Source organism: Phragmites australis, chromosome 15 (assembly GCF_958298935.1).
Source record: "Phragmites australis chromosome 15, lpPhrAust1.1, whole genome shotgun sequence".
Taxonomy (NCBI): domain Eukaryota; kingdom Viridiplantae; phylum Streptophyta; class Magnoliopsida; order Poales; family Poaceae; genus Phragmites; species Phragmites australis.
Window position 1 is genome coordinate 2,878,731 of NC_084935.1, and position 139,512 is coordinate 3,018,242.

The 139,512-nt window shown below is 43.6% G+C and overlaps 14 protein-coding genes, 2 long non-coding RNA genes and 1 pseudogene across 28 annotated transcripts; 7 read left to right on the forward strand and 10 right to left on the reverse strand.

Annotated features, from left to right (window-relative positions):
* Positions 1-11,964: 11,964 nt before the first annotated feature.
* LOC133893284 (serine/arginine-rich SC35-like splicing factor SCL33) lies at positions 11,965-15,176 on the reverse strand (annotated as a pseudogene).
* Positions 15,177-18,998: 3,822 nt separating this feature from the next.
* Positions 18,999-23,225, forward strand: LOC133892386 (glucan endo-1,3-beta-glucosidase 4-like). Of its 3 annotated transcripts, none has more exons than XM_062333124.1 (6): positions 18,999-19,288; positions 21,078-21,203; positions 21,480-21,581; positions 21,962-22,315; positions 22,673-22,700; positions 22,847-23,225. In XM_062333124.1, exons 2-6 carry the CDS (start codon positions 21,125-21,127, stop codon positions 23,046-23,048), a joined length of 765 nt encoding a protein of 254 aa, XP_062189108.1. In that variant the 5' UTR covers positions 18,999-19,288; positions 21,078-21,124; the 3' UTR covers positions 23,049-23,225. The 3 variants fall into 3 exon arrangements, with proteins under 3 accessions (XP_062189108.1, XP_062189109.1, XP_062189110.1); XM_062333125.1 differs by having other exon boundaries at positions 21,095-21,203; XM_062333126.1 differs by lacking the exon at positions 21,078-21,203 and having other exon boundaries at positions 19,004-19,288.
* LOC133892385 (uncharacterized) lies at positions 23,101-24,787 on the reverse strand. 5 transcript variants are annotated; one of them, XM_062333121.1, is made up of 6 exons: positions 24,362-24,787; positions 24,187-24,273; positions 23,991-24,098; positions 23,671-23,874; positions 23,429-23,592; positions 23,101-23,329 (listed from the first exon to the last, which is right to left on the reverse strand). In XM_062333121.1, the coding sequence occupies exons 1-5, from the start codon at positions 24,644-24,646 to the stop codon at positions 23,431-23,433; spliced, it is 846 nt and encodes a 281-aa protein (XP_062189105.1). In that variant the 5' UTR covers positions 24,647-24,787; the 3' UTR covers positions 23,101-23,329; positions 23,429-23,430. The 5 variants fall into 5 exon arrangements, with proteins under 5 accessions (XP_062189105.1, XP_062189104.1, XP_062189103.1 ...); XM_062333120.1 differs by having other exon boundaries at positions 23,101-23,335; XM_062333119.1 differs by having other exon boundaries at positions 23,425-23,592.
* Positions 24,788-30,587: 5,800 nt separating this feature from the next.
* Positions 30,588-31,963, forward strand: LOC133893414 (uncharacterized). 2 transcript variants are annotated; one of them, XR_009904492.1, is made up of 4 exons: positions 30,588-30,708; positions 30,838-31,166; positions 31,237-31,297; positions 31,743-31,963. It is a non-coding gene; the product is annotated as an uncharacterized LOC133893414 (long non-coding RNA). The 2 variants fall into 2 exon arrangements; XR_009904491.1 differs by having other exon boundaries at positions 30,588-31,166.
* Positions 31,964-32,122: 159 nt separating this feature from the next.
* Positions 32,123-33,557, forward strand: LOC133893423 (uncharacterized). Of its 2 annotated transcripts, XR_009904504.1 has the most exons (4): positions 32,123-32,183; positions 32,380-32,725; positions 32,933-33,037; positions 33,143-33,557. It is a non-coding gene; the product is annotated as an uncharacterized LOC133893423 (long non-coding RNA). The 2 variants fall into 2 exon arrangements; XR_009904503.1 differs by having other exon boundaries at positions 32,159-32,725.
* A 4,367-nt stretch (positions 33,558-37,924) lies between these two features.
* On the forward strand, positions 37,925-42,461 carry LOC133892558 (serine/threonine-protein kinase VIK-like). The gene is made up of 11 exons (XM_062333406.1): positions 37,925-38,372; positions 39,054-39,128; positions 39,784-39,900; positions 40,411-40,505; positions 40,729-40,849; positions 40,935-41,014; positions 41,422-41,481; positions 41,556-41,677; positions 41,763-41,848; positions 41,927-42,039; positions 42,142-42,461. The coding sequence occupies exons 1-11, from the start codon at positions 38,049-38,051 to the stop codon at positions 42,263-42,265; spliced, it is 1,317 nt and encodes a 438-aa protein (XP_062189390.1). The 5' UTR covers positions 37,925-38,048; the 3' UTR covers positions 42,266-42,461.
* A 2,007-nt stretch (positions 42,462-44,468) lies between these two features.
* Positions 44,469-47,400, reverse strand: LOC133892559 (transmembrane emp24 domain-containing protein p24delta9-like). The gene is made up of 3 exons (XM_062333408.1): positions 46,853-47,400; positions 44,913-44,989; positions 44,469-44,810 (listed from the first exon to the last, which is right to left on the reverse strand). Exons 1-3 carry the CDS (start codon positions 47,306-47,308, stop codon positions 44,666-44,668), a joined length of 678 nt encoding a protein of 225 aa, XP_062189392.1. The 5' UTR covers positions 47,309-47,400; the 3' UTR covers positions 44,469-44,665.
* A 352-nt stretch (positions 47,401-47,752) lies between these two features.
* Positions 47,753-57,879, reverse strand: LOC133892557 (uncharacterized). Of its 2 annotated transcripts, XM_062333404.1 has the most exons (20): positions 57,668-57,879; positions 57,480-57,549; positions 55,999-56,041; positions 55,550-55,627; positions 55,368-55,452; positions 55,194-55,276; positions 54,990-55,047; positions 54,159-54,269; positions 53,708-53,765; positions 53,407-53,503; positions 52,861-52,896; positions 52,052-52,188; positions 51,147-51,217; positions 51,017-51,070; positions 50,736-50,878; positions 50,471-50,620; positions 49,685-49,918; positions 49,495-49,554; positions 48,643-48,867; positions 47,753-48,283 (listed from the first exon to the last, which is right to left on the reverse strand). In XM_062333404.1, the coding sequence occupies exons 1-20, from the start codon at positions 57,786-57,788 to the stop codon at positions 48,137-48,139; spliced, it is 2,061 nt and encodes a 686-aa protein (XP_062189388.1). In that variant the 5' UTR covers positions 57,789-57,879; the 3' UTR covers positions 47,753-48,136. The 2 variants fall into 2 exon arrangements, with proteins under 2 accessions (XP_062189388.1, XP_062189389.1); XM_062333405.1 differs by lacking the exon at positions 52,861-52,896.
* A 5,200-nt stretch (positions 57,880-63,079) lies between these two features.
* LOC133892341 (RNA-binding protein CP29B, chloroplastic-like) lies at positions 63,080-64,941 on the reverse strand. The gene is made up of 4 exons (XM_062333046.1): positions 64,524-64,941; positions 64,093-64,194; positions 63,424-63,741; positions 63,080-63,328 (listed from the first exon to the last, which is right to left on the reverse strand). The coding sequence occupies exons 1-4, from the start codon at positions 64,851-64,853 to the stop codon at positions 63,266-63,268; spliced, it is 813 nt and encodes a 270-aa protein (XP_062189030.1). The 5' UTR covers positions 64,854-64,941; the 3' UTR covers positions 63,080-63,265.
* A 391-nt stretch (positions 64,942-65,332) lies between these two features.
* Positions 65,333-68,228, reverse strand: LOC133892342 (exosome complex component RRP41-like). Of its 2 annotated transcripts, none has more exons than XM_062333047.1 (7): positions 67,954-68,228; positions 67,454-67,532; positions 66,852-66,954; positions 66,645-66,765; positions 66,040-66,128; positions 65,801-65,950; positions 65,333-65,721 (listed from the first exon to the last, which is right to left on the reverse strand). In XM_062333047.1, exons 1-7 carry the CDS (start codon positions 68,099-68,101, stop codon positions 65,632-65,634), a joined length of 780 nt encoding a protein of 259 aa, XP_062189031.1. In that variant the 5' UTR covers positions 68,102-68,228; the 3' UTR covers positions 65,333-65,631. The 2 variants fall into 2 exon arrangements, with proteins under 2 accessions (XP_062189031.1, XP_062189032.1); XM_062333048.1 differs by having other exon boundaries at positions 67,898-68,005.
* A 3,115-nt stretch (positions 68,229-71,343) lies between these two features.
* Positions 71,344-72,365, reverse strand: LOC133893622 (probable calcium-binding protein CML46). Its single transcript, XM_062334696.1, has one exon. It carries the CDS (start codon positions 72,187-72,189, stop codon positions 71,566-71,568), a length of 624 nt encoding a protein of 207 aa, XP_062190680.1. The 5' UTR covers positions 72,190-72,365; the 3' UTR covers positions 71,344-71,565.
* Positions 72,366-83,605: 11,240 nt separating this feature from the next.
* On the forward strand, positions 83,606-84,976 carry LOC133891885 (uncharacterized). The gene is made up of 3 exons (XM_062332587.1): positions 83,606-83,842; positions 83,941-84,002; positions 84,566-84,976. Exons 1-3 carry the CDS (start codon positions 83,755-83,757, stop codon positions 84,683-84,685), a joined length of 270 nt encoding a protein of 89 aa, XP_062188571.1. The 5' UTR covers positions 83,606-83,754; the 3' UTR covers positions 84,686-84,976.
* A 3,278-nt stretch (positions 84,977-88,254) lies between these two features.
* LOC133893665 (E3 ubiquitin-protein ligase CIP8-like) lies at positions 88,255-89,115 on the reverse strand. The gene has a single exon (XM_062334753.1). It carries the CDS (start codon positions 89,007-89,009, stop codon positions 88,446-88,448), a length of 564 nt encoding a protein of 187 aa, XP_062190737.1. The 5' UTR covers positions 89,010-89,115; the 3' UTR covers positions 88,255-88,445.
* Positions 89,116-96,809: 7,694 nt separating this feature from the next.
* On the forward strand, positions 96,810-100,881 carry LOC133892695 (defective in cullin neddylation protein AAR3-like). 3 transcript variants are annotated; one of them, XM_062333601.1, is made up of 9 exons: positions 96,810-97,026; positions 97,738-97,819; positions 98,472-98,520; positions 98,609-98,684; positions 98,773-98,855; positions 99,662-99,758; positions 99,888-99,933; positions 100,199-100,266; positions 100,349-100,881. In XM_062333601.1, exons 1-9 carry the CDS (start codon positions 96,969-96,971, stop codon positions 100,663-100,665), a joined length of 876 nt encoding a protein of 291 aa, XP_062189585.1. In that variant the 5' UTR covers positions 96,810-96,968; the 3' UTR covers positions 100,666-100,881. The 3 variants fall into 3 exon arrangements, with proteins under 3 accessions (XP_062189585.1, XP_062189586.1, XP_062189587.1); XM_062333602.1 differs by having other exon boundaries at positions 99,665-99,758; XM_062333603.1 differs by lacking the exons at positions 96,810-97,026; positions 97,738-97,819 and adding an exon at positions 97,828-98,347.
* A 661-nt stretch (positions 100,882-101,542) lies between these two features.
* Positions 101,543-106,737, reverse strand: LOC133893207 (probable glucomannan 4-beta-mannosyltransferase 7). Its single transcript, XM_062334180.1, has 10 exons — positions 106,533-106,737; positions 106,063-106,403; positions 105,804-105,902; positions 103,661-103,913; positions 103,056-103,166; positions 102,807-102,943; positions 102,611-102,724; positions 102,315-102,514; positions 102,023-102,214; positions 101,543-101,933 (listed from the first exon to the last, which is right to left on the reverse strand). The coding sequence occupies exons 1-10, from the start codon at positions 106,639-106,641 to the stop codon at positions 101,768-101,770; spliced, it is 1,722 nt and encodes a 573-aa protein (XP_062190164.1). The 5' UTR covers positions 106,642-106,737; the 3' UTR covers positions 101,543-101,767.
* A 5,122-nt stretch (positions 106,738-111,859) lies between these two features.
* Positions 111,860-116,721, forward strand: LOC133893145 (malate dehydrogenase, chloroplastic-like). The gene is made up of 2 exons (XM_062334111.1): positions 111,860-112,018; positions 115,295-116,721. The coding sequence occupies exon 2, from the start codon at positions 115,305-115,307 to the stop codon at positions 116,463-116,465; it is 1,161 nt and encodes a 386-aa protein (XP_062190095.1). The 5' UTR covers positions 111,860-112,018; positions 115,295-115,304; the 3' UTR covers positions 116,466-116,721.
* A 9,670-nt stretch (positions 116,722-126,391) lies between these two features.
* Positions 126,392-127,557, reverse strand: LOC133893149 (ribonuclease 1-like). Its single transcript, XM_062334113.1, has 2 exons — positions 127,380-127,557; positions 126,392-127,219 (listed from the first exon to the last, which is right to left on the reverse strand). The coding sequence occupies exons 1-2, from the start codon at positions 127,476-127,478 to the stop codon at positions 126,569-126,571; spliced, it is 750 nt and encodes a 249-aa protein (XP_062190097.1). The 5' UTR covers positions 127,479-127,557; the 3' UTR covers positions 126,392-126,568.
* Positions 127,558-139,512: the final 11,955 nt, after the last annotated feature.

Genomic DNA, 139,512 nt, shown 5'->3' on the forward strand with positions numbered 1-139,512 from the left:
AACTTTTTAAAATTCTAAAACGTTCTAGAAAAAATAAAGGGAGTAGGAAGTACTACGAGGAACTGAAAGTTGCCAACCAATAACAATAGAGGCCACGCATGCATGCAGGCATCTGCAGTGCCATCGTGTCCCCCGGCCACGGAACAACATTGCTAGCTATTTGCGACGCCACGCAACCGCCTACACCCCAGAAACTGGGACACACTGCATGCATGCGATGCAACCATGCATGGCCTGCTGAGCCAAACGATACGTCAAGAAACGCGACCAACAAATAAATCGAACCACTCAAAATAAAAGATTCCGTTAACAGTATAGCATCTGATGACATTTTAATAGTACAATGGACGGAAATCAAATCAATGGAACTCGATCTCGCGATCGAAGGGAAAACTGATTGACGGAGTGCTAGCTGCTAATAATCGAGAGCAAGTGTGATATGAGAGTCGCTCTTGTCTCTGAAAGAGAGCATGCACGGCGCGTCGTCACTGGCTATAGAACGATAGGGCGCTGCTATTCGTCACGCTCACGCGCCTAAAAATACCGTTTTGTTCGGTCGATGATTTCCAAACGTCGGATCTACATCATGCAGCGTCTGCTTTTCTTCTTTCTCGGTCACAATTATTCCCGTCATGCTCCTTGATGCGCTCGCTCCAGCCCTGCCCCATCTCTAGCTATTTTCGACGGTGCCCGTCTGTGGATCCACATCCACATCCTGTCATCACGCTAACCACTTAATTTTTTTAGTTTCTATCACTATTCTAGCCTCTTTTAGCCATCGAGCACTGGTGAACTCTAAATACATTAAAGTTTAACCCCTCCTCTAAACTCGCTGGTACCGCCATATTTCATACGGTCACTGAAAACTTTCTGGGAAGTGTGAGAACGATAATGCCTGCAGGGCTTATCATTGTTTGACGGTCGTGCGATGATTAGCTGCGGTCATCTGTTTTATGCGCATTGTTTAGCGGGGATCGTGGATCATGCGCGATGTGGCTGCACCGCGAGCCTGAGACAATAACGGTACAACTGTACAGCTGGATCTTTCGGTTCTAGACAAAAAAAATATTCAGACAGGAAGCTCCCAAGGAAGCTTCCGTCACAGTGCTTGCATTTTAGTATTTTTCTTTTTTTAAAAAAAAAAAACAGGTTTTAGCTGATAGGCTGAGAAAAGTCCGACATATATGTATGCATATACGATTGGAGAATTAAAAGAAAACATATATACTTTGTTACATATATACTTTGTTACGGTGATTGCGGAGCGCAAGCAGGCACACTACATGATCAGCCATTGTGGAACTGGATCATATTTAGTAGAGTTTCAGCTCTAAAATACATGTTGAATTTGAAGTTTATAAAAAAAATAAAATGATTCAAATATTCGTTTTTAATCTAAAATAAAAATAAGATATCTTAATCAAATATCTTCTATCTATCAAAGCTTCAGCTCTAAAAATTTTCAAAACTAAAAATAACTAGCTTAAAAAAAGTTGAAGCTAAAGGTATGCCAACCAGACCCTTAGAACGGATGTACATCATCAGCCGGTGCACGCGCTGCTTGACATCTTCGCGCGCAAACAATGATCAGCTCGATGATGGAGATGTGTACCAACATCGGCAGAGAACGGCCGGCCAGGGCGTCGATGGCGACGCACCGTGCACCGTGCGTGCTACACGTGCCGTACGTACCAATGGCATTATACGGATCTGTACTGACCAATAATCTCACTGGAGCATGCAGCTGGCGAGTCGAACGATCACAATAATCGATCGGAGCTAGCTGGCTAGCTGGTCATGCATAAAGTGCTGGAGCAGCAAATGCAGTCGAGCTGTGCATGCATCCGTGCACCCCAAATGGCGTACGTACGTGGCACATATATATGGAGCTTCTGCACAGCACAACTGTTCAATTCATAGGTGTACGAATTATTGTCGTCCGTGTGGTCCCGGCTGTCAGCCATACTAGCTACTCAGTTGGCTATGCAGGAGCCAGCACTCTTCTTGCAGAGTCGCATGCAGTTCGCTGCGCCGACGAGAACAGGTGTCTTGTACAGGTGTACGTGCAGGACGGCCATGGATCTTCGGTTCAGTGCAGGCACTCGAGCTCATGCTGCTCGTTGGCACCGGCACTGCTTGAACATATATCGTTTTCCAAAATATTCCACGTGTGGATGCAAGCTTATAAACCTGACGAGCCAGCGGTGTTCAAAAGAGTATCATGACTAGATTGCTAGCTAGATGGCGCCGCAGATGCGTGCGCAGCGCAGCAGAGATGACAGAATATGAGATGCAGATCCAAGCTGTTGGTGGCTAGCTCAAAGGAGCAAGGACAGATGGGGATCAAGACGACGTGTACCCTCCTCATCGACCAAGAAGGTGGATTTGGAGAGCAAAGTCAGAGATGCTACAGTAAATCGCACTTTGTATTTTCCATCTGTCGGATCGTGAGTGAACAGCCAGAATTTAGTGCTACAGTACTGTTAAATTAATAAACCCAAATTTATTGTTCACACACTCACGATTTACTGTAGCACCTCTGACTTTCTTTCGATGCGAATCCAGAGGGGGGGGGGGGCAGGGACGGGGTATGCGCCTCGATCTCCTGCCAAAAACTCTAATCAACAGCTCAAATGAATCTACAGTATTCATATGGGTGAAACTGACAATCCACAACTAGTGATCTAACCCATGCATGACATTTTTATTTAATTCTCATTTTCATTATGAACGAGAGGAGTGGCTCGCACAAGTGCACGGCTAAAGTTTGACATAATTATGATTTATAAAAGTAAAGCACTATTGCCAGATTCTACCTTCATGTTTTGATTCTTCTTGCTGGCAATTTCTTATGCCATGAGACTAAGCAAAATCGTATGAAGATTATTGCCTCTATCTAACATCTTCATGTGAAGTAAACCGAGCACTGGCATCGCCTCCGGTTGTCGAATGATGTATTGGCTGGAACGATGATGACGTCTTCCCCCTTTACCCCCCTCAGGTCTCCTTAATTTCTTCGCCTTCACTGATCTATTTTGTCGCTTCACACATGGTCTAGCAGTTGGAATTGATCTTGGCTTATGCATCCTGACGTTCTCTAAGTGAACAGAACCGAGCAATAAGGAGGAGTCAACCCCACGCCAACTTTCTGATCGAGAACACAACCAACCTATGGTGATAGTCTCACCTTGTGCAACGTCATATAAATAGATGGAAGAGGTCCGTCAAAAGTATGATATCTAATCCTTACGGCCAGGTCTAATCACACACACCTCCTAATCTAGCCGATCCAAAGGAGCACTGATAGTAAGGTGAAAACCGTCGACGCCATCATTGTCGCCACCAGTGGCTCCTGCACGGCCGACAACTCCTTCACCGGCATCTTGTCGTCCACGACTACACCATCGCACCTATCACATGTCTCTGCTCCGAGCCGTCACAGAGCACACAAAGGCATCCCCGAACTCCGGGTAGTCTCACACTTCCACTATAATGTGTTTGGTGTTCATGATTAGGGCTAATTCTCATGATTAGGATCTAACAATGGTATCAGAGCCAGTTTAGCCCCCACATGAACCCATAAGTCATGTTTGATCTTGGATTATGCCTAGGGTTAGCTGGTTAAGTTGATATTTGATATCCATTGATCATGTTTAGGTCTCTGTTAATGTACATGATTAGATTGGGGTATTTTGGGTATCACTTAGATCTTAACTGGCTCAGTTCAGTGCAATAAGGTGGTTCTTATGTCCATACATTGACGAATTAGGCTTCTATCTTGTGTTTAAGTACATGTTTATGTTGGATGAGGCTTGGATCACTACAATTAGTTCATGTTTATGCGCACATGCTCATCTTTTAAGATAATTAGGCTTGGATTAATATACATGATGATGTTTTGGGATTTTTTTTCCTCGATTTAATGCTTTTCATGATTACATGTTCTTGAATTAGTTCAATTTAGGCTCGAATTAGTTGATTTCATGCATACATATACATGTTCATGTGCTTTTGTGCTCAGGATGGGGGAAATTAGAGCTCGGGAGAAACATTTAGAAGGAGGGGAATTGGGGAATCCAAGAAACTCTAATGCAAACCCTAAAGAAATCCCCAACTCCCTTATCCGAAACCCTAAATTCCCAATGCAAATCTCTAATCCCCAATTCCAAGGCCCTTTTTCCCAATTTCGGAACCCTAAATCCCATTACCCAAACTAAAACCCTAAAATACAACGAAGGGGGAGGCGGATCGTACGTGTTTATGAGCTCCTTGTCACCATCAAGGTTGCCAGAGGCCTCGAACCTTTTCTTTCTCCAGCGGATCCGCTTCCTCCAACTCGGGTTCGTGAGATTCCTGAGCCACCGGCGTCTTCAGTGCCGGACACCCCTACTCGCTACGCACGTCTTTAGCCTTGGCACCACCGCAGCATAACCGCCGGAGACACACGCAGCCTCGACCGCACGCGCGTCTAGCGAGTAGGCCTGTAGTAGCGTCGCTCTTGCTTCCTTCTTCACATCTCTCTCTCTCTCTCTCTCTCTCTCTCTCTCTCTCTCTCTCTCTCTCTCTCTCTCTCTCTCTCTCTCCCCCTACCGATGACGTTGCGCCGCTGTTTCACTCTCTCTCAACTACCACGGTGGAGACGGAGGGTATGCGGGAGTGGATAGGGTTAGGGTTTCTAGGGGTTCGACCGGTTTTGATCTGGCGATTTCGACGTGAAGCCGTCGGATTGAATCCGACGATTGATAGTGTGCACGAGTGGTGGCTCGGGTTGGCGTTGCCCTAATGGGCTAGAACTTTTTTGGGCCAGCGCACCACTGCAAGATGGGCTGATTTTGCGTTGCTCGGCCGCGCTACTGGGGCGCCTTCAACCCTACTAGGCTATGGGTGCGCACTGCCACACACATTTTGAAGCTAGGCCATGCACGGTTATTATGCCAGTTGGGCATTTTCTATTTACTAGTTTTTTCCATTAAATCCCGAATGCTTTTCTTTTTTATGCATTGGAGGATGCTCTTGGAGGCTTGAGTTACCTGGTGGTATTCATTGCCAATGAAGATGCTTGGTCCGACCGCTTAAGGACCGAATCTTGCGCTGTCATGCTTAGCTACTCCGTGCAACTATACGTCCTGTATGTGCAGAACTTGACTTTTCCTTCACCGGACTGAGTTGGGCATCATACCAGAAGGCTGAGAGAAGCGAGAAGCCAAGAGTCCATCTGTCCCGCTGTTTGGAGGTTTCAGGAACTAGTTTAGGCTTAAAAAGGGAAGCTGGTTTTCGGAACATGCAGCTCTGGTACTTAGTGTGTCTCGTTGAAAAGCTCGGTAGGAAAGTTGTTTGAAGTGTCTCGATATGATTTGCTCCCTCGCTGTCTACGGTTGGAGGGTGAGCATATCGTGTGGGTAAAACTGTACAACCTTTGAAGAGTGTAAATCTATTCGAATAGCCGTATCCACAGTCGTGGACTTGTGAAGGTATGGTCACGCTTGAATAGACTCCGGATGCGTGTGTCTTGATGAGTGAGTGTGTGGACTAGATGTCCGTGTGATGTGGTTCCTGGCTTGATTCGTCAGAAGCTGTGTGATACTAGAGGTACACCGTATGTGATAATAAGGACTGCAGAGTGAGGTGTAGCCCCTTCCAGGACCAAAAAATCCTAGATAAAACTTAATACTGGTTTTTGAACTACGTGAACTATTTTGAAGTCATTAATTGATGATACCACTAACCACCTGCATAAAACTGCTTTACACTAAAACCAAAACCGTAAAGTCTTACCCTTGAAATACCCCTGTATGCATCTATGAACACTTTGAAGTAGTATAGGGCTTGCTGAGTACCTTTCATACTCACTCTTGCTGTCATTCATATGAAGAAGCTGATGCCGACTGAAGAGTAGTCTCTAAAGTCGCGTTCACATCCTCGCTGCGTGTGCTTTTATTCCACTGTGTATTTTGATGGCCACTAGGACAAGCTTGTAATATACAATACGATTTGTAACCTTTTATATACTAAGACTTTCTATAATGTACGAAGTTTGACTGTGCTACTACGACTGTTATACTGTGCATATTAGCTATGTAATCCAGGGATTGATACAACAGGAGATCCCGGAACGGGGGGTCTTACAATTATGGTGCAAGAGCAGGGACGGAGAAGAAGGGCTCTGAGCGCAAAGACTTGTAAGCTATGGGAGGTGGCAAAAGGATTCATGGGGAACCTTTGGCTTTTCAATTTATAGGGCTGGCATAATATCCCAACCGTCGTGAATACTAGTCGGTTTGAAATTCAAAGTTCGCACATGAGGAATTGAAATTCCCTCATATTTAATGTTTCTCTCTCACACGAGTCTCTCCCCCATTATTTCTCACTCTGTCCGGACGTTTAACCTCCCCCGGGATGAGGTTTCCTTAATCGATCACAAAAGCGGGCCACGTCGATGACCACTCCCTAGGCGAACTTATGTTCACACAGGGCCAAAGTGATTCGACTAGGCCCGATCTCGGTCAACTAGTGTCCCGTGACCTCGGAACCATGCGATGAACCACTCAGTTCATCCATCCGCGATGGAGCTTGGGGGCTACTGTCGATGTAAAGAATGAGGGTTTCCTTGTCAGAAGGGTCCACACCGATAGATGCCAGCTGGTAGTTGATATTTTCAAAACCATGCCCCCACTGCGCAACCAGGCAGGGCTCGCGCGACCAATCTCTTGATCGCAGATGGAAACCCCACGACCACCCCCTTCTGGTCACAGGGCAGGTACACATCTAACCAGTCTAATCATATTTAATGTCATCCACTCATGTGTTTTTCTTCCACAGGCACCCACGAGACAGTTTGGCAGGCGAGCGTGACGGGCTTGCAGCCAGGCATGATGATGTTTGGCGGATGGGATAGGGCGTGCAGGATGACCAGTGCAGGTCAGGTGTGCCTACTCCCTATAATGATGACCTAGGACTAGCTGTTTTCGTTAGGTATAAGGTTGTCACCGTATTTAGCATGGTCTGCTTATATGTACACTCACCTCCTGTTATATGAAGAGGAGGGATCAGGCTTGTAAGAGAGGATACTCTGGATAAGATCACCCAACTGTTAAGAAAATACACAAGACGTAGAGCAATTATTCCACGAAAGGCCTGGACCAAGATAAACTCTAGTGTTCTTGAGTTCCTTTAGCCCACATATACTAACAGCCACTAAAAACGTTGGTCACGCACCTATCGCCTGGCATCCCCCAGATATATTATCAGAAATTAACCCTCGATAGGGTTTATCTATCTATAATGACAATGGTGGATAATAGAGATTAGACATTAGGGTATTTTATGTTTATTTTATTTTTAATGGCAATGCATGGGTAATTTCTAGACATTTTTAGGGATATTTTGTTTTTTTTCTCTGATTAATGTGTTTAATTTCTAAATGTTGAGAGTGAAGTAGAAGTTTTTTTTTTGGCCGATTAATAATATAATAGATGAAATCTAATTAATGCACAACTATACAAAACTAAACTTTTTGAACCTTAGCGAAAAAGAGATGGATCAGTACTACAATCCAATCTAATCCATGATTAGTTAACGACACACCAATTATTTGCAGGATAGATGATAGATCCAGAATTCCAAATGAAGCATGCCTCAGCTACCACCTCTCCACATCGGACAGCTCGGAAGCTAAGACATTTGCAGCCAACGTCTGCATCTCCAATCCACTGTTTCCAAGATCTTGATGCTGATCCATGCATCACCGAGAGCTATGTTTATATGCTGCTAGGCTAAAAGTTCGCCTCTAACCTTTGGCCTGCAGGCACAAGAAGAAACACAAAGAAATCCCATATATATGAGCAGGCAGGTAACAAGAGATGTGGATTGGATTGGGGAGAGTCAAATAATGGTGCTTCGTGTGTGGACTGTTTTATCCGATAAAAGTAATGACCACACTGATAGACTTAGTTAGAGTGATCTTAGACCACGGTCAATCGTTTCTTTTGGGGACGAAAATCCTATCGTAAAGAGATTTTTTTTTTTCTTTCAACGTTCCAATGGTTCTCATCACGAAGAGATTTCTAAAGTCATTCTTTTTAGGATGGAATTCTCTATCTTTTTACTACGTGATTTTTGGAAAGTTATTAAAGATGGGAGAAAATAAAAAAATAGAAACGAAAAGAGAATCAGAAAGAGAACGAAATAAAAAATATATAATTAGAGATAATCTTATATGGTAGCAGTATGATTGGCTTAAAAAAAGTGTAAGTACGAGAGGTTCCAGGTTGGCCAACAACAAATCCAGCTGCTACTTACCCTATTTTAGTCCTAAACCAACCACACGCTATACGTCTTTGCAGCTGCACGCGAGCCTGCGATCTTACGTGTCCTGACGTGTGCAGTTTTTTACGATTCCAATATTTTCGTTTTCTGACAACCTGTATAGTTATATTCTTCATTTGATCATCCCTGATTCGGTAACAGTTGTTTCTGTAGTAAGATACTCCATCCAAATCGTGCAACGCTACATAGCCTTGTCTCCTCCTGTACTTATATACTACTATACGTCGCTAGTTTGCTGCCACCGTAGATGCATCCCCAGCTTCTACATGTTCTAGAAGTACGGAATATATGGCACATCTTATGCTCATTTAAAACTGATGATTCCATAAGATTCTTCAGATAACAGTCTGAATAATATGGTTTTTCTTCTTCTTCAGAGACTCCCTTGCTGCAGTATAGATGTAGCTGCTGTGTTGTGTTATGGAGACATCGTACTATACAGGGTTGTTTGGTTCTTAACTTCAAGAAGTCAAGTTAAATTTGGTTATATTAAAATTAGAATAAATATATAATAGTGTTTTAATTTGTTTAAGATGAAGCTAAAATTTTGACCGGCTAAAATTAGGATGACCGTTTTGAGCATCAAAGCTGCGTTTGGTCGGTGATCTCAATATGCTAAACCAAATTTTGATTATAGCTAAAAAATTTAGTTTCCGTTTAGATCAGAACTAAAATTTAACATCAACTCGAAAATTTTAGCCGGTCAAGAACCAAACAGCCCCTACATTTTTTCGTGTTCTTTTCGGTGTCCTCTTTGGCACGCTTTTTGATCCAACTTGTTACGTACGCAAAATTCTTGAGACCCACCAGCAGATACGCACTTTTTGAACCAGATCAGACACACGATTTACATCGACCTGTCTCAAACGCGCAGGGCCCCCAGCAATCCAATCAATCGGTGGTCAGTGGATAGCAGTCGCGACGTTGCGCACCTCCGCACCAGTCGTGCCGACGGAAAATCACTGGATCTATGGATGCTTTCAAGCCGATCGCGCATTTGTTGGTGAACCTGCTCAGGTCCTCTGGGATGTCGGCCTCACCGACGAACAGAGCACCGCCTCGTCAGTCGTCACACGGCGCACCGTGTAATGTGACCTGAAACTACCGTATGGATATAGCTCCCGCTCTAACAACTCGCATAACCATTTAGGACATATTTGATATAGTTTTAGCTCTATTTTTAAAAAAACTAATCATCTCTGGCTCTAAAAATTAATAAGCTAAGTTATGAGCAGATTAAATATATTTGTTTGAGATATCTTAATCTTATTTTAAACTAAAATAAATATTTAAATAATTTTATTTTATTCTATAAATTTTAAATTAGATATGAATTTTGGAGCTAAAGCTCTATCAATAAGGCCATCTCTAAGAGCATCGGCATCTCTATCCACATCACTGTTACCAGTTACTGTGCTAAGGATTTGCCGATCACCTGGGCTCCAACAGAGCCGGTATCCGGCACTACAGTGTTGCAGCCATCGGCATTTTAGGGCTGGCGGTCGGCAAATTTACCGAAGGTTTTGAGGATCCGCATCACTGTTCTCTGACTATGTCTGTGGGTCTTAAAGGAGAAAAAGAGTAATGTAAGATATAAAATAGGGTAGCTGTTGGAGATAAAAAAAAATAGGAGATGTATTAGAGGATGCTGTAATAGTATTATATGAAATAAAATTTTAAAGTATTTATTAAAGATGGCTTAATGCTTGATGTTAGAGTATCATCTTGCCTCGAGGACGGATAGTAATGCCCCAACCAAAACCGAATTGATCACCGAACCGTCAGTCTTATCCACGGGAACGAGGTCAACACGCGTCTTCAGAGTTGCAGACATTGTCCTCTGCTGATCAGCACCAACATGAAAAACTATGTGAAAAAAGAGTACTGACCAGAGGGAAGACATACATTGATCAAAGGCGTTGTACGTAGTCTCAGTCAAAAGTACGTACGTACGTACGTTCGTGTGAAGGAGACCTACGACTTTGGTGACTCGAGCTTCCGGTGACTGAGCTGTCGCGGTTCTTAGTTTAAGTGGGGTAGACGTTTCCCAAGGTCAAAAACGAAGTTCTAAAATAAGCTGCATGCTCGCATGGTTCCATGGCAGGGCGACTTCCAGGGTTCCAGTGGACTTTGGTCTGCCAAACTTCTCTCTCACAAAAGTCCAACTTGCAAGGTAAACATGCGGTTCCTGCTTGCACAACAGGCAGCGATTTCACCAACTATATCGCTGCCTCCGTCTACGCCAACACGTCGATCGATCCGTGTGCCAATGCTATGGCCAAGCCATGACTCAGAAAGCTAGGATAATACATGGCGCCTTGTCCTGATATAGTGGTCACGGTCCTCGTGACTAGACTCATGGCTACAGGTAAGTGACGGATTTAAAGAAAAGTAATTAGATATCCTACTTATTATATTAGAGACCTAGATGTCTCATTTATTAAGCTATGAATATATATAATAGAAAACTAGAAAATAAAAATTACATGGTGTCATATGCATCCTCCACCTATAATTTGGATCTACCATATACACCTTCTCTTTACTTGATTTAGAAATTACCCGTGTGAGTACTATGTGTGGCCAGTGCTATGGAGCGTCGACTACGGCTAACTGCCGCCTCGGTGCTTTCTGCGCGATCATGTTAAACGCATGTAGCTTTCTTTAGACTATCTCTGGTAGCTTTCTTTTTACGAAGGATTCTTATTCTGTTTAACGATTTAACGTCTTTTCTTCATGAAAGAGATTTTTTCTATCATTCCTTCTTCCTAAGGTTCTCCTTTCTCTTTCCGATTTTTTTTTTAAAGAGAAGTTGTTAAAGATAAGAAAAAAATAAAAGTTATGAAAATAAGAAGATAAATTAGGAAAGAAAAAAAATAAAGAGAGTATGGTCATCGAGATGGAACGAGGACAGAGCCGCGCGGGGCGTTTCCCGGTCAACAACTGCACGATGATGATCTGTGATTGTGCCTGTCCGGCTGTCCCTGTGCCTGCGCGATGAGTTTTTTTGCTCGCAGCAACGCAACCTGGTGGACTACACGTCGCTGGAGCTCAACTCAGTGGGCGGGACTCGGTATTACTCACCGCCCAGGCAGGCTTGTTACCTCCAAGGACGCGTGGCACGCGCCGGCTCCATGAAAAACTGATTTTGCGTGCTGAGCCAAGCTAGAACTCTAAAATCCGAGTGCGTATTTTAAAACATATAGATCTACAAGGTACATATGTTTGAAACTAAAGGGTGCACAAGAGATAAAATTAAATTACTAATAATTAAGATTTTATTATTTTTTCCATAACGTCGGTGCACCCGGATCAGCTACTGTAGCTTAAGGAGGCAATGGGCCTGCTCAGAGGCATTGCAACGGGGATGAAGATGGAACGAGGCAAATGCGATTGCTAAGCAGACCAGCAGCAGACGGTTAACGCCAATCTTCTGAGGTCTGCTTCACACTTTTCCCGAACAAAGTTGTCTTCGGCAACTTTGGTTGGAAAATATTGCGGGGATATCATGAATTGATCCCTTGGTTTTCAATTAATTATAAGATGGGATGTTTCCGTGTTCAGCCATGCAAATTGTAATGTCAGTAACTCGACGCCACGAGTGCAGATCGCAAGGTCCATTGCACAACTCATTAGAGCTATCATAATCCATGCAACTTTATTCATGTAACATAGAGCATTAGAGATGTTTTCTCGAAGCCGTCAGGCAACAGAAGTAAACTTCAGCAACAGCAAAACCATTTTGAAAGTGGTGACCAGAATCCATCTACACAAGGAAATATTGCATAGTCATCACTGAGCACGATGATCTAGATAGACCACAGGTCAAATATATGGTTCCGAAAGACACATCAAATATATGGTTCTGAGTATCCATACACAATGAAACCTACTTCATCCGCTAACTGAAAGAGACCTTTCTCTTCGTGTGGATCTGCCGTGTTCCTCCTCATAGGGGCTCCTACTTGATCTGCTATCAACAGGTGAGCGGGAGTAGGACCTCTCTCTGAGTCTCTGCTTTGCATTCGGAGGTGAGGGAGACCTATCAAGGAAGCAGACTTAAATTATATCACTGAAAGTGGACATTGCATTAAGGGGTGAGAGACCTATCAAGGAACCAGATTTAAATTGTAAGATTATTAAGAAACAAGGTGCTCACATACCTTGAGTAGCTTCGGCTGCGGGAAGGAGATCGCCCCCTAGAATAATGAGGGGACCTAGAGCGAGAGTACCTCCGATCGTAAGATCGACCTCTGCAATATGCATCAAATAATGAATGGAGAAGCGAAGCCTTTGCAATTCAGTAGCAAGGTAGACGCACTGGGAAGAAACAACAGACCTGACTCTATCCCTAGCTCTCATCTCTTGAGGCTTCTTTCTGTTCTCCTCTGCAAATACAACAGTTATTTCCCGGCCAAGAACTGTCTGCCCATCCATATAGTACTTTGCATCAGCAGCATCTTCAGGATCATAATACTGGACAAACCCAAATCCTCAGGGCTCCCTTCAACAGACAACAAAAATTCTCTATGAGTTCTAAAAAGTTGAAGTCATCTTTCGAAGATAAAATGGTTATGTTCCTGAGAAATAAAATAGAAGTATCTCACAGATATCAAACCGATGGACCTACGGATCTCCACATGTTTGCTGATAGAGATACACAGAATTAAGTTACACAGGTAAAAAGTGCACTAGGCTGCTGCTGACCTTGCACTCATCAGAGTTTAAATACAGACTTGAAATTCTTCATGACTTGAAAATCTCTCAAGCTTGCAACTCTAATTCTTCCCTTCTCTTCGACTGTACTGAGTACTGTTTTAAGTTGCATATCACTTAATTGTGACTATTTCTTCCTTCTCTTCAACAGTTAAAACTCGTGTCTTCAAAAAATTATTTTCACGTTAATCTCACGATGTTGGCAAAAATATCAATATTCAAAAGTGCATTTTGCATCAACACCACAATGACGTATATAAACCTTGTTATAGGGCTGCAACAACTTGTGCAATCCTGGGCAGCTCAAATGAGAACTACAAATTTGCGAGTAGCCTCTCAGTTACAAAAGCTCATAAACAATAGTCTAGATAGGGTGTCTTACCCAGTGTAATAATCTCTAGGAAGATATATATCTCTAAGCCGACCAAACTGTCCAAATGGCCTACGAAGGTCCTCTGGCCTGCAGTCACAACGGACCCTGAGTTAGAAGGGATAAAGAACGAGGAAGAAGGAAGTCCCATCAGGCTATTACAGTACGATGGTTTGAGTATGTACAGAGAAACATAACCAAAGATAAGAGTTAGAAAAGGCATGTTGAGATGAAAACCAGTCAATAGAGAGAAACCACAAAGGTGTCAGGTAACATACATTCTTATTCATGGAAGCATCTAAAACTAAGGACTTCTTGACTGGTGCCGACATCTCACATGACCAGGCCAGAGTCATGTAATAGGGCAGCAAAATTTAAGGCATATGTCTACTGGAGCCTACACAATAGCCCGTTCAAGGAAGAAAATAGAATTGCACAACTGTAGGAATGTCGATGGTATAGAATCACAACTGGGATTATTGTAGTAGCCCGAAGCTATATTCAAAAGATTTGTCATATGTAAATAAATAGGTCTAAAAGACTAGATCCTTGAAGTGCTCAAGGAAGGAAATAAATGAGAAAATTGTAGATTTGCACTTCAATTATTTTGTGAATAAGCAGAGCACCAGATTGAGTTCATATACAAATTTTATTATACACCACATCTACAAGTTGTGTAGCAGCAACTACTGGCTGAAGTGAAAGCAGGACAAATCTTTACCTACAGTCTCGACGGAGATTCCTGACCAAAAGACTGGTTGGGAGATCTCTACAACGACCACCATAATAATCACGGGGGCTAGGGCTGCGTACCCTTCTCCTGTAGCTCCTTGGTGGGGAAGGACTGTAACTGTAGCCTCTCATCATATTGATCTAGATAAAACGATTGCATGAGCAAAAACACCATAATTAAATCAGCACAGTCGTGCTGATGATTCAGCTTATTAGACATCATAAACTTCCTAACGAAACAGTAGATGCACAATGGACGCTTCTGAAGAAGAAATTGCAAAAACAAGCAAACATATGACCTTCCTACATCGTATCACTCCCGCCCTAAAAGTAACCTTTTAGGACTTCGCATGGGACCAAATAGTAAACCTTATAGATCCCCCATAACCTTTTTTTGGTTAAGGAATATTGAAATAACAAACGAATTGCGTTCTGCCGATCCTCAATCAATCAAGTGTAGAATGCCTGATACAATTAACTGTAAAATAACGGGTACATCACAGCAAACAACCACCATGAAGCCAAATTTAGTTATATAGAAACACCTGATGCAATTAGCTTCATAAAGGATACGGATCTTCAGAGCTATCACACAGAACCAACCAGGGATTCACGAGCAGACTGTAATCTATGGAAACGCGTAAATGATCCAACAGTTTAACAACCGCACTAAACCATCGCAAATCATCTGCTTACCGCACCCATTTCGATCAAAATATAAACGAAACGAATCGACATGACAGATTAGCACATAACTTGGCTCAAAATTAGGATTCGGATAATGTAACCAACGACCCAATCCGAAAACCAGCTCATCGTCACAATCCGCAACTAATCTGCGAACCCGCAAAAGGGAAAATGCGAGGCAAATAGCGGGAAAGGAAACACGCTTACCGCAAACGAGGCGGATCAATCCGAGGGTTCGAGGGGGGAGGAACGCTTGGGTTCGGCGCCTCGAGTCTGGAAACTTCCGGACGCGACGCGAGGAGGCGCCCGAGGTTTTATCGCGCCGACGACGCCGTACAGCCGTTGGATCGGGGCACGCGTTACACTTGATTCGGTTGGACGCGGTTATATGGGCTGTTAAGTTTGTTGGGCCCTTGTGGCTGGGCCGGATGTTTCTGGGCCTCTCAAAATTTTCCCTGTGAAACGCAGTTAAATGAGATGAGAGATGTGTCTATCCATGCATCAGTTTCACATCACTTGAGTGCTTTGTCCTTCTGTTTTGGTAATTTTGATCTCGACCTCCTCTTAATAGAGGCGAATAAAGTATGACACGATCTATAAAAGATTTGCGAGAAAATGATAAGAGAGAAAGCTTTTTGCAAAATGATGAGCTTGTATATATATAGACAAGTCCAAAAAGGATTGCAAGATTGGAGATACGAAAGTAACCAAGCCTGGATTTGTGCCGCCGATGATTAAGCGACGAATTGGAAGATATAAGGAGTGTCTTTGACCCATCCATACCTAACCTTCTCTTATTTCATGTCCATGCTGATAAGATTTTTTACATATTGTTTTATACTTTCGCTGGATAGTTTTCTACATAAATGTAACATCTGCATGGTCTTAATTAACTCAGGTTACGAAATCTAATATCTATTTTATAATAAAAAGATGGTGACATGTCATTTACAATATCTAAAAATAGCCTTAAAATTCTTATTAAAACATTTTATCATGATAATGTGGACACTGATTATGATTAAATCATTTGCTATTGGATGCATAGATCATAGGGACTTAAACAATCGACTTGATCTTTTTTATCACGTCACTATCGGATTCTACTGATGCACACCCGTCACGAACACAATAGACCATCACCTAGAAAATCTAAGTCAAGCAACAATTTTTCCTTCCCATTTTCCAAGATAAAATAATATTTAAACCTCCAGAATATCCATACTCATTGATCGGGCATACTTAAACTTCGAAGAGATAATATATCTATTCCAAAAAGATTAAAGATAGGCAAGAAAGAATTGGACATCGTGACCCACAATTTCGTGTGGCGCCGCCCAGACGCGTTCGTCCAGGGACGGGAAGTGGAGCGGCGAGGAAGCATATCTACGCACCTATAATTGGTTCTATGATTCTATCGCCAACTGAATTGATTCAGATAGTTCGTCTGTTGCCTTTAGCATAAAATTAAGGAAGGAAGATGTGGTTCACGCGGTTGTTAGTATTTAAATGAGCATTGAGAGGAGGACGTTCTCTAAGATTTTATTAAGATGATGCTGAGCTTTAACCCGTGTCAGCTCAATGAAATCATGTTCGACTGATTATTAGTATTGTAAAAAGCTTGGCACGCGGTTGTTAGTATTTGCTTGCATGCTTCCACTTCCTTGCCGTCCGGCTATATAGATCCATGATGGTGACGTGGTGGTGGTCGGTGCTATATATGCTAGTGGGTATACATGTTCTTCGCGGGATTGTGCTTTGGTATATGAAATACCGTATGTACATTTTGTCATGTCTCTCTGTTTTATTCAGAAGAATGCAAAACGAAATATGCAAGAAGGTTAACGTCATTAAGTCATTCGTTAGATAAGCCTGGCAGATTATATAATGATCCAAGTGATGGTGATAGAATGGCCTGTGTCGGCTATTGTGTATTACACGATTGACCACATGGAACCGCACTTGGTTGTGACTCCATTTTGTGTCTGATGTGGTAGTACCAACCACCTATGCCATTATCTTCCCTCCACATGTACACCCTGTAAGAATGTACAACAAAAGATAAGGCACAAGAGGCATGGGGAATATTGTAGACCAAAAAGTTTATTTTTTTAAATAACCTAGTGAGCTAGAGCTTGAACCGAGCATATATTAAAAAGAAGATAAAGTTGATCTAGTTTTTAGGAAAAATCAGACCCGAAACCCTGAACAGATGTACGGTTTCAGAGAGAAAAACAGACATAGGAACCCAACGATGACAATACAACCTCAACACAACAGACGATGCTCACACCAAACGACACAAACAGACAACAGATAGGACCAACCCAACTCAGTTCGCGCACCAGCTGGCCAGACAATATACTTCCTCACAAACTCTGTCGGTGGAGCCTTGCTCCCACGCCGCATCTCTCTCGGTCGGCAAAGCCCTGCTCCCACGTGTGAGAAACGGTGACATCTTAATAGGGGGGGGGGGTGAATTAGGACACTTAGAAACTAAACCAAATTAGCTCTAAAAATTCATAAGATAAACCTATCTCAATTTCTATCTAAATACACTCTAGGTTTATCTAGTGTGTCTATTCTACCGCTTAAGATGATTCCAATCTACTCTAGCAAGGTGAATTGCAAGTATGTAAATGCGAAAACGTAAATAAAGTAGAGAGACAAACTCGGCACAAGGGATTTTTATCTCATGGTATCAATGACATGAACGTCATCTCTAGTCCATGTTGGAGCTTCATAAAGGATATGCTCCCGGTGCCAAGTCTCTTCCGATCACGACTCTTGAGCTACCAAGTCACCAAGATAAGGTCTCAAGCACGATGAGCCACAAAGCCAGCAAGGCAAGGTCTCAACACTAGCCTCTCTTTCGGTCACTTACCGTCGTGATCATTTCAGAGCTTGAGCTACCAAGGCAAGGATCTACGTGTCCCCGTACACATGTCTTGCCACTGCTTCACAGCAAGCCAGAGGGTCAACAAGTTACCAGCGAGTCACAAAGATTCTAAGCCACTGGCGTACCTCTCGGTACACGGTTGGATCACTCTTTGATTCACTCTCTAGGTTGTAGCACCCAGCAACACTTCTCTCTAGATCTAATAGCACTAATCACTCTCTAATGGTATGCTAAATTACCTTAGATAAACACTTTAAGTATTTTGGTGGCTTGGATGTCTTCTTAAGTGTGTATGAGCTTAGAACACCGGATTCGACTGGCCGAAGATGAGCAAGCTCGCGATTTGCCGCGATGGCAGAGCAGCCTGAGGGGGAGGAGAGGAAAGGGGGGAGCGGGCTTCGGGGGAGAGAAAGGAGCACGGTCGCGGTGCCCCAGCTTCGGAGCCGCCGCTAACCACCGCCAACGGCATCTTCACCGATGGCAGCGGCCGGATCTAGCTCTTCGCTGGGGGGCTAGGTGGTGAGAGGAGTTCGCCCTCCCTCCCCCTGAGTCGCCATACGGGCGACGCGCGATCAATCGCTTTTTCATCTCCAGACCAAAAAGTTTATCATCTTTTCTGAAACTCATTATCCTTTGTAAATTCAAAGTGGATAATATACATGCAAAAATGGACGAAAAGGTAAATGCAAAGACGAATGTGCATCATCTTTTTGGTGACTATTAATGATACCTTACAATTTTTTAAATTTAATTAAACTTCACCTAAAGATGCTTGTTCGTCATGGGAAAAAAATGGTGGAAAAGTGACGTGAAATAAAAAGGGCAGGCTGATTGATCATTGGTAATATCATCATCAAAAGGCTTAGCATGCACGTCATCCACTTCCTGTGGTCAGTGACCAAACACCCATAACAAAACTGATCACCCATCAGTGATCAGTTTGCTGTTCTCGTCCTCAGCCTCACCCTTTCTGCCTGTTCTGTCCTGTCGCTGACCCCCACTCCAGAAACCTGCTGATTTCCCGTTCTTGTGGTGCAATAAAAAAATAATCCTATAAAATATAGTCATATATATATTTGCAGTTTAGATCGAATTTATAGCATGATATATAGTAACTTTTTTTTCCTCATACATGATTTTTTTTATTTCGCTATAAGTTTTATAATAATTTTTGTTATCCCTATATCATATTATAAATTAGATTCAGATTGCAGATACATGAGATCAGATTTTATATAATTATTTTCTATGTAATACTGCCCTGTGCTCCTCGCTCTCTTTCGTTCCCCACGCCGTGTCTTGGCAGCATTAACTCGGATTATTCCTTCTCGGCTGTCACTGTAGCAAATGTAACTCCCTAATTATTCCTCTCCATATGTACTTAGTGTCGACAAAAGGCAAGGCGAAGGTCACAGATACAGCTTTCCTTCCTGGGCTCTGCTTCTGCTCGCGTCCTGCAAACAGAGGGCTTAGGTTGGAGTGTTCGAGCTTCCATCCGCAATAAGGAATCGGTGCTGTTCTGTTCTTGGCAGTTGGGATCAGCCAGCAGCTTGGTCAAGGTATGGTCCTTCTGAATTCCGTCCTCTTGTGGGAATTCTGGTGTTTCTTCTCCTTATGGATTTTCGTTACTCCTGCTGAATCCTGTCTATTTCGCCTTTTGATCATGTATGTTTTCTTTGGATTAGATTTCTGTGTTCTTGATATGTTGAGCGTATTGTTGGTGCCATTATTCTTCTTTTTTCAGATTTCTTTTCCAGTCAGTCTCTTTTCAGATCCTTAGTTTTCTTCTGCTGAATTCAGGTAGCTGCCACTTTCCCCTGAAATTCACGAACTCGACTGAATTTAATCTTCCCGCCCCTTTGTTTCTCATTTAGATTTCAGTCCACAACTGCAGAAATTTAAAGTTCTTTGATCACTTTTGTTGTTCACTATATTAGGTTTGAAAAACTACATATTGTATATTTGAACTGTGACATTCAATCATATTTCTGCTCTTGCAAGAGCTGATGGTAGGTTGATGCCTGTTCATCGGTTGATCCTTATTCATTAGAGATATGTTCTGTTTATCAGAAAATTTTGCATCTCGTTTTCAAATTCTATCAAGATTATCGGCACAAGGATTAAACAGCACAAATAGTAGGTAAGTTCATCCGGATAGTATCATGTCAGTTGAGCGTTAGCTCAGATGGTTGAGCCTGAATGGAGTTAGGAGCTAACCGGTCAGAATTCGAACCCTGATTCTTAGGTCATCTCATAAGGCTGAGACGTATTCTATTCTTCATGCTCTATATAAAAAATAGGATTAGAAATTTGGAGTCCGACTGTGACGCACGTATTTCACTATCTTCGCTTTCCGAGAGACGTCTCTTGTTGGACTTCTGCTGCATTATGGTGGGAATATGCAACTCGCTGCAAAATGTTTGAAGGGATAAACTAATACAGTAACACAAATTGAATCTTTATAATTCTCACATTGTCTATGCTACCCGTCTGAAGTTTGGTGCACTGCAATCCAAAGAAGAAGCAAAAAAAGAAAAAAACACACACACACACACAGCATTCAGAAATCTTCACCCTACACCCCAAAATAGCACTAGAGTACTTTTCTAGCCGGCCAAATTGGAAATTTAGATAACATATTGTGGCGTATTTGAAAAAATAGACAACAGATGAGCGTATTTGTAAATTTAGCACATGTATTCGGAACCTCAAAATCCAAAATCTTATTTTCGGTTACTGAAATATCGAAAAAACGTCGGCCCCATAGTTTTCGGAAACTGAGGTGCCGAATACGGTGCACAGTGCCGTATTCGGCATCTCAGTTTTTGAAAGCCACCCACGGCAGTCTCCACCTGAGGATTCTCTCTGGTGCAGCTGTCATCCCGCCCTTACATATTCACGCGCGTTTCCAAAAAGAAAGCAAGCCGGAGAGGAAATATCAAACATGACACGACGTGGGTGACTTTCGGAAACTGAGGTGCCGAATACGGCACTATGCACCATATTCGGCACCTCAGTTGCCGAATACAGAGAGTTTTCGGCAACTGAGGTGCCGAATACGGTGCACAGTGCAGTATTCGGTACCTCAGTTTCCGAAAACTGTGGGGCCGATGTTTTTTCGGTATTTTAGTAACCGAAAACAAGATTTTGGATTTTGAGGTTCCGAATATATGTGCTAAATTTACAAATATGGTTATCTGTTATCTATTTTTGCAAATACGCTGCAGTATGTTGTCTAAATTTCCAATTTTGCCTTTCTAGCCAAGTAATATAATACAAAAAGACATTTTAAAAGTGATTAGGCTTGAACTCGAATTATCGAATTGTTTGCAAGTACTATCATTGCAGGAGCTACTTGTTTGCAGAGTTACTTGCCCTGACGGTGCTCACGTATAATGGGATGTTTAGAGAAGATGTTTATGAAAAAAATCGGTTTTTTTCCTCAGCCACATTGGCATTTAGACGAAGGGCAAGGTGTGTACTGAAGCGCTGTTGCTTATATTATACTAACAAAATAATTAACCATATTTAAATACATGTAGTCTTTATTTGTATTGAAAATTACAATTTTTATTTAGGTGTTTAACATTCCCATTTCTTAAACATCTGGCTATAAGCAGTAGCATAGTTACGCCCTTTTGTGAACTGATGTCCTTAGCCATAATTACAATTTTCACTCACCTGATGTCCTTCTTTTGTGAACTGATCACTCACCTGATGTCTGCACTCGTCACATCGTTGTCGTGGCAGGTTGGAGGAAACTGTCGCTTGGACTCCGGAACAGCAAAATGCTGGACAAAAGATTGCAGGGATGCCTGCTCCTGCTCGTCTTTCTTGTCACAAACGCATCAGGTACGTGTAATGTAGCTTTCGCTTCAGCAGTCGCATCCCGTTTTTTCTCACTTTCTTTCTCTCATTATTGAGATTCCTAAGGTCACTGAAAAATCACCATAAAAGTGGAGCAACTGCTGTTGTTGTGGATAGTTTCAAGCTGCAAAATATCTACATATAGGAACCTTGGGATTGCTTCCCATCACTTTCGTGTCCTGTCTCTCTGAAATCACTACCGCACTGTGTGTGTAGAGCTACCTTTTTTAATACTTTGAACCTAAAGAATGTGCCAGCAATAGTTTTACATGTCTGTGAACTAGAAGAACACAATTACTTGGCTCCGATGTTTTGTGCAAGCTCACTGTCCCCCCAGTTTCATGACACGAATTCACAATGTGCAGGGAGCCCTCCTGAAACCATCGTCGATTCAGAGCAAGCTCAGGCGCCGACCTTGTCGGACTCAGAGGAGCTCGGCCTCGAAGGCAAGAGGCGGTCGCTGGCGACGGGGAGCAGCGGCGTGTTCTGCGTGGCGCTGCAGGGCGCGGACCCGACGGCGCTGCAGGCGGGGCTGAACTGGGCGTGCGGCCAGGGGCACGCGGACTGCACGGCGATCCAGCCCGGCGGGCCGTGCTACAAGCCGAACAACCTGCCGGCGCTGGCGTCCTACGCCTACAACGACTACTACCAAAAGAACGCCAACACCGGCGCCACCTGCAGCTTCAACGGCACCGCCACGACCACCACCACTGACCCCAGTAAGCAGCCACGTTCTTGTATTCTATTTCATGTCTCTCTGAAATGTTTCTTGCAAAATATATTGATAGCTCTATGTAATTTTTGCTAAACCTCTACTTTATGTTTGTATTTATGTGCTATCGTGTGACGGAATCCACAACATAGCAAAAGCTTTGTAATAATATCCGACCAAATGCATTGCATTGCAAAATGCAGAGGCTGGGAACCATTTCATATGCTTAATGAAATACATCACTTATTCAAAAAAAAATGTAATTTTTGCTTGCCACGTTACATTCTAATCTTTTTCAGACTACTGAAATCTACACATCGTTCACAAATTCTAATCTTTTCATGTGGATTTTTTTTATATTCAGGTTCGGGGCAGTGCGTCTTCTCGGGAAGGTGAGCATGTTCACCTTGTCAACGTGCAAAATATTTCTTCAAAACTTCAGAATGCAATGCAGCAGCATGGCATACATGCCCATATGCCATCCTCTGGCAAAATGGCCATCTGATCAAACACGTAACACTTTCTCTTCGCATAACAGCTCCGCGGCAGGAGGCACCACGCCGACGGCGAACGCCCCCAGCGGCCTCGCCCCGCCCTCGTCGTTCACGCCGGGAACGGGCGGCTCGGCCTTCGGCCCCACCGGCAATCTTATTCCTCTGAACAGCGTGGAGAGCGTCCCGTCCGGCGCCCGCCGCGCGCTCTGCGTGCTGCTGCTGGCGTTGCTGCTCTTCTTCTTTTGATCAGCGCCTGGTGTATATTATATTGGAACATGGGACAGGGATTGCTAGAGTGTTACAGAATACAGATACATGTTTTATTCTTGAGTAGAAGGTCACTTGTGTGAGTGTACATGTCAGAGTCGCATTGGATATGTTGGGAGATTACATAATGCTACACAGATCGATCATTTGCGGACTCCTCCATGTTTCCCGTGTATCTTGGTTTCAGATTTGTCGACGATAGAAACCAGATGTAGATGAATCTCGCTACACATAAAGTGAATCTCCATGCACAAGAGAAGCTGCACCTAGAACCGGACTAGGATCGTCAGCGATCAAATTTTGTCCAGACAAAAAACCTTCAGCTTGCATTCGAGAAGAAGAAGAAAACTTCAACCTGCCTTCAGGCTTCGTCTCTGTCTGATGTCTTCGCATCCACCATTGGCGTCGCTCTGGACGCTACTGCCTTCTCCCGGCGAAACCTCTGGAAATCGGCGACAATGCCGCCGTCCACGTCCCGCTTCATCTTCTCGGCCAGCCTCGACAGAACCTGCATATGCTCCAGCTTTTTAAAAAAAAAACCGAAAATTTTAAGCCTGACGAGAGCTGGAATCTGAAACGAGCGGGGCTAAGGTAATCTTACCGATTCGGCGACGCCTCGCAGGGCGCCCTCCGGCACGAGGCGCAGGGGCGGCGCCAGGACACAGGTGATGGCGATGTCAAGGTGGCCCCTCATCCGGGACGCGCGGCGGCCGCTGCTCCGGTCCGCGTACAGAGAGCCGCGCACGCCGAGGTCGAAGCTCGAGGGCATGTAGCCGCTGTCCAGCCCCCTCAGCTCCCACTCCGTCTGCAGAAGGACACGACACAGCCAAACAACACACACGCAGCACGCGCGTTTCGGTCACCACTCGATCGATCTTGGTAGTAGGTACACGTATGCAAGAACTGGTAGGTGATACGCACGACTCGGAGCTCGAGCACGCCGCCGCGGTGCCGCAGCTGCATGACGACGACGGGGCGCACGGTGAGGAGGAGGAACTGCAGCGGCAGCATCTGGATCCGCCACTCCCCCTGCAGAGTTCACTATTCGATCACTAATGAATCGACTCGCCGAGCGAACCGAAGAAATGGACGGAGCGCGCGAGCTCGAGGTGGTTACATCGCTGAGCCGCTGGCTCCTGCTCTCGTCGGGGAACATGGCGCGGAACACGCGCGCGGGGTCCTGGAGGTACTCGTCGAAGGAGATCTGCACGCACGCATACGATTCGGACCATTTTCTCGCATCAATCCATCATCCATGGCTTTGCAGATCTGTGGACAGGTAACTAGCTTACCCCGGGGGGTTCGTAGAGTGGCATGTCGGTGGAGATGCTCGCGGCGTAGGTCACGGCGTCCGGCGAGGACGACGACGGCCGCGCCTCGGCCGCGCCGGCCCTGGTCCTCACGGCGCGCCGCGGTGGCGGTGGCTTCCCCGTCCACGCTTTCGGCCCACTAGCAACTCCAGCTCTTGTGCTAACTATCGTTCGGGTAGCTGGACGACCACTGCTGCGATTCGCGCTCGTTGCAACCAGCGGAGCGCATAGGCGGTGACCGTGAGCTGAATTTGCAGCGGCGGCCATGACCGACCGTACGTAAGCTAGCTAGCACTCAGAAACGGAGTGGAGGCTGGCGGTCACGCGCTGCAGTGCGGCACTTTCCCCATGTGACGGGTAGCGACACGCCGCCGCCGAGAAACGCTGGCCTCACATGCGTTTGGCAGCGCGGCTCAACGTGTCGGGTGATGAAAGCGACCCTTGCATTATCGAAGCCGTACTTAAGGTTTGCACCGTCAATCATGTTGATCGGCCGTCTAAAGAGTCCTTTACCGATTCGTTGATCAGAATTTTCTCTCTTACCGATCATTGATCTTTGTTTCTTCATAGTTTTTTTTTTATCTAAGATCGCCGCCCGTCAATCTCGTACGCCTCTACCCCGACCTCGGCACGACTCCACCGGTCGGCTCCTCCAGTCGTGCGGCATGGCGATAGAACGCGCGGGTGCACGTACCCGTTCGACGCGCCGCCGCCCGGCTGCCTCCCCCGCACGCGTCGTCAACGCCTGTCTCCACGTCCGACCACGCGCACGGATCGCGCTACACCATCTCCACACGTCTCCACGTCGGCTGCTCCGCTCCGTGCGCCATGCACCGCCCGTTGCTGCTTCGTGCGCCACGCACCGGGACATCGCCGGTCTCCAGTCTCCACCAAGCCTGCATCGACACTCGCCTCCCACCCGTTTGCACGCCTACCAACCGCGTCGTCCGTCCGGCCACGCGCCCGCCGACAACACGCGTCCTGCCTCCACGCGCTGGTTCCGGACCGCGCCGATCCGTGCTGCATCTGTTCGGTTCCATCGACGTCGCCACGTCGCCCAGCTGCATCGCCACGTCGCCGACCACGCGCTGCATTTGGTTCATCATGCGCACACCTCCAACCACACGCGCCTGCATCTCCACGCCTCCGTCCGTCCGTCTCCCGCGCGCCATCCGTCGGTCCGCCTCGACATCACGTGCTCGTCCGTCAAAACATGGAGGGATCCCCGTCTCCCGCTGTCTCCATGCACGGGATGGCACCGCCTGTCCCGCGTGTCCCCATGTGTATGGGCTCGCACCGCCGTCTCCACGCGCTTGTCACCATCTCCGTCCTCGACCAGCGCCCTTGACTACGGCCATCCGCGATCAGGGCTGGGTGTGCGACGCTCTAGAGGACGCCCTCATACGTCGCTGTTACGCCACTTCGTCCGCATGACTCTTCACGCCGGATCGCCATTGTCACCATCAGTCGGGACGTCTCCACAACGACCACCTTACGCACCATCTGTCTGATCAGCTAACCGCGTGCGGTTCGTCTCGGCCGATCAGCATCGCTCCCGTCCTCCTCAAGTACACGTGTCTTTCTATCAAGAATCAGAGCTGCTACTGCGTCGCCTTCGGGCTACAGTGTTATCGCCCATAGTTCGTGCCTCCACAGCGCCACCGCCCCCTACTAAGCGCGGTCCGACTGAACGGAGGATCCTGCTGTCGCCCTATATTACTATCCCCGCGCGCAATGACACTCCGGCTGATCAACACCGCCTCTCTCAGCGCGTCATCTCCTTAGTCGTCGGCGCACTGGTCTTCATTATGTTCTTCGGGTGTTCTTCATCGACTTCTTCGAGCACCGCCACCACGCTCTCCCGAACACCGGCGTCACCGCTTCAGGCCACCGGTTCCGCCTCCCTCTACCGCCTTTGTTCAGCACAATCTCGTCACCAACATCGCAGTCTCCTCCTCGACCTCTTAGTCTACTCTGGCATCTGCAGGCTGCATCAGCACCTTCTCCTCCTCGCTGCTCTATGCACCGCTACTGTTCAGTCCTTCTCTGCTGGCCCCTCAGACACTGGTGCATGGTTGGGCTCCCTACCTTCGTACGTCTGGTACTGGCAACACTGATGCATGCCTTCGTCCTCGATGTGTTCCTGGGCTTAGCAAACTCGATGCACACCTCGTCATCGATGGCCTCGACTATGTCGACTTTGGCATCGACCTCTTCCTCGATGACTGCCTGGTCCGCATCACCTTCTTCTTCCCTCGGGATATAAGAAGGGGTGGGTGCCCCGGAGAAGAAGGAGAGGACAAGTGCTTAGGAAGCTGGGCAAGCCGGACAAGTTCTGGAAGTCGACCAAGTCTCACGAGTTGAAGAATACCGAGACAAGCCAACGAAGAACAAGACACACGAAGCTCTAGACTTAGACAAAAATCCTTGTAATGCAAGAGATCCTCAGAGAGGCATTTTCAGAGTATTTATAGCATTCACACAGGAGTAGGGTATTACGCTCCGTGCGACCCGAACCTGTCTAAAATTCCCTGAGCATTTATTCCCACTAGCATCCGATCATCCATCCCACCTGCATCCCATTTACTCTCATTTATTTCACGTACGAGGTAGATTCAGAATCATCCCCCTGGCCGAATATCAAAGGGGTCCCTCCGGATCCCCGCTTGTGGAGTTCATCCTCCGACAGTCACCATGGCGCCTCTTGCACCTGTGGCTTCATATGTAGCTCCCTCGACCACGGTAACCCTGACTATGGCTATGTCGACCACAGCTATCTTATGCACAGCATCCTCGACCATGGCTACTCGTCTCGCTCTCGGCTACCTCGATTTTGGCACAAAAGGCTACCATTTGCATGAGCAACTCGTCGGTTTCTCCAGTCACAACATCTGCATCGCGTTGTTCCGATTATTGGGGATGTCATTCGTCTTCTTCTCTAGTCTCATCGTCTGCGACGCTCGCGCTGTGACTGCAGGGGGGTGTTGTAGTATATTTAGGAATCTCCAGATATGGTAGTTTATGATTGATTGTAATCCCATGATACCTGCCTTATCTCTAGGAGAGGTTTCTTGCCCTCTCAAATCTCTGTACTCTATATATTCCGCTTTCGATGTTCAATACAATTCAATTGATCATATTAATCAATCATCATACTCTTTCAGATCCCACCATGTGAAAAACAAATTCAAATTAGATATTATGTTCCCTTTGAAATTTCTGAAATTTCAAATTAGATATTGTGCTGCAGGTGAACGGGACATGTGGGGGAATTCTGGTTGCATGGTGGGGGAGCGTGTGCTCTGCGGTCTCCTCTCGGGTCGACTCTTACTCTGTGTCGGTACAATTTTCAGGCGTCAATGGACATTATTGGTGGCTTACGAGCGTATATGGGCCACAACTTGACACGAAGAAGATTCTATTCCTTCTAGAGCTGCGGGAAGTGTGGGCTGCTTGCGCGGGACCTTGGGCAATGGCCGGCGACTTCAACATGATCTATAAGTCGTCGGACAAAAACAACGACAATGTTGATCACGCAATGATGGGTCGTTTCTGTAGATTTTTGGATGACACTGAGCTCCATGAGATTACACTCTTGGGAAGACGATTCACATGGTCCAATGAACGCTCCTCGCCGACATTGGTTCACCTTGACCAGGTGTTCTGCACCGCGAAGTGGGAGCAGCTATTCCCAGACTGTCTCCTTCAGAGTTCGGCTGCGGGAATCTCCGACCACTGCCCCCTGATCCTAGGGCTTAAGGACAATTGCGTTGGAAGGCCACGCTTCCATTTTGAGAGCTTTTTGCCTGGGCTTGCTAGCTTTCATGAGGTCGTCATTCGTCTAGCAGATGGCCAGGTTTTTGCACAGGCAAAAGAAGCCTCGGATCCTGCTAAAGCTTGATATTACTAAGGCATTTGATTCCGTCTCTTGGCCTTTCCTGCTTGAGGTGCTAGAGCACCTTGGTTTTGGTCATAGATGGAAGAACATCGTGTGCAACCTTTTGGCATCTTCGTCAACACTTGTTCTCCTCAATGGATGCCTAGGGGAGATGATTATGCACCGCCGAGGGCTTCGGCAGGGTGACCCTTTGTCCCCATTGCTGTTTATTTTGGTCATGGATGTGTTGAACGCTTTGTTTACCAGAGCTGGTCAGGAGGGTCTTCTCCAACCACTGGCGTCCAGAGAGATTGGGCATCGAGTCTTCATGTTTGCGTATGATGTTTTTACTATTCATACACCCTTCGGCCAGTGATATGTCTTTAACCAAGGGCATCTTGCAATCCTTTGGCGTCACGTCGAGGCTCGACACCAACATGCATAAAAGTTCTGTGATTCCAATCCAGTGTCCAGAGGAGAACTTGCATCTAGTCCGAGCTATGCTACCGTGTGAGGTGGTGAGCTTTCCTTGCAAATACCTGGGAGTCCCCTTATCGAGTCACAAGCTGACCAAGGTTGATCTCCAGCCGATCATTGAGAAAATTGATGACAAGCTACCGGGCTGGAAGGCAGAGTTGTTGAACATAGCGGGGAGGTCCATCCTGGTTCGGTCGGTGCTCACGGCAATCCCAAATTATACTCTCTTGGCTTTGGATTTGCCAAAGTGGGTGATTCACGCCATTGACAAGTGGAGATGGACCTTCCTCTGAAAAGGACGTCGCAACGTATAAGGAGGGCATTGTGCAGTTGCTTGGCAGCGGGTTTGTCATCCGCGGGAGCTTGGCGGGCTTGGTATCCACAATTTGGTGTTGCTTGGTTGGTCCTTATGGATGAGATGGCTGTGGTTGCTGAAATCTCAGCCGGACCGCATGGGCGGACCTTGGACTATCGGTGCATGCTAATGCTCGGGCGCTCTTCACGATCTCGGTGGTCACCATGGTGGGAGATGGGAGGGCAACATTATTCTGGTCCGATCACTGGCTACACGGTCACTCGCTGGTGGAATGGGCACCGACGTTGATGCCGTTTGTAGCAAAGCGCGCCTTCCTTAGACGAGTTGTCTCTGATGATCTGCGCGAAAGAGCCTGGGTCTGTGACATACGTGGTGGCCTCTCTGTGCCAGCGTTGGTAGATTACTTGAGGCTATGGGATGCGTTGGAAGGAAGGGTTCTACAGGAGGGGGAACTGGATCAACACTTGTGGATGTCGTAGGCTTCAGGCACGTTCTCAACGCGTTCTGCTTACCATTGGTTCTTCACGGGCGCCATTGGTTTTGAGCTTGCCGTGAGAGTCTGGAAGACCTGGGGCCCCCTTCGTGCCAAATTCTTCATTTGGTTAGCCGCCCTCGACAGATGCTGGATAGCTGATCGCCTTGCGTGTCGAGGACTCCAACACTCACCGAGCTTCCCTTTGTGCGATTCATCACTTGCTCACGCATTGCGTCTTCGCCAGAGAAGTTTGGTATAAGGTGCTCCAGAGAGTTGGCCTGCACGTGTTGGCGCCGGATGGACTCCATGATAGCTTCCAGTCCTGGTGGCAACACGCGCAGCATCAGGCTCCCAAGAATGTTCGCAAGGGTCTTGGTTCTTTGGTGATCCTAGTGGCTTGGTCAATCTAGAAGCTTCGTAATCGTTGTGTGTTTGATGGAATCCGGCCAAGGGTGTCAAGGCTCCTACGAGAGATCTTCGAGGAGGCTTGGCTATGAGGAACAACGGGGGCAGAGGGGTTGCGTTTGTTGTTGCAGTGAGGGCTGGATATAGGGTCGTTCTTTTATGTTTTAGGCGCGCATGTAACAAATAACTAACCCGGCCGCCGGTACGGCTTTGTAATTGATTGGTTCTTGATCTTAATTAAATGACACGCAGCTCTCCTGTGCGTTCAAGAAAAAAAAATCAGAAAAGTTTCCCATTTTATCCTGCTAAATTGATCTTGAATTTTGCATTTCATGTTCCGAATATTCACTAATTTATCATGAAGGACGTATTTTATTCTCCTTTCTTTTTTTATAATTAAGCACATTAATGGGGGGGGGGGGCTTAGAATTATCCTTTCTTTCATTTCCAGCTTCAGCGTTTGAAGAAGTACCCTGGCAACTACCTACAAGCACTAATGGCTATACCTAGAACACTCAGACTGATGTATGTTGCAATACATGAACCTAAATTTTCATTTTTTTTATTGTTAATCATGTAACGAAGAATGCGTTACATCACTGTTCTGTTGTCCTTAAGAAAAATAATATGCAAAACCTTTTGTCAGAATAGACTGCTATATCTGTTTGTATTTATTGGTGTGCTCTGTTACTCAAATGGAACCATGCTATGCAGGTATGTACATAGTTACCAAAGTTACCTATGGAACCATGCTGCAAGTATGAGAGTTGAAAAGTATGGTAAGTACACTCGTGCATGGGATTCTGCTGCACTACTTCAGGCTGTTGTTCTAAGACTAAGCTATGACTTTCCGGAGACTAGTATATACCTCTTGTTTTGTCTTTATATGCTAATGGCTGAACTCACAGGTATTTCGCAAGTTGTAGAAGGTGACTTGGTTTACAAAAAGGGGTGCCCTCTTGGAGAAGCAACTGAAACAGATACTTTAGATGATGATAGCCATACTAATTCACCTGAAACTGAAATATCTTGTAATACACTTCCTGAAGAAGTGATCCAGTCTGTGAAGGTTTTTCATAGACAATCAATATAAAGCATACTTATACAAACGGTGAGCTTGTGCATAATACTACTTTAACGGAAGTCCGAATCATGCACTTCTCTTGTAGATAGCTGATTCTCAAGATCTATTGAAGGCAGTCTACACGTTTGAGGATGTTGTCCTCCCTTTGCCTGGGTGAGGAGTACTTGCTGTATGCTGTACACTTGTGTAATTTGAGTGTTATGCTTACCTTTTCATTGTGCAGTTCAGAAACATTACTTCCTGAGAATGAAGTTGCAGGGATTTACCATTAAATAGCCAAAAAGGTAATTAATATGTATCATGAATTTTACAGTTATTTCAGAAGTTTATTGTGGTATAGAATAAAGGAATATAAAGATGCTGTACAGGCATCTTAGGCTTTTTATCCCCGAAAAGAAATTTGCCAAAAAAATTGGGTGTACACGCATGTTACTCGAAGTATATAGTTGTGCTATACAATTTCTAGTCTGAAAGTTATAGTGAGGAAATAATTTGTTATAACACGAAGTTGGTATGAAGTATATATGAACTTTATCAGGGTTGTTCCATCTGCCATTGGTTAATATAATCTCTTTTTAAGAGAAAGCTGTGAGATTCAGAATTTTTTGACAAACTTGTGGAAAACAAAACTCTTCCGTTCAGATTATGAAGAAGTGATAGAGCTTCACACCTTCAAATGATATCTTCTGTAACGATTATTATAATGTTTTATCTTAATTTTGTGATCAGGATGGCATCAGCCTGATAGAGAGCGTCCACGGGGTCAAGTAAGTTAACTCTGTCCTAAAATATATGTGTTGCTAGCTGACTCCTCTTTTAAACCTATGTATGGTGCCTATGACCATACAGTGACCTCAGAAAGTGGGAATTGGGATTACATCCGAAGGAAAACGGGGGCTTAAATATTATATTTATCCATGCAAATTCCATATGTGGTACCTTGCTTATTGGGCATATAATTTTTCTGGTTCCTTACACAGATATACTTTTAGGCCAGCAGAGCAAAGTTCTTATCTGTCATACATTTTCTTAATATATTCTGTTAATATGCAACCCTGTGTACTGACTATTGTGTTGGATGACACAATTACCATTTGCAAGGGACTTCTCGATTACAAGCATGAATGGAGGTTACCGTTGAGTACTCCAACAGCCTATTGATTGTGAATGGTATGCGCAATACAAACAGATTTTTACTGTTCTGTTCAATCAAATGCTTTGTGTCATGCCTTTTGGTTTTGAGTTTCCTTGAAATTTTGGCTTGCCTATTTATGGTGAATTTAGATGAACAACGTAAGCTGTTTGTACACGGACTCATGTAGGATATTTGGTGCTATTCAGTTAAATTGGTTTTTGACGAATGCAGGGACCTAATGACTTAGACAGATGACAATGCACCTTTAGTAGAAACTGATTTAGATGTTCTATCCAAAACCCAGCAATCAGAAGCAAATGTTCTATCCAAAACCCAGCAATCAGAAGCAAATGAACTGTTATCTGATGGGACTTGCAGTTGCCCATCATGTGATTCTGGGTTGGAAGCTTCATCGGACACCTCTGGACCAACCACTGAAGCTAGCTCAGTAGGAACGAAATCTATTGGCATCTCAGATCTCTTACCAGAGAAGCTGGCTGTGAAATTAGAATTTACTCTACCAGCATCGTCTTATGCTACAATGGCCATCAGAGAGTTGACGAAGACTTCAACTTCGGTATTTCCGGATCTTTCCTTTTATTTGGGTTTAAAATACTTTTAATTGTCTTTGCTACTTCATCTCATCTTTGGTTATTGAATCGAACCATTGCGACATCTCATTCAACGCATTTTTTCGAAGTGCACTCCATTGCTTGAACTCATCCATCATCCTCTCTTGTACATTTGGTTCATAATGTTATGTTTTTTCTTTGGTTGCGTACAGGTTGCTTGCCAGAAAACATTGAACTGCCGAACCTTTTGGTAACACGCATTCTTCATGGAAGCTGATCTCTATTGACTATTGTCATCAGGCATGTATGTCTAGCAGGTCTGTTATATGAATGAAAATGGTCTCACTAATGCAGTAGTAATTTTCTTCTAGGCTTTAGTTTTATGTTACGATTTTTTGACTTTGTTTTGGTGCTTGCGTTAGGAACTTTCAACATCACATTCTGTCATGGATTCTGCAGATTGGAGGATTTCTCTAGTTGCGGATAGCTTGGGTATGACGGATTGAAGCTTCACGTCCAGGTCCGGCATGAAAGCTGAACAAAGTTTCTGAAAGAAGGCTAAGAGCGTCTTCATTAATACATATCAGCTAGCTATAAAGTTGTCTGTATTAGATTTTTGTTTAGTGGAGGAGAGAGCTAAAGAAGAGATGGAAAATGTAGCTTTTAATACGTAGATAGACTACAACGAGGTATTAAAAACAAGACAAAAGTTTCATGGTGTTGGTTAAGAGAAAACATGGGTGAGTGGACTAATTAAAAGTTTATTGTGCTATAGACCAGCTATTGGAGATGTTAGCTATTGCACTGTATATAGCTGAAATGGAACAAATAATAGATAGGAACTAGTTATCCAACCCATGTACACCCCTATTTGGTACTGCACTCGATGTGCATCAGCAATGTCATCGGTCAAGGATTAATCTCCAGCCGCGGCTTGAATAACCATTCTTACGTTTGGCAGTTATGCTTCGACGTTCGACCCCATTGCTTGGCTTGTCTTGCTGAAATCGTCCGAAGTACTATTACAGTATAATATATGATTAGATCGAAATTTAAAGCCGGTGCTTGCTCCGATATGAACGTAAAATATAGTCCGTTCGTGGAGTATGCTTTCTGATAATTATTTGCTTATATACGGCTGTCTTCTAAATTTACTATCCTGAATTCTCCATACGCTAGGCTACCAAATGGTTATGGTAGAATTGGATGATCTCGGTCACCATGTAAAAAAAAAAATCACTCCTCCTTAAAAAATACATTTAATATCTTATTATTTATCTTTTATACATAGACATTTAATGTTTTTCTTCCGTATATTTAAAAACATATTTAATCTTTCATTATTTGTTTTCCATATCCAGACGTATAATATTTATCTTCCATACATTCACTGTCGGATTTTTTCAGAGAGTGTGCCGTCTTCGACACTTCGCCTACAACGTTGACTTTCTGGAGAGGATGTGCCTACGGGATGGATCAGAGTCGGGTGGAGCGAGAACGCATCCGACCCAAAACCCAAAATCCAAAACACTAAACCCAGCCAAGCCCGATATTGATATCGGGAGCAAAAGCACCCCGACCCCGACCCTGGCCCCAGCAGGGGACCCAAGACCTGACACCTCAGTACCTCGCACGGGTCCTCCGCCGTGTTGCACGACCTCGGGCGGTGTCCTCCCCCACCGACGAGCGAGGGCGCAGGATCGAGCGGCGGCTTCCTCTATCGGCGCGTCGCAAGGGAGCAAGATCCGGCAGCTTCCTCCGCCGGTGCGTCGAACGGGGGCGGGATCCAGCGGCCTCCGGAGCTAGCGCGTCGCACGGACACAGGATCCAGTGGCCTCTGTCATTGCCACATCACACGGATCGGGCAAGGCACCGTGGAGGCAGGACCGCTGGAGCGGAGCAGAGGAGGGAGGAGACCTGGAGACAGGAGGCAGAGCAGAGGCAGGAGACGGAGTGGACGAGCGGACAATGAATTTTGCTGCCATTGGCCGCACATGAGCCCCAATGTTAAAATGGGTTGTGGACTATGGGTGGTGACTCCACTGTTGGCCAGGCTTGTTTCTTTCGGGGCACGCCCAGGGGCAAATGCAGTCTCAACCCCAAACCTGATTCGGATCAAGGCCTCGATCCAATGATCCTACGGAGTGAATTCTTCACCCGAACCAACTCCCGCTAGGTCTAAAACCCGCAGAGCTTGACCTGACCCGCTCTGTTGCCACCTTTAGCCTATATAATATATGCAAATCTCTATTTTGTTATGTTATATTATTTTATTTTTTAAAATTACTATATCCTAAATTGATTTTACTGTAGGAGCATGTGTGCAGTTGCTATTAGTCGTAGCATTCGCTAGGCTACACACTTGACCTTCATAGATTGTGGTATATCTCTGAAAAGGAACAAATGCAAAACTCTGGATCATACTAGGAGTACGTATTCAGAGTACGTCCCAAATTGTTCATCATGTACACTGAGATCGAAGTCTTTCTTGATTGATTCGCTGATGCAAATGCATCGCAAATAGCGAAGCTACTTTACCTGATTTTTCGTTTTTCATCGACGTCAGGTTGCAACTTATATGAAAAAAAATCGTTTACTGTTAATCGTACGGTCAGTGACAAAGCACATATGCTTTCCCTGGAGGAAACATCCAAAATTTCCTTAACCTCCCGTCTGTTCCTTTTGCAAGCACCTTTTGCTTTCCAGGAGAATGTCCAAATAAGCTTGTTTAATTGCAGTGGTTTCTGGCTTAACCATTAGCTCGCCTATTTCGAAAAAGAGGCATCCAGCGGTGATTATCCAGCCTTCTATTTCTTATCACGGTAAACTTGGTCCTCGATGTTGAAGTCTTGTACAATATGTATCCATACGATAGTACCAATATACAATACCGGAACTTATCTTGTAAACATCACTACGTAAATTGTTAATCTGGACCAGTATATTAGATAAGCCTGTTGACTATGTTTTACCCTGCAATTCCCCAATTGGTCAATTACCAGAGAAAGAGAGATTGAGCCAATGAATATATCTGTGTTTTTTTTTTCGGAGCATAATGACATGTTGATAAGTATGCTCACGTCATTACAACAAAACACAAGTCAATCAATATCTTTCTCGTCCAACAAAATATCAATATCACTATCAGTGCCCTAGAGATGACAACAAGGAAAAATAAAAAGGGAAAAACGATCGATTAATTTGCAGAGACGGGGTCGACAAAGCCAGAACGAAACCTGGGATCAAATCCTGAAATCCATGTTCGACAGTCCCCTGCCGACCTCTGCTTTTGCCGACTCCTGCCATGAATGGCGGACGGTGATAAGCTCATCGACCTCTCACTGTCAGTGCAGAATCAGAGCACTCGGTGAGATACACGCAGTGTCGTGTCAGGCTGCCCGGTGCCTGGAAAAGCACGCGTCTTTGTTTATTCCGAGCCGTGAGGCGGTGAGCAGAAGCCGGAAAGGGAACGCGACGGCGAGCACGCATGATCGCGTTTGCCCAACCCAATTCGACCCGTGGATTCGGTTCCTACGGGTTCTGTATTTGATAGGTTTGAATTCAGATTTTATTTTTTATTCATGGATCTATCGAATTGGGTATTTAAATTGGATCCGACTTTAGTTTCAATGTTCAACAGTGAATGTCTATCGGATCGCTGAAACAACAAATTACAACCCACTAAACTCAGTCGGCTAGATCTAATCATCTACATCACTCATACTAGATGATCTAGTGAAGAAATTCTCCCCGAGTAATTAAATTTTCGACTGCACCAACCCCATTCCTCCACAACTCCAGCCGCCACCACACCCCTTCACTGCTACCTGCAGCCATGCCGCCACCATCACACTCCCCTGCTGCCAATGCACGCCTACTCCACTGTCACACGCCCCACATGCCTCCTTCCTAGTCACGATAGATCTAGGTTGCTGGTTTGCCACCATTGAGAGAGAAGGGAAGGTTAGACTCGAAAAGCACCTAGCAGGTATGGTTTGGGTGCTAATTTTTGTATATTTATATTTTGGGTTCGAATCAAATTGAGACTAGCAGTTTCGGGTCAAACATAATTTTACTCCACCTAAATTAGATCTGACCTATTACCAGTGCTACCTATGATGTAACATACTAACAGTACAATCGAATAACAAAGCAGACTAACAGTACAATCGAATAACAAATTCAATATATCATCTGTTCAAAATAAAAAATAATCTACAAGATAAAAAATAATCTAACATGTCATCTTGTAGTTATTTTTCTACTTCACCATCTTCTACTGGTTAATTTAAATTTGCTGTAATTTTGGTCAACTTTATTAAAACTCTTTTGCCTATGATTCAAACGGCGGCAGCTTGATGCCAATTTCGTGCGAATATCACCGGTTTTTGTGCGGAAGGCAAGCGAAAACCGCGCCGTTTCGTGCAAAAATCGCCGGTTTTGGACGCACCCGTACTCACTCCTGACTGGTGCGTTGCCAGAGTTGGGCCGCCGGGCCATGCCACGCTGGCACACACCACCAGCCAAGTGGGTGTCGGTTAACGGGTTAAGCAAACGGGTTCGCTCGCTTAACCCTGCGAGGCTGTGATTAGTAGCGCTAGGCATTCCAGATCCGATCGCGAACGCGGCCCGAGGGGAATAAGGGGCTGTTTGCTTTTTGTCTCAATATACTAAGTTAAAGTTTAGTCAGAGATTAGATTAAGTTAGTATCAAATTTTGATGTTAAAACGACGTTGGTTGTAAAATCAAGTTAAAATTTGACTAGTTATAAATTTTGATAGGTGACTTGATGGCTTAAAATTTACCTAAAAACACTATAGAAAAAATTTAGTTGGTCAATTTTTTAAAAAATATAACTAAAATTTAACTTTGAATTAAACTAAAGCCAATTTTTTAAAGTACGGATAAAATTTACTTCCTCCGTTTCGCAATATTTGTCTATGGTTTCGAGAGTATCTGTCTCAAATTGTTTATCCATTGTGGTAACAAAGATACTTTATGATTCATTTTACTGCTATACCCTTAAGTGCATGCATATATTTACTCCAATACTAATGAGTTACTTGCTCTTATTTTTTAATGACTAGAAGTAGTATGATCATCTCTATATATTTTTCTGTTTGATTTTAGTATTTTTTAGTTTGTATATAATGATGAACGTGAACAAACATTCCTATAGAAACTTCTTTTGACCCTAACCAAACAGCTCTAAAATCCCCGCGCCGGAATAGTAGGATTCCAGAAGGGCGCAGGAGGAAGAGAGAGAAACCCTTGCCACTCATCGGATTCATTCGGACACGCGACGGACTTCCGAGGGCGGGAGAGGAGATGAGCGGGGCGGAGGAGGAAGCGGCATCGGGGGGCTCCGTCGTGGGGAGCGGCGCGGGGTCGTCGGGGAGCGGGGGAGCCCGGCGGCGATTCGACGACAAGGGGCTCGTGGCCCGCACGTCGCTGATCCTGTGGCACACGCACCAGGACGACGCCAACGCCGTGCGGAAGCTGCTCGAGGAGGACGCCACGCTCGTCAACGCCCGCGACTACGACAGCCGCACGCCGCTTCACGTCGCGGCGCTCCACGGCTGGCACGACGTCGCCGAGTGCCTCATCGCCAACGGCGCCGACGTCAACGCCCAGGACCGATGGCAGAACACGGTGAGTGAGATTGATAGCGCGAGCCGCCGATCATCCTTCCCTCGTCTGGGCGTTTGGTTTGGGGGCTTTACGTGTTTGGTGGTGGAAGGTGTCGGTGCTGGGGCTGGATTTGGGCTCTGCTCGTGTCGTGTTGAAGTGGTTCAGATTGTTGATTCGGGTTGAGATCTTCAATTCTTCATGGCTTCTGTTGCGGTTGGATTCGGTTTCGTACGAGATGAATTGACGATTTGCTATGGCCATTAGTTTGCGCTCTGAAGCTTTTGATTCGGTTGAATGGCCGTCCTGTCATCTTCTGCGTTGGACTTGGATACCTGTTTTGTTCAGGGTTTGGACCTTGCCGTGTTTGCGAATTTGCAGGTTCTGCTGCTAGTGGGGGCTCGTGCTACGTTTGGTTTTCAAATGCGTCGTTCCTGCAATGATCGGTTGATTCGGGTTTTGAAGCATCGTTGTTTAATATTTGTTGCGTCGATAGACAATGTATCGCACTTGCATCCAGTCTCTGTTGTTGCTGGTTTGGTTTGATGCTAAGCTTTGATGTAAAATTGGTGTGGAACGTCTTGGTTTTTGCTTGCTGATTGCTTCTATTTGTGTTGCAGAGGTGTAAACATAGGCTGGTTTTTGTCCAAACTCAGTATTATGATGGCACATTTGGAATCATCGCTGGTTTTGGTTTATGTGCAGCCACTTGCTGACGCGGAGGGAGCAAAGAGGCAGGCAATGATCGAGCTGCTCAAGGAGCATGGTGGATTGACATATGTACGTGGTTGATAACTTGGATTCGGTTTAACAAGTTTCCGTGGTTATTGCATTGCAAAGTTTTAGGGTTGTATAGATTTAACCACTAGCTCAAGATTACTAAATTTGTAACTTGAACACCAGGTATTCCAATTCCACCAGTCACTGTATGGTATGGATTTTTTTGGTGGGTGAGTCCCCTATGTATCGCTCTGCAGCTGTTTTCGGCGTAATGTTTCTGAATTTGTATCCACGATATGTGGTTCCAGATATTGTTATCAGAAGTAGAGGTGTCATATTTGCATGTGTCAGAATTTTTTTTGCCGAAATGTTAGGTGAGGTAAACGGTGCATTATTTGGAACATGGATATCTTCGTGCTTTACACATGTGTATCAGTTAAAAATGGCAGAATGTACAACAGCTGTGTCGCCATTGATGCACAAAGTGATGGAATTCAGTTTCGGAGATCATACTGGTTTGTCTGTTCTGTTAATGGAGAGTTTTAATGCACCTTTCGCGCACAACTAAATTAACTATGCTCGTTGTAGTTGGGATGAATGCTCTACTGGGCTAAGAGCTTTTAAATTGGTCATTGTGATATCATGATTTTTCTAGGCTGATGCATCATGTAATCTTTCTCATATACTTTGGATTTCTCTGATTTTTTTACTGTAGGGGAAAACTGGAAGCCATTTTGAACCGAAGTCAATTCCGCCACCTCTAACCAACAAGGCTGACTGGGAGATTAACCCACTTGAATTGGACTTTGCAAAAGCAGTTATCATTGGAAAGGTTACAGATCTTGAAACAGCTCTTACTTAATGCAATTATTTGATAAAGCATTAGCATAGTTTACTTATTTTGGTATTATCCATCATGACAGCTGATAAATACTCAAAGTCAATATTGTTAGCCATTATTGATTATAGATGGTCTTAAGCTTTTCTCATGTTGTGCAAACTGACCGTTGTGTATTTGAAACTTGCCATTATGTTGGTGGTTAGTCAACTAACGGACCATTCATTTTCAAGGTTAGAAATTGTTCATCGCTTGCATCTTAAAGTTAATTACCGATGAACAGATTTTGTGTACATGCAAGATGCAATACATGAGCATGACCTAATGGTGCTAAACATGATTTGAAGAGATAAATGGCTGTCTAGCTCTCCCACTGAAAATAAACTTAAAATACAATGAAGTTAATGGACATATCTATTGCAAAGAAACTATTTACTGTACTCGGTGTTTAGTTCTTTTTGTTATGGGTTATATTAAGTTCGTCAAACCTGCAAACTACGACAGGGCTCTTTTGGTGAAATTTTGAAAGCAAATTGGCGAGGAACACCTATTGCTGTCAAGCGCATTCTTCCATCCCTATCTGATGACAGGCTGGTGATGTAAGTAAGCTTTGTTCACATAGTCACTTGGACTCCCACTGTTTCAAAATAACTGTCAACCTTCTTGTCTACTCCAACTGATTGACTAGGATGTGATGTTTGCATTAATTGTGGTTAACTGATTCTCGTCAAAGGTGTGGGCTGTAGGTGTTCTAGCCTTTTGCCACATGTTTGTGTATGCATTCTCATTAACTCTCTTAGCAAATTTTTGCTTGATCTGCAGCCAAGATTTCAAGCATGAAGTGAACTTGCTAATAAAGCTGAGACATCCAAATATTGTCCAGTTCCTTGGAGCAGTCACAGAAACCAAACCTCTAATGCTAGTTACTGAATTTTTACGAGGAGTACGTATTTTGTTTTGTAAGTAACTGTCATTCTGTTTGGACTATTTGGAATACCTGCTCATGTTAAGTTAAATGCATTTCTCAGGGTGATCTTCATCAATATCTGAAGGAGAAAGGTTCACTCAGCCCACTTATTGCTGTTAATTTTGCACTAGACATTGCAAGGTACGCTCACCTCTTGTGCTGAATCTGGACTCTTAGTACATAATAGATCATACTTAATCTGGACTCAAATGATTGATGCTATGTCAGCATTTCTGGAGTCCTGATATGCTTTACTTTTAATTTCAATAAGTTCTGGCTCACCACATATGGGTCACACTTCCACTCATTCCATGTAGTAGTTAAAAAAAACTCGACCAACCTAGGAGGAACTAGGTGGCTTTTATTAAGAAGAAATAGGTACTCAAATCCGCGCTGAAGAATACTCAAACTTTGGTGGCTTATGCGTACTTCCACACCCTCAAACAACTGAGCTAGGCCCAGTTCCTTTTCAATTTAGTAGTTTGGTTCCAGTAATTCTTCGGCGTGATATTGATTCATGTTCTCTCTATTAATGTTCTCTTTTGCAGGGGAATGGCCTATCTTCATAATGAGCCTAATGTTGTGATTCACCGGGACTTAAAACCAAGGTCTGTGGGATTTCTTGTTTTTGCTAATGCGAGAAGCTTTTTGGCCTGGTCTAACGTAATGTGTCAACTTCTAGAAACATTCTTCTAGTGAATTCGGCTGCCAACCACCTGAAAGTTGGAGATTTTGGTCTCAGTAAGATCATCAAAGCTCAGCATGCCAATGATGTATACAAGATGACTGGAGAGACAGGAAGCTGTGAGTTTCAGGAGCTGCCACTTGCCTTTGAATCTCTTCTCTTGAATTCATATGAACTAATTGTTATGATTTCGTACAAACATAGACCGGTACATGGCCCCTGAAGTTTTCAAGCACCGGAAATACGACAAGAAAGTTGATGTCTTCTCTTTTGCCATGATACTGTATGAGGTAATTTCATCACCTAAAAAATAAGCCAGCAAGTAAGTTATATTACTGAATGACAAGGAATATTTCGTCTGATTATAGATGTTGGAAGGCGATCCACCTTTCTCCAACTACAAACCTTATGAGGCTGCTAAGCATGTGGCAGATGGGCATCGCCCAGCTTTCCGGAAAGGATATGCTCCTGAATTGAAGGAGTATGTACAAGCCAAACAACCCTTGACATTCTACCGTTGCCATGTTGATGTAAACCAGTGTCTTGTGACTTTAGTATTTTAACATGTTTTTTTTTATTGCAGTTTGATTGAGCTATGCTGGTCTGCGGATATCGGTCTGAGACCATCTTTCTTAGAGATCCTCAAGAAGCTTGAGAAGATGAAGGAGCACTTAACACACGATAACCACTGGCATTTGTTCCAGTAGCAGTGCATATATTCATTACTACAGGTGGCGTCTCGAATGGGGTTTTCTTGGGAGATCTGACATTCATCAATGTACAAAATTAGGTGCCGCGAGAAAGGTCCATTGAGACGTCCACTTTTTCGTGCTGTTTTACTTGCTACTATTTATGCTAAAGAAAACAGAAACCTTGTTTGTACCGCATCTTTTCTTTTCTTCAGATTCTCTCGCTGCTTCTATGCTTAGGTTCTGAAAATGTGAGTTATTAGACTATAGTTCTGAACCTATAGGTGGTTGGGGCTCAGATGGCTTCCTGCCCTTTCCAATTTCTCGGATCTTCAAATCGTTGTTGAGAGGCCTCAGCAGACATGGAAAGTGAATTTGTTGTGCATTCTCGTGCATTCAGAGAACGAGCCCTCAGCTCAGTGGTAGTGATGTCGGTAGCGATCAAAACGTTCAGTTTCATATTTTTTGTTCGGAAACGAGTCAATAATGATAATGCTAGAAACAAATATGACATCAATAATACGAGAAAATCGAAAATTATATTATCAAGACAAAAATATACCGGTATATATATATATTGATGTCATTAACTCTCTTAGCAAATTTTTGAGCATAAATAGTAAAAAAAGTTGATGTCATATTGATTCATGTCAATATGACGTATATATAACATAACGTAGCCTCAAACTATCAAACATGCATGCTATCTAGCTTCCTCTGCTCAGTCTATGTCTATCAAACACAGCAACATATCAGCATGTCGATCACCATATGTACCATGACTCCATGAGCACTTTTAGTTTCAAAGTGGGTTTAGATGTTCTGAACATACTGAAAAACACAAGTTTTTGTTTTTTCCATTAAGTGGAAGGGGCAAGAGCATAATTTTGAAATAGAAATCTGTGCAGCACAATTAGACACTGGAGGGTTTGGAGTCCATCAATTTGGCACTGGCGGGCGGCGGCTGGCATTGGAGTCCGTCAATTTAGCACCAAGCCACGATGGCCGATGGGTAATGGTCGGACCTCCTACGAGTGACGAGTCTCACAGGAGTCGGACGGCACGGGACTGCCGGACTGGGTTGTTCGCTGTTGCCTCGAGGCTGGAGCCCTGGAATGTTGGGCCGTGCACCGTGGGCCAAGGAATTCAAGAATTATTGTCGGAAATTTCCGATCCAAAAACAGAAAAACTCGGAAACAATCAGAAGTGGCTTAAATCGTTTAAGCTATAGTTTTTGTATAGTTTTATCGTTTCTATTTTTATTTTTTTAAATATCGTTTCTATTTTTATTTTTTTAAATATCGTTTCTAGCATCTACAATCAGAGAAGTTCAAAAACAATCTCTAAATTTCCGAGTTTTACCCTTTTTATTCTCATCCCTAGATGTCGATGGGCAGCCTACCCACTCAGATTCGATCCCTAGATCGGCCAGGGTCTCACCGGGACTTGCCCCCAAAATAAATTCCATTGCCTCATGTGTGAAGGCACAATAAAAATACGATGTACTTGTCGTCTGCAGAGTGTTGGATGATTCCGTTGATTCACTATGGATATGATTGTCTAAATTATGTGTAGTGTGTAGTTATAGACGTGTGCATGTGTGTGAGTGTGTGCTTGAGTGTGGAGGGTTGGTGTGTGTGAATATATTCAGATACTACAACTGTTTTCCGTTTCTACTGTAAAAAAAAAATATCGTGCATTTTGTAAGTGTTCCTTTGATGGAGAAACAGGTTATCTGTGAACTTTATAAAGAGAAAGATTGGATATTTTTTTGGTACGGTCTGTGTATACCTGTAGAATTTGGAGAAGCAGATTCTTCGATGCAATATTTTAGATGAATTGATCATCTCACGACGCTCCATTCTCAATTTTCACTGAAACTGATAACCAAACTGTTGGGCACAAGAACAAGCAGCCGGACTGCCGGAGCATACTCCAGCTACTGTACCACCGAATCCGACAATAGACCAACCTGGTGGCGGCGTCGGTGTTGAGGCCGAGGTGGATCTGGAAGGCGCCGTTCCTCGAGCTTTGCTTGGACATTGGTGCCAGGCTCCTTGTTGCTACTTGCCAGTCTGTTAACGTTGCTACTACTTCTATGATGATTGCAGACTAACCAGCGATTACATGTGGCAGTGGCAGTCCAGAAAGGCTCAGGAACGTCTTGTTTTTCACAGCTTCAGAGTTCAGATTCACAAGCACAGAACGGAAAACAACACGGTGCTCCAAATCACAATGAACTATCGACCGGAAGACATTTTAGTTTTTTACAACCTTTTTTAGAATTTCAACTCGATGGGCTTGAGCACACTGAAGCATATTTCTCAAGTATGACAAACATCGTCTCTTACATGGGATCACACAAAAAAGTTACACCTAGCCATTCTGTGCTGTGATCTATCGTGAATCATGGAAGGACTACAGCAGCTTCTTTCTCTCGAAGAAGGTCTTCAGATGCCACAGCTGCAAACCCGCCACAGATAAGCAGATGCCAAGCGTGAGGAAACCGAGCCAAGCCATCCTTGAGTTTGTTTTCCTGTTCAGGTTCTGCATTTCCTCCTCCCTGGGCACATGAGAAGGCAACATTGTGATATCAGAATTGCCTCACAAACTTTTACAAAATCTAGTTTTACGCCTGTCAGTTATAGGTGATAATATTTACTACCTTTCACGTAGATAAAACATTTCTTCTTGGATATCTTTTATAGTCTCCCCTAGCTTCTTCAACTCCAGTGCCATCATCTGCAACATACAAGCAACAACACATGCATGAATGGAGGTACTAGCTGTAAGAAACAACATGGCACACGACACTATTATATAAGCAGGCCATTCTCACAAAACAAGACAAGGTCAGGGTTCTCAGTCTGAATAATTGATTATGACTTTGAGCAGTATTAACACAGCTAATAGCGAACCTGAGGAGCAAATACTAGATGGCACACAATTATTAGCAAGATCAGTTATTGTTCAATCCCTCGACAGCATTAACTGTTTCATTCACAAACCCAAAGTATGCTTCCAAGGCGAAGCAGATAAGCTACCTAAAGGCCCCAAACACGCCCAGTTTTTGAAAGACTGTAAGTGCAAGCATGAGTCTTTTTTTTCTCCCATTAAAAAAAGGAAAAAGAGTCAAACAATACGCTTATGATCAGCATTAACATGGAATGGTTGTATGCTGAAATCCTGGCACCCTAAATTCATAATATATCATCTCTATGAGTCCTCATCTACAGAACTTTGTGCCAAGAGGGATAGGCTTATTTAACCTCTGTTCGATTAGAATCTAAATCGCACAATGTAGTTGCAAGAAGTCATGCATAATTAAAACAGGTAAAAGAATCCCACCAAGTCAGATATTAAAACATACAAATGTCAAATGTGTACTTGCAATTCATCCAGTACAGTCAGGTCCGCATTTTCAAACCATTCTGCACAACTTGTTTGAAACTGGCAAGTACACATTGTTATAAAAACCAAGAAAAAACACCACCAAAAGAGTAAAAACAACCTTTTGGCGACTGAGCTTACCTTTTTCCATATCCACATAGAAGAAAAGATAATTGAACTATAGCACGAAGTTACTAATATACTTAAATTTGAGCTACTTAATTCAAAATCCAAAACCACACCAACATATTTAAACAAAAAGAAATATCCAACCCCACAACCATTTAAAACAAAAACAAAAATCCAATCCCACAATGTTATGGAGAAGTATCTTCGGCAGAAGGTTAGAGATGGATGGAGATAGATTTCGGTTAGTTAGTTGGTTTGGTTAGAATCTTTAGCTGGGAGATAGGAATTGTTAGCTTGGAGATAAGATTAGTTATTCGGTTTAGTTAGAGATAAAATTGTTAGATGAATTGTTAGGTGCTGGCTCTATTTAAAGAGCTGAGGATAATTGGCATTGGAAGCAATGAAATAAATTTAGAGTCCATGTAATTTGCTGCTCAGAGCCTCCTTGAGAGGGTGAGTACGCTTCGTATCCCTAGCCGTATCACACAACTATATCATACTTGAACCCAGCCTCTGGCTAGAAAAGATCAATCTACCACTTTAAAAATATAATGCTCAACAAAAAGTAGCAAACCTACAAAGAACACAATAATGAAGCGTGTAAAAAGGTTACAAAAGCATACATGTTCCATACCCAGATTGAACCTAAACATTCTTCCTTACTTCAGTATACCAACAGCTGAAGAGCTCAAACCAGTAAAATCGAGCAGGCCAACGTACAAACACACCAAAATCACTACCAAACCGAACTTTGGCAAACGCTCCCAAACATCGATGTGGCACAGAATTGGTCAACAAACATATCTCCGTGCACAACTCAGTAAATTACTCCTACCAAAATATTCCAAACCCACTAACTCGCTACTCACTCCACATCCAAGCACCCGAATTGACAGAACAGCCTTCGACCTATATTTCCTGTTGTTACACACAAATTGGCACCTAGGATCAGTTTGCTTAATCCAACAAAGTCGATCACTAGCCAGCGCTATCGCTGTAGGGCAAGTTAACCATGGCGAAATAACCGGATTGGTACCGAATTGAGCAAAAAGCGGAGTACCGGAGAGGGGGGAGCGAAATACTCACATCGACCTTGCCCTTCTTGGCGACGCTGGGCCAGTCCTTGGCCGAGACGCCGCTCCTCCAGTCGAACTCGAACACGACGGTGACCGGAGGCTTGTGGTCGGGCGCCCAGAAGCAGGCCAGGTAGTCGCCCGCCTCCGTTGCCGTGAAGGCGAAGTGCCCCGACTGCACGTTCTCCGCGTAGTGCATGCTGTTCCCGTACGGCGACGTCACCCTGAGGGAGATGCGGTGGGATTCAGGGAGCTGGGCGTCGGGGAAGTTGGGGTCGGGCCCGACGACGTGGTACTTGCCGACGGCCATGGCGTTAACCTTGATCTCATCGGAGATGCACTTGGTGTGCCCCGACTCGAGGTCGAACCGGAGGGCGCGCGCCGGCGGCGGGGCCCAGAGGAGGGCGAAGGCGGCCAGGAGGAGCAGCCATGACCTGGGGGCGGTGGATCCGGGGCGCCGCGCGGCCATGGCCGGAGATCGGGGAGTCACGGGACTGGTCTTGGCTTGCGAGTGCGATTAGTGTGGAAGAAGGTTTCTAGATTGTGACGTCAGAGTGCTTAAAGTTGCAGTGTAGCTTGCGACTGGGGATTATTGAGCAATTAGTCACCTGTCAGAATTCGGCTAGCTCCAAAAATTTACTCCTCTTTTAAACTGTCGCCAAATTTAGCAAGCCTCTGGTTCGTTAGTCATATCACATACAATCGTCGTCCAACATTTTAGCTACTCAAATTTCAGACAGCGAAATTCGAGCAAAACTTTGAATGTTTTTAAAAAAAATTTAAATGGCCCAAACCAACACTTGCAAGCAAAGTTATGGTTCAGGTTTGGTCTGGACACTTGCAAACTTGGCAAACCATATACATCAGATCTAAATTTTGGTCTGGACACAAACCATATGGAGTACATCAGATCTGAACGTATGTAGTTCATGCGGCACGTCATCCACCTTTTGGAGACAAAAGGTTTCCAGTTAAACTAACAAAAAAATCTAACAATTTACTGCAATGAAACAGCGTAGATTGATATACTACGCAAGAGATCTATACCGGCCTTGTCATCTTACAAGCACATGGATAGATGCATGTTACAGAAAAATCATGTCGTCCCAGGAGTCACAGGACAGCTTACTGATGAAGATACAACTTGAGTATTTGACCAGTGACCTACGGTTTCTTGTATTGGTTATGCTCTGCCAGCCTAAACTAGGGCAACCGCCCAACTATACAAAGTTTAGCAAATTTCGACACATTCTTGCAGCAAGTCAAGTCTGAAACACTGAAATTAACGAGCAATTCATTAGTCCGAGTCCGAGTCTGAGTCCGTCATCTCCCACTGACGAGCATCTTTGGGTTCAGCGTCAGCGATAGAATCAGAGGGCTGACCAAAGAGCGACGTGCTAAGTTTTGGGCGACGCCTCTTGGTCTTGTCTTTCGGAGCTTTATCCTATGAGAGACAATATACAGTCAGAACTCAGGAACGCTGACAATGACAAATCGAACATAATACTACTTTCTGAAGTGCAAGAAACAGTATGTTCTGACTTGCTAGGGGAAAAGAGTAAGTTTTTATCGAATGCAAACTCTTTTTTGTGGAAAGAAAAGAAGAGCTAAACATGTGACATGCGTAATGAAAAAGGAAAATAATATTTGCAGTTTACAAAATTTGCATGTATGTAGACCATATATGATGCAAAACTACAGTCACAATCTAGACAAGGGGGACCTAGGAAATCCAAAGTTGTTTGAATCAGTAAATAATGCAAGAGAATACTCATTTGGCTGGTCAATCAAACATGCACTTACCTGACAAGTACTATGAGTTGGTCGGTTGTTCCTGAGCCATATTATTCCCAGTGAAATACATCCACACATAAGCAAAGTTGGACCAATCCTTGGGTCGGTTAGGTAATCTTGGAAATGGAAACCAATGTTCTCTTTTAGACTCTTCCCTGCTGAGCGGATACTTTTGGTACTTCTTATCCAATCCTTACTCGTTTCCTCAGGTACAAGATCAGGCACCTTTGAAGTCTACACAGAAAAGGACACCGTAACGAATTAACAATTGAGGAAGAATGGTATAAACTTTGTGCAATGTAACTTCTCTGAAAACATTATTATCAGATTTAGTGAAAGCGTTATTCTCATCAGTATGATTAACGCTCAGGCCACAATCGCAGAAACCTCTACCATATAGAGTAAAGGTTCAAACCATGGTGAATTTTTACTGCTAGTGCTAACAACGAATATAGGATAATCTAGGTGCTTGAGAAGATAAAAAAAGGATGTTCATAATACAACAATGATTAGAGGCAAGCTGTATTGATCAAATTATGCTGATTGTTATAAAAGCCGGAGATACATTGCATAAAGACCGGACCAAGCATGGACAAGTCTAGCAATGGGTAAGGCGTCTTTGGTATTCTTTTTCTTAAAAGATATGTGAAAGTTTCACATTTCATTTCACATATTAGCCTTTTCCCCATTCATTTAAGAAGACATGCTAGGGAGACTTAAGAGCATTCTTTAACGTAAAGATTTCATTTCGCTAACTGGAAGACAATCTAATACAAAAAGATTCATTAACTAAATGGACAATCTTGAAGACTGAAAGATTCAAGTTACAAAATATAGTACTGTAACCTGCAAGACACTTACAAAGTAAGGAATTTCTCTAGTATCTCCATCTTTGATAATCTGAGAGATCCACTTGTGTATCTGCAAAATTAGTTAAGAGGTACAGAATTAGCAATGCATTTGATTTCCTGTGTTGAGCTACCTAACTTGATCTAATTACATTGGTCAAAAGGAACATGGATAATGCACTATAAACCATCAGAATCCGCACCTCTTGAATTTCATCTGGACCATTGTACCTTGCCACTAGCTGGGAGGCATCAGCAGTATGCTGTCCCTGGAGAGCCTCCACAAGATTGTTCTTTTTCTCAGCTTTCAGCGCCTCATATGTTGCATTTCTTTGGAAACGAACAATGAACAGTTCGGGTTTATCATTGTCATCTCCAAAGCCTCTAGGACCGCAGGCTCTATTATAATCAGTGGCAAGGTAGAAGGCACAAATTTGCTGCAAAATATATATTGTTCAGAAGAATAAGCAAAGAACCTGCCCTACTTTTTTTTTCCAGAAGACACACTTAATTGATTTCTGACAATTGCACGACCCAGCCATTTGCTGAAACCAGGATCAGAAGTGTTTCCATTACTCTGGTTCTATGTACATGGGAATTAAGAACAAAAGAACGTGAACAAGCTTAACAGAATTTCCAATAATACACATTGAGATGAACATTTCATTTGGTGGAGAACATGTCTTCCAGGACTGTTATCCACTAAGCAGTTGAAGGGAGATGGAGGGAGGGAGGGAGGTAGGTAGAGGGAGAGGACTTCAGGAGAAAGAGGAGACCATAGATTGGGGGAGACTTCTTTGATTCATTTTTCTAGCTTGATAACAAAAGGATGGCATGCCTTGCCTTATATAGAGCCAGCACTTACAAATCAATCTAAGCCTTCCAACTAAAAATAGATAGCATCCAAAGTAGATAAGATCCTATACCTAAGATGACTAGGTATGATAAGAAAATAAGAGAAAAATAGTTGAGGTTCTAAAGCAGTCTACCTTTTGTACTTCTCCATCTAACCAAACAAAGGTCAACCTGTTATCTTTCAAGGCAGTTGCCGCACTTAGTATCTCTACCAAATTACCCACATTCCCAGTAGCACTTCTGTCAACAGCCCCTATCAATTGGTCTTGGGCCTCACGCAAAATCTAGTTTCAAATCACAAAAGCAATACAGTTAGCAAACCAGTAACGAAACTCAAATAACTTATTCAGATGATAAACCACACCAACTTGTCCATTGCAGTTAGCTATTGAAACTTACTTTTCTCCTTTTACTGAGTTCTACGCCAGGTCGACCAGCGACAATGACACAATACCAAATTGCTGAGCCAATGCCAGCACGAGAATGGCCTCTAGCATCACAACCCAGTTCCAAAGATGTGTCACTTCTTAGCTGTCGCAGTTCTAAACAAAAACAAGAAAGAAGTGAGTGTACTGAAGAGAGCACATGTTTTATTTCAGGTAAAAAATATGTATCATCAATGATACCATGATAGCTTGATAATTCAGTGTACTATTGATTCACAGACTGTTTAACAATACCTTGGTGCTTATGCTCCTCCATCATCTCAGTGAACTCTGACTTGCTAAAAGTTCCTGAATTAGAGGTCAAACAACAGCCTGAAACTCCGCATTGCAAAAATCAAAGAGCTGAGAGGGGAAGGAATCTTGCCATGGTGTACTACAGGCTTTGTGCCTGGTCCCTTCAAGAAAACGATTGTAGGAGCCGATTCCACTCCTAACCTGATCCGGAATAGACAAAGTAAGATACTAATGAACAAGATTGTGTGACCAATTTACCATATGTACTAGCAGATGGAGCCATGAAGGTATATCTGCAGTAGCTCGATTGATTTTAAATTTTAAAATCACATCTTTTGGAAGCTAAGTAGGTACTATCAGAGATCTCAACATGCAGTTTTCAGATTGTTAACCCTAACTATCTGAACAAGAGTTTCTTTATGCAAAAAAAATAAGCAACTCAAAAGCTAAGGTATCAAAACATAGACAAAATAGCACCGTGGGGCAAAGGATTAGGAAGTTGACCATCAACTAACGTCCAACAATTTGAATCAGTAAATGACAACCTAAGCTGAGTCAAGACTCTTCTATTGGACTGAGGCTGGATGCCCCATCATATGTAACAACATGTATACACATACGAAACGGCATGTGTAACACAAATCAGATATGTGATGATGATGATGATGATGATGATAATTCTATTCATGAAAACAATAACTGCAGAGAAACAGGGAAAAGATATAGCAAATAAAAAGGATTTAAGTGATTCTTGGCCAAGAAATATAAATAGAATATCAGGTTATATGAGGAAATTTACTTATCAACTAGTAGATATGGATGGCAGTAATTACTGGAAAGATGAAGCGAAAGAACAAACGTCTAAAAGCAGCAGATTCTGCTAGTAACAGAGGTTTAAATGCTAATAATACTCAGTGATGACATTTTCACATTTGTCAGCCAGTTTACTAACAAATATATCACAAAAAATAAAATATAAAAGTACCATCAAAGAACGGATGAGAAATAACAGAAAATTGTACAGCAAGCACATACGAATTCCACCATATCTGGGATTCGTCTTCTCTCCATAGGACAAAAGCAAATGATGCATAGCTCGAATACTCTTGGGCAGCTTGGCGAAGGAATGGAGCAGCACGCTCTCCAGTACTTGAGAAAAAGATAACCTTGACCTATGAAATGCAAGCAAAAGATGGCATGACCAATTCTGATTGGCCAAAGAAAGAAGCACTACAAAATTGCACACGTTTTGTTTCTCAATGCTATGCCTTCCAACAGGTTTATCGTGATGTTGGACAGCAATTGGTCTGTCTTGGAATCATGAGCTGAACTTCTTTCAGATGATCCAGGAGGCCAGAAACAATTTCCAGCACAAGTTTTTCATGGAAGTGTTCTCTATCGCAGCCTGGGAAATCTGGAAACAATGGAATGCTAAGATCTTTGAAAGATCTTCAGCAAACTTCTACAGATGGAAGGATTGTTTCAAGGAGACAGTCTTTGCTCAAACTCATAGAATGAACCTTTCTCTTAAATTGCTGGTCTTAGCCTGGCTGCAGATTTTTGTTAATGCTTTCCCTTCTTTTATTCTTTCCTTCCTCCCCTACTCTTTTTTGTTCCTTTCTGTATATATACTCTAGTCTTTTAATAAAAAGATCTGCAGTAGGGGCTTCCCTCACAGTTTTCCGTAAAAAAAAAAAGGGTTTATCGTGAAAGATTAGATGTCTTCCCTTAGAATAAAACATAAGCATATGCTCCAGGTGAGCATAGAAAAATGATGCAATCCATAAGACAAATAACTACAATGCACAAGTGTGTCACATAATATACAGTGAAATCTAGTGTACCTTATGATGGCCGCTCTTCCCAATAAACTGGGGCCCCTGAAATGGGTATCAGCTCTGCATTAGAACCATAATTTAGCTAAAGCCTATCTAACTTAACAGCAATTGTTGAAGAACAACAATGAACAAGGCAACAAGCTGCAACACAACAAGAATCATGCATAGAGTGTATTTATTGGTTATGTATTTTTATAGTTACATACTTCATCAGCCAGTAGGTTAGGATTGTGCAATTGAAATGGATTCATGATATCATAATATAGGTGTTCCAAATAAATAAGTGAATAAGAAACTCAGTCCTGACTGCCCCTAACTAGGAAAAGGATGAAACCTCAGCCAACAACAAAAGATATTTAAAAATGAACTACGAATGCAACTTCATAATTATCATTCAATAGGTCATATTGATCTTAGTTACTAATTCAAATAATAGATTATATAGACAAAAGTGCCTTTTGCACAACTTACTTTGACTTAAGACTCTTTAGAACAATCACATAAATGGAATAGATAGAATAAACAAGAAATAGAGCTAATCATAAAACCCACCAATGTATCCTTTGAATAGTACAAAATCCGAGGCAATCCTACGACAGATGTTGCAACCCAGTCAACAACAGAATCCACAAAGAGCTCGCCTGGGTACCTAGGCATAGAAACAAGGTTATATAGACCACATACCATACGGCATGTCTTTAGCACAGACGTGCATTTCTCGCAAAAAAATCACAAAATTGGAAAGGGCATGGCATAGAATTACACCATGTGAACGCAAAGACAACAGGACTAGATGGGTCACAAACTTATTATTTCTGTATTCTCTAATCAATAGTCTGACCAAAATAGTCACCTCATGTAACAGTATGGACTTCTGCAGTTAGCAGGATATGCAACAAGAGCTGGTACACCTGCATGAAAGAGGACTTTTTTTCTTAACAAAAATAAAGGATACAAATTTTCCCATTATTAAACATTAACATTTAAACATGGGCCAACTTCTAGAAAGCCTTTGTGTTGATACTCACTAAATTGAAAAAATTCCCCATTCACCAGTCACAAATGATGAACTCTGCCAACAATCTTGAGCACTCTTTTGCTATCACATATTCCCAGTAGCAATTAAACTTCATTTTATCAACTTCCCTCACTGACCTAATTTTACCCACTAAGTTTGACAAAAACCATGCAACAATGCTTAAAATAGCATGTCAATATGTTGCACTGGTTAACACCTGCAAAATCTAAACTATCCTAAAGCTCAAATTTTATTTTGATTAACAGGGCTTGTTGTCTTGACATACCATCACGGAAAAATGGCTGTTTGGAGAACCTTTTTTCTGCAAAATGACCAGCCAGTTGAGAATCACCAACTTCTACCATAGCAGTTTTGGCAACACCATCCAGTAGAGTGCCTACATCATGAAATCAACTATTGTCAGGGTGGGGTTGGGTGTGTTTGTAGTGGGGGGGGGGGGGGCATGGAATTGGAATTGGAGAATTTTTTGGGAAGCTTAAAACTTTTTAGTGTTAGTCAGTAGTAATGTTGACAACAACAGATTATCTGTAAAAGGAATGGAAAATGCTATGAACTCAATGGCCACAATCTTAAAGTTTGCTTACCCAACAAATGGCCTCAATCTTAAATCACAAATCTAAAATAGAATGCTTGAAAGCGACAAAAGTTCATGCCATCCAAATATTTCAGTAGGCACATTTGATTATAACAGAATGATTCTCGCTACAAATGGCATGCCACTTTAAAAGAAGAGTTGTACAATAAACGAATATGATTTTTTTTCTAGGTCTCACAACTGCAGTTTATCACAAGTCCAATTTTCATTCATCCTCCTTCAATAGTACCAACTGATATATAAGATACTGGAACTAAAAGTTGATCCAAGATAGCTCTTCCACAGTAAATACTTTCAAGTAAGGCTGTCACTTGTGTTTTTCATTAAGTGTCTAATTGTTTTGCTAGGTCATGTGAGTACCTCCCTAAAGGGGTCGGCACTCCTCTCTCTTAAGACAGCCAAGGGGACATCTTCTCCCTGTAGTCGAGTTTTTTTTTTCTAATTGTTTTGCCAAAGGCAGCAACACACAAAATGGCAGCCAAGTCAGAATGAAGAACATACCAATTTGTTTCCAGTACTCAATAAACTGAGCACAACGAGGGCTCCCCTTTGAATAAACCTACACAATAGAGCAATAATCAGCTGGCAGTCCAGAGACTCTTTCCAACATAATGTATTAAAAATCGTGCAAATGTAATGTAAATACAACACTAGAAGCTTACAGAGATAGCATAAAGCAAAGAGCCCTTCTATGTTCCATCTTACCAGTATGAGCAGCGGGTATTCTTCAGCAATAGCAGGCATAAACGACTCATGTGTAAGTACATTGGTGGAGTTATCAGTCAAATCTATGGTATTGAAATAGTTTTATGTCAAACACCGAAAAAACAAGGAAATCATGGGTCCAATATACAAGAGATTAGATAACCCAGAACTTACCGACAAAAGAATCTTTCAACAATGGGAGGTCTATTTTCAGAAAGTGCTCCTTTTGATATTGTACTTTGACTCTCTCAAGGACATCCTACCAGATGAAAAGGAATAATTGAAGGTTAGACCAGAAAGGACACAGAAGGGAGAAAAAAAGAAAAAAATTCATTGGAGAAAGAGAGGGAGAGAACCTTATGCTCATCCAGTCCAAAAAGATCATAATCCCTCTTGAAAATTTGGTTTGTCAAAAGCTCGTATGCATAACGGATCTGTGTAAAACATCAAAGAATTGTGAAGTTTTATATTACGGGACCCCTTTCCCCCTTTCAGTACACCAAACATTTGCAAAGGTGAAAAGCGACGACAGCCGAGCCGAACTGCCAGTTCATAAGCTTGATGATTCTTCAATGGCAGAATGTGTGTTGCAAGTCCTTTAGTTGCAACTTTGAAACAGAGTAGAGGTACCAAACAATTACTGTATCTAGAAACATGAATAGTGAACCTGCTATGAAGATGCTTCAATGCAGCATGGAAAGTTGTCTATATGAAATCAACATAGAAGCACTTCTATGAAATGATCTGTGCATGATGTGAACATTACTAAGTCTCTAGTAGGCAGAACTATGGATTTGGATCTCACCTTTATAATATCAACAGTTGGTTGGTGATTCGTTTCAGACAGCCTGAGTTAAGATCAACAAAAAGGTCACACAGTTTTTGTAAAGAAGATATCCAAAAGAACAAAAGCAAGAACTTTAAGGGAAAAGCAAAGGAAGTATGTTTGGCCCAAATGATTTCCTCAGTTCAATATTTGGAAACGCCTGAAGACCCTCATTGGAGTCACATTCCACCTCAACTCATTATTACCTCATGGTACTTATTTCAACACTGCAAGCTTGGTGCCCACACATACTAAACTCTGTATAAGAAAACCTTAGCAGCTACAGCCAGGCGACCAGTGAGCATCCATTCACAATACCTTGTTAATTTCCCTAAAAAAATTATCTTACTAATGCACTGGAGTGGCAAAAGGAATAGTAATGTTTTGCACCATCTCAAAACTAGAAATTTAGGCAAGCATAGCCAAGCACTGATCATGTTCAAACAACATATATATATCCTATAGACGCAACAGCTAAACTAGACTGACTTTTCCTCTAGCAACGGGAAATCTATTTATTTGTCACCCAATCGGAAAGCCTTTCTCAGATTGCCATTATTTCGGTATACAATTATTTTCTTGCCACTGGTTCTGTGAATTGCTTATTTCCGTACCACTATGGGCAATTTTACCCCTTTCTTCTTCCTTGCCTCTTCTATATCATCTTTCTCCTCCTGCTCCGGCCATTGCCGCCGCCGCTGCCGTCGTGTCTGCCTCTGGCACTGCCACGGACTCCGCATGATTGATGTGGTCACCATGTAGGTCACGGAGATGTGCTCATGGGCAAGGTCAATAAGCACCCCCTCTCCCTCGTCAGCTCACAAGAGCCACCGTCGTCGGCCCCTGCGGCAAGGACGCACAACAGCGGCCATGGCGACAACAAATAACGCGAACCCGGTCTAGAACCTCCCTTGGACCAACGAGCTCCCTCTTCCTCCTCTCCACCACCTTGGACCGCGGCCTTGGGATGCGGCGGCGAGGCCGAGCTCCATGGCCACCGCCGGGGACAAGGTCCAAGACTGCCACAGGCTGAGCTGCATGACTGCTGAGGGTGAAAGAGGGCGCAACGGCGAGTCCATGGCTGTCACGCAACGATGGTGACCTCTCCGGCTGGCCAACGACCTCAGCTCGGACAGGAGAGGGAGCAGCATAGGAAGGAGATGGAGGAAGAAGAAAGGTACGGGCAAAAGGGTCCAAAGTGGTATACAACTAAGAATTCGCAGATTTGATGGCATCACAAAAATTGCACACGAAAATAATGGCAGTTTGGATGAGTCGCACCAATTGAGTGGCAAATAACTAAATATCCCTCTAACAAAGCCATAAACAAGTAGATACCCCGCTAAGACCACCTTGTACTTAAACTACTCGTCTACATCCCACCTGGAGGACTGCACTTTCCACTACGAACGCAGAATTAAATGAGAAACTATCGTTTAAATCGGATCAATGACACTCACCACTCCTTGGAGAGCCGCTCGTAGGCCTCGACCACCTGCTCCACCAGCGCAAACCTCTCGATTCCCAGCACTTCAAACCACACAGCACGACCACCCAATCCAACAAAAAGCAATCTCAAAAGTCAGAGCGCGGCCAGATCGGGCGTCGGATCGGAAGAGCACGAGGCGGGGACGGCGAGGGCTCTCACCGTCGTAGTGGGTGGGCGGGAAGTGGTGGGGCAGGACAAGGAGCTGGAACAGGAAGCCGACGGTGAAGAGGAGGATCGGCAGCCAGTAGCGGCGCACCTCCGCCGGAATCTCCATCGCCATCGGAGACAGACGGCGCGGGCGGAAAAGGCGACGAGGGGAGGTATCGGGGTTTGAGTGAGGACGAGGGATTTGCTTTGGTTAATGTTATGAAGAGGCGCTTAGTTTGAAGACTAGATAAGTGTCTGTTGCAACAAAAAATATTAAATATTAAATATAATAACATTAAGTATAAATTTAAAATATAAATATGTGAATACGTTATAAGAGTTTCACTGAACGAATGTATTGAGAGTGATATTATAGTTTGATTTTAGATAGGATCCGAAAAGTCTAAAGAGGTTATCAGTTATTTTTTCTAATTTTTTATTTATTTTTATTAATAAAATAAATCTTGTGTATGTAGACAGTGGTAAGTAGAGAAGTTGTAGGATACGGATTAATAGTAAAAATAGATAAACTATTTAAATTTTAATATTTTTTATTAGATATGAGAAAAATAGAAAAAAAATATGACGTAGAAATAACTCGTGTTTTATATAATTCATTTTTGCAATCCTACGCCGATTTTTTTAGATCAATCCTAAAGGGCGGATTCAGCATGTATTTATAGGTGTCAAGTGACATCAATAATTTGCTACTAACACTAAGTAAAACTCTAAATATAATTAGTAAATACAATTGTAAATAAATAATGACCATATATTCTAATTTGAGAAAACAATTTAATCACACATATAGGAAAACCATTGAATTTGTAGATATGATAACCTCATGATCCAGTAGGTGCTGAAAATAGAGGGCCAAGTGCTTAGTGACCTGGGATCTTTCTGTTCCAACAACAAGAACATTTCTCATGCTACTTTTGGCCAAATACACATCGTATATCTTTTGAAGTGGGAAATCATTGTGCCATCGCTAACATGTGTTTCCAATTTTTCTTTAACTTAAATCAGGAGATTCCTTAGAGCAACGAAGGCTTCTTGTAAAGTAAATTTGGCGTCCGAACTAATAAGCATTAATTTTTGTTATATTTGTATATCTTTTTAACTCGCACTAAGTTCTGAAGTATATTTTCAGTCTCCTATAACTTTGAGATTTCTCGCAAATTATCTCATGGAGTTGAATTTCATCGATTATGGTTTCTTGGAATTTCTTTCTTCAGTTGTTGCAGCATCGTAGGCCTTCAGTTGGGCAGCATCAGCGATTGGCCCCTCAATGCTATACGTGAAAAGTACATGCAACAGAAGGTAGTCAGTCACACATTGCTGCTTCAATTCCTGGCACAGTGCTGAGTTTTTCTCGATAGTAATTACATCATCTTTGGTTCAGCATAAGTCATAGATCGTAGATTTTCTTTCTGACTTTATGCTGGTGTTTCATTGCAGTTGGAGCGCGTAGGAAACCTCACTTCACCAGAGCTTCTCCAGTCGCTCTTCAGCTGACATGCCATTGACATCAATTTCCTGTTGATCAGCAACCGTTAGCAATAGTCATAGCTGAGATCTGTGTTGTCTCAACATATTGTCTGTTTCTAGACTTTTTTCAAGTCGTGCATTAGAGATGGCTGACGTTTTGATTGACATAAAGTTTACCGGACTGTAAACATACTATAACAAACAATGGAATGATGTTTGTTGTGACAAATTCAGTTATTTTTATGAAAATACACATAAAACCTGCATATCATTGTATTAAAAAGAAAAAAATACATATGACTTTTACAACGTGAGTCACCGAGTGCTCATCAAACCCTAGTGTTTATTAAAGGACTATACTAAGAAACATCACAACATCGAGAGGCTAAGCGAGACATCTAGGACTGCGCAATTACCCCCTGTCACTGAGCAGCGAGGTCCTTGGCTCCCACCACCATCCAAAGTGCTGCATCAGCCTTGATCGTGGTGACAAGCTACGCTACCGTGCTCGTCGTCCTGTTGAACACCCAAGGGTTTTGCTATTTCCAAATTCGCCACGCCACCAACATAACCATGGAATCAATTCCCTTCTTGTGCGGCTTCAAGCGGCCTACGTGTAGGTGTTGCCACCAACCAAAAGTGGAGTGATGTGGTGATGGCACACACTGCAACCCTAGCCATCCCAACGCATCCCGCTATATTTGCTTAACAAAGCTACAACCAACGATTAGGTGATCCGCCGTTTCCTGTTTCTGGTCACATAGGATGCATTGTTGGTGGGTCAAAATGCCATGTCGTTGACATCGGTCAGCAGTCCAAAGATGTCGTTGTAGAAGAAGCAATGCGAAGAACTCGACCCGCATAGGAGCTCAAGCTTTCCAAAAATGTTCGCCCCCCTCAAAACGAATTGCTTCTTGGAAGAGTATGCGGTAGGCCGAGCGGGTTGTGTATCTCTGAGACTTGCTCCAGCGCCACACTACCCTATCGTCCACACCTGGCTGCAAGTGGACATCTTGAATCATGTAGCGAAAATAGCTCTATTAGACATCGGAAGTCCAGCGGGGTAAGGCCGGAGAAAGAGGAGGGAGCTCAGCGGCGAGATGGTGGTCGGTCGAGGCAAAGGAGGTGGCGGGCCAGGGTGAGGGGAGGTGGCCGGCCAGAGATGGGATGGCCGGGTGGCGCACGAGCGCACGGCCGGAGGGGAGGTGATGGAGCTCGTCGGTGAGGGAGGTGGCGCCAGGATGGGGAGCTCGGCGACGGGCGGGCGGGACGGCGGACGAGCAGAGGGGAGCGGTCGGAGAGAGGATGCTGGTCGGGGCGAGAGGGTGCACGTGGCAGTCGCCGGTGCGGCACGGGTGGAGCAGTGGTGCACGGCGGCAGCGCGTGCGGCAGCAGACTAGCGGCGGCACCCACGGGCTGCGAAGGAGGCCAGAGCGGAGCTCGGCCTGGTGGCGCGTGATGGCGCGACACGGAAGGAGGAGCGGAGGGAGATGGGCTCACCTATGATGCCCAGTGACACGGATGGCAGCGCTAGCCGGCTGTGCTCAAGGCGGCCCATGGTGGCTCGGCGCGAGCCGGCTGGTCGGGGAAGCCGGCAGTAGCGCGTGATGATATGGCGGGGCGGCGCGTGTGATGTAGCGTGGCGCACGGGAGGAGGCTGGGAGGCTCAGCACGCCGGGACGATGAAGGGAGCGGTGTGGCACAGCTACTCAGGTTGAGCGGCGGCACGGCGTAGAGGAGGAAGGTGACGGCGTTGTGCTGCTACTGTGTGTGTTGTGGTCGTGTTGTGCCTGTGTGCTCGTGTGTATGTATGCTTTGGTGTGGTGGCTTGCAGGTGAAGGCAAGGGAAGAGGAAAAGGAGAAATGGCTTTTGCCGTTTAGATGAAAGATCAGATGGAGGTGATGGCTAGTATGGGTGTTGGCTGGCTGGTTTGGCCGGTGCAGATGAAAGAGAGAGCAAGGCATGGAAGCACGGCGTGGTTGGTGGACTTTGCTGCCCAGATGAACAGAGAGAGAAAGGGAGCTCAGTGAGAGGGAGATGAGAGAGAATGTGAGATATTTTGTGTAACCAACCAATTGATGTATTTGAATTTGAACTAGATTTGTATGATTCAATTCGAATGTAATTGAATTAAATTTGTAAATATCCAAATTGAGTAAATCGTATTAGATCGGAATGGATGATTCAATTGTGATTGAACTGAAATGGACATTATGTTGGTATGATGGTTTGAATACGAGATTTGACCTTAGAACTTGATTCGAATTGAATTGAGTTGAAATTGCGAATGATTGAACTTGGAATGAATTGAATATAATTCGAATGATTCAAATTGCATGTGGTTATGAAATCGACAATGATTTGATGATTCTGGATTTGAGATATTTGGGATTGAATTCAAATAGGAGTATTTGAATTTGGATCTGAATTTAGATTTGGCATTAATCCAATTAAGAGTTTTTGGATTTGAGATTGATTCAACAAGAATATTTGAAGTCGATTGTATGTCGGTGAATTGAAACTAGATTGAGATTCGAATCGGAGAGAGACTTAATTCGAGTAGAACAAATTAAATGGGGATAATTCAATTGAATAATTAAATTATAGATTTGAGTTGGATTGGAAGATTGATTTTCGTGAATTGATTTGAAAAAGGACGTTACCGAAGTAACTTAAACGGATTCGAATTTGAGAGACATTCAAATTCGAATCACCACATAAAGAACCATAAAAACAATTAAACCAAAATGCATATGATCAATTTAATGCATGGATTGATTTAGAAAGTAATTTGATGCTCCTGGAATACTTAGCCAAAATAATATATTTGAATACACACATACAAGTATATACATATTCAAATATATATTTTCTCTATTTTATACTGGTTATAATTAAAAAAATTAATTACCTCAAATTGCTTTTATTTCCTGTAACTTCGGTTGATCGATCATTCTATTGTTGGCTATATCAGCTATATTAATCACGCGTGAGACGCCTCCGCTGAGCACGCGCACGTCGGCGGCCGTTGGTGCGGCTGCGACCCGCAGGTCCATCGTGGCTAGCCGACGCTCGTCGCCACCATAATAGGTCGCCGACGAGGACAAATCCATGGCCGTGGACCTCGAGATGTGGATTTGGAGGCCGTCGCTCCATTGCCTTGCCGCAAGTCAGGCTACTAGCTGCCGCCTCCCGTTGTCCCCATCGTCCTAGACCCCAAACAATGACTGAAATAGCTGCTCCGGCCTGGCCCCGACCGATTCACAAGATTAAAGAAGACATGAAATTGCACATATTTACTTCCCTGCCATGGTATTGTTTTCAAAAATACACTTTTACTACCCATACTACTGATAGAGAATTACTAGTATTCCAGCTAATCTAGACTGTTGGACTCATAGATGTAGGACTCATATTGACTTGGGAGCACAGCAAAATTTCTCTATTTCTAACGGTATGCCGTTGGACGTTACTTGTGTTGAAACAAATCGAGAATGCCTTACTTTTGAAGATGAGCTTAAGTCGTTCCACTTTTGACATTATTTAGCTGTCAGAGTTTAGTGTGCAAGCAGTTCAACGGGGGTGGTGTCCATTGACGAAGTAGATAATATTACAAAGAATGCGCAAGATTACAAAGGCGTTAAACCTTGAAGCAATGGCAGGCAGCAACGTAAAATCGGCTTTCATCTTGAGTTTCCCCGCAAAAAAAAAAAAAAAAATCTATTTGAATATAGGAATTGCTACAGCTGAAATTTCTCGCACCACCTCCCAGGGAGACAATTGTGAGAGGACGTGAATCTTCAGGATGAGCAGAGGACTCTCGCAGGGTTTACTAGCTAGAGTGTAACACGCATCTGTTATTGACTGCTGCTATATATGCATGTGGGCACAACAACTGCGTCAAGATTTCTACTTTTTTTTTTTTTGAGGTGCAATGAGCATAAGAGGGTGTGTGCATTGCATTGCAGAGCTGGGAAAAATCTTCCCGTATACAGCAGTTTCACTTCCAATCTCTCATTGACTGCATCTTCTTTTAACTCATATGGAGGCAAGAATAGAAGCTAGGAACTAACACATGGCCAAGCACATTATTAACCTCTATAAACCAACATATTGTGATTTCAAAATTGACGCCTCGGCTTAGATTCTGCAACTGTAACTCGGATCTGCCTGCCATCCAAGTCCTGCATTCCAATAGATCACTCAATTAGCACATCTTCTATGCAAAATAACAATGTACAAGATAAACAAAAATGACCAAGATGGCGTAAGAACTTACGATGCCATCAAGGTTCGATATGGCATTGTTGACCTCCTCAGAAGAGCCATAGGTGACAAAACCAAACCCCCTTGACCTGCCGCTCTCCCTGTCGTAGATGACCTTAGCATCAAGCACCTGCCCTTGCTCGCTGAACAGGTTCTCCAGTGTCGAGTTGTCAACTCCCCACGAGAGGTTCCCCACGTAGAGCTTGTTCGCCGAATCGAAGCTGCTGCCGCCGCCGCCACCACCACCACCAACCCTTGGTGCTCTTGGTGCGGAGTCATCTCTAGGCGGCGGCGGCCCTGAGTTTACTCTCAGAGGTCGGCCTTGGAATGTCTGTTTGAGAGGCAAGGTTAAGTGGTCAAGAGTCCAATCTACAATGTGACGCACTATGCACTCAAGAGAAGCAATTCATTCCCAAACAGTTAGCAGGAAGCTATGACTAGAAATGTTCCGTTGTGCTACGACTCAGATTTCAGGCTTTCTAGCAATGCAAGCTTTCGGTGCAAACCCTGCATCTGAAAGCCTAACAATGTACAGAGAACATTGACATTACAATGTATTGACAACTGTCTTTTTAGTGTCGTTTTACTCTTCTCAGATATCTTTTTTCTTCAATTAGGTAGCTCATCTGCTCCAGAAGCATACCAAAGAGAAAGGTTGCCTACAACATGGAAGTATACTCACATAACCGTTGAATTGCTCGACAGCAGCTCCGGCTTCTTCAGCTGAAGACATTGTCACGAATCCAAATCCACGGCTTCGTCCAGTCATTCTATCATATACAACCTGAAAAAGAGAGAAATGTTACAATAATGAAACACAAAAGGTTCACTCATACATGCAGCTCTGTTGTTGGACTGGACAATTTGAATAACATGTCGATTTCTTGTCATTATTCACCACAGTACCGAACCAATTGAAAGGTTCAAATAACTTAACAGCATGTAACCTTAATTCTAACCAGTTCCATTGCAATAATACTTCATCTAGTGAGTAGTGGCCATAGAACTGTGAGCAGAATTTTAATATTTTAAAAGGTTATTTTATTTTTTACGAAAAGGACAATTTGTGACACTAATTAACGAGACGGGGTTGCATGACTAATTCGTATATACCTCGACCATCTCGACGGAGCCGGCCTGCTCGAAGAGCCCTGCGAGCTGCGCGCTGTCGACGCTGAACGGCAGATTGCCGACGAACAGCTTCAGGTCCTCGGAGAACTCCTCGGCTCCCTCCTCCTGCTCCGCGCCCTCGGTCTCGTAGTCCGACGACACCGCGACGGCCACGGGCGCGAAGAACCGCCGCCGCGGCGGCGTCGCCAGCTCGGACGACGCCAGCACAGCGCGCGGAGGCAGTGGCAACCTGCAGGGGAGGGGGGCGAGCTTGGGAGAGGATAGGGCGAGGAACCGGGGCGAGAGCGAGGTGGAGAAGAGCGCGGCCGCCATGACGCTCGGGATGGGATGAGGATTTGGAGATAAGGTTTCGGGCTTGGAGAGCTGGAGGTGAAGGGAGGTGGGACTGGGTGGAGCGAGGAGGGGTTTATATACTGCACGGGGTGGGGAACGGCTAGCGCCTAGCTGTTCGGATATTTGTCCTGTGAGAATTGGGATATTTTCGTGGTGCTGCGAATGGGATTAGGAGCGTGTGGCCCACTGTCAGTGTAACTAAGAGTCAGGCCGACTGTTTAGCTGGACGAGCTGCTTCCGCGTAGTGCAATACTGCAACCCTTCGCTAACACACTTTAGTCTGTGCAAAATCTTCTTCATTATACTTTATTAAGAATGCAGAAATTTCATGTGCGACAGTATATTTCCCATAGTAAATCATGTGAAATTACCACATGCAAATCGAACCTAAGAACACATGGAACCAAGTGGCGAAACAGCAGATAGCAGCGAAATTTTTTTTTCACCCGAGCCCCAAATAAAGGGAAATGTCCTAAGGATCCAGGACGTAGTAGATAGAGCAAGTCTTACTCTTACAGTACATAGATAAAGAAAGATGCAGATGCTACATGAAGCTAAAGGGTCAGGAGTACATTTCATAACACAGACACACCACCCTACGACTTGTTCCCCGCTTGAACATTCACTCTTTTGCCACGAAGGAAATAATCACCGTAACCATGAATGCTCACTCAAACATCAGGCTTACCAGCCTCCATTGCCTACAAAATTTCTACAGCTAAGGATATCTGCTGTTACAAGTGTTGCCTCTGCAATGTCATTCACTCGTCAAGGTGGCGGTATCTTTCAATCGGTCCCGCAGTATGTCGCCAAGCTTACTGCAGGCATCCATACAGAGCTCCACTGCCTGTTGAGGAAGGTAAAAAAATGTTAGTACCTGTATCTGCTTTTGTATCATCTCTGATTAGTGCAGAGATAAGGCATACATTGGTGATTTTGCCATCAGACCACTCTCCAGTGAGCGCAAGTTGTGTGATCTCCTTGCGGGCTGGCATAAAAGCTACCATAAGGCTTCCATCTTGCCATGCTTCCTCATCTGAGGTTGGATCGATGATGATGTTCTTTCCGGAACAGGACTGGCACAAAGAAGTAAAATCTGGTTATGTTCAAGTATCTGATGGTTTAGGAGCAAGTATCATAGAGCAGAGACAACATGGGGCCATACCACGGATACAGATGTAACAAGGTCATACATCATGATTCCAGCATCTGCCAGTGCAAGACTAGCGCATGATATAATGATGGGAAGATCACCTGAAATGAAAGAACTGCTAGTAAAGGTCCAACATACTTCAGGTCATTTTAACAAAGAAACTTATGCAGAAAGAATTGGTCACAGAAGAAAAGTTTCCATGAAACAGTGTAACTGGAGAAGAGATGCACAATAATGTACGGTCGTACTGTAAAATTGTTCATTTCAGAAAGAAAATAGTTGTACCATTGTTTATGCTGGCAAATAAGCAAAATAATACTGACTTAATCAAAACACAAATAAACTCATTCAGTTTCATAAAATAAGTATATACTAGGGTACAAATGGCATGCTCAAACTGGGTATTTACTAGATACAACTTGGCTTTAACTTTATCTCATAAGACCAAGAATATTAGAAGCTCTATCATGCTACAAAGATAGCAGTTCAAACGTTCCTACTTCTTAGACATGAACAGAATTTCCACATACGTACTAGAGCACTGAACTTAAAAAACATTGCCTAAATCTAGTGTATTATACTTATCACCAAAAGAAAAGTCTATAATAGTATCATACTGCCACCAGACTCGAGAACCAAAGCAAAAACATCAACTGTGGTCTTTGGAAAAGTGTGTAGCATCACTGCGCCTTCCAAAGCTTTATGAAGCATTGATGAGTACTCTTTGTTGTCCAATCCCTGAAAATAAGATGAATGCTTTCAACTCCAAACACTTTCAAACATATAGTCTAAATATAGGGATGAGAGGTAAGTAAACAGTATACCTGTCCACGCACTGGAGTGGCAAATGTTGTATAGCTCACATTGCAGTTGAGCCTACCAACATCGCTGTACATCATTGCTTTCTTACTTTCTCTTGGCCCAAACCTGCAAAGGTAATCATTGAACAAAGATGACCGATCAAGCAATAAGACAGGTTCAAAATGACTAAACAATCTAACAAGTTCACAGACAAGATATAGGAAATTCAAATATTAAAAAGCCAAGAAGCATGTATTAGAGCACAAGAAATTTCTCCAGTGAGCAATGGCTAACCATATAGTTAAACATCATAAATGATAAGAGCACAAGTTGAATACTAGACCATGATTTCAAGCCTCACTGACAGGAAATACAAGTACATAGATCCAAGCTGAAAATGAACTGATCTAAAGACGATGCTTATTAAGTTGCAGGCATACTGCAGTTAACCTTAACTTGCTAGTATTTAATTCCAAAGACACCAATATAAATCTTCAACAGGACAACTTTTACACTTGTACGCAAGGGAGAGTACACTGCTGTACAGAATATTGAAGTAATGAAACACCACTTATCACATTCGATATCCCAAACAAATGAAAAACAAGTAGTATGTTGTACTTACACCGATACAATGACCTTTGTCTTCCCGAATTCCGCATAAGCAGACCCTGATGCAGCAGTAGTTGGTCCTGTTTGCATAACTGCAAGACACATTTTAAATCATCAATGACTTCGATGCAGAAATAAATCCCACTAATTTCAACTCCATAGAACAGTAGGCAGCATCATTCAAATCAAGGTTAAGATGCAGAGATGGCAAACCACATTGGCATACATGCATAGGGCAGACAACTTATAGAGGCAGGGAATCCAAGCATTATACATACAGCACAACAACTAAACGACTTTGAATCCAAAGAAGGGGGGGGGGGGGGGGGATGTCCGCGCAGCATCAAGCATGCCCTCACTCATCGCGCATAACGTCGAACACCACAAGTGCGGGCTAGGCAAGAGCAGACGAAAGGCACGCAACCGAAATCCTTAAGCAAGAGCAAGGGCATTCTACCGAGATTGTCACCACACGGGAGCAGGCAGAGAAGTGCTGGGGGAGCGGGGAGTTACACGCGGGCCGGCAGTCGTGGAGGGAGCGCCCGTCGGCGCGGGGCCAGTCCGCGTCCTCGGCGAGGTGGCGCCGAAGCTCCTCCCTCCTCTCCCGCCGCTTCCCCCCGGCCGCCCCCGCCGGGGAGTACGTCCCTGACGCCGCCGCCATCGCCGGAAACTACGCGTGCCGCCGGCCGACTGGTCGAACAACAGTGGCGCAACGGAACCAGGGTCGCCCGCGCCCGACTCGCTGGACTGCTGGAGGCTGGTGGTGGACTTGCTCCCTGTGGCTTTGCTAGGGTTTTCCTCTGCTTGCATAGGTGGGCTGTGGCCTATGGGCCAGTATCGGCCCTCCTTTGCTAGATGGATACTAGCCCAATTGGTAGTAAAATGGCTAGAGGTGTAAATTAATTAACCTAGTGTACCACCGATCCTCTTTAATTTAATTAATAATACTGTTTTATAAAATTAATTATTTTTATAAAACTAGTATTATTGATTAAACTAAGTAGTATTAGTGAATGCCTTTAGGTTAATTAATTTGCACCCCTAAAAGTAGCATGCCCAAGCTAAAGTGTCCCGAAGACGGAGCAAACATGCTTCAGATAAAATTCATCTAAAAAATAAAAGGTCAAATTGCAATGTTTGGTCAAATTAGACAAAAAAAAAAAGAACATTTAGCACGACGCTCTAACCAACTGAGGTAATAGGCCTGTTGGAACCTTCACAACATGTCACATTAGCCCATTCGTGATCTGCAGGCGCCCGAGGCCCCCAGCTCAGCTTTCCGCAGGCGGCAGGTTGTCACGGCCCGGCTGCGCGGCCCAGTGAGACACGGCTCAGGCGGCGTTTGCAGAGTTTTTTTTTTATATATTTTTTCGATTAAAAATTTAAATAAATAGATTTTTTTGAAAAAATTTACAAAATTAGATGTCTACCACCCTCTCATAGAACGGTTAGGCATGAAAGAGCGGTAAGAAGCTATACAGACTCTTACCACCCTTTTATGAGGTGAGTACTGAAAGGGCGATAAGCCCAGTATATAAACAGAGTTTGTGGGACTGCTTACCACTTTTTTAGAGGTGTTAAGGGTCTAATCGCCTCACGAGAGGACGGTACATGATTAGTTTTATAATTTTTTTCAAGAGAAAGATATTTATTTAAATTTTTAATTAAAAAAATAAAATAAAAAACTCGCGTTTGCAATCGATGGAGTCGGAGGCCGACGCTTTTGCCGCTCGGCGCGGGCCAAAAATTTGAGGGCTGTTTGGTACTAGTCTAGGAAATTAATATTAAAGTTAAAGTCATTTCAGGTAGTGCTTGGTTTAAGTATGGGTTATTAAGATCATTTATTTGGTTTAGCATTTGTATGGAAAGAGTGGGTAAAAAAATTATAAGATAAGTAAGAAAATTAATAAATAGATGAGTATCAGGTGTAAAAGATGAACAGTTAAGATATACCCATGATTTAGCTTACCGACCGGAGCTCGATAACCGAAAAGTCGCGGCTACCGTAGTAACCGGTCGAAAATTCAAAAAAAATCGGACAAAATTCATTTAGTAAAATTTGAAATTTGGGGAAAAAATCACGATTTTATCGAGCAGTTTTCTCGAATTTTCCGCATTATCGGTAACCGCTCGGTTTTCTCCATAACCGCTCGGTTTTCTCGATTTATCGCGCAGTTTTCTCTATTTTTAATGAAGTTCAACAAAAAACCTAAAAATTATCTCAATCTTGTAAAATCAATAACTAATTCATCTGAGCTTTAAATCAAGTGAAACAAATTTTTCTGGTTTCCTTGTAACATGATCTATATGATAAAAGTATTTATACTCATAAAAAAGTTCAAAATTTTCTGTGAGAAATTGTATTCTTTAAACCAAGTTAAATGCTTAGTTTACTCTTTGCTAATCCAAAAATCATGAAACTAATTTTGTTAGTTTTCTTACATGATCATATGTCTTTTAAAAATACATGAACTCATGAATTAGTTCTTGTAACATGGAATATTGTGTAAATATGTTGTGACTAGATTAATTCATAACTGACCCATCACACCTCAAAAATTAGTGAAACCACTTTTATTAGTTCTTTATACTATGATTTACATAGAAAAAAATAATAGTAGACATGAAAAAGTTAATTACAGTGCTGTTTCTTAACATATTCACTTTATGCTTGTGAACTTTGTAAAAATCATAGAGAAATTAATAAAACTCTAAATAAAGTGAAATCAATTTTAAAGATCCTCTTAAGATACGTTTTACACAAAAAAAAATATGTGTTTGCATGTTAAACTTTTCCTTAATATGAGTTAATAACTGAGCCGCACGCTTCAATATTTTTTATTTTTTTCAAACATCCTCCTTATAGAATATGATGCAAAACGACATTATTTTTGAAAAAAAATTCACAGAAGGTCTTAGAATTGTGTCTAGTTTTTTAAAGATTTTTTTTGATTTTTTTTATTTTTTTTCGAATTTTTTGAATCCAAACTCGGTTACCGTTTGGTTTCTGAAACCGAACCGGATCGAGATGGTCGCTTATCGCGATTTTTGCTCTGTTCCTGTCGGTTTTTTAACCCTGTACCGTACGTGTATAAGAGATGCAGAGTTTTATTTCTCATGCTACGTAGAGCATCACTACATATCTCACCTCCAGCAAAAGGAACTTCAGATTCTCAAAAGAAAGCAGCCAGTTGGCCAGTCCTATCCTCTCTTTCTGATAGAGAGAACATATCCAACGTGATTAATTACTAATTAGTCGTCGGTTGCCGTGCATCATGTGCCGTTCACCGTTCACTTCACAGTTAAGAGACTGCGGGGTCCAGAGATCACTAGATCAGCATGCACCTGGCTGCCGGCGGCCGGCGGCCGGCTCCGATGTTTCCTGCACCCTTCCAAGCCCGCACGCACGTAGTCATGTCATCTCGGCACGCAACCACTCACCGCGCTAGGCTGCTAGCTTGGACCGTTCTGTGCACGTCGGTGTCAGCAGTTTTTGCAGCACTGTACCAACTGTGCAGCTCCGCGGAAACTTCCTGGCAGGAAGAAAGCAGATCGGTTGATCCAATTATTCCAACATGCCATGCGTACGAAAGCAGACTAGAAACATCAAAGGTGCCCGGTGACCATCTGAAATGGACCGGGCCAACTTGGCTGATTCGGCGGAGACCTACCCAAACAATGCTTGAAAGCTGAAACTATCGCGCTTGATTTTGACACAATTTGGACTTTTGGAGCGATTTTAGGCGTGCGTGGTAGACTACGCACAGTGAGTTCCAACACATGGATTGACCACCACGCCATGTCCAAATGAAGCAGATGGTCAGTTAATCATGCTCGAAAGAAATTTTACAACTTGCAATAGTGTACAAGGCATTCAAGGTCTCAGTAGATGACCAAATTAAGTGAGCTCCTTGTAATCGGAAAATTAGTTCCATTAATCGATTAACTTGGAAATTAGTGTGTCAATTGCTGCACCATCCACTCCCCCAACTCGTGGCAAGAGCCAGGAGGAAAAACACAAGAACAAACACCGTTTCCAAATACACACTCCCATCTCCTGCCACCAGCTGAGCCGTAGTGCAACTGTAAGAAGAAGGAAAAAATGAAGTAACCAGTTCCTCAGGCTCAGCACAAGCCGTTCTCGAGGAACCCGACGAACTGGAACAGGTTCATCCTGCCGTCGTCCCTGCCGCCGTTGGCCGCGACGATCATGGCCCGGCAAGCGGCGGCGTCCTCCCGGACCCCCAGCTTCGCCAGGGCGCCCTGAAGGTCCGCCGCGCCGATGAACCCGTCGCGGTCGCCGTCGAACACAGCGAAGGCGCTCCGCACCTCCTCGAAGCTCGGCTCCTCGGCGTCGAACAGCCTGGACACCTCGTTGTGGCCCATCCGGGTCGCGAACCCCTCGCCGTGCCCGCTAGTTGCTAGGCCTATCGTCTCCATGATCGTCTCCACATCCTCCTTGCTCAGCGCTGCCTCTTCTTCCTCTTCCTCGTCCGTGCCGTCACTGTCGCCGCCGTGGCACGGCGCGCACTGATCGCCACCGACGGGTGACGCGTAAGCGCACTTGGCGGCTGCCGACGGTAAGAGCGACCTCGCGAACGACTGCAGGAACGACGAGTAGCTTCCGAAGAAGGCCGATGCCGCGGCGCCGAGGAAGCTGAGCAGGTACGGGATGACCAGGAGCGGCTCCCGGAACGAGAGCATGCGGCGGAGGAGCGGCCGCGCCGACGTCGTATTCCTCTCGGCCATCGCTGCTAGACGATCGACGTGTATACACAAGCTAGGAGAGTTGAGCGTCTGCTCCGAACGAATGCCGCGGCGACGGTGCTCTTGGGTCTTGGGTGAGGATGCGATGGGGGTGGGTGGAGTTTATATGCGGGGCTGGAACAGCGTGACGGGTTTGGTGGATCGAGAGTCGAGAGGAAGCTCGCTTGCGTGGCGTTGGCGCGGCGCGGGAAGGTGCTTGCCAGCTTCCCAGAAGTGCACTGGGACCCCAGGAGGGATGGCTTGGCCACTTGGGATTGGAATTAATCCAGAGAATTTAAAAAAAAAAGGTGTTATGGAATGAGTGTGAGGAGGAGAAAATGGGAGGAAATTGGCAGCGCTGGTTGTTGTGTTGGGTGCGGATCGATTCAATTCGTGACATTCGTGTGGATCAGTTGGCACTTGACAAATTGCAATGCTTAGGCAGTCAGCAGGAAGCTTCCAGGAAAGTGTTGGTTTGGGTGTATTTAGCATTAGCTAGACGGCGATAGTACCCAACTGGATTAAATCTTAAATACGTATCGTTTTAGATAAAACATGATTTTAATAATATAATAGTGTAATATATAGTTTTGATCACTATTTTTTATTATAATATATTTCTAAAATGTATTGAATTCATGATATTATGAAAAGTATTTTTCATGGGTTAATCATGTTCGAAGTATTGAGTAAGGGGGCATTGAGTAAGGGACATTCATGGGTTAATCATGATCAAAGTATTGAGTAAGGGGTATTCTGGCTAACGAGCCCTACGGGGATATGACGTTCAATAGGTATATTTCTTGAACCCTGACCCATCACGCGATCAACCATTGGCTCGCACGATCAGCGCGAGACTTGCGCGATCATCCTCCTTGAGATTTAATGTGATCACGCGATCAGTCATTGCTGTTTGTGGGGACATCCAAGATCTAACATGTCTAAATCGCATTTATTGATATCTACTCAAATATTTTCTTTTACGATGCTCCTTCTCCAACGAACAAAGTCGTGGCCGGCGTAGATGGGGCAGTGTCCCGTCCTGTAGCATTAATCGCTACAGAGTGGGGTGTTGTGGACCAACTTAGCACCACATAACAGATGAGACATGGTCTGCAAAATGACCAGGCAAGTGAACAATTTTGCGGACGGACTCACAGAAGGCTAGGATGGAACGGTTTGGAAGATACGCTTGCGGCGCATGGCGAGGGGACAGGCAGGGCTATCGAGGTAAGGTAAGAGTGGAGGGGTACAAGAGGATGAGATGAGTCCCGCAGTACGACCGACATAAGGTGTGGTGCGCATGCTCCACGTGATGATGGACTGAGAAAAGTACATCTAGCTAGGTATGTGTCAGTAGAAAATAACTCACTTGTAAGTTCTCCTTCTCTTGTATATAAAGAGAAGAATGGGTCTAGCAAAAGGGAACTCATTTGTCACCAATTCATAAACACTGATAATAAAATACACAAGATGCAGGGCTATTATCTTTTGGTAGGCCTGAACCTGTATAACCCATGTGTTCTTGAGTTTATTACAAACACACACACCGCAGATGTTGTTCACGCGCCCATCGACTGGTACACCCCGGAATCATTGTCATGGACTAACCCTCCATAGTTGACGCGCCAGGTAGGGAGCGTGTTTCTGTGTTTCGGTAGGTGTTGCAGATTAGATTTGGCTACATATGGTCGGATCCACGGCAACCACTGAGTCCTGTTCTGAGGACCCCGGTCACCGCGAAGTGTTTGTCATGGGGTACAACCCAGACGAGCTGGGTGTGCTTCATGTATGGGTCTCACGGTAAGCCTGCATATACTCCCTGGTAGAGGGACGCATTTACCATCAGGGAAGCAACGACCTTTTATTAAAATGCATCACTCAGGAAGAGGTGAGCACAGTGCTCTCTGATATCCACAGAGGCATATGTGGTATTCACGTTTCATATCACATTCTGGTCAGAAAAGCGTTCCAGCAAGGATTTTATTGGCCCACTGCCCTCCAGGATACTTGTGAGCTGGTGAAATTGTTCGAGTCATGTCAATAACATGGCTGAAAAACCAACCTAACTAGCCAAGCGCTGCAAAATATACCACTCTCTTGGTCTTTATCTGTCTAGGGGCTCGATATCGTGGGACCGTTCCCTAAAGCCCCAAATGATTTTGAATTTCTGTTCGTGACAGTCGACAAATTCACCAAGTAGATAGAGATCGAGCCCGTCAGAAAGATCACCGCCGCAACAACAATTAAGTTTATGCGGGGGCTGATAGTGCGATTTGGGAGTCCAGTCATATAATTATGGACAACTGGATGCAGTTCTCCAGTAGTGCTTTACATGACTATTGCAAAGAGATCAGGACCAAAGTTTGCTATGCGTTGGTGGCACACCCACAGAGCAATAGGTAGGTCGAAACGACAAATGGGATGATACTGCAAGGGATCAAAACTAGGGTCTTTGATCGTCTTAAAAGCTATTCAAGGCATTGGGTGGATGAACTACCCACGGTACTCTGATCGTTGTGAATGACTCCCAATAGGGCTATGACTGAAAACCCTTTTTTTCTTGTTTTTGGCGCATAGACAATGCTTCCCTCCGAGATCGCCTTGCAATTATCTCGAATAGCCAACTACTCGAACAACGACCAGGTGGTGCGATGAGAGGATGATGTAAACCTGATCGAAGAGTTCTGTGAGCGTGCTCTAATTCGAGCAGCTTAATATCAGCAAAGCCTCAGACGCTATCACAGCCGCAAGGTGTGGGAGCAGAGACTGGTTGTAGGTGACATCGTCCTTAGGCAAATTTAGAATAAAGCCGGTCAGAATAAACTCTCTCCTAAGTGGGAAGGACCCTACAAAGTGGTCGATGTCACCCGACCTGGTGCGATCAAGCTAGCCATGGAAGACAATCGTGAATTACACAACTCTTGGCGCTTGATGAAGTCGCTGACAACATCTGATCCGGTCAGCCCGGCGTTAGCAAGGTTTTTGACCCAGGCTGCGATGCTCAATAGCTCAAGAGTGGTCATGAGGGAGTTCCCGCAGCTCTAGGAGACCTGTGCCGGTCTGTTCGGTACGTAGATGTTGTCGAAGGAATCCTCCATCTTGAGGTAGAACCATTTTTCCTTCCAGCCCGACCATGATGACTTAAGACCCATCTCAAGGTATTAGCTTGCAATGCCGTCGTGAAGTTGGAATCCACAGTTCTCGGTGGCCAGCCCAGTCTGCAACCTGGTTGTATAAAAGTACCTAAAAAGAGCGAAGCATGGCTCAACCCCAATGAAGTTCTCGCACAGGTGAGCAAAGACGCTCAACATAATCATGGAATTGAGATTGAGGTGGAGGTAGCAGATATCGTAGAAGGAGATGAGGATGTGAAGAATTCGAAAAAGGATGGTACAAGTCCAACCAAAAAGAAAGAAGCAAAAGCACGATCTCCCCCTTGCGGGGAGCGGGCACTTCCTCTCATGGGCGATACCCCAAAGAAAGGTGGCGATGGAGCAGACAGTTTGTCGTACATCTGCTTCAGCTTTATTGCACTACACTTAGACTTGAGAAAAGCTAGCTTTTTACCTATGCATGGTGCCATTGGGAGCGACAAGTGTGGCTACGAAAACACGAGTGGAGATAGAGACGATGGGCTCTGAGCGCAAAGGTTTGAAGGCTATAGAAGATGGTGAAATGATTCATGGGTAAGCTTTGACTTTTCAATTTATAGGGCCAACACGATATTCCAAACGTCGTGCGGGGCACAGCTGTCTCGAAATATGAAAGACCGCGCTTTGGGGGTCGAAATTCCCTCACGTCTAACAAATATCAATGTCTCTCTCTCCCATGATATTTCTATCTCTCTCGAAGTTCAAAACCTCCCCTCGAGATGTAGTTTTGTGGGCCCATCCGTAAAAGTGGACGATGTTGATGGCCACTCCCAGGGTGAACTCGTGTTGACCTGGAGCCCAGGTGGTACGACCACGCGATGAACCACTCAGATCACCACATCCGCGAGGGAGCTTAGGGGCTAATGTGGATATATAGAGTAGGGGTCCTCTGTTCTAAGGGCCCACACCGGCCAGTATCCATTTGGTAGATGATTCTTTCCCGAATGAGGGTCTCATCACACGACTAGTCTGCATCTTCAAGACCAGGATCCTTACCATATGATGAAGGTTGGTAGCGGGATAAGTACTCATCAAACCAGTCTATTCTCATTAAATGTATTCCACTCAAGTGTTTTTCTTCCATAGTCCCTCCTTCCTAGCAGACAGACAGTGGCTGGCGTAGTGGTGCCATGCTCCGTCCCGTAGCATTAAATGTTACGGGACAAGCTTGCAGGAGTGTGAGGCTGCTTCACCGGCGCATATGTGACACCGGTGATTTGACAGGGCGTACCGACTGACCGAGGTGATGTAGGCGTGGAGGTGTCCAGTGGATGGGATGAGCTCGGTTTCTTCATCAGAACAAAAAGGAGCACGTGCGCCGCCTATTTTAAAATAACTAAGGGGTGAGAGGTTTAGCTAAGGTGTGAATCAATAGAAAAGAGCTCACTTGTAAGTTTTCATTCTCTCTAATATATAAAGAAAGAAGGATCCGGTTTGTAAAAGGGGGGTGAAGAATGATAAGCTAAGAGACTGATCTATAACCAGTTAAAAAACACTCATAACCAAATACACAAGACATAGGGTTGTTATCCTTCGGGAGGCCTGAACCTGGATAACTCCTGTGTTCTTGAGTTCATCACACGCACAAACACACATATACCATAAGCGTTGTTCATGCGCTCCTCGATCGGTATACCCTGGAATCATTATTAGGGATTAAACCTCGACACCTCGGTAGCCCTGTCTATCCCCTCATCATGAGCCGCAAGTTTATCTGTCAAGTTGTTCCGTTCCAGCCTTCTGTGAGCCCACCGACGAACTCATCCACTTGCCCAATTGTTCTGCAGGCCCTATCCCATCTATCACGCGACGCTAAGTCGGTCCGCAAAACCCCACTCTGTAGTATTTAATGCTACGAGACGGGACACTGCCCATCTACGACGACCATGATTTTATTCGCTGAAGGAGCTGCATCTGGAAGAAAAACACTTAAGTAGAAATCAATAATATGATTAGACAGTTTATGTATGAACTTCCTACAACCAGCAAGGGCTAGTTGTGGGATCACAATATATCGCAAGGAGGCTAATCGCGCAAGCCTCGCGCTGATCGAGTCGCGCTGATCGAGCGAGCTTTGACCTGATCATTCGATGGGTTAAGGTTCAAGAAATATTCCCGTCAATCGATATATCTCTTATGGGACCTGTTAACCAGGACGTCCCCTTACTCAATACTCCGACAACATTATTCAATATAAATCTATATATATATATATATATAATTTTAAAGTTTCTAAACTAAATATTTTAAAAATTATTGTTAGTCAACGTTTTAAAATTTTATCAAACTTTTTTCAAAACAACATGTATTTATAACGAATGGAATATATCTAAGTCCACGTATATTCTCGGTTATGGCCTTTTTTTTAGGAGCTATCACTTTGATTTCGACGTGCTTAGCATGAAGATAATGGGAATTCAGGCAAGTCGTGCGTGGAGCTTCATACGTGAAGCAGGTGTGGAAATGTGAGTTTCCTACTTGAGGTAGTTGAAAATGTGAAAACGCAGAGCGCAATGGCATCAGACCGGCTGCCTAAGCAGTGCATTGTGCAATGTGAAACTGCACTCATTCCAGCTTTTCGGTTTGGGAATTGGAATGCAACAATTTTACAGTTTGCTGTAAAAATCCTGAGTTCGACGAATAAATCATGTCAACAAGAGCACATATATAAGCTGGTCATGTACAACAATACAACCTGCTAATTATGCACTATATATACTCGACCGTAGCCAAGCTTGAGCTAAATGTCACTACCATTGTTACATGGAAAAATGTAACATTATAGACCAAATACGCAGTATATGGGTTGTTTAGCAAGTTACTTACGTAGCGGTACAGGCTTACAATAAAGCAAAAATACAACTGAGCATGCATTAGCTGTCCCACAGGTCCGGCAAAGGGAATCCCGTCGAAATTACGATCTGAATCCTCGCTCAGTGCCAGACGGCCGACGTGCTGTCGCACCTGGATCGCGCACGCACGTACGTCCCGGCCGACACCTAATTAACCAACAATTAATAATCGGCCATGAAAAAAATGAAGAGTCTGCCCCTCTCCTTCGTTGTTTTTTTCGAATACAAATACAACTCATAGATAAATACATGCTTATATTATTATATATGTATATACTAAAGATTAACGAAATCACAGCATATATCGTGCTATCAACAGGTACGCATCAATTGTTGAAAAAATCACGTCTAGGTAAAATACACAGCGAACAAATCTAGAGTTTAATTTTTGATGGATATAACAGATATAGGCCCTGTTTGGGGGAGCTGGAGCTTATGAGCTTTTTCTGAAAAGCTGCTTTTCTGAAAAGCTGCTTATGGCTTCTGAGATAAGCGGTTTGGTTTATGGGTTTAATTTTTAGCTTTTCAGCATACCAGCTTTTCAGAAAAGCCACCCTCAGCCAGCTTTTCAGCTTTTAGTTCATTTCACCAGAAACCAGCTTTTGCTTCTCCGAAAAGCTCCTCAGCAAACAGCCTGTTTGGGGGAGCTTCTCAGCTTCTCAGCTTTTCTGAGAAGCAGAAGCTGGCAGAAGCTCCCCCAAACAGGGCCATAAGATACAGCCATCGCTGCTAACCGTCAAGCCAAACTTGGATTCTTTTCTCCTCCATTGTTAATAGGCTGCACGTACACTGATCGGGATCTGGTGTCGGGCTAAGCCATGCTCAGCGCTGAGCAAAACGCGCGGATGGCCTCCCGCGGCCTGCACGTGTGTCGGCCCGGTGTCGCCGGGGATCGGGCTCGCTACAAAGCATCGCAGCTTGAATATACCAACTTGGCTAGATTGGTGAGCCTGAAAAGGCGACCCCTCCCTGATCGCACGTACGTGTGGTTGCGTACGTCAGGGACACAATCTGACGCTGTCACGTGTGTGCATCGTTTGCATGTTGATCGGTTTAGCTGGCATCACAGCGCGGTAACCCAGATCTGATCGAGCTTATTATGACAGCCAAGTGAGAGATCAGCTAGAAGTGGCATCAGTGACAGAGAGCATATAAATATATATGAACTAGACTAACATGGCCTTATTGCAAGTTGCGAGACAGTAGATTAAATTGCTACAGATCGACAGCTATGGCGGCATATGATCGGGAATATATATAGTTCTTGTAGGCTGCTGTTGAACTAGTAGATTATAATCAAACTGGAGCAAATTGGCCGTAGATGCTGAAACTTAACGGTGGAAATTATTGCTTGCGGGCCGGCAAGAAATGATGCTGAAAGTTTGGAGTTTGAACAAGTACGGACGGACGCTGCGTGCATGCTGGACTCCGTCGCTAGTCGGACCAGACGCCAGCGGGCGGCTCATTCGTATATATTTATGATCATATCCTAGTTGTTATCAGTTAAGCAAATCCTAAGGAACCGTCGGCAAAAATACTATAACATTACACACATACTGTGTCAAGTTAACCGAATACTTTATATGTATCTAATTAGAGTCATATTTTTACTCTTCTCTACTACTTAAAAAATATAATAGTAATGATCGAGACACATCTATATAGAGCTTCAGCTGTCTTTACTAGCTGAAACTCTATTGAAAATTAGAGGTGGGAAATGAGAGCGAGAATAAAGGGAGCCCTTACACACCGGTGATGGTGATGGTGGTTCGAGGCACGCCCACCGTGTTCTTTCCTCTCGCTCAATCTCGCGCTGACACATGGGCCTGCAGAGATGAACCCGGTAAGGTTTAAAGTCCGCCGAAGTCCGGATGAGAGCTGTGGCTGCTAACTACGGACAAGGACATGATCGATGGCTGCATGCTAGACGTAGACCGGTAAAACATCTGGCGCATATACGCATGGACTGGAAAAGGAGTGGAAAAGCTTGGCCAATCCTTCGACTGCCGCGAACATTTTGGACCCTGAAGCCATGGCCGCCCTTGACCTACGCATGACAGAGACCCCGTCTCGACTGACCGGCCCGGCCCGGGCGCTTCGCCCGCTCCGCACTTGCTACCTTCGATCAGATTCATCGCCTCCTCGGTCATGCTGTCTCGCTCAGTCGCCCTTTCTGCTCAGTCGCCCTTTCTACCGTTAGTCTTACAGCAAGAACCGGGCTGAGACTCCACTCCGTCGCGCGAGACTTCGAAGAAACGAGCTGTGTGTGTATTGGAGTGAAGCTTCATCTGTGGGTGGATACAGTGGGCACTGGGCAGCCACCACCAGCGGCGGCAGCCGGCGATGCAGAGGCGTCGTGTTCGCCAATCCAACCCAGCAGAGCAGGCCACCACTGCGGTGTAGTAGGACAGCAGGGTTTGATTGTTTACCAGCGTTAGAGCAATTTGGTATGGTGCCTATAACCTCAGAAAAAAATATTCTTAGTTGTTTATATACATGGTTCAAATCTGGTTTGATGGATTCGAGTTTTCCTTCATAGTTTAGTCTAATATACACTCATATAGACGGATCCATGTGTCAATATCATAAAATTACTTTCATATGAGTAATCAATTACAATCTCAACTCTTATATTCACTCATGCGACCTTAGATTCAGTCAATCAAACAAAAATTTAGCTTAGTCTATCTAGATAAAGGTGACAGTGGGCTAGGTTGGGTTAGGGCACTGCGGGTTTCACACCTGACGGGGGCAGATTCGGGTGTAGAATTAGCTTCACCGGGCTGTCGGGTTGGGGTTGAAAACTTGAGCCCTCACTTTAGGTTTGTTGTCTCTGACTCTTCGTCTCTGGTCCAGACCGCCACAACTCACACGCCACAGCTAGATCTAGACAGTGCGCTCGCTTGCTCTGTCACCCCGAGCTATGTTTGGCCGCTCTGGGCCGACCCTCCCTCTACCGATCTGCCCATGCGGCCGCGCGTCGTCGGATCCACGCCACCCTCGCTGGCGTCTCTGGATTCGCGCGTAGGTGGCGGAGCAGACGAGGCCAAGGTGGGCAGCGGTGTCGAAGGGAGACGCGAGGACGAGGTAGAGCCCCGACGCTAGAGGGAGAGGCGAGGCATAGACGAGTGGGCGACACCGGTGTTGTCATGAGAATCAGGTCTCGGGTCCTCGTCGGGCCGGAGGTGGGATTGATTTTTCACCTGGTTATAATTTTAGGGATGAGTCGGATTTAAGGATTCGGGTTTCAGGTCAGGTACATTCTTGCATCATCCCACCCTTGACCCGACTCATTACCACTCCTATATTTAGATGGATACAACTAATCAAACTCTTTTTTTGATAAATATAGTTTTTTTTAATAAATATAATTTTAGTTAGCCTGTTTTCACTTAATTTGCATATATCATCTATGTGGGCAAGATGCCTATAGGCGACCAATCACACCTTAAAGTACGTACCCATCTGGTGAACTTTTCTTTTGCGGATGACAGAGGCCCACTGGAACGTTTTAGGTTTGTTTCTGTATTGGGCTTGATACGCGGACACGCAGTATTGGGCTTGTTTTGTGGTCTCTTTTATACGAGCGGGTGCACGCAAGGTTGCTCTTCTTTTTGACTGATATTTTTTTTTTCCAAGAACGTGCCTGGGCATGTATTTTTTTCTTTTGGGGCATTTGCAAATTTGCCAGTAGTTTTTTATTTTTTGTAAGAATACCACTCAAATGATAGTTCTGGTAGTATTTTTACAATTTTCTAGCAAAAAGTTTGTAATAACAATTTAAAGCAGTGGTAAATTTACTATTGCCCCCTTTTTTCTTTTTGACCGATTTCGAGGTGCTTCGTTTTCTAATTTCTTTCTTGAGGCCGAACCTGTCGGGATAGCAGCCGAGGAGGATATGGATATGCATGTTCTCTTCGTTTTCAATCCACTTTGAAATTCTCAATGGCATTAATATAACTATCTCCTTTTATATTTCAGAAGAACGCACACATATGTATTTTGAGGCAGAAGCAAATGTAGCAGTACTAGGAACTAGTACAGCAGCAATGCTCCCAGTTTTTTGGATAGCCCTTGCCGTCTTGCGCTGCAGCGCAAAGCACAGCTACCATCTGAATCAACCATGATGTTCATCTCAGACCAGCTCGATCAGTATCCTCATCGCCACACTTGCATACTGTCTTGAGTCTGATTAACCAGGCACTGCCAAATGGACAGTGCTAGTGTATACTTAGTTCCAGTGTTAACAACACCCGTGTCTAATTTTTTTTTTACCGAATCGGACACACCGAATCCGTTAGTTCATGCAACGTCCATCAGAGTATTATCTGCCCAGAAGGTCCTCCCGAGTCTGGAAATGGGTCTATCTTCTTTCCACAAAATGCACAGACTATAAACCTGTGTGGTGCAGAGACAGCAGAGTCCACACACAATTCAACAGAATGCTTATTTTCAGCCACTCTTTGGGGACTTCAAAGGCCAGAAGCAATCTACATCAACTTGACTAATCCGCTTTTCAAAATGGAATCACATGATGGACACGGTTGACCTTGTTGACACGGTTGCCTCATCCTAGTGGCCACCAGCCCGTTTTCAGTTATTATCTCCTCAAAATTCTATTCAGTCGCGTCACGCATAACACACGATGAGCACTCAGCATGTCATGACCACTCACCTTTTCTCATCTGTTCTGTCGAAAAACTGAAAGCCTGGCACTAATCTGACCAGAGATGGAAGTTAACAAGTCGTGTCAGGAATTTCAATACCGAATATAGGAGTAAAAGCATCAACAGATGTAGCTACAACTTCAGATCACCTCTCTCCAAAAGCACATACACTGCAATTTCATCCATTGCTCCTTCTCTGACACCGCCTCATGAACACGGACGTGAGTGCGGCCCAGACACCCAGTGCAAAGAATTGTGCCTGACACGTCAGCAGATGTAGAGATCTTGAGATGCTAACCTCTGGAGGCCTGGAGCTGTGCAGCAATATCATCTCATCTATATCTCCACTGCTTAGGGTGTCTCCTCGATGACACATCAACTAGGTATAAGCTGGTCCATATAAGTATTTGTCCTAATAGAGTAAGGAGAGGGAAGAGAGAGGGCAACTAACTAATTCTTGTTGAAGAGATAGTCTATAACAGAAAATAAGACAAAATATATGAGTATTAAAAACATGAAGATACAGCTTTATAGATAGCTCATTGGAGAAGTCATCTTTAGTATAGTCTATAGATGAGGTACACTTTTATAGCTAATAAGTTATCTACATTATTTAGAGATGGTCTTGTAGCTACGCTGGGACGCCGTGTCTCTTTTTTGCGACTAGCGAGTCTGCAACGCCAGACAAAGCCATGTTAGGTAGGCGGCCAATTGCGTTGTGGTGGACGTCAGAAAAAGATTTCTTTTCCCCTGCGTTTCCAATGCTCCATGATTAGGTGTCGACTGTACAGGAAGCAAGAGGCAAGCACGCCGTCACTGCTATTTAATCTCAGCGTATCATCCAGCCAAGATCAGAGATAGATACGTTTCTGCTTGGAGTTGGGACTTGGAAGCATGGGGAGGCTGGCAGCCGGCCGTCTGCTGGGGATCTTGCTCGCTTTCCATCTCCTCGTGGCTTCAGCTCACGCAGCTCGTATCACAAGTAATCCCTCCCCCCCCCCCCCCCCCTGTTCTTTCCCGGCAAGTTCTTGAGGATCTGAGTTGCTGAATGCTGATGCGGTAATTCTGATGCGGATTCAGGGAGCTACATGATGGTCGTGGTGGAGGCTCCGGCGCTTCATGATGGCGATCGTTCTTCAGAGGTACTTGGCTAACGACTACTTGCATAATACGATTAAATAGCTTAAGATTCAAACTTTAGAAGAGGTATCGAATCTGTTGCTTTAAAAAAAAACACAGTCAACTCTTTTTCTCATAATATAAGAATTCTGAATTGAACAGTTACTATGTTTTTGCACCCTGTTGGCTAAGCTCAGCAACTGTAACTAGTTCAGGTTCTCAAAGTCTCGTTTCAGAGCCAAGCGAAGCCATATGCAACTGTGATTGCGAGTTCTCATTTTGCCAAAAAAAAAATGCAGGAGTCTTTGTATCGAGCTTTCAAAAAGAACTTGTCTTCGCATCAAGGAGAAATACAGTACAACAGAAAGAGGCCACACCTGGGTTTATAGTAGTGTGATTCTTGGTCATTGTAGTTCAAAATGTTGAAGTGCAAAATGCAACAATTTAGGTCAAGAAATGAACGATAATATGTCACACTGAACCATATCTGAACGAGTAAACCATTTCCAGAGAATCCTGCGTGTTCGAGTTCAAGCAAACCCGTTCAGAAACTAATAATCTTATGCTCGCGTACAAAATCTTGCAGGATAACTGGAGAAGCAACGCAGTGGTGGAAGAGATGTTTGGAAGGATGGCTCTGCAGATAACTGACTACCCTGGCTCAGGCCCGAACGATCGTCACACACCCAAAGCACCGGGGCCATGACGCCAACCAAATCGAATCACCGGCTTGCTGAACCGTGACGACGTGTACAGAGATCAGCTCGTCGATCATATAGCACCTAGCAAAGTAGTAGTAACCTTCAAGTGTCAATTTGTACACCAGTACGTGCAGGTTCTGGCTGAATTCTTACGGAAAAGCTATGCGTACTATTGGGTCTTGCGAATTCATACGTGTAGCAGCGCCCGAATTCTTACGTTCCCGGAGGGTCCAAGGAATTCCATGAACTGATGAAGGCGTAGTATGCTTTCCAGCAGAGAGTAGTGTTCTAATGAATGCATGCTGTTACTTTGCAGTTGTAGAGAAAATACTGTATGAAAAAAGTAGCTGAAAATTCTCTGGGCAGACTGATACACCCCGGTAGTGGTGGCCTTAGCACCCTGCATTTCCAGAACTTCAGCACTTGATCCCTGACCACCAGACCACCAGTTCTTCAGTTGTGAGTTTTGTCACCAAAGAGGCCAGGATCCTCCAACCCAGTTAGCCAGTCCCATACTAATATTTCTTTTGCTTCTTAGAAACCACAACCAGAAATCAACAAAAACAGACGTTAGTATGGGTTTCAGGCTTATGAGAAGCGAAAGGCAACAGAAGTCCAAACAAACATGCCTAAGATCAGTGGGGTCAGTGGTGGACATATCATTTTAACAATAGGTGTATATAGCTAGCTAAAAAAATATTCGATAATCTCTGGAGAAAAACAGTACTATTTATTATTAGTATGAAACCACATATTGTAAAATAAATAAGAAATAATTCAAGTAAATTTTGTACCTTTTTTTATCACAATATCATATTGATATTTCATTTCATGTATCAGTACTTAGTAGGAAAGAAATATAAATGACAACATATCACATGATCACACAAATCAAATACAAGATATACATTTGTAAAGGGCAACATATCATATTGATATTTCATTTCATGCATCAGTACTCACTAGAAAAGAAATGTAAACAAACATCATCTCACATGTTGCCAATCTGTCACGTTGGGCTCGGGCCATTAGTGAGAAAAGGTTACAGGCCCAAGAGACTAAGAAAAATACAATATATATATTTATTTATTTAAAAAAATAGATATATATATCTACACACCTGGCCCTCATGTAGGCCCGTCCCTGAGCGAGATAAAAATACTCAATATACTGGAGTCTCTCAACAGCACAAATGCAATGACGACTCAACCGGAAAAAATACAAAAATAGACAACATATGCTGACGTATTTGCGAAAATAGATAATATATCGGCGTATTTGTAAATATAGCACCTGTATTCGGCAACTTAAAATCCGAAAACTCAATTTCGGTACCTCAAACTCCGAAAATATTCATCGTATTCGGTACCTCAAATACCAAAAACACTCTATATTCAGCAACTGAGGTGCCCAATATCTGCCGTGCGCGCTCCAGAGAAGCTAGCAAGCTACAGTAGAAGGAAAAAAGTAGTTAAAAATTCATGTTTTTTATTTAACTCACGATTTTATTTGGGAGTATAAAAATAGTATAAAAATTCTAAACGTTTTCATGAGCAAAATAGACGTCACTAGCAATCCGTTTTAATTGGTTTGATCCAAAAAGCATGAGCCAATATTTAATTAAAATTCTCTAAATAAGCTAACTTTTATAAATTCTAGCAATTTTTAATGCCTCAAATAAAATCTCAAAAATCTAGAAAAATTCACTAATATTCTTCTAATGTGATGTACTAATTTATAAAAATGTTTCCAGCCCTATGTTATTTCGTGAAAAAATGAGTTCCTTTATAATGATCCATTTATATGAATTCTTATCATTTCATATTATATTCTCTTTTTAATTCAATTTAAATAAAAATAAACGCATACATTCTCTTTTAATTCATTTCATGTGATATTCTCTTTTGTGGAGGATGACTGCCCTTGTTGTCATGGCTGAAGTGGTGTGAAGATACACGGCTGAGGAGATGAAAAGCATGACAAGGTTTGGTTGAGCATATTTTGCTTCCTTAGTGCAGACAACAAAGGTGCATGAAAAAACAATCTCAATATGTTCATGTTGACTGCATCACATGAGAAGAATATTAGCACATCTCATCGTCAAATGTGCTGAGTGAGCTTGAAATGATAAAAGAGAATATCACATGAAATGAATTAAAAGAGAATGCATGCGTTTATTTTTATTAAAATTGAATTAAAAAGAGAATATCACATAAAATGATAAGAATGCATATAAATGAGGATGTCAAACAGAGAGGATATTAGCACATCTCATCGTCAAATGTGCTGGGTGAGCTTGAAATGATAAAATATTAGTACTTGAAATGAAATGAATTAAAAAGATAATGTCACATGAAATGAATTAAAAGAGAATGTATGCGTTTATTTTTATTCAAATTGAATTAAAAAGAGAATATGACATGAAATGATAAAAATGCATATAAATGAATCATTACAAAGGAACTCATTTTTTCACCAAATAACATAGTATTGGAAACATTTTTATAAATTAGTACATCACATTAGAAGAATATTAGTGATTTTTTCTAATTTTTGAGAATTTATTTGAGCATTAAAAATTGCTAGAATTTATAAAAGTTGACTTATTTAGAGAATTTTAATTAAATATTGGCTCATGCTTTTTGGATCAAACCAATTAAAACGGATTGCTAGTGAACTCTATTTTTCTCATGAAAACGGTTATAATTTTTAGACTATTTTTATACTCTCAAATAAAATTGTGAGTTAAATAAAAACATGAATTTTAGGACACTTTCTTTTTTACTGTAGCTTGCTAGCTTGTCTGGAGCGCGCACGGCAGAGCCGTATTTCGCAAGTGAGGTGCCCAATACAGCTTTCGGCACCTCAGTTGTCGAATACAGAGTGTTTTCGGTATTTAAGGTATCGAATACGGTAAACAGTGCTGTATTTGGCATTTTAGGTACCGAAATCAGTAGGCTCGACGTATTTTCAGAGTTTGAGGTACTGAAATTGAGTTTTCAGATTTTAAGGTACCGAATACAGGTGCTAGATTTACAAATACGTCGATATATTGTCTATTTTCACAAATACGTTGACGTATGTTGTCTATTTTGTATTTTAGCCCGACTCAACCAGCAATATTGCACTGTGCACATTAGGGAAGACTGTAAACGTAGAATTGCACATATAGAGTGTCAAAGTTTACCATGTTTAAATTTAGTTAAGTGTGATTTTTCGGGAAAAAATATGAATAACAAATTCTTAACCATAAGTACGACAAATTAATAAATATATAATATACGAATTAAAAGACTAATAAAATATAATTTATGAATAAATAATTGTCTAAAATCGACATTTTAGATAACGAACAAACATACCCTCAGTCTTATACGGCTAGGCGAACGGCAGCCTACCGCGCCGCTGACGGAGGTGGCAGTAGGCCACAGCCGGCCGTCGGTGTCGGCGACCAGCGACGCAGGCCACAATGAGCAAATCCGACACAAGGACATGACCGAATTCGCAAGAATTGCACAGTTGCTGAGCAAATCAGCGAGCGAACGAACTGCTTCTCTTTCTGAGAACGTAAAAATTGATCCATGGAATTTGAACCTCTGTTCTACATTGTCTTCGGCATTACAAAGTATTCACAGTTACCCAATTTCTTCCTCCCGTAGTTACAAATCACATTATATATGCACAAAAAGAAGAGAAACAACCCACTTCAACCAATCCGTAAACCAATTGAAAGTGATTAGACGCCTAACCGTAGAGCTCCTAATCCTAATCCACGTCCTCTATCCTAATGGTCCACGGCTCCTCTCTCTCTTGCTGCTGCTGCTGCTGCTCCCGCTCGCCTGCAAGCATCAGGTAGCTCACCACCACAGCGGCCCTCGGCCTCCGCCTCTCCTCGCCGCCATCCGCCGCCGCGGCATCCTCCTCCTTCGCCGCCGGCAGCAGTTCGTGGCGGCAGACGGGGCAGTTACCGTGCAAGCCGAGCCAACGCTCCAGGCACTCCCCGTGGAACTGGTGCCCGCACGGCATCTCCTTGGCGGCGTCCTCCACCCCGTCCAGGCAGATCGCGCAGTCGCCCAGCGGGCCCACGCCGTCCTCCCCGGCCTTCACCTCCTTCAGCGCGGCGATCGCGGACTTCGACGCCGGCGGCACGCCGCCGCCGCTGACTCCGCTTGAGAACAGGTCCCCGTCGTCGCCTACGATGAAGTGCTGCACCATCACCAGCCGGCTGCCCCGCGGCAATGGCGCGGAGGTCGGGGCCCCCGCCGCCATCCCCAGCAGCAGCCGCAGGATGCCCGCCGCCGCGCGGTCGCCGTCGTTCGCCGAGGCCATGGGAGGAGGCGATGGAGCACGAGAGAGGTGAACCGTGGAAGAATTGAAAGAATCTGGCTCCTTTTTCTCTTGTTTTTTTTTTTTTGCGTGTGATATTTCGGTGGCTTGAACATGCAGGTATATATGGTCGGGGGAGAAAGAGTGTGGTGAAGGTTCTTGAAGCTTCGGGAGTTGGCGCCTTGTGTGTCTGAGCTGTGGGCCTCATCACGTGGGGTCCATCTGGCGGTTGGCGACGCACCGTAGCCGAGTTGGCATTTTGGAGAGCTGTCGTGGTGCCTGACCCGCTGGGGGTCGGTACGTACTACGGAGCGCGTGCGGTTGGTTCGCGAACCTTCTAGATTCCAGATATTTTCGTCGGCTGTTGGGTCGCCGCTGATAGGGAGTGAGTACCGATGGTTGGTTGGGTTGGGAACGTGTAGTTTTATCTAGAATTTGGATTCATCTCTATCTTTAAAGATTTAATTTTATCAAAATAGTTTTTTATCTTTTAAAGATTAATTCTATTTTTTATTTTGACACTATATATACGAGGTAGAATATCTTATTATAAATATAGATGAATAAAAAATAAAGCTATATTATGTCTCTTTTATAATTATTTTTTCGAGTGATCGTTTGAACTATACTCGATAGCAGTGGTTTCTCAACACGTTATGTACAATCAATTCAGTTTGTATTTTTGCTACAACTGTTTTATATCAAAATTAGATATAGAATCGCATCGTATGAACAACAATGATCACATGAACAGTAGCATCGTATGCACGAACAATAGCAAATAGCATAAACAGTAGATGTGCTCCACCACGCCAGCGGCCGAAACTGGCGGCTGTCATCTCTTCACAGAACAGACATATGAATACGGCATAACAAGATTGGTGGGGCTCGCAACCACCACCGCGCTACCAGCCGACACACCAACGATTGTCCTCCACCACAGTACACCGTGGATGGCCACCGCTACATGTTGGAAAAAGAAAAAGAAAAAGGGAGGCATACCGCTGGCATGGAAACCAACAACCTTGTAGCTCTGTCGTGTCGCTCGAAGCGGTGCTACCGCGCTGCGGCAACCCTTGTTCGATCTTCTGCCACCGCTAGGCCACGCCAGAAGCGCAACCGCGTCATGACGTCGTGCGCCGGTCAATGGCCATCACCCCCCCCCCCCCCCACACACACACAAGCGGTCGAGCTGCCACCGGTCGTGTACACGTCTCACGCCGTTATGCTAGCTGGTCTACACGCCACACAGTCCGGCTAGCCGAGGACCGCCCCGCAGCCCGAAGCGTGAGCCGCACGCACCGCCCGAAGAAGCGTCGTTGTACCACCCCGCCACTTGAAGCGCATGCTGCCCGAAACACGTGCCGCTGCATCCCCATCGATGTGCCGCGCTCGGAGTCTTGCTGGCACCGGCCACCACATGCCCCATGAGCCATGCCGACGCCGCCCCCACATGGGCACTAAGCGCCGCCAGCCACCAGTCTGAGTCGCAACTAGGGTTTGGAAACCCTAGCCAGCCCCCCTATTTAGACCAGGCAGATGGGGCAAATGGCCTGGGAAGCACCAAAACATGTTGTGGAAGCATACCAGAAGAAGAAGAAGGATCAGCCAGAAACACACCTCACCATTGTAGTGGAGATGAAGGTGGACAAAATAGCCATAATTGAAAGGGTAGCATCTCACATGGAAGGTGATAATGCTCCCACACTGAAAGTAAAAGATCTCCCAGTAAAGAATACAAATGCCTCTACTTTGCCATCCTCCACTGTCATAGAAGATGCCATGAAGGATGAAGCGGTAAAGAAAGTCATTGAAGAAGAAGTGGTTGGATATTTCGTAGACTCTATCTAGAATTAGATTAATTAGCCATTTATTTAGTTGCTGAATTAGAATGATTGAATGAATATCTGAAAGCTCTAGAAGAGCAAGCTTAGCTACAAGCACTAATATAGGAATTAAAGTTGAACATTCTGTAGCACACATTCACACTCAGAATGGACTAACCGAAGCACTGATAAAAGAATAAAATTTATTGCTATACCTTTGTTGTAGCACTATTATTTGTCTGCTACATGTTAGAGACATGCAATATTATATATGGCGGCTCTCATTAATTATAGATCATCCTTCTATAACATCCATTCACCTATACAACTAGTGAAGGGATAATTTCGAATATTCAACATTTATGCAAAATTAGATGTATGGTTTATGTGTCAATACCGTTGCTACAGTGAAACACTATGGGACTTCTATGGAAAGTTGTAATATATGTCGATTATAAGACTGCATCCATAATCTAATATTTAGAACCAACAACTGTAAATCTACATATGGCACGCTTCGCTGATTGCATTTTTTATGAAAATAATTTTGCGTCATTATGGAGAGGAAATATACCCATGGATGAAAAATGTCGAGAAATTATATGGCAGGATGAAGAAATTACGTCACATGATTCTCGCACTAGTGAAGCAAATGATGAAATACAGAAAATTATCGATTTGCATAAATTAGAAAATAATTTGTCTGGTCATTTTTGTGATATGAACAGCGTGACTAAGTCGCATGTGCCTGCATACAATGCACCGGAGAGAGTGAAAGTACCAAAAGAAGGTACCCATCATCTTGTCCTAAGAGCTCTGAAAAATAATAAAAGTACAACAAATTCAACTTTTCAAGTCCCTAATGGCCGAAGACCGTCTGACAAAAGTGGAAAAATAAGAGCTTACCATAGCCGATCATAAAAATACCCCAAAGGAGAAAGAAGAAAAGCGAGTTGAGACCTGATGACGATATAGAACCTAAGGAAATAGGCATACCAGACTTAAATCTTCCCACACAAAAAGAAACCAATGAAAATATGCACATTGAAATTGATGTTAGTAAACTAAAGAACCTTACTTCAATTGTAAGGAATTATGAAGAGCAAGATGAAGAAGCACCTGAAAATGCATCCCATGATGAAATAGCAATAAACTATGTGAATTCAGGATAATCTTGAAACAGAGCAACCACAATAGTTGACATATACCTCGCAAATAAAATTATCGCAATTGTAGATCATGACCCTGAGCCTACGTTGCTCACTAAATGTAGAATGAGATCAGATTGGGAAGATTGGCAGAAGAAAATAACAGCTGAACTGTTAACCCTGAATAAAAGAGAGGTTTTTATTCAGTATGCTGCACACCTCCTCACATCAAACCAGTAGGATACAAATGAGTTTTTGTTCGTAAGAGAAATGAAAGGAATGAAATTATGAGGTACAAAACATGCCTAGTGACACAAGGTTTCACTCAACGAACAGACGTTGATTATGAAAAAATCTATTTCCCGGTGATGGGTGATATTGCCTTTAGATATTTAATCTCAATGACATTCAACCATGAAGTTAAAAATGAGATTGATAGGTGTTGTGACCACATATCTTTATGGGAGCCTTGATTCAGACATTTATATGAATGTATCTAATGGAATAACATTGCCGAATCAGGATATAGGAAATATACAGATTTATAGCGTATAATTGAAAAAGTCACTATATTGGGTGAACCAGTCAGGTAGAATGTGGTACAATCGTTTGAGTAAATTTCTCGAAAAACGAGGCTACACAAATAGCATGTATTGTCCTTATGTATTCATAAGAAGGTATCAGAATGGATTTTGCATACTATTTGTATATGTAGATGATCTAAATATCATCGGTACAGAAGAATAAATAGCGAAAGCAAGCTCGTACTTGAAATCTGAATTTGAAATTAAAAATTTGGGTAAAACCAAAATTTTCTTGGGCCTACAACTAGAGTATATGGCTGATAAAATCATTGTACATCAGTCAAATTATACTCAGAAGGTGTTTGAGCAGTTTGATTTTAAAAAATTATTTCCCGCCAAAACCCTCATGTCGGAAGGTCATTACAAGCAGACCAAGATCCCTATAAACCTAGAGAAGAGAGAGAGAGAAAATATTAGAACTAGAACTCCTATACTTAAGTGTAATAGGTGCGCTGATGTATATGACTAATTACACTATGTCAGATATAGCGTTTGCAGTAAACTTACTTGCACGATACAGTGTAGAGCCCACTAAAAGACACTGGAAGAGCTTGAAGGATATTCTGCGTTATTTGCGAGGCAGCAAAGATATGGATCTGTTCTACAGAAAGAATAAGGATATTAAGTCTAGTTGGATACGCAAATACTGGATATCCGTTAGACCCGCTGTCGGAGGGTGAACTCCTGTCGCAGGGATCCCGAGAGACCCCTTTTTAGAGATTCGGCCGGGGGGGATGATCCTGAACGAGATTGTTTGGGAAATAAGCGGGAAACGGAAATAAATGCAGTGGCTGGTGGGAGATGATCGTCCTAGTGCGAGAAAGATGGGTGCACCGGGGTTTAGACAGGTTCGGGCCGCACGGGGGCGTAACACCCTACTCCTGTGTGAGTGCTATATCTATCCTTGAAGAGAATTCTTCAAGGATGTATCTGGTTACAAGAGAGAGCCACTTACAGAGAGCTTGAGGCTCTCGTGTTCTAGCTTGGCTTGAGCTGGTTCGAGCGTCTGCGTCCTCTTTTTTTTTTACGTGTTCTCCATCCTTTCCTTTTATAGGCGCGCCGACCTCGACATATCCTGAATGGGAAAGAGGGGGTGCGAGTGCCAAGGTGCCACGGAGAAAGGCGTCATCATTCTGTCTTGGCGAAGTGACATGGGCGGTGGAAAAATACGGCGCGCATCCGACCACTCGCCACTGTGGGTGCCCTCGGGCGCCATTAAGGGGGCCCACCGGGCAGCCTCAGAGGTGCCCGGTGCGCCCACCCTGTCTTGTTCTTCTGCCAGGGCAGGGTGGCAGGCGGAGCGCTTCGATTCTGGCAACGTTATCCCGAGGCACCCGGATGAAACGGGACGGGACCCGTGCATTTAATGGACCCACGCCCCCCTGCCAGTGCCTGGCAGGGTCTGACACTGGGGCGTGGGCAGCTGAGAATGTCAGGATATCAGGCCGCGCGTGCCTATTAAATGCGGCATTGGGCCTTTGACTGGCTGACACCCCGACGATGGGACCCTTCGGGTCGTCGGACGATCTTGCGCGAACCTTCGGGGAACCGAGTCCTCGGGGGCTGCCACGTGCAGCCCCGAGCACTCTCTCCCGAGCACTTCGGTGAGACCTTCGGGGAACCGAGTCCTCGGGGGCTGCCACGTGCAGCCCCGAGCACTCTCTCCCGAGCACTTCGGTGAGACCTTCGGGGTACCGAGTCCTCGGGGGCTGCCACGTGCAGCCCCGAGTACTCTCTCCCGAGCACTTCGGTGAGACCTTCGGGGAACCGAGTCCTCGGGGGCTGCCACGTGCAGCCCCGAGCACTCTCTCCCGAGTACTTGGGTGAGACCTTCGGGGAACCGGGTCCTCGGGGGCTGCCACGTGCAGCCCCGAGCACTCTCTCCCGAGTACTTGGGTGAGACCTTCGGGGAACCAGGTCCTCGGGGGCTGCCACGTGCAGCTCCGAGCACTCTCTCCCGAGTACTTCGGTGTTTGGATCATCGGGGGACTACAGTACTCGGGGATAAGTGAGAAACCTTCCGAGCACTTCCTTTCCGGTACTTGGACTCTGCGGATCATCGGGGAACTGGGGTGCTCGGGAACCTAGAGGCTACGGCCCCGAGCACCTTCCCCCGGGACTTAGCTTCTTCTTATCCTGCAGGGTGGACCTCGCGGGATGGTGACATGTGGCGGATGGCCGGCCCGATCTCGGGATTCAGGGACCCCTGGTTCCTAATACACCGACACCCGCATATAGTGAAATTACAAAGTAGCTATGTTTTCCTATATGGAGGAATTGTAATTTCCTGAAAATCATTAAAACAAAGTCCTGTATCTACTTCGATGAAGCATTCGGAAATAATAGCTTTATATAAAGCCGTATGAGAATACGCATGACTTAGAAGAGTGATCAATTATATCCAACAGTCATGTGACTTAAACACTACTAATACACCTATCATTATCTATGAAAATAATGCTTCATGTGTTGTACAAGTGCAATCGAGATATGTGAAAAATAAATTAACGAAGCATATCAACCATAAGTTCTTTTATACTCATGAATTGCATAAGATGAATGAAAAAAAGGTAATGCATACCAAGTCATGTGGGAATCTTGCAGATTTATTTACTAAGTCTTTCACTGTATCTAGTTTTGAAAGATATGTTCGTGGTATTATGATAACAAGGCTGAGACAGTTGCATATTTTAAGAGGAGAATTTTCACATAATAACGATATGAAGAGTTAAATCTTAATCAAGAAGATTAAATATCCAAAATTTAATCATAAAGATTATATAAAATATTTTTGGTTGGATTGTACTCTTTCCCTTAAATGAGTTTTTCTAAAGTTTCTCATGTCAAGGTTTAACGAGCTATGTACTCTTTATCTAAAATGTTTCCACTGAGTTTTTGGAGGGTTTTAATGAGATATATGTATTTCGCGAGAAGTGCCTAAGAGAAAGTGTTGGAAAACTTAGGGTTTTATAATATAATTTGGATTCATCTCAATCTCTAAATATTTGGTCTTATCGGAATATGTCTCTATTTCTTTGAAGTTGATTCTACCTCTTAGGAGTTTTTAGCACTATATACACGAGGCAGAACCCCTTATTATAAACAGAGATAAATAAAGAATAAATAGTTTTTCCCTACACTATGTCTCTTTTACGATGGTTCTCTCGAGGAATATTGGATTACACCTGATAGCAGCAGTTCCTTAATAGTTTGGAATATTTGGATCACCACTCACTTTATTTTTTTTCTTAATTTAATTAAGTGGAAATAAATCTTTAGTTTATTTATTTTTTAATCAAACTAATAAAAAAAATACAAAACTTACATCCCTCACCACTTACGGATCCGCACAAGGGCTGTGGTGTTCTGCAACTTCTACACTCCACTGGAAGGTCGCCAAGGAGTAACGGATACAAGCCGCTGACGTGCGGATCCCACATGTCTATAGCTCTTAGTTGTTGGCATTTTCGTTTTCGATAGGAAATTGTGGATTGATTCTGCGCACATAAATTTAGAACTTTTTTTTTATAGAAATACAAATATATATGTCTATTTTAAAAAATTACAAATATAGACTTCTATGGTAGGTTAGAAAGGTGACACACGACATATTTAAAAAATAAAATAAAAATTGTGTTCCAATCCTCACAAAATTCAAAACACTAGCCAAAAGTCATGAAAATTTCTAAAAAATTATGTGGTATAGAAGATGCTATCATATAGCTCTCCAAAAATTTCTCTAGTGCTTTTCTAGTTTTTTTTTATGATTATTTCTCTAGTGTTTTGAATTACAGGTGGCTTGTAGCCCTTAGAACGGGAGATATGAGTCTAAATTTTTAATTTTTCAAACCAGGCATATACATTTGTATTTTTTATTTTTAAAATATATAAAAATAAAAATTCCCATAAATTTAAGCTCATGCAAGGAGAAGACATGGGCACTTTTCACAGGTCCAAATTGAGTCCCTGACTGTCACTGGGCTCAGCAACAGAAGATGCCTCAATTTGGACCTTTAAACTGACAATTTAGCTGGGCAATTTTTTACTAAGCTTTATAACGGGCCTGTGAAAAGTGCCCATGCAAGGAGAAGGCATCTTCTCTTGCTGGATTTCGCTGCACGAAGGCGTAGGGAATCCCCACCGTTAAACTGAGCATGGACGCTTCAGATGAATTCACCCGTCACATCCGTACACCGGCGCACACGGTATCTGCCACTCGCGGAGCCGCACGCAGCTGACACCCTGACGGCTCCCCCCCCCCCCCCTCCCGTCCCCAGCCTCACCTCCATTCTTTCTCGTGTCGTGTCGCACGTGAGATTGGGGAGGCGGTGGACTGGTGGAGGTTGTCGGCGACGAGGCGCGGGGGGCTTAGGTTTTCCCCTGCTCGGATCCGCGTCCGAGCCCATGGGATCCGACGGCTTCGCCTTCGCCGCGGCCGCGGAGGCCTTCGCCAAGTACTGCGGTGAGCTCCCCGCCTTCGAATTCCGCTTGTCCGTGTCACTGGCGGGTTTTGGTTCGATCCGGAGGTCTAGGGTTTCGGTGGCTTGTATCTGCAGGGACTTGCGGGTTTGGAGGGAATAATTGCGGTTTTTAGGTGGGTTTAGTGGCTAGTTTTGTGGAATTTTGGGCGGATTTTCCGTTCTTTATGCGAATTTCGGGTTATTTTTGGTGTTTAAGTTGCGAATTCTTCGGAACGGATGATTTTGAGTAGGAAAGAAGTGATCTTTAGGCTTTTCATTGGTCAGTTATCTGTCTTCTTGACGAAAAATAGATCATTGTCTATGTTGTTCTTGCCTTCTTGGGTGATGAAAGATTCCAAGAAGCGTTAGTTAATCCCTTACGCGTTTCAGTAGCAACAGCTAGGCAGGTGTTTGATAAACGAGGCGTGGAGAATGATATGCTATTCTTTGCAGTATCTGATAATTCGAAGCTGTATTTGCTATTCTAGTACAATTCGATTATGTCGTCCTCCTTTAGCTCCTGGAGGTACACAAACTTTTACAAAGAATCAAAGCAAAGCTTCATGCGCAGTATTCATACTTTTATTAGGAATTAAGGCAAAGTTTCTTGTGCGGTGAACAGTTTTTTGTGTAAAAATGTTAGCTCAGAATCAGTTTGGGTTTATTGAGGTACTATATCAACCTATTAGTTCTTTTGGCCTTTGTTTCGCTAGGTATTGTATCAGGACCCGCAGATGCGAAGACGAGAGGACTGGTTGAGCTTTCACAAGTTATAGGCGGAATAAAAGGGATGAGGTGAGCTTTCTTGACTACTTTTGTAGGCAAGGACCTTTGTGAACTTTAAGAACTGATGTGTGGTGTTTTCCCTTCTTTCCTCATTCGGTAGCTGGCACCTTTTATGTGTTGGTCAATGACGAAATTTTGCATTAGAGAAGCATGTTTTTTCTTCTTGCCTACATACACTAAGAGCTGAAAGTTGAAACATTGTCCAAACTAAACAAAACCACCAACCCTCATCTTCTTCTATCCAGGATTTGGTAACGGTGTGATTCGACTAAGATTAAGATTTGAACTGAGAAATATATATAGCTGCTTGCACTTGTCTGTGTTGCTGTAAATATATAACCATTTAGAGTTTACTTCCTCTGTTATTATTACTAGCATGTTAACGTTAAAGTGTTTTTACTTCAAACATTGCAAATATCATGGCGGTTAAACTTCAAAAATCACAAATATCACGGCATTTATTATTGTTTGTGGCTTTTATATCGTGACCAGGACACACTGGCACATCCTTTACATGTCCAGGGCACATAAACCTGTGTAACCTCCCATATCATAAGAACATTCCGATTAATTTTTGCTTACTTTATTGTTTGATTCTATTTTATTTTTCTTGTATTTTTTTTTACCTTTTCGCTTATTACAATATCTGATATTCATGCAGGGATGCAATATTTTGTGACATTCCCAAGCTCATGCCATTTATTGAGTTGGTGAGTGGTGCTCTCCAAGCTGATTAATAATTTTTATATGCTTCTCATTACCTTATGTTGATTGAGAGTTGAGAACATTCTCTTCTAGGAGGATGTGGGCCGATTCAATTACTTCTATGATTTTGTCTTCTTCATCTGTCGTGAAAATGGGCAAAAGAATATCAGTAAGACCTTTTGTTCTCGAGGATGTCTGCATACTGCTGGCATACTATTTATACCTGACTAATCGGAATGCCCTTTTCATGATTTTAGGCATTCAAAGAGCTGTGGCAGCATGGAGGATTGTGCTAAATGGAAGGTTTCGGTTGCTTGATCGGTGGTGTAACTTTGTTGAGGTATAAAATTGCTCTGCTTGACCACTGTATGGAAATTTCCATGATTTCACCTCAACCATTTTTTGGTTTTGTTATCCATATTTGATGATTGTGTATTTGGTGTTGGTAATGTTCCATTCTTATCCAATTATGACTAAACTTCTATTGTTTGATACATGATGACTAAATAGATCTGTTAAGAGTATTGCTGAGCACCGTAAATACCAGATGTTTTGTTTGCAGTTGTACTGTTCTGGCTAATACTTATGATTCTATTGCTTGATACATGATGACTAAATGGATCTGTTAGAGCATTACTGAGCATGGTAAATACCAGATGTTTTGTTTGCAGTTGTACTATTCTGGCTAATATTTATGTTTCTTGTAAAAAGTAAAGTTTATTGCAAAATGCATATTTGTTTTAGTCAGCATTTGGAATCTTACGCTGGGAAGTATCATCAGAAAGTCGAAAGTATTGTTTTCAGCAACTAGTTTATATTGTACTATTTTGCAACAGTTTGCTGTGCATATAAATCAACCTTGAATCCTCAGTGAACCATTAATCTGTTACCTCCTTGTTCCCATGATTAATTGATAAACACTTTACAAAAGTGGTCCAGTTTTGAACTGTCTTCATGGTGATTTGAGATGACAGTATTTGCCTTACTGTATAACTCAGTACTCCAAATTTCCTACAGTTCTTAAACAGTTTCTTCCTCACCACAAAGGGGAACTAGCTTTGTGTTTTACGCCCCCATTCTATGATGAACTGCCGATAATAGACTTTATTGTGTTTTCTTAGCTAAAACTGTAATATTTATTCTCAGAAGTACCAACGTCACAACATATCTGAGGATACCTGGCAGCAGCTGCTAGCTTTCAGTAGGTGTGTAAATGAAGATCTCGAAGGTTATGATCCAAGAGGTACATATTCCTTCTATGTGGATACTTCTTCAACTTTCAATCGTTAATCTGCAGCTTCCTTCATAGATTTAGCTCCGTGATAATCAAGAGAAAATTTATTGGTTCCAGTTTATCTGTGTCTATTTTCAGGTGCTTGGCCTGTTCTGATTGATGATTTTGTGGAGGATATGCACAGGTTTGCAGCCACAATATACTTGTAACCCCTTGCAATTCAGTTTATTGGCTTTATTCCTGTTGTGTGAACGCAAAGCAGAATCATTCAATTTTGTGCTGTGAACTTAGTAGTACTATACAAGAATTAATAATGGAAGTATAGAATTAACTTGCCAATGAATACATCCTGCATGGTAATAAGCTGGAGGTAGTCTTCTGATTATATGAGATGGTCATATTTTTCCTAGTTGCTTGCTGAATTATAAGTTTCTTCCTGTAAAATGTAGAGTCTATCACTCCAGTGACTGCAGCAAGGCGATTGAATCACAATGTAGCATTTCCAATACGCTTGGAGGTGGTATTTCAAGGCATAACTATTTTCACTAGTTCTTTAGTCAGCTTTACATTACCGCTAAGTTCGGAATTTGGTGTAACAGGACTGAATCTATTACCTGGATCAAAAAGGAAATGTCCTACTCAATTTAACTCAAGTACGGAGGATGTAGAGCTTTCAGATAGTTTTACACGCTCTGTCCATCTTACTCCGTTGAAGCGACTAAAGGAAAGTTCTGGAACTAGATATGGAGTTTGGGAATCCCACAAAGGTACCCCTTTCGCTAATAGTTCGTCAGATTGCCATGAGGACACAAATTTAAACAACTCAAGAGGTTGTCTTCAGAACTCGCCTTGTATTGTTGAGGATACCTTGTCGAAAGGGTTTGAAGGTTGCATTTCAATGAAGTGCTCCTTTTAATATAATCAGGAATGCATAGGTTAGTGAATTTATGGCAGTCCATAAAACTCCATACGTTTCCATTTAGCTCCACCACCATTCTGTATGTGTATTTAATCAATTTTCCCAGTGGTGAAATTAATTGTGTTGTACGTGAATGATACTGTTATCTATTGTCAGATGTATATGAAACTGTCATCTGTCTTTATTGAAGGTATTTCGTTTTTTCCCATTAAATTCTTGTTTGTACGTGATGTCTTCCTATTGTGGATATTACTATACTTGTATTGGGCACTTTAGGTCATGTCCATGTGATTAGGAATAAGGAAAATGCTGAATAAGTGTGGTTTTCCACTCTTAACATCAATAGCTGTCAAGATAACCACATCTTCTCATGAGGGAAATTTCCCAGTTTCTTGTTAGCATAGTAAGTAGAGAAGATATTGGTACAAATCATCATTGTTTCCAAAAAAAAAAAAAAAAAAAATCAAATACTTGATTGTTCTCAGGGGATATGTTTTGGTTCAGGCCAAATTGTGCTGTTAAAATTTGGTTGCAGCCAAATATGTGACATGACCTAAAGTCGCAAGTTTGATGAGAATTGGATCGAATATTGCAGAATCAGTAGTGAGCTAAATTTGGTAACATCTACATATGCACGAGATGCGCCCCTAACACACGATTAGAATTCGGATCACAAGTTTGCTACCTCACGCAGCACGGGCCATGTTCCTTGTTCCCACTGGGCCATGTTGGCTTTCTTTTTCCTTGTTCTTTGTGTAATTGTGCAGATACTATTTTGCTTGACATGCATATCCATCCAATATTCCATGCATGAAAAACAGGGATACATGCTATACAACATGTTAGCGATTAGACGACATAAGTGACCCACAAAAATCAACACATTACGTTTCCTGTTAACTTGTCAGATGGTACAAGTTTTGCCTACTTCTACCACATTAGTATTCTAGGAAAAGAAAAACATCACCGGGGTGAAACTTTTGTCAGTGCACCGATCAACGCCATCTATGCATGTAAATCGGAATCATCTGAAATGTTATCTTACCAATTGTAACCAGAAAACAATTATAAAACAGCAATTCGTACAGTTTGGTTGTTGTCATTGGCAGCAACCACAAGTGCCAGTGAAGTTAAGCCCTAGAGTTAAAAATGCTAATCCTTGGAGATAGAGATACAAGTAGTAGCTAGTTGTCCCATGGAAGGCGAGGTTGTATGATGCACAAACGAAGAGAAACACCGAAAATCCAACCTCAGAAAAATTAATTCTGCAAGGAAAATACAGAATCAGTAATATAATGTATAGGGTCTTCTAGCACAGCTTACTATTGTACATGAATTTACTAAGGGGTTATACCTGTCTCTTAACCTTTTCCGGGTTTTCTGAAGCAAGGGAACTTCATTGTCCTCAAAATCGTTCCCTACCTTTTTTGTCACAATCCACTGGTTAAACCCTGGTAACTCCAGTAGACCGGTCAGTGCAGCTTTCATGCGGTGCACTGTCATTACACTCTCGAACAAAATCCAAAATGGCATTATGTGCAGATTTCTGTTGAGGAGGCAGATTGAAGGGCATTAGATTTTAGTTTGTGGTGGAAGGGCAGATGAACAAGGTATTAGAGTTGAAGCATAATTATTGAAAAGCTTACTTAGGATGTCTTATGGCTGTGACTATCGTAAGTACCGTAGGAATATATGCGATACCCCAGATTGGTAAGAATAGCTCTGGGATGAAGACCGAAACAGGGATAATGAAATTGTAGAGAATACAGGCGACCGTAGGGGCTACAACTCTGCGCACCAAGAAGAAGCTATAGAGCATATAGGACCTCTTGAGGAGTGATATATCCTAATGAAACAACAGTGGTGTTAATTTTCAGTATATATATATATCTTGAGAGAGAGAGAGAGAGAGAGAGAGAGAGAGAGAGAGAGAGAAGCTTACCTTGGCAACCAAAACATCCTTTGCCATCTTACGGAATAAGTTTGCACCACCACTGGACCACCGGAATTGCTGCCGACAGTAAGCCTTGTAAGTTGATGGAAGTTCACTCTTGACCTAGAACAAGTTCACATAGTCAAACGATTACATCAAACTAATTTACTTTTGACAAGACTATTTTAGGATAAGATCTGCTCACTCTGATGTCCCCAACATAGATAAATTTCCAACCCTGTAAGGTTGCTCGAACTGCCAAGTCCATGTCTTCAACTGTAGTGCGGTCCTTCCAACCTCCTGCCTCATTTATGGCTGTTGTACGCCACACTCCAGCAGTTCCTTAGAATAGACATGCCTTCATAAGATTGTATGGTTTTAAAATCTAAAATTCTGGAGTTGTTTTTTCTTTCTTTTCATGATCGTTACACTTTTAAGTTGTAAAGATGTGTACCATTGAAACTGAAGAAGGCAAAGGTTGCTGATCCTGCTTCTTGTTCAACTTTGAAGTGGTAATCGAAGAACATCTTCTGTACTCTTGTCAACAGGCTTGTGGTGTCATTCACTGCAAAATTCTGTCAATTAAGAATTTGATCGATCAGAGTGAATAAAACATTATAGTGCTGAGAAGATCAGCACAAGTAGTTTTTTTTTTTGTTCATGTCATGTTTTTTTAACAGTTTCTATGCCTTGTTTCCGGCATCATGATGAAAGATAGGAGCATAGGAGGCATAAGTCAAAATATTTGTAATGTCATGAATATACAGGTAGATATTTATTTTCTATGGCCAGAACAGAGAGGTTTTCTATTCCATTCCTTAAGCTGAGAGAACTATTTGTGCAAGTTTTTCCAAGAGTGAGATATGATAATGGAGGAAGTATTCCTCTGTGGTGGTGATATAATGGAATGTGGGAGCATATCTGAAAAGTTTAACATGAGGACTCGAAATATTTTCCTATGTTGTTTTCCACTCCATGACCTAATCAAACTTGTGCATTTGTGATAGAATGGTAGCTGGAAGAGTATGCTCGAGAGCTAACAGGAAATGGAGTACTTACCAAAGGACCACCGAGCTTGAACAAGGGCAACTTTTGGATTGTGCACAAGGAATGGGATAGTACGGAGCAGGAAGTCTGGTTCAGGCTGGAAATCGGCATCAAATATGGCAACGTATTCGCTTTGCTTGGCGTAGTCGCATTCCATTCCTTTCTTCAGAGCTCCTGCCTTAAACCCCTTGCGGCTGCTTCTTGTGGCATACTTGATGTTCACTCCTTTGCTCATCCAGTTCTCACATTCCAGCTCTACCAAATTCTACAGCAAGAAGTGATAGAATAATCAGTTATTCCTTTTCTTAGACTAATAATCTTCTATTCTTAAGTATCTACACCTATTAATGGCATCAAGATGGTAGATATCTTGTGCTGGAGATTCGTTTGCAACTGAAATGATGCCCTCCGGTCAGTTTTAGTTTTGTTGCACCAAAGATGGAAGAGTAAGGTTCACAAAAAACTGCTATGTCAACGCACATGGATCTAGTAGGTGGTGCCACTCTCCACTCTATTTGTGTTAGCATTTGGATGGCAGATAAATCTGATGGCTAAGTGAGGGAGGTCTGAATGCTTACTATTTGCTTGGGAGGTCATGCTTTATCTAAAGGTTCCTTGTGCTTGGCAACAACTTCTGCCGTCATGCTTTATCTAAAGGTTCCTTGTGCTTGGCAACAACTTCTGCCCTATCGCACTAAAGCAACCCATGAGCTGAATCAATTCAACTAACCAAAGTAACCAATCAAATGCATATTACTGGAGAGTGATGTGCACATCTACTGTTTCATCTTAGCATATACGTTATTGGCCTCACATTCTTCGAAACAGACTTTTACTTTCTGGAAATGATAAATCATGAAATAGTACAAGACACAAGACTTTTGCATTATGAGAGATGGTAAACTTAATTTCTAACGGAGTTAAAATAATAAGATTAAGGGAATTTTAGAGGAATAGTCCTGTATATGCATCAATCTAGTTTTTTTTTAAAGAGCTGTTTACAAGGAATACAGCAGGGATCTGATTTTTCAAAAAGTAGCAAATAAATGCCTTGTGCATATCTTTTTCTTAGCAGTCCAAATTATGATGTATTTTTTTAAGGCTGATGAAGTTCCCTAGTAAAGAAGAACATGACCGGTTGCCACCAATTATTGAACGATTCCTCGTATCTACGGGACTGAATAAACATTGGCAAGTGGGCAGAGAGGGGGCTCGTGATGCAGGAAAAATGTCAGGGGCCAGTAGTTGAGCTCATGTAAGCTGTGATTATATTATACACCATATGCACGTTTCACCAGTAATCGGAGAACCAAGGATTAAACTCTGTTGAATCCATGCTGCTGACAGTGTTTAATGATACTGATACCCCATGGTGCTGCTGACAGTGTTCGTTGATATTGATACTGAATTTCCCCCATGGTAGCTGTTACTGCTAGATTCGATGATGGTTGCATTGACTGCATCTATGGCTATGTTCTGACAAATGAACAACTAGCATAGTAACATACACTACGTGTTCCTGGACTGAAACTATTGCCACAGGGTAAAAAACAACTAGCATAGTTTCTGAGTTCTAATAGCACTATTTTCTCTAGAGAACTATCAGTACATATACAAGCAGACATGGAAACCCCCCAGACAGATGGGCTCACCTGCTGCGGCCATGTGACTGAAGGGTCCAGATGACAGCTTGACCTCAACCTCGTCTCCTGTCTCTGCTGTGCTCTACACGTTCGGCCTTTACCTCATCAAAATCTTACCGATTTGGATATGATGGCTTGTGATACTGAAAGGTTTTACCCAGTGACAATACCAGTTCCAGTTCCCTAGTCCCTTTATGCCAATTGCTGAAGTAGCTTTCATCAAACTACTAATCAATAATTGCGCACCCTTTGCAGGAACTGGGAGAATTTGTTAGTATACTATCTACGCACTTGACTCTGGAAAACGCTCTCTATCTACCAGCTCAAAATAAGTACTCCTATGACAGTTCTAATATGGGACTAATATGGGTGCGCTTGCTACCAAAACAGGTAGAATCTAAAAGTAGGTAAATGAGTAGCTTCCCATCCACCACACAAAGTGTTCCATAGGAAAATCCCCAGAAATGCAACAAGGAACTAGGACAGGAAAACAGAGGCGTTATTTAAGTTACCTTGATGAACGGATCAGTGGAATCATCCAGCACTTGGACTGTTATCCTGTCCTTTGGCCATTGGAGCTCGCATGCTGCCGCTATTGACAGCTTGTACACCTACACGCCCATCCCGCACACAGAAAACGCAGCACATCAAAAAGAACATCCAATCTCAGAAAACAACGCCAATAATTAATGAAATTCAAATACAGTAATCAATGGATGAGCAATGAATTGTTTTCTCTTTTTTAGTAATTTTCCGGTGGTCTCCTCTCACCTCCAGCTCATTGTACATGGGTATCTGGACCAGGACCATGGGGTAGTGGGCGCTCCCCTTCTCCTCGTCGGCGCCGGCGAGGGGCTCCCACTTGAACCGCCACTCCGGGCGCCACCCGATGGCCTTGACGCCGAGGCTGACCACGCTGTTGTACACGGCCTCCACCACCAGCATCACGGACATCACCATGCACGCCCACACGGCCGCCTGCAGCGCCGGCGCGATCACTCCGGCCCGCACCGCCACCCACGCCACGTAAGCGCCCTCCGCCGCGGAGGACGTGCCGTTGAGGACGCCGACGAGCCAGGACAAGGCCTCCTGGAAGTCGAGCGGCGCGCCCGCTGCGGGATGAGGCGCGGAGCAGACAAGACAAGACGAAACAACGGCGCGAGGAACGTCAGATCACGTGAGCCGCGGCGGGGCGTCCGAGCGAGAGCTAGGGGAAAAAAGGGGGAAGTAGATGAATGTACCCGTGAGCGGGCGGCTGAAGTCGACCGCGCCGACCGAGACGGCGACCGCGGCGGCGGCGGCGGCGGCGAGGACGAAGAGAAGGGCACCGCCGATTTCTCCCGCCTCCATGGGTGGTCCAGTGGTGCGGTGGTTGCTGTGCGACTGACGGAGACGAGGGGGGCAAGAGAGGACAAGTGACAGCGGGATGCGCCGATGGGGCTTTTCTTAAGTCCACGCCTCTCTTGTACCCCTTTTTCTACTCTTTGCTTATGTTTGGAGCTCTGATATGTGAGTTAGATTAGAATTTGAATATTTATAATTATTGCACTATAATAGCGTCTCTCTATTCTCTTCGATCTGATACTAATCGATTTGATTCCGCTAGTAACTGGCACGTATATTTCACATACCCAGAATCAATTTAAGCTATAATAATTTAAAGAAATAAAAAACATAGTCTAATAAAAAAAACTTGTATGTAAAAATTTATAATATGATCATATAATTTTAGAGAAAAGAGAATGAAGAGTACCTATATACGAGGGTGGAGATAATCATATCGTTCAGAATTGGTCATCTGTAGTAGTAGGATTAAGATGGCGAAAGATTTGTGAATGTTGAAAACAACTCTTGTATAATATCTTGGTGTAAAGATAACGCGACAAATGTGTCCTTTGTGGTAGATGACGATGGAGACAATGTGCAGGCAGTAACGCACTCTCTTCATAAAGCTAGCACTGTAGACGAAGTGTGGAAGACATCGTATTTTTTAGAGAAACCCGACACTATAGATAAAGTGCAGGAGGTGACGCACAATCGGGAGAACCAAGCGGTGAATGTATGCGAGACAAATATTGAGTGATAAATAATGAGAGATTGAATGTATTTTTAGAAAGATGAACGAGAATAACTTTACATGGTAATCATTTGATCAACTTGAATAGACGGTGAAGACGATCCACACCTTATGTATTTTATAGGAATATATATAGATACACGATTAATTATTCATTAGTGTTTAATTTTTAATCATATGGGTTTTCAAGATAAATAAGAAACAAGTTGCCATGTTAGGTGCAACGAAACTGCATAACCACTTGTACATGCTGCAGAGATAGCACGTTACATTGAATTTCGTAAGTATGTGCCAGTCTCTGAATGTCAATAGCACTTGAATGAAAGAATATATTATTCATATTTAGTCGTGTACTATCTCTGTTTATAAATATTTGACAATTTTGATTTCAACATTCAATATTTGGCCTTTTGTCTTTTCTACAAATATTTATGCAAATAACCGAAAATATAAGACACACTTAAAGTACTTTTTATATCAAACCTAATAATTTTTCCCTGCTTTACTTAACTAAAAATAAAAGTTCAAAATGACAATTATTTGTAAACTAAGGGAGTAAACCTGTATTTCCGTTGGATATATGCCAAAAGATAACGCATACGCCTGTCTACATATCATAAATCCACGCTAGATCTTTTACAGACGTAACGAGATCGTGCAGTACTCTCTCACATGGCGTATAGTCATTTGTTTGACCATCGGTGTGTGGATAGCAATGCTAGAGCAAATACATGAACCACGTGATGCGCTCTTGGGTGCACGTTCGTGTGTACGTGGCATTTATACTCGGACGTAGCTTCGTTACCACTGGCTGGAATATTTTGCATCGTGCGATGGGCAGATCCAATGCGGCAGGTGGTAACCAGACCGACAGCAGCATCTTGGTCATCTCATCCGGCAGCCCGGAGCCTTATTGCAAATCAGCAAATCTGCGGGGTTGGCAGGAACAATGTCATATGCTTATGGTTAGGTGTTTAAGAAAAGAAGGAGTTAAATATTTATATAAAAGTTATAATTTCTAATATAAATAAAAACTATATGTGTTTAAATATAATTAATTATCTTGTTAGCACTAATATAAACAGTAACGTTTAAGTAAGTATCTTACCCTCCAACTATGTGCTATGGGTGTAAGTGATTGTATCGTCTATTTGATTCAGCTGCATTACAGGATTCTATCCTACAAAATGACAAACTCGACGAGTAAGTATGTTGTCAAGTTATGTTGGGTTGTGATCATTAACCACTTTTTTCTAATAACAGTCCACAGTATTTATTGCAAGTATTTTCGAAATTATCTGTTGCAAATATTCTTTTCGAATTTATCTGTTGCAAATACGGCGCAGTTAACCGATGGTTATTGTGTGTTGTATCGTAGTTCGAGGAAGTGACCATAGAACCAACTAGACTCCATTTCGAATTTGGGAATTTCACAAGACATTAGACATACACTTTCGGTATTAACGGAATTTTTTTTTTCATGAAATGTATCGTAGAATATTGCGTTGCAAAAGGGGCCTAGACTTCGATCCAAGATGAACTCGCATTAATGTTACCCGAAAGTAGTTAGACAGTGAATGTACTTATAGTATCGCTCATATGAATTTAAGGTGGTCAATCAAGCTAAATAAACGACCCATACAATGATCATGACCTAAAATAAAGGACAACGCACATTTTTGCTGTCCTTTTTGTACTACATTACCACGTCAATGATTGAAATGCATGATGATCAAATGTGGTAGGGATGTGCGAATTTTATATGGGAGACGCAGCGAAGTTCTGGTGAGGGGTGCCTGTCTTCGAGATGCATTAGCTGTCTTCCGTGCATGATTTTCAAATAAATATACACGTAAGCAACCCTAATTTCTTTGATTTCATTATTGCGACACCTGTCCTTCTTGCCTACTTGTCCGAACCCTGAAATTCGAAGGCGATGTGGCGATTTAGCTAGGTACTTCCAAGACGACACTACTTCGAATGACAGCCATAATATTTGTTTCGAATGGGAGGATGATTTGTATGAGCGTATGGCACGTGGTTTGTAGAACTTCTTCTTATTTGCAGTATGAATACACCCTTCTAGTGGCAGGAAATGAGAAGCGATCATGGTTTTTTTTTATATTATGAGCGATCATGGCAACATCCACTGCCTGTAAACTCCTCTTTACATCGCCTCTTCTGCACCCATGATCTTTCCCAAGCGATTTTTTATTCATGTTTATCTCTTGATTATCGTTTTTGTTTCTTTATGTGTTTTATAGGGGTTATCTATAGCCCACTCAAGTGTTTCGGGGGCCCAAAGCACTCAAATTTTGGCCCATCCAATGCATCCTCTATTGATCCAACAATTCACATGTTTCTTTCTCCTCCATCTTTCTTTCTCCTCTTGACACTGAGCATCTCCACCACTATCGTCTCTTGCCCCACCCTTCTATTCTCGTATTTGGCGCATGATCCGCCACCGATAGCCATCGCCACGCGAATCTGTCTCGTTTTGACACCTCGACGCCGATCACGCCCACTTGCCTTCCTCCACCACCCTAGCCGGCGACACCCTCGTCACTTTGCTGCCCCACCCACCAACCCTCACCACCACAAGGCCACCCCTATCGCCATGGCTTCCCTCTAAGCCCTCCAGCCTCCGATGAGCCCCCACCTCCAAACCCTAATCCCTAAACTAAAAACCTCACCGGCAAATCTCAACCCCGAACCCAAAATCCCCTACCGGAGAAACTTCGCCGAAGCCGAAGAAAAAGAAAGGGCCTGCCGCAAACACAAATCGTTGAGCAAATTGAGCGAGTAAAAAATCGAGTGTTCATCCACCAAAAAAAACTAGAAATAGGATTCCCCGTTTTATAACGTAATAGGCCTAAAGTCTACTATGTCATCAACTTAAACAAAGGTTCAAGGGTATTGATTTTTTTATAAGAAATCCTACTCTATCCAACTAGACAGAAGCTCAAGTATACTCACTTTTTTAAGAAACCCCCATATGTGAACTAATATGAGGTATTTTCATAAATTCACCATAATATCTTCTAAAATGTAAGCACATTTCCAAATAACTAGGGATCTGATCTATAACAACCTACCAGTTTACTTAACATACTGCTTTAAGATTGAGTGATGTTTTTATGAGCACTTGGTCAAATGCACCCCTATTGTCAACCGTCAAATCATATGTGGTGGGCTGCGATTAATCGACGTCATCTCTGACAGTTTCAATCACAACCCTCCACTGACAATCTGACGGCTGACAGCAGTGGTAGGCATTTGACCCTATGCTCACAGAGTATTTACCATTTAAGATTTGTACAGCTCTATTGTTTGGACACTCAAAGTGTTAGGCATATGTGGAGGGCTACGATTAATCCACGTCATCTCTGATAGTTTCAATCACAACCCTCCACTGACAATCTGATGGCTGACAGCAATGGTAGGCATTTGACCCTATGCTCACAGAGTATTTACCATTTAAGATTTGTACAGCTCTATTTGTTTGGACACTCAGAGTGTTAGTCGAAGGCAAAAAAGGTCCAAAACCGAAGAACCGAATTGAGTCGCAACTGAACCACCGATATTGTCGGGTTTTTTTATGTTCGGTTGTCGTTTCGGTTTTGTTTTCGTGTTGTTCGGGGGTCGGGGGTCGGTTTGGTTGTCAAGTCACAAAAACCAAACAACCGAAGACCACCAGCCTGTCGCGCATCCCTCAACGGTGCCCCACTCTTGTCTTCCCCTGAAGGCCCAAGTGGCCCATCACCCTATCCCACTGGTTGCTGGGCCACTATACGCGCCTAGGCGCCCAGCCGCTTAACCCTAGCCACTCTGGTGCCCTGTGTGGCTGCACCCGTTGCCCATCATCGGACGCCGCCCACCCACGCATAGCCCTGTGCGAATGCTCCTAAGACAGGACATGCCCATCCGTCGCTCGAGCAGACGAGCTCGCTGGACACCGCTCGCCCGAGCAGACAAGCCCGTCGTTGGATGCCACCCTCCCGAGTAGACAAGCTAGCCAGTGCCCAAGTCGACGACTACAACGACGGTGAAAACCAAAAACCGAAACCATAAAAACCAGCATTGAAATGGGTGATTTTCCAATATTCTACATCATATTCGGTTTGCATATTCTGAACACCTAAATTTTCAAACACCAAAAAAACCAAATAAAAAACCCATAAAAACCGAATGCCCAGCCCTACAAAGTGGTAGACATTTGGGGTTTTGCTGATTTCATCAGCCCTACAAAGTGGCTTGCATATTCTGACAGTTTCAATCGCAATCTAACAGCTGACAGCAGTGGTAGGCATTTGACCCTATGCTCACAGAGTATTTACCGTTTAAGATTTGTGCAGCTCTACTGTTTGGGCACTCAAAGTGTATTACCTTTTCTTGGGTCGCAGGAGATAGTGAGCTTCCCAGATGTTTCTACATCAAAATTTCTGCTAGGAAATCTACAGCCACACGTATCACCCTCTCCTGAAGATTTCTGGCTTTGGTGGGCTCTCGCGAGCTCAGCAAAACGGCCCGAACCGAGGCTTCACTACACCACTCGGCTGTGGTGGTGCTGGTGCTGGCCTTCTCCCTCGCGCCGCGGGCAGCAGCCACTGGCCGTCGGTTCCATCTCTACCGCTCGTGTTCTCCCGTCAGGTGCTCCCCTCTTCCTTCGTCTCCCGTTTAATTCTCTATTTCTCTCTGTCCACGTATATGTCTGCTCCTCGCGTGAAATATGGCCGGAGCCCGGAGGCGAAGCTCTGGGTGCGGGCGGATGCTGCGCGAAGAGTCAGGCGGAGTGGAGGCGGCAATGGCCGGCGGCCGTTGATCATAGCGTAGGGGCTCAGTGACCATTAGTAAGACATGGGGCATCGGCTGGTGTTCTTTGGGTGGGAAATGATGACGCGGAGAGGGCTGCCGGTCAGCCAGTGGACGTGTATGGGCGGCGACCGAGCCGAGCGGCCCGTCGTCGGTGGCTTCCCGTCGGTGAGTTCTCGCGGAAGATGGTTAGATCGGATCGCAATGGTGCAGAGAGGGTGGGTGTGGAGCTAATTTGGGGGAATAGCCGGATAGTTAGTGTAGACGGTGAATTTTGGAAGAGGATGGGGGTGGCATTTGGGTGTTTGAGATTGGCGCGGCGACGAAGTCTCGACGGCGGCGCTGCGGCAATGGGAGGTGGAAGGGAAAAGAGAGGAGGGCCTTTGGGGTCCTACCGCTCCTGCTTGAACGCGCACAGTGTAAGGGAACGCTTAGGCTACATTAATTTTTAAAAAATTATCATATGTATCTATGAAATTATGGGTAGAAGATCTTATATCGTTATATATATAGCGTAGCGAGAGAAGAGTTAGAGTAGACCAATTTAATATCATGCATATCATGTTTCACGATCAGCTCCACGACCTGTTCCATATAGGTAGTCGTGCTCCTCGACTAGTTTCTCGATCAGCTCTGAACAGGGGCATTGAGTTCTTTACCAGTTCTGAGTGGTTGCATCGTGTTCCTCGATCAGTTCCGAGTGACCACGTCGTGCTTTGCGACTAACACCAAGTAGGTATGTTGACCAGCCGAATAAGTTCTCGACCAACCGAGCAGTGACGTCACAATCTTTACGTCGAGGAGACCAGCACCATAATAGTAGCAGCGTCTCTGCGATATCCACACGTACTAGGTAGGATCCCCGTGCACTGGTGTGCTAGCACTGTACGTATGGCTAGGGTTTTTAAGAGCATGTGGAGGGTTACGGTTAGGGTTTTAGAGTCGCTCACTCTTACCTCATTCTACACCTCATCTTATATAGAGCTCGTTAATAGACTTCTACGTTGTAAACACTTTAGAACTCCAGCTTCTTATGGATAACAATTTAATCAAACCCATATACAAATCTAATTCGTATGTTTTATTCCAACTCATTAAATGTGTGACTCGTTAGGTTCATGTACAAATGACTACAATCCGAAAACTCTTTTCGAACCAAAATCAATAACAGATAGCGATTCCTAGCGAAACATATTGACTTCTAAATACACACAAAAATCTTATTGGTTAAACTTTGATATACATATGCACTGATCTTTTTGCCTCAAGATATCAGTCAAATTTAAGACGAGATACGTGCCACACTTAGGATAACTCAACTATTCACTTGATTAAGTAGTGGATTCATCATGATTAATTCTTTAATCATATACTAGCATTGTTATGTACTTTCTCAATCCAACTACCTCGAGGGGTTCAGAGACATCTCTCTCGTTATAAAAGAGGGGTAAAATTCATCTTGATCGCTTATATCTTACGAACTATTTTATGATAAATCTGAAAACTACATTTATAACTATCTAGTTACAAAATAGCATTTGACAGCTCTAAAGTATGTCACTACATATTCTATAAATCAATAATAATCCCATATTTAAAGATCATGCAGTTACACCATTTAAGATAAAACTTATGTCATATTATAAATAACAATCCTAATAATATCTTAAGTAGATCTACATAACATCATGTTCCCTAACTTAAATATTTACATTATTAATTCAGTATCTCTATAACTATAATCTGTAGGACGTGATTATCAATCAATACATGTGATGGCTTTACATGAATTAGAAATCAATTTAGAATAACATCATATTAAAAATAGTTTCACAAAACAGTCACATATTTGATAATCAATGTAAATGTCAATAATTCTTGAAATAAGATATTATTCAAAAATTCATAAATATAAACACAATATAATCGCCAATATAATTATCTTAGAACATATCACCATCACACATGTGCGGGACGAGGACGACTCAAAAGGTGGCGTCATTGCTCGGTTGGAGGGCGACAAGATGAGCGGCTCGGACGTGGCCGCTTCCTCCCAGCGGCGTGCGATGTCGAGGGGTCGTCGGAGGCATGGTGACGAGCGTGTGCGGCGTGGCGCGTATGCCTTGCCTTGCTACAGCCAGCATTGGCGTCCATGCCGTGCCGGCGGTGGCGGGTCGCTAGCTGTCAGGGCGGGCGAGCACTCCTACTCAGTGGCGTCAGTCGCTGCTTGTATTGCTAGGTCGCCAGCTGGTCTGCAAGCTGAATCCGAATCGCGGGAGTTATCTGCGATCCAAATCTGGGCAGGTCTAATTTGGAGTGCGATTATTAACCGCGATCCAAACCTGTTGGGCCGAAATTGGATCGCGGTTGTTGACTGGGTGGGTCGAATTTAGGTCATGATTTGGGTGGGCCAAATCTAAGTTGCGATAGTTGTCCGCAAGTGGGTCTGGTTTCTTTGAAGGTCTCGCTCGCCAGACATCAGGCTAGCTCCGGTAAAAAAAAGAAAAAAAATTCTATATTGTCTTTCTCGATTATTACTCAAGTCTGTTTGTCTCCTAAACCGTAAAATCAGATTATCTCACTTTTTTACTATTTAAATTGGTGCAATTTGCCTTCTTAACTCATTTTTTATGGTGATTTAAATGATGCCTTGTGTAAGAAAAATAATAGTAGACATGACAAAGTTAATTGTATTGATTTTTTTTTAAAATATTCATTTTATGCTTGTGAACTTTGTAAAAGTTATAGAAAAAGTAATAAAACTCTAAATGAAGTGAAACTAATTTTATAAATCCTTAAAAAAAATAGTAGGAGGACTCGCGCGAACTCGGATGGCTACGGCGGCGCGTCATTTTGCTCTTATTTTGATTGGAACATCTGTTTTAGAGATGTATTAATCGCAGTCGAATCCTGCCCATTTGATTATATATTTTTCTGTATTTGCATTTCTCTTGGGCAGTGTTATTTACACTGAAATCTGGGAGTGGCCAAGCACTGATCTTCTGATTTCGGTTGTGCAGCAAAAGCACTGTGGTATCTGTGCTACTAATTTCTCAATTCTAGTACTAATTCTTCTCATCTTAACAATTGAATTTTGCTGCATTGTTTATACAGACCCTAAGAAATGGCAGCGACTGCGATTGCAACATCATCCTTGGCTTCAGTTCCTCGCAAAAAGCAGCCCCGCCTTGGAGCCAGTACCTTCAATGCACAACAATTCAGTGGTTCCAGCTCCCACTGGCACGCTGTCAATCTGAGATCGAGAGTGCCAAGGCCGCGCGCCGCAAACCGGGCCGTCGTCGCGCAGGCCGGCAGCTACAAGGTGGCCATCCTCGGCGCGGCGGGTGGGATCGGGCAGCCGCTCTCCCTCCTGATCAAGATGTCTCCACTCGTCTCGGCGCTGCACCTGTACGACATTGCAAACGTCAAGGGTGTCACTACCGATCTCAGCCACTGCAACACACCGGCGCAGGTCGCCGGCTTCACTGGCAAGGATGAGCTCGCCGGCAGCTTGGCCGGCGTGGACGTCGTCGTCATCCCCGCCGGCGTACCCCGGAAGCCCGGCATGACGCGGGACGACCTCTTCGGCATCAACGCGGGCATCGTCAAGGAGCTCGTGGAGGCGGTGGCGGACAACGCTCCGGGGGCACTCATCCACATCATCAGCAACCCGGTGAACTCCACCGTCCCGATCGCAGCCGAGGTCCTGAAGCAGAAGGGTGTGTACGACCCGAGGAAGCTCTTCGGCGTCACGACCCTCGACGTCGTCCGCGCCAACGCGTTCGTCGCGGCGAGTAAGAGCCTCCCGCTCGCCGACGTTGACGTGCCGGTCGTCGGCGGCCACGCGAGGGCCACGATCCTGCCGCTGCTGTCGAAGGCGAGGCCCAAGACGTCGTTCACGGACGAGGAGGCCGAGGAGCTCACCGCGAGGATCCAGAACGCCGGCACCGAGGTGGTGGAGGCCAAGGCCGGCGCGGGCTCCGCGACGCTGTCCATGGCGTACGCAGCGGCCCGGTTCGTGGATGCATCGCTGCGTGGCCTCGACGGAGACGCCGACGTGTACGAGTGCTCGTACGTGCAGTCCCAGGTGACGGAGCTCCCGTTCTTCGCGTCCAGGGTGAAGCTCGGGAGGGACGGCGTGGAGGAGGTGGTGGGCTCGGAGCTCAGGGGCCTCTCGGACTACGAGGCGCGCGCGCTGGAGGCCCTGAAGCCGCAGCTCAAGGCGAGCATCGACAAGGGCATCGCGTACGTGCAGCATCAGCCAACAGCGGCAGCGCTGAACTGATGAACCTGATGAAGAATTGGCCGTCGTTTGGTATCAGGTATGGGCGCTTGGCTCCAATTTTGTAGCGCTGCACGCCCAACATTCCTTTGTAGCATTCCTAGTGGATGTTGGACGGAACAGCCGATGGCATTCTGAATCTTAGCGAGATCGGTACCACACAACCGGAAATTCCTGAAAACAACTGCATTCTCTTGTGCCGAAATGACAACTCGGCTCGGTTTGAGATCAACACAAGCAAATGCTTCTGATTTCGAAAGTCACGCTCTGCGCGGGAGCTCTGCCATTTATTTAAGCAATGCATGACTGTGTGAACACAACAGGATTGACAGCGGAGGTTGATTTTGGAAGGGAGTGGGGCTTTCTTTGTTGCCGGGCTTAGAAGAGCTCATAAGGAGTAAAGACGACCCAGCGAAGGAGGTGGGCGTAGGGGTGCAGTGGCGAGGTGCCACGGGCGGCGAAGGATTGTCGAATGGGTCGGTGCTGGGTAAGGGAGCTCTAAAACGGAGAGGTTAATGCGGTGGGGTCATGGGTGTGGATCTAGTGGCTAGGACGTCGTCGCATACGTGAGGGGGCTGGTGGGGCAGGGGAGCACATTGCGGTGGAGAAGAACTCAATGAAGAAAACAACCTGATGAAGAAAAAAGAGGATGGCCATGCAATGCTCATCCTACAATGATATAGATCAACTCAAAGTTGTTTGTGTTATAAGCAACTGAAAAATAGCTCACTAGCTTTGGCAGTCCATATCGTTTTCTTTGCTAATATGGAGGAGAGAGGGAGAAGAGATAGGTGAGTACTAGCCTGACTGCACGCGCTAGTCTAGTACGTGTTCTCATACCCACGTCCCACACTAGCCGTTTGCAGCGTTCCCATGCCCGCCGATCTCACGCATGCTCCCACGTTGTGCTATCTCTTATTGACGTAGAAGTGACATATAGATACAGAAATTAGCAGGTAGCTTTAATTGTTGAAGCTGCTCTTACCCCTAGTAGAGTCACATCACACTAGCCCTAACATGGACAACAACTAAAAGCAAAAAATCAACACAACTAGGCAAGGCCATCCACTCACAAGACTACTAGTTCTACTACTACCGACTCCATAGTCCATACAAAAGGTGAGGATGGACGATCGATGAAGAGAACGGCAAACACACGCGTCTTGACACCCGCACATTGCATGTCACATGTCATTTGCTCTAGAACGATGGGAACTTGACCATGTCAGTGCAGCGGCCCTCCATTTGTCGCGGACACCGGACGGGGCTCCTACCGCCGAGATCGACGCATTGGTACACCTGGTACGGCCGCATCTCATTCCGGTTGCACTGCAGGCTGGGGCAACATGCCCTCTGGCTTGTTTCAAAGTTGCTTTGATACCTAAAAAGACATATGTAACTAAGGTATCAGTCTATAGACCCATAAACCTTATCAACAGCATCTCTAAAGTCATTTCAAAGTTGCTTGCAAATGGGTTAGTGCCATGCCTAAATGATATCGTGTCCAGGAGTCAAAATGCGTTTATCAAAATAAGATGCATTCATGACAACTTCATCTATTTGCAAGGTGTGATACATGAATTGCAAAGGAAAAAAGAAAGCCTCACTATTCATGAAATTAGACATAGCAAAAGCTTTTGACTCAGTAAACTGGCTATACTTGCTAGAGGTCATCGATGCTTCGGGATTTGGAGTTCGATGGCGGGATTGGATCGCTCAGCTTTTGGCCACGGCCTCCTCGTGTGTCCTGCTCAATGGAGAGCCAGGATCTAACTTCAACCATGCAAGAGGTCTACGACTAGCGGATCTCCTTTCACCTTTGCCTTTTATCATCGCAATTGACTCGCTCTAATGCTTATTCTAACTAGCCGAGCAGAAGACGATTCTCACAGTGGTTCTTCCCAGGAAATCCAACCTCTGCTGCTCCATTTATGCGGACGATGTTGCTTTATTTTCCACTACAGATAGAGGCTAGTTGCAAACCATAAACAGAATTCTACATGTTTTTGGTCATAGTTCTGGCCTGCTTACCAATCTCACAAAAACTGAATTTTTTCCAATTAGATGTGATGAAAACCACCTGTCTGACATCCAAGGGGAGTTTCCGGGTGCAATCAAGAGTTTACCTTGTAGTTATCTTGGCCTTCTCCTCCATACTAGGAAATTGAGAAGGATTGACGTGCAACCTCTATTGGATAAGCTAGGTGGTCGTCTACCAGGGTGGAAAGGAAAGTTTTTCTCCCTAGCGGACATAGGTGTTTTGGTAAAGTTAGTCTGTCGGTGACACAGGAACCAGGGGTCCCCGAGTCCCGAGGCCGGATCAGCAAGTTGCCACGTGGCGCCCTCCCGCGGGGATCATCTCCCTGAGGTCCGAGAAGACTAAGTCCCGGGAGAGGGTGCTCGAGGTCATGAACAGTAGTCTCCGAGTGCCCGAGTTCCCCGATGGCCTGAGAAGACCAAGTGTCGGGAAGAGAGTGCTCGGGGCTGTGAACAGTGACCCCCGAGCACTCAAGTCCCCCGACGACCAGAAGAGCCGAGTACCGGGAAGGGGGTGCTCGGGGCCGCAAGCAGCGGCCCCCGAGCACCCGAGTACCCCGAAGACCCAAAGGAAATCAGTTCCGGGAGAGAGTGCTCGGGGTCACGAGCAGTGGCCCCCGAGCACTCGGTTCCCCGAGGACCCGATCAGTCAGATTCCGGGAGAGAGTGCTCGGGGTCATGAACAGTGGCCCCCCGGGCACTCAGTTCCCCGAGGACCAAGAGAGGGCATTTCGGGAGAGAGTACTCGGGGCTGTGAACAGTGACCCCCGATCACTCGGTTCCCCGACGGCCTAAGAGGTCCTTCACCAGTGGCCCCCACAGAGGTCCAGCGGTGAGATGTCAACCAGTGAAGGGCCCGATGCTGCATTTAAGAGGGCGCGTGGCCTGTCACTTCCAACTACTCCTGCCACGCTCGGTGTCAGCCCCTGCCACGGCTTGACAGAGAGGCGTGGGGATATTTAATGCACGGGTCCCATCCTGCGTCATCCGGCGCGCCTCGGGATAGTATCGTGAAGCCCAAAGCGCCCCGCCTGCCGCCCTGCTGTGTCAGACCCGCTCTGACCGGACGGGCACGCCGGGCTGCTCGGTGGCTGCTCGGTGGGCCCTCTTCGCGGCGCCCATTGCAGAACGACATCATGACGACCAAGACCGGACGGGGGTGCGTTTTCAACTCCCCCCGTCACTTCACGCAGTGGCCCATGATGGTTGCTTTCCATTTATGGCATCTTGAAACTCGTGCCCTCCCTTTCTGGGCACGCTACCGCCGGCGAGTATTTAAGGAAGGGTCGGTCAACACAGAAAAAGGGGTGGTTCTCAGAGAAGTAATGGAAGCTCGGACGAAGAGGAAGCCGAGGAAGAAGACAGGTCCAGTACAAGCACAGAAGCTAAGATCACCGAAGAACAAGGAACCCGAAGCTCTAGGATAGACAAATATTCTTGTATCTAGCGACATCTCTGAGAGACATTCTCAGAAGCATTTATATCACCCACACATGAGTAGGGTGTTACGCTCAGTGCGGCCCGAACCTGTCTAAAAACCTCTAGTGCATTTACTGCATTCTGCATCCGATTCTTCCATTCCACTTGTCATCGCATTTACACCCATTTATTTCACCCGCAAACAGATTCAGAATCATCCCCCCGGCCGAATCTCAAAGGGGGTCCCTCCGGATCCCTACTAGAGGAGTTTACCCTCCGACACAGTCCTTTCTTCCCTGCCCACCTACCATCTGGCAGTCTTCCCTTTGCAAAAATGGCTCCTCCGACAAATCAACCGCATACAACGAGCTTTCCAGTGGAGAGGGGAGGAACCGGAGGAGGTAAATGGCTCTCACTCCCTTGTAAACTGGAGTGTGGTGGTAACAAGGCCCAAAGAGCTTGGGGTCATGGTATTTTAGATTTAGAGCGCTTTGCTAGAGCTCTGAGAATCCAGTGGCTTTGGTTTCGATGGTTGGATGCAGATAAACCGTGGAACAAGCTACGAATCCCGTGCGATACAATGGACTGAGACCTCTTCATGGTTTGCACCGAAGTTACAGTAGGCAATGAGAGAAAGACTTCTTTCTAGCACGACAGTTGGCTGAATGGGGTGGCACCTAGGGTAATTGCTCCTGACCTCTTTATTTTGGCTAAACGTAAGCTACGAATGGTAAGCGGGATGAGCTAGTTTAGTTCATAGAGTTGTGGACTGCATTGCAGCACGTGCGTCTCGACCCAGAGGTAGAGGACCAAATCCATTGGAGGTGGATCGTGGGAGGAACATATGATTGGCGGAGCGCCTACAACAATCAGTTCATCGGAGCTTCCAAGCGCTACAATATGAAGCATGCGTGGACGACCTATGCTGAACCAAAATACAAAACTTTTGCTTGGCTCCTCATGCAGGGGAAGATTCTAAGGGCAGAGAACTTAGCAAGAAAGGGATGGCCACACTCACAACTTTGTTCTCTTTGCCACTCACTGGCTAGTGAGGATGTCACACACCTTGCAAAGAATTATCCCTACACAAACCAGGTGTGGTGTTTTTTTATCTCTTTGGTTCGGTTGGAACCATCTCCCTATCCCCTCTAGCTACAACAGTGTCCGGTCGTGGTGGCGTCTTGCATGTATCAAAATAGCACAAGAGGGCAGGCATGAATTTAATGGAGTTGTTCTTTATTTTTGGTGAAATGTGTGGAAAGAAAGAAATAGATGCATTTTCCAGGGCCAATCGCTTCACCCGGAAGCTATGGCTATGTTGGCGAGAACATACATAGAGCATGTCACGTCCCAAATTCCATAATCGTGTGATTAAGCTTAATCATGCATCATTAGCGTCATAATTATTTTTGAGGTAAATTATTTTGGCATACTAGAACACTTTATTTGAAAACAATTAGATGAGAGAAAGAAATTCGGGAGAGAAAAGAATTAAATTCGCAGTTAAAATAGACCTCTTTCTCTCTAACATGTGGGACCCACCCGGCCCCACCATCTCTCCCTCCACTTGGGCAGCAGCCCCACCTCCTCCCTCACTCCCACTCACGTGCCTTTCTCCTCTCCCAACCAGCCAAAGCAAGGGAGCAAGAGCTCACTCTCCCTCTCATTCCCTCTCTCCTTTCTCCCTCAAATCCACGCTCTAGGAGCCGAATCAAGGTATGTGTGTGGTACCATTGCGATCACAAGCTCACAAGCATTCCATTCCTCCAATTTGTTTGCTCATTCCCAAAGGATTTGAGCCGATTTGAATGTCTTTTGGTGTTAGGGTTGAAAAGTGAAGAACACCGGAATTCATCTTCTCTCGAGCGTTTCCTCCATTTCCCGGTGGTCACCAACCTTCACAAGCTCCGTGGGTAAGTCTCTTAGGCTTCCCATGACAAGAATACATGGTTTGGTTGGTCGATTTTGAGTTTTAGCAAAGTTCATGAGTTCTTGATGTTTTGGACCAAAAATGAGGATTTTGATGAAATTGAGTTAGGAATCAAGTTTCTAGGTTGTTAAATGAGTTCTAGAACCCTTGAACTAGCTCAAACATATTTCCTTTTGGTTTGGAGAAGATCGTAATTCGTTTCGGGCATTTTTTCCCTCAAAACAGTCTAGTTCTGGAGCTTTCCCGGAGTATCCGGCCTTCTCCGGAGTCTCCGAGTGAGCCCCAGTCCAAAATAACCGAGAGGGTGCTGCCGGAGAGTCTCCCGGAGTCTCCGGTACCCCGGAGTATCCGGCCTTCACCGGAGTATCCGGGTGCACTGTTCATCAGCCTCTGCTAATAACTTGTAAAATTTATAATTAATTCATACAAACTCCAAAAATCATGAAACCAATTTTGTTGGTTTCATAATAAACTACTATATCTATTAAAAATATTCCCAGCCATTAAATGTCGAATAAATTTTTTGAGGGTAATTAATTAGGCTTAAGCTTCATTAATTCACCATTAATTCTTTACAAGTCCAAAATGGATGAAACCAATTTTGCTATTCTTCTTATGACATTTTCTAGCTAGTAAAAATGTTTTCCTACATTTTAAAGCATATTTTCATGGTATTTAATCATTTACACCTTGTGACTTAGATTGTTGCATTTCATTTATGCTTATCGTTGCACGCGTTATGTTTCTTAGAACACGCCGATCCATTGATCCCGGAGACCGAGGTTGATCCCGAGGCACCGCACCTTTGTGAACCAGTGCATCAAGGCAAGCAACTAACATATTTCACCCATGTCAAATTTGGAAGTCTCAATTGATGAATATGCTTATGTATGTATGCATGTGTCGGGTACCCTTGGGTAGAACCTATGCCGATTGCATCTTTCTACCTTGGTCAATTGTTCAAGTAATTTCCTTGTAGCCTAGATATGGTGTTATGTCTAGGTACGAGTACGATATACATGCTTAGCAATGCTTAGGTCTTTCGGTAGAAGTCGAACGACGGTGTTTTTCTGTTGTTCGTGAGTATAGGGATTGCTATTGATTATAAATACATGCTGTTGGTGAGGTGGTTGGTGAGTGATGAGTATGAGACGAGATGTGGGCGGTGTTAGGGGTGTCGTCTTCCTCGGTGGAAAGTCCAGGGGGCAGGTCGGGAGAGGAAACCCGAGCACCATAGACCGCTTGCATCGTTTAAGGCCGTCCGTCGGTACCGTTGGCTTTAGCACTTACCTTACCCACCACATGCCGATCTAATGGTAAGGTGAGCTGAATACCTTCGCAGCTGTGACTTTGTGGGCGTGAACATTGAAGGTGTGAGCGGGCGGGCTTGTAAGCGGTACTAGTTTGCTCCAGAAGTAGTTCTAGTATCGCCGCGCCGAGCGATGCATGCCCCACACGGTTGGGGCTGGTTGGGAAAGGTTGTCACGGGTACCCCTTTGTGTGCACTTTAGCAGGTGGCACAAGCCGTATGGTCCTCGTGTCGTGTGGGTCCAGGAGTATCCCTCTACAGGTAATCTACATGGGACACATTGAATCCACTTCTAGACCTTACTACATTTTTCAGTGAGATTTTTTTTCAGATTTCAGTATGATGGACATGATACCAGTGCATTTTTTTACTAGGGACTTAATGTAGTTCCTAAGCATATTGCTTATTTCAGCGTGAGGGGTCCTTTCTCTGTGGTGTAGCTCCCTATTATGTTCTTGTTCGGTTGGAGATAAACTTCTACCATGGTGGATGCTTATATGGTTGTCACTTCATGCAGGTAAATCTTATTTCGTGAAACTGTTTTCTTCCACCTCACACATAACCACAAAGATGAGGCTTAGTGTTGATCACTATGACTTCACTATAGATAGTCTTGTAGACAATTCATTGGAGGAGTTGCCTTTAGTAATATCTATAGATGACGTGGACTATACTTCTAGCAATTGTCTACACTGTTGGAGATGCCCTCATTAGGATTGAGATCCGCAGCGTGATCCAAACATAAGAGTGCAGTGCAGGTGCCACATGGTCGTTCCTCAAGTGAAGTACAAAAGCAGCAGGATAACCAGCTACTGTAATTGAATGTGCTGACAGGATTACACTAGACCGTCGCACGAGGTGGTTACCTAGATTAGTTACTAGTTGTTACACATCCTAGTTTTCAGTTCGTCTAATATATCTTAGCGGGTTAGTGTTGTTGTGATGGAATATATCTATTCAGGTTTAAGTTTTAGATTCGACATAGGTTTTGATATTTATAAAATATCTATATACATCTTTGACGTGCAGTTAGTATTGAGGACAAAAGTTGTACCTCTTTCTTTAAAAAAACAGATGCTCTAATAGTCCATTGACCATTGGATTGAGAGTAGTATTGGAGTGAGACCAAGCGGAACAAGAGGTAATTAGCAATGCAGTACATTAGGAAATCAGCAGTGTGCTACTGGATAGGTTGCATGTGTCTGGAATTTTCAATCCAATTTCACGTACAAGCTTCCCTGAAATTCTATGGAAGATCGGCCCATAAGCAGTACATCGTACGTGAGGCGGCCCACAAAAGGTCAATGGGTCCTAATTGCACCCGACATATTGTTTCAATCTGCATTTCTTATACATAGCACGCTACCCCAAAGCATTATGTAGCGCACTTTAGTATTCGTGTGAAGCCGGATTGAACACACATGCATGCTTCCTCCTCCTTATCTTCCCGAACATGGCGATGCTCCTCCTCGCAATTAGGGTTAGGATCTTAGGGTTTGGGTCCTTGGTAACTCCAACGAGGTTGTCGTTTAGGATTCTGGCTAGCTTGGATTTAGATGGGGAGAGCTTTGGCTGTGGAGGGAGGCTTGGGGAGGAAGATCGGCCTGGCGGTGGTGGCAGACGCAGTGACGTCACGACGATGGCACGCGAGCGTCACAAAGATAGCTTGACACAGCTAGGTTAGCGTGGCGGCGGAAGTAGATTCAGCGATGGGGAGTCATCAGAGACGGAGAAGGAGGGTGGGAAACAGGCATCTCAATAGAGATGAAGAAGAAGCAAGAGAGGAGAAGGTGCAACAGGGAAGAAGAGGGTCGAGGTGGCAACATGGGAAAGAAGGGAGGAGAACTAAGGACGGAGATGGTCAATGACAGGTTACTCCTGCATTGGGGACGATGACGGTGAGGTGACAAGGAGGCTGAGCAGGATATAGGTAGAGGCAGGAGGCGATGACACGGTGAGAAAGAAGGCAACTCATGGACCTAATTATGCGGGCTATGGGTCGTGCTCAGGGGCGGATCCACCCTAGGGGCAAGTAGGGGCAGTCGTCCCAGGTCCCTGGGTCGAATCTAAAGTACCCTGCTCAGTGCCCTGGTCCAATCCGCCCCTTGTGGGCTTGAGTTGTCCAACCCAGACGTCTAGTCTTTTGCTTCACGAGTAGTCTGCGCTGCAGCGTGCTCCCAAAGCGAGGCTTGATTTGCTTGTCAACTCCTAAGCGGTCCGCATGCAGTTGTAGCATGCTCCTGAGACCGACCAGGACAATAGTCAGCATGTGGCACGATGACACAGCACGACATGCCAGCGCCCATCCGCGGTCCGCCTGACGCCTTGACAGCCTGATCCCCAAGCGGCCAGGCCCATCTAGTGTCCGGCGTCTGCAATCCCATTCTCTCGTGAGGCAATGAGGGTGTGACTCCCGTGATCCTGTCCGCCCGAGCCCAGAGCAGGTGACGTTGGGGCCAAGCCAGTGATTACCTAATGGCGTTGGAGGGGAGCTCAAACACTACACCTCCTGATGTCACCCGATCTCATGTGCCCAATGTCCCGTCCTCTTCCACCAATGTTAAAATCGGTAAGTTCCCCTAAATCACAATCGGCGTAGTGCAATACTGATTTTATGATCTAGAGTTCAGAATATCTAGTCATATATGATGATCGTTGACGGATGTGTATTGTATTGATGTGTTATTATGTAACTTTGTATGCTTAATTAGTTATGTTATCTTGTTTGTTGTAGATACTATATGTAACTAACATATGAATTCATACATTTTTATTCTTCTTAGGCATCTGCTAGATTCTCTGAAGTTTTAGAGCATCTAACGAGTGGTTCAGTCATCAAGAGTCTATATTAGTAAAATTTGCTGCCTTTATATCGCGTTCTATATTTTTGCTATTTTTTAATGTAGATTCTGTAAAATTAAATGTGATTTGAACCATTACTTGTATTGAATATCAAGTGTATGTGCCCTTTCAATTTCTAAAGTAAAAGTTCACCTATGTTACATAAAATTCCTGGATCCACCACTGGCCACGCTATCCATAAACTTCTTTCGGTGGAGTAACGGATAGGGAGTCCCGTTTTCACCTTGCCCAGGTTGAAATAGAAAGGAGGTGCAATTGCTTCCATATGGCGAAGAGGCCTTCATCTGCTCATCGCATACGGACCAGTGCACCGCGATTTCGTTAATCAAACAGACGTGAAAGATAACTCCTCTTATTCACCTGATCAAGAGTAGTACATGTCGATCTCAGAAACGAAAGAAAAAAAAGTTGATCGATTCAAGGAATCAATCTGGAAAACCACAGAGTCCTAGGGCACAACAACACAAACCACGCGAGAGCGCCGTCGTGCCACCGGCGGGCCGGTGAACGTGCCGTCGACCGGCCGGGCCACGCGTTTTACCAACACAATCAGAAGACGGGCAGCTTGACCCGGTCGGCGCACTTGCTCCGCATCTCCAGCGGGCAGTCAATGAGCTTCTTCCCGTCGCGGCCCACGCACTGGTACACCTGGTACAGCTGCGACTCGCCGTCGGCGTCGCGGTTGCACTCCAGGTTCGCCTTGAACCCGGTGCCTTGGGCGATCGCGTCCCTGATGCTGCTCAAAAAGTAAGATTCGTCCTCCGATGGCACGATCCCGGCGTCCGCGAGGATGGACGTGAGGTTGTGCCGCGCCTTGAGCGCGAGCGCGGCCTCGAAGAACTCGTGCTGCTCCAGGTTCGAGCACGTGCCGTGCTTCTTCCATTCGTAGCTCCAGAACTCGAGGCTGCGCCCGCTCTTGCACGACAGCGTCGGCCAGCTCTTGTCCAGGGACGCCACGAGGTCCCTGATCTCCCACAGTTGCAGCGGGTTGCCGTCATCGCAGTACTGCGGCCAGCACCTCCCCCGCCGCCCGACGATGGAGAGGAGGGCGTCGTCGCCGAGCGCCGCGCGGGCGACGCCATGGCGGCCCCTGCACTCGGCGTAGTTGGGCCACAGGCCGTGGATACCGAAGTCCGCCGCCGGCTTGCCCGTGTCCGGGAAGCAGCAACCCCGCCACGTGTCGCAGAACGAGCCCGGCCACTGCATGCATCGAAGAACATACGTTAGCTTCGTCGCTTCTAAGACTTCGACCATGCATCCAATGCGTACAGAAAAAAAACATGTAATTACAAGAAAGCAATCTATATAGCTAGGGATCGATGATCCTGAACTTATGGAGGATACATCGATCGTTTGTCACCTGTTGAACAAAGTAGAAGAAATCGAACTCCTCCGCCGTGGACGAGACGGCGAGGAGAGATAGCAGCAGCGCCAAGGAGACTAGTACAAGCTTCGTCATCGTCGTCGGTCTTTGCGGTTTCCCTCCACTTCTGATGGTGTGTAGCACAACTACTTATAAACATCGATGCAACAAAGATCAACACCTACACATATTGTGCAGTAGTTACTAAATAAATTGAGTTTTAGAAAATATTTGGTAAAACTTATAGAACTTTGGCTAATTATAGTTTTCAAAATATTTAGTTTGGACACCTAAAAATCATATATGTAGATTTATCTTGAAAAATAATTTTATAATATTACAAATTCAATAATATCACATATATATTCTAATATAGAATAGTGATTAAACTATGTATTGAAGATCGTATTTTAGTAAAAATGACATGTATTTATAACTAGAGAGATTATACGCTAACATGCATGAGATATTATGGCGGATCTGGCCCAACAAGGCGAATATGCTTTCGATCGTGCTTCGTGGAAGCAACATGCAAGCGACTTGCATGTTCGATCGTAAGTCTGTAGGATAAAGAACGGAGACAGACCTGAGAGTCCATATAGGAAACAGGTAGGCCAATCCAATCCGGTACGAGTTCGGTTGCATTGCCTTCTCAATTTCAGAATTTTTTTAGGTCATGTGAATGTGTGTGTCCATGTTACTTGGTCCCGATTGCTTGATCTGCCACGCAAGGTAGGTGCAGGAACTACGAATCAAAGCACGCAGACGATGCTTATTAACCAGATAAGACAGTTCTGACCTGGAGAAGAAGAACGTGAATCAGAAGGACGTAGTAGCAGCGACGAGTGGTGCTTTGTTTATAGAAGATTATCAACTACTAACATGCACTTTGGTCAACGAAATTATGTATGAACTGACACTTGATCAGTTAAAATATAGCTCCCAAAGAATAGTATAGGTACAAGCTAGCTGCAAACAATGACAGGTTGGGGAAATGCTGGGCCGGCACACATTGCAGCCTCGCATCGGCTGATGGCACATTGAGAGTTACATCGAAAGTATTTTTAACGCAGAATGACTGGGCCATGGTTGAATACTTCGAGCTTAGTGTTCGTACAGGAGAGCCGGTTACGAACACAATGAGGTCGCCCCCAATCGCCATGAAGGAAAACACATTTGTATTGTGTACTAGTGTCATCAGTTTTACATGCGCATTCTGAAGTATTAAATTAAATATAACAAGTGTGTTTTGGATGGACTTGTTACAAGCCAAGATGGCCGAGTTGGTCTAAGGCGCCAGTTTCCGGAAGGGCATGGGTTCGAATCACATTGTTTTTCCCCTTCAGTTTCCTTTTTTTCTTCATCACAAGTTGAAAAGGTTATAGTCTATTGCTCAAATTGTAGCTTTTTAAAATTGGGACCGTACCTATCTAATGACAGATTTTGTAACCAAAAATCTGTCAAACTTTCAACCAATAAGATGCTGACAGATCATATGCAAAAATCGGACAGACAACACAATAAAAAATCTATCCATTTTTTGAAAGAGTCTGTCAATGATCATTACAGGTGCAACAAAAAAATAGAAAATCGGAACCCGCTAACATCCACTTGGAGCTTACATAAGAGGAAATATAGAACTCTAGTTGACTACACTGATCATACTTGTATAGTTCGTGTGCAAATTTAAATAAGCAGATTAGATTGTAGTTCTCAGAGAGAGATTGGGGTACACATTGCATGAGAGAACTACCAAGGGATTGAACTGAAATAACACTATGATGCTTACAGGCACATCATTGAAAGGAAAAAACTGAACTACAGTGTTCCTGCTGTTGTCCCTAATCTAATTTTGCTTAGCATAATCACAATCATGCTGCTTCTTTTTCCCCGAAAACTGAGTTATGGTTCATGTAAACCAAGATGCCTGCAACATGAACAATGATTAGTCTCAAAGACAAAATCACAAAGCAAAAAAGACTTCCATAAACAAATTTTTTTGCATATTTTTTAAGCAAAAATGCAAACAAAAGTAGAGGCATATGTCGTTCACAATTTAAACTCGAATGATAAGAATATCATCTCGAGAGAACTCGTCCACTTAGTACCAAAACACCACATTTCCATGAACTTGGTCACAAACACACCACATAGGGAGAATTAGAAAATAAAGAGGCATATAAAGAGAGAAATAACTAGATATATCTTATAAAGAGAGAATAATGTGACAAACACACACAAAGTTAGAGAAAAGCAAAGACAGAGAGAAAATAAAGAGAGAGAGAAATAACTAATATAACTTTTATATATATATATATATATATATAGAGAGAGAGAGAGAGAGAGAGAGAGAGATAAACAGAAAAGTAGAGACATAGAAGAATTAAGCGAGAGATAGAGAAATAGAGAAAAGGGAGAGAACTAAAGAGATAAAGCAAGTTAGAACAAGAGATAAACAAAGAGATAAAGAGAGAACCAAATATAGAACATGCAGAGAAACAAATAGATAAAGATAGAGCCATATATATATATATATGTATATATACATATATATATATATATATATATGTATATATACATATATATATATATATATAGAGAGAGAGAGAGGGGTAGAAAGAACACAAGAGAAAGAAAAGGATAAAGAGATAAGCAAAGATAAAGATATAGAGATATAGAGAAAGAGAGAGAGAGAGAGATAGAGACCTAAACACACGCACAGAGAGAGAGAGAGAGAGAGAGAGAGAGAGAGAGAGAGAGAGAGAGAGAGAGAGAGAGAGAGAGAGCAATATTCAGTACCTACTACATAACTAAAACACACACACAAGCGTACATAACTGAGAAGCATACAAACTACATAACTTAAAATAAAGAAGACCTGATAAGACACACTATGTAACTCAATATATAACCTCAGTATGTAACTCGCACTACATAAAAGAAAAAAAAAGTAAAACTATGTAACTCACTATGTGTAGGACCGAGATAGATGACTAGAAGGGGTGAATAGGAGCCTTACAGATTTCTTGTGAAATAGATGGTCTACTCCTTGTTCACCCAACGCTCCTCAAAAACGTACAAGCATAAGCATAAATTTTAGAGAGACAAAGCAAGAGAGAATGTTCTAAGGCAGCATGACTTTACAAAATGAATATGAGCCGTAGACTGTCACATCCCAAAATGCTAATTACAGGACTAAGCATGCATAATCATCATGACGATTTACTTTATATGATTAGTTATTATTTTGGATATTTGGGGGTAAAAATAGTATAGGAAGAGATTTGAAGACACTAAATACCTTGGAGAAAAGAAGAAAAGAAAGAAGTAAGAAAAGAGGGGGAAATTAGAACAAAATTCAGTAAAAAAAACTCTTCTCGCGGTGTAATCAGGCTCAACCGCGATCTGACCACCAGGTGGACAGCCACATAGGCTTGCCACGTTGGCTTCCTACAATCTAACTGACCCTTCCGCAGTCTGACCGCCAGCACACAGAAGCTCTCTTAAGTGGTTGATCGCCTCTCTCACTCCTCTCTCTCATTTGCCTCCCTCTCACTCTCATTCACTCTCTCACTCTCTCACTCCAACAAACCCTAGAGAGAGAGCTCCAAATCGACATGTCGACGGTCGGAGATCGGAGGTGGCAACTCACACAAGCTTCCCGAATGACTTCCCCAAGCTTCTTTGCCCTTTCCTCCCCACCGGAAGGGTTTCCTCGCTATTTCTTCCTCTACGAGCTCATTCACCCTCCGGGAGTCCAATCAGTGGATCAAAGCTTCCTTGGAGGATTCCGATCCAATATAAAGTTCATCTACACCTCTACGACGAGGTAAACATCCCCTACCATTTTCCCATCGTTTCCTAGCCCTAGGCGATCGCCATTTCAATTTTCACTGGTGAATACTAGGTCTAGATCTATTTTTTGTGGTTTTATGTGTTCGAACCATGCATGTCATCCAAACAATCATAGAATACATTCCCTTAGTCCTATGTAGTATTTTGGTGTCCTTCGTCGTCGAAGGTTTCGCCTTAGTCGTCGTTGACAACCCTGCGAAGGTGCTACCAGCAGGGTTTGGCGGTCTGATCGCCACTAGGGACAGTCTGATCGTCAGTATGTCGGTTCAAAATATCTGAATTTAGGAGTCAGATCGTCGTTGGGGCTGGTCTGACCGTTGGTCAGTGGTCCGACCGCTGCCATGCCTTTGGTCTGACAGCTAGGGCCCTGAACTCTCTGCACGCTCGTGGTATGACCGCCACTTGCACGTCGGTCTGACCGCCGGCTCTTCAAGGCTTGGTGCACTTAGGTTATCTTATCCGGGGTTTCAAACTTCGGAACTCTAATCATTTGTTGGTCTTTTGTAAATGTTTTTGAAACACAACGCTCTATTATTATCCAAGGATGCATCGTTTGTACATTTTTTTAATCGTTCATTTGTTTATGCAATGCATTCTTGATTCGTATAGAGAGAATTGTGACAATGGTTCAAGCGAGTGAAGACGGCGCCTATTTACCTAAGTTCTGTGAGTGTTACGCTGGGAGTATCAGTTAAACACCGGAGCAGTAAGGCAAGCATCTAACCATACTTAACCTACTACTTTGGATCTCGTATTGTATAACTTGATAAATTACGCTTTATGTATACTTGCATGAGTAGTGAGTCTATTGTTGGGTTTTTGTGGGTAGAACCTATGTTGATGAATTGCATTACCTATATCTTGTGTTTTTTATGATCCATGTCCTTGTAGTCTGGATAACATTGTTGATATCTAACTTAAGAGTTATTCGAAATGCTTAGCAGTGTATAGGTCTTCGGTAGAAGTCGACCAATAGTTCAACCGTTGTTCATTAGCTTAGGGCTTATTTATTGTTTACAAACACAATAACAATGATATGGGTTGTATGAGATGTGAGGATGAGGTGAGATGTGGGCGGTGCTAGGGATAGGTCGGAAAAGGAACCCGGATGCTATAGACCGCTTGCATCATTTAAGCACCGTCCGTCGGTGCCGTTGGGTTTAGCACTTTTCATACAACCACATATTTAGATAATGGACGAATGAGTCAAGTATCATATGCCGTCTGATGCTTGCCGTGGGTCCCTACGACATGTAAGAAAAATAAAAAAGAAGCAAGGTGGTGGGGAGCCGGAGGTGTTCGGGACACGCTTGCAGTAACCCCGGTGCTATAGGGGTATGTGCAAGTAGGTAGTTCTAGGTATGAGAAATATTGTCTCGGGGGTCAAGAGGATTGACCTGGTGAAAGGACAATGATGTCGCTTAGAGGGGGGGTGAATAGGCGTTTTTACAAAAATTCAACCCTTTTGCCGTTGGCCTAAACTTGCAGCGGAATATAAACTAACGGGTTTTTCACAAGTGAAAAACTTAAATATGCTAGGCTCAACTAGTGCACAATCACCCTAAATAAGTGTGGAAATTACAATCCTAAGGTGACTCAAATTATTCAATTCTAGCAAGAGATATGCAATAAAACTTAAATTGAAAAAGGCTAAAAATACTGTTCATATGCCTGAAATTACTGTTCAGTGAAGACAGGAGTCTTCGGGTTGTACAGGTCCGGAAACTCCGGTAAAGTCCGGATTCTCCGGGTTCTGTACAGAACTGAGCCCGAAACTGAATAAAAATGATGGATAGAGAGTTCTAGCTCAAACCAAGTGATGTCGTGTGTTTCCGGAGATGATTCCAAGTAGATCCACAGAGAACCTACACTCAAATACACACAAACAAGTAGATCGAGCAATATGCACAAAGATTTGAGCAAGAACATAAAAATAAGGAAACAAGAGAGGAGACACAAAGATTTGTTTCCCGAAGTTCGGATTCACCACCGTGAATCCTACGTCTCCGTTGAGGAAGCTCCAACGAGCCGGATCTCTTTCAACCGCTTTCCTCGATCCACTAGCTTTATCTCTTCCCTTTCGGAGGCGAGATCGACCTTCATAAACTTTCCCGCGGCTCACCACACGCGCGGGAGCTCACCGGGCAACACCTAGCCGGCTAGGAGGCTTCACCTCCAAGAGTAACAAACGCAATCGAACTTCTTGCCGATGAACTCGAGTGCTAAGAATGGATTTAACTCACTTGCACTCAATCTTCCAATCTCTCAACCCAACTCACTTTTCTTCTCAAATAACACACTAGAATGGAGTGGGAGAGGTTCTTTTAGCTCTAAAAATGTGTTCTTTCGTGCCCCTTGCAGCAGCCCCAAAGGATGGGGTGAGTGGGGTATAAATAGCCCACTTTAAAAAACTAGCCGTTAGGCTCTTTTCTGGACCTTACCGGAGAATCCGGCCTACACCGGAGTCTCCGGCCACTCCAGGTACCGGAGACCGGAGTCTCCGAGTACAGCACAGCTGACCTCCGAAAAACGGTGATAACTTTTGATTTCGGAGTCCGATTTTGACGATTTTGGACTCTATGAAAAGCTTATTCAGAGGGCTACACATCCCAACTGAATTTATGACCTAAAACATATAGGATCAAATTAGGAACACTCCAAAACCCATTTTAGACACTTCCACACTTTCCGCTTTGAACTCTTAACAAGAAACTCTCACTTTGGGTTTGGTTGGGAACTCTTGAGCACTGAGATGCGACAATTAGCTCACGTTGCATCCCTCTTAATAGTGCGGCATACCTATACTCAAATTCAAAGATAAAACTCGTTTAAACCACTTTGAGCTTTTGAAAAACTTTCAAATACCGCTTCTTTCTTTCAAACACTTGAGGGTTGCCAACTTTCATATATTCTTCACTCCATCTCTTTTTGATTCTTCATATGATTGATGTGAATCATTCATAGCTTCCCATGGTCTCGCACGGTCCATCGGCGCAAAGCCTTTACTCGCTCTTCACCACCGCCTTAGTCCTTCAGCGCCAAGCCATTTGCTTGCCCTTCACCACGGATAGTCCATCGCAACCGAGTCTTGCTTTCCCTTCACCGTCTTGCCATAGAAAACCACTTTATATTCGACATCTTTAAGGAATTCATTGTATCAAATATGGAGTCCACTCTTGTTCTTCACTCTTGGCATATATGATTTCAATTCAACTTATGTCTTCTTATGGATCCTAACCCCAACTCACTCTTAAGCACAAAGCACATGGGTTAGTCCATAAAACCTAAATGACAACATTTATACCTTAAGTTACTTGATCTCCACAAGTAACTTATTAGCCTTCATGCATATTGTCAATCTTCATATAAAATCTAACCCCACTCGTTCTTAAACACATAGCACATGGGTTAGTCTATAAAACTCTATTAACAAGTCATACCTTTAGTTACTTGATCTCCACAAGTAACTTAGCCTTCAATCTTATTGCCAGTCTTATTGAGCTTCTTTTTCTTCTTATGAGCATCACTAAAATCTCAATGACTTTTGATGCAATTCTTTGAACTCATGGCATTTCTCAAAGAATTCATGCTTCATCATTTATGCATCTCCTATGGAATAACCTAATAGCAAATCTCAATATGATTGTTAGTCCATAGGCATTGTCATCACTTACCCGAGCATCACCTAGAGCTCATTCATCTTGATGCATTTTCAATCTCCCCATTTACCTAGAGCTCATGCATATCTCTTATCCATGCATCACCTATGGAACAACCTACTAACAAACTCAACACCATTGTTAGTCCATAGGTATTGTTATTAATTACCAAAATCACACATAGGGGCTAGATGCACTTTCAATCTCCCCCATTTTGGTAATTGATGACAATCTCACTAGATGATTATATTTGACAAAATTTAAAGTTCTAAGTATACATATAATCCGAAGATGAATGTATACAAAGAATAAGTTATGGAAATACCAAATATCACAAAGATATTTGAGATTGCCAAAACTAGTTTTACTAGTATCAAACACCACAAAGGTTTTGATGTTAGTAAAAACCAACATATGTATATAATAAACTCCTCCACAATCTATGCATGTGTGAATAAATTTTGAATATCATTGCATATATTGTCTATCTCAAATTTTGGATGGAGTTTCCTTTATACATATCAAGCAAGCATGACAAAGTATGTATGAATATGAATATGCTCATGCAAAGCAAAGCTTTAACCTCATTTCTCAAAGGTAATCATACTTCTCAAAAGCAATCATACAAATTCTCCCCTAATTGACATCTTCCCCATATAAGCAAATTATCCTCCATAAGCAAAGTCCTCTTACAAAATATAACATCTAGTCCAAATTCTCCCCCAATTGACATCAATACCAAAATGGAATCATTGAAACGAATTCTCCCCCAATTTACATCAAATTGGTAAGAATTAAGTAGGACTTGCTAAAAGAGAAAAAAATTTCTCCAAAACACCATTAGCCCTATCCCACAAGAGGGAATCATCGAAAGCTAGTGCATGACCATATATAGTGTGAACTTCTCATAATATGTGTATTTCTCATAATTTGAGTTAAACCAAATACACTTATCCAATTACGAGCTATGTGAGGAGAACAAGCTATACAATAGGTCAAAAGGGTTCAAAGAGATGCCAAAAGAGATTTCAAAAGGAAATACCAATTAAAACTTCAAAAGATATCAATTAGATACCTACAAGAGATACCAATTAAAAAAATGCTAATTAAAATTCCAAAGGATATCAATTGAATACCTATAAGAAATATCAATTGAAAATTCAAAGCATATCAATTGAAACAATTGAAAGAGATACCAATTCCAATTGAAACTAATTCAATTGAAACAAATTTAATTGAAGGCAAAACAAGCACGAGTCCGAAATGAATATCTAAAGCACAAGTGCAATGGATCATGCTCTAAGTTGAACATAGCAAAATTATTGACAATATAACGAATTTCTCGTTTATCACAAAATGTCAACATCACATGAGCATATATGTCCAAAAGAGCAATTTAAAGCGGACTACAAACCTCAAGCAACTCAAGCATTTGATATAATTTTTTTTGCATATTTGGGATTGAATAAATCATAAACATGATTATAGAGTTCCCACAAAAATATGCTACTTCAAATTGCTCATATTTGCAATAGAGAGGTTTTAAGCACTTGCAAGAAAAACACATTTTTGCAAGATATTTTCATGATATGATACAATCTATACAAGATTGAATTTCGCTCATATTTGTATATCAAGTTGAATTTCGCTTATGAAATTTACTTAACAATGTAGGCGATTCCTTGCTAATACCTCAATGCATTCTCCTTGGACTCGAGTTATTTATATGTACCTATTATAAATTAAGTCTTGCGAGTACATTCGTACTCACACTGCTCTTTCAGGTTCTATCGGTGAGGAGAAGCTCATATTTGGCTACTTCATGCCCGCTGATGTAGGTGGCAGGAATGAGTAGTGTAAACTACTCATGTGGCGTGCTTTTGGGTGGAGACTAAAGGCATATGACTTTACCCAGCTTTTGGGTATTGATAGGTGTAAATTTTCCGCTGCGTAATTTCTAGTTTGATTAGGAGGTAATCTGTTCTTTATCCTTCTAGCTCCATTTTGATGTAAATCGTTGTAAATAGTTAAATACTTAAGAACTTATAATATAATTTAATTACTCGCTCTTTCTTAAGCTTTGTTGTGATGTTGTGTGTTGGAAACGCATGTGTTCTGATCTTGGGCACAAAACACGTGTTCGGACTATCGGGATGATATTCTGGTTAATTAACATGGTTGTGATTAAAAAAATTATCATCCTAATGATTAATTAGAATACTATTTGTATTGTTCCTCATATAAACTCTATTTAAAACTATTCCATGTATCTCTGTGCACAAAAGCTTAAAAATTGAACGGAGAACAGAGCAAATGACAGTCACCAAAAGAAACAACTCTCTAACTTAATGATCTAGAGGCAGTGGGATTCAAGACCTTCTCAAATACATGAGAATATGAACATTTATGCCTCTAGCAATAAGAAGAACAACTTCCTAAGGTTGAAAAATTGCAGCTCAAAGGTAAAAACGAAAATCAATAAGAAAATAAAAAACTTGCACCGAAGGCAAGGAAGCCAAAAGAAGAAGACTAGAAGGAAATGAACACAAGATCATGCAAGAAAATAATCTTCATTAAGCACAGAGGTCAATCCTATTTTTGGCAGATTATAAAGTTAGTTTTCTCACAAAAGCTCTAACATATTGCAAAGACTAAGCCTATCATCTCCTCTCCTCTAAAACCTATCACAGGACTCTCAAATGGCTGACTCAAAGCTCTCCCATAGCTCTACCCCTCTATTTATAGCCCTTAGGAGCTTTCTTAGCCTTTAACTTTCCTTGTTCCCAAAATACCCTTCACCGATAGTACACTCTATTTACAGCTCTACCCCTCTATTTATAGCCCTTAGGAGCTTTCTTAGCCTTTAACTTTCCTTATTCCCAACATACCCTTCACCGATAATACACTCCTATCTATCACCGAGGCATTTTAGTCCAAATTTCACTCCTTTCATCGAACGGCCACGGCTTCTTCGCGACTTAGCTTCGCTTCGATGTAAGATTCATGATGATACCACGTGACCCTCCAGTCCTCTCGTTGTTTTGTGGTCAAACCGTGAAGCCCTAGCATACTTCTCAAAGCATGACTAGCTGCCACTTATTTTGCCTCAAGCAAGCGCTCTGATGTCGACGCGTGTCCTCCGTCTTGCAATCTTAACTGCCGGCAAGTCTCTCCCGCTCCTGATCCATCAGGTCGTCTTGTCACTTGCACTGGCATCTTGACTTTATCATATGCCATCTTCATCCTTCATCCTCTCTATGCTTTGCTTGAACTCCACATGTACTGCTAGGATCACCCTTAACTTCGCTCGGTCTCCTTGATCGTCTGGCACCAACCACCTGCCTGGCCCCGATCATCTCGCCATCGACCATCAAGTTGCATCCATCACCTACACACCATGAAATAAGTAAACACATATGTCCAAATTCTAAGGATGTCTCTAGTTAGCCCATAACACAAATCCTCAGTTCAAAACTCATTTTGTAGAAAACGTGAGCACATGATGTTCCAGTGTGTTTTGTTCCTAAACACCGGATCATCTGGTGAGCTCAGATTCATTTTGCACCCAGAAAAATGCTTTCTGCAAGAAAAGGTCCGTCACAAGCTTCTGGTGTTAACCCTCCAGTCACCGGAACATCCGGTGAGTTCAATTCCAACTTATCAGCGACTAGCAACCTCTCTGCAAGAATTAATCTAGTGTACCCTCTAGTGTTCACAAACACTAACACCGGACTATCCGGTGGCTACTTTAGTTTTGGCACCAAACTCAAATTTTAAACTTTGTCACGCACTGAACAATACTCCGACGCTTACTGATGGAATCACCGGATCATCTCGTGGGTCGAACTTCATTTTCCTCCGAAAGATTCCTTTTCTACAGGAAATACTCCGGTGAACTCTTGTAGCCCACACCAGACTATCCGATGCATTGTCCAGGTTTCTTCTCAAAGACAAAAATACTCTGGCGTTTCTGTCAGCACAACACCGTATCATCTGGTCAAGCTAACTTCCTAGATACCGGATATTCCAGTGAGTTCATTTTTTCTAGACTCAGAAACAAACACACCAATTCCAATTTTCCTCCAACTCGAGTTAGTCATAAACAAGAACCAGCATCAACAAACACATGCTAACCAAGTTGAACTCAACTCGAACATTGTCAACGACTCATCACAATCAAACCAAGCTACATCTCAACTTGATTTCTCACTATGTAACTCACACTAAAAACTACACGTTGTGTAATTGGAGAAGCACTAACAGAGAAACAAAATAACCTAAGAGAAAGCACAACTATGCAATTGAAAAAAAAACATAAGTAGATAGAGAGAAATGAGAAGAGGGGACAAAGTGATACAGATAGAAATAGGGGAGATAGACCTAGACAAAGCAGAAAAATATAGACAACACACAAGGAGGGAGAGAGAGAGAGAGAGAGAGAGAGAGAGAGAGAGAGAGAGAGAGAGAGAGAGAGAGAGCAAAGATAGGTTGAGATAAAAGAGAGAGTAAGACATTCAGAGAGCTATATTTGTGGCGAGGGAATCATATGAGAGGTGGTTACTGTATAATTGATTCCCAACAACTATTGAAAAGGGTCACTAATGCAAGTTTTATGT

Coding starts and splice junctions, on each gene's coding strand:
- LOC133893149 (XM_062334113.1), bottom strand. CDS start 127,478: ATGACGAAGCTTGTACTAGTCTCCTTGGCGCTGCTGCTATCTCTCCTC. Junction 127,220..127,379: donor TCTTCTACTTTGTTCAACAG/GTGACAAACGAT, acceptor CGATGCATGCAG/TGGCCGGGCTCGTTCTGCGA.
- LOC133893145 (XM_062334111.1), top strand. CDS start 115,305: ATGGCAGCGACTGCGATTGCAACATCATCCTTGGCTTCAGTTCCTCGC.
- LOC133893622 (XM_062334696.1), bottom strand. CDS start 72,189: ATGGCCGAGAGGAATACGACGTCGGCGCGGCCGCTCCTCCGCCGCATG.
- LOC133892342 (XM_062333047.1), bottom strand. CDS start 68,101: ATGGCGGCGGCGTCAGGGACGTACTCCCCGGCGGGGGCGGCCGGGGGG. Junction 66,766..66,851: donor CCACTCCAGTGCGTGGACAG/GTATACTGTTTA, acceptor TCTTATTTTCAG/GGATTGGACAACAAAGAGTA. Junction 65,722..65,800: donor CTGATGGCAAAATCACCAAT/GTATGCCTTATC, acceptor CTTCCTCAACAG/GCAGTGGAGCTCTGTATGGA.
- LOC133892559 (XM_062333408.1), bottom strand. CDS start 47,308: ATGGCCGCGCGGCGCCCCGGATCCACCGCCCCCAGGTCATGGCTGCTC. Junction 44,990..46,852: donor CCAAGAAGGGCAAGGTCGAT/GTGAGTATTTCG, acceptor TGTATGTTGCAG/ATGATGGCACTGGAGTTGAA. Junction 44,811..44,912: donor ATGTTTTATCTACGTGAAAG/GTAGTAAATATT, acceptor TCATGTGCCCAG/GGAGGAGGAAATGCAGAACC.
- LOC133893665 (XM_062334753.1), bottom strand. CDS start 89,009: ATGGCCTCGGCGAACGACGGCGACCGCGCGGCGGCGGGCATCCTGCGG.
- LOC133891885 (XM_062332587.1), top strand. CDS start 83,755: ATGGGGAGGCTGGCAGCCGGCCGTCTGCTGGGGATCTTGCTCGCTTTC. Junction 83,843..83,940: donor TCACGCAGCTCGTATCACAA/GTAATCCCTCCC, acceptor ATGCGGATTCAG/GGAGCTACATGATGGTCGTG. Junction 84,003..84,565: donor ATGGCGATCGTTCTTCAGAG/GTACTTGGCTAA, acceptor AAAATCTTGCAG/GATAACTGGAGAAGCAACGC.
- LOC133892341 (XM_062333046.1), bottom strand. CDS start 64,853: ATGGCGGCCGCGCTCTTCTCCACCTCGCTCTCGCCCCGGTTCCTCGCC. Junction 63,742..64,092: donor TCGAGCAATTCAACGGTTAT/GTGAGTATACTT, acceptor CCTCTCAAACAG/ACATTCCAAGGCCGACCTCT. Junction 63,329..63,423: donor TATCGAACCTTGATGGCATC/GTAAGTTCTTAC, acceptor ATTGGAATGCAG/GACTTGGATGGCAGGCAGAT.
- LOC133892385 (XM_062333121.1), bottom strand. CDS start 24,646: ATGGCCGCCGCTGCAAATTCAGCTCACGGTCACCGCCTATGCGCTCCG. Junction 24,274..24,361: donor CACTCTACGAACCCCCCGGG/GTAAGCTAGTTA, acceptor GCGTGCGTGCAG/ATCTCCTTCGACGAGTACCT. Junction 24,099..24,186: donor GGAGCCAGCGGCTCAGCGAT/GTAACCACCTCG, acceptor TGAACTCTGCAG/GGGGAGTGGCGGATCCAGAT.
- LOC133893207 (XM_062334180.1), bottom strand. CDS start 106,641: ATGGAGGCGGGAGAAATCGGCGGTGCCCTTCTCTTCGTCCTCGCCGCC. Junction 102,944..103,055: donor TGCCTTCTTCAGTTTCAATG/GTACACATCTTT, acceptor GTCTATTCTAAG/GAACTGCTGGAGTGTGGCGT. Junction 102,725..102,806: donor TCTATGTTGGGGACATCAGA/GTGAGCAGATCT, acceptor AACTTGTTCTAG/GTCAAGAGTGAACTTCCATC.
- LOC133892558 (XM_062333406.1), top strand. CDS start 38,049: ATGAGCGGGGCGGAGGAGGAAGCGGCATCGGGGGGCTCCGTCGTGGGG. Junction 39,901..40,410: donor AAGCAGTTATCATTGGAAAG/GTTACAGATCTT, acceptor AAACTACGACAG/GGCTCTTTTGGTGAAATTTT. Junction 40,506..40,728: donor TCTGATGACAGGCTGGTGAT/GTAAGTAAGCTT, acceptor CTTGATCTGCAG/CCAAGATTTCAAGCATGAAG.
- LOC133892695 (XM_062333601.1), top strand. CDS start 96,969: ATGGGATCCGACGGCTTCGCCTTCGCCGCGGCCGCGGAGGCCTTCGCC. Junction 98,856..99,661: donor GGTGGTGTAACTTTGTTGAG/GTATAAAATTGC, acceptor ATTTATTCTCAG/AAGTACCAACGTCACAACAT. Junction 99,934..100,198: donor TTTGTGGAGGATATGCACAG/GTTTGCAGCCAC, acceptor TGTAAAATGTAG/AGTCTATCACTCCAGTGACT.
- LOC133892386 (XM_062333124.1), top strand. CDS start 21,125: ATGGGATGTTTAGAGAAGATGTTTATGAAAAAAATCGGTTTTTTTCCT. Junction 21,204..21,479: donor GCATTTAGACGAAGGGCAAG/GTGTGTACTGAA, acceptor TTGTCGTGGCAG/GTTGGAGGAAACTGTCGCTT. Junction 22,701..22,846: donor CAGTGCGTCTTCTCGGGAAG/GTGAGCATGTTC, acceptor TTCGCATAACAG/CTCCGCGGCAGGAGGCACCA.
- LOC133892557 (XM_062333404.1), bottom strand. CDS start 57,788: ATGGCGATGGAGATTCCGGCGGAGGTGCGCCGCTACTGGCTGCCGATC. Junction 53,766..54,158: donor ACAGCCATTTTTCCGTGATG/GTATGTCAAGAC, acceptor TCTTTCATGCAG/GTGTACCAGCTCTTGTTGCA. Junction 48,868..49,494: donor CTAGAGAAATTCCTTACTTT/GTAAGTGTCTTG, acceptor TTTTCTGTGTAG/ACTTCAAAGGTGCCTGATCT.